The sequence below is a fragment of the Anolis sagrei genome, chromosome 1 (genome assembly GCF_037176765.1).
Source record: "Anolis sagrei isolate rAnoSag1 chromosome 1, rAnoSag1.mat, whole genome shotgun sequence".
Taxonomy (NCBI): Eukaryota; Metazoa; Chordata; class Lepidosauria; order Squamata; family Dactyloidae; genus Anolis; species Anolis sagrei.
In genome coordinates, this window is record NC_090021.1 from 183043498 (window position 1) to 183177394 (window position 133897).

A 133897-nucleotide genomic window follows, 5' to 3' on the forward strand; every position below is an offset into this window, starting at 1 on the left:
AGGCCCATGGAGTCTGAAAAACTGATATGGCTGTGTGGATTGGGCCCAGGGATTGTGTGACACAGTCCCTGGGACCATTCTACACAGGGCCCAAACCTGGTAAAGCCCGGATCATATTTAAGATCCAGGTCTTATCAGGTATTTAATTAATTTGGTTTTACCAGAGGCGTCATTTGGATGCCTTCTGTAAAACCAAGACAAGTCTCAATTTTAAGGCCTGTCTGGATGGGCACTATGTTACTTCCGCAGAATAAGCTATTCTAATCTGAAAAACCTCCCAGTTTCTAGGTAGAAATTAAGGCATTGTGCATCAACATTATGACATACAGCAACATATTGTAAAACATACCACTTTCATTGTTATCTTATGTTTTATAGTCACAAATGCTATCAAAACATAAATATATAGGAAAATGAAATATGAAAAACAAGTGTATTTTCTTGTGTTGAATTGTGTGAATTTCTGAATTGATAATGAAGATCAGTGATACTGTTGTGTTTTATGTTTATTGTTATATTCCTGTACCCGCCACACGTTGCTATGGCCAACCTTCCTCTTTCCTTCCTTCCTTCTTTCTTTCTTTCTTTCTTTCTTTCCTTCCTTCCTTCCCTCCCTCCCTCCCTCTTTCCTTCCTTCCTTCCTTCCTTCCTTCCTTCCTTCCTTCCCTTTTTTCTCTTCTTCTCTCCTCTTCATTTTCCCTTCCTTCCCCCCTTTTCTTTCCCTTCCCCTTTCTCCCCTTTCCCCTTCTCTACCTATTCTTGGACTGCAACTCCCAGCACTTCGATCTACCTACCTACCTATCTCCATCTAATCTATATATCTGGAGGACTGATAGGAGTTGCAGTCCAGGAATAGAAAATTGGAAATATGCAGGAATTGGGATGCTCTCAAAGAAATCCAAGGAGAAGAAAGCTTGCTGTTTGGAAGCAGTGCATTTGGATCATCCTCCTCTCCAAAAGGCCCTGGTCTAGGGGATGCTGGGAACTGTAGTCTGAAAGAGAGTGTGAATATGCTATTGTGCGTTTTGTTTCCCAGAGGTAGAGTTTTTTGTGCATGCATTGTAGCATCTTTTTGCTTTTTTGCCTTTTTAAGTCCCTTCTACTGTGTTTTTCAGTGTTTTATGAGTGATGGTCACTTGTTGGCCTGATAGATGTCTTGTGTCCAAATTTGGTGTCAATTTATCCAGTGGTTTTTGAGTTATGTTAATCCCACAAATGAACATTACATTTTTATTTATATAGATTATATATTGTTATTTACTTTATGATTTTATTATATTAATAATTTTATCTTCTGTCTTGTCAATAATTTTTAAACTGTTTTGATTCCATTCATAGCTGGAATGAATGAACATTGGACTGCAACTCCAGAGACCAGGGTTTGAATTCCTACTTGACCATGAAATCCACTGGTTGACTGAGGGCAAGTCATACTCTTTCAGCATCCAAGGAAGACGAAAGCAAATCTCTTCTGAAAAATCAAGAAAAAGCTGTGATAGTATTGCCTTAGTCTTGTCATAGGTCAGGAACACAATATCCTAGAGTTATACATTTGTGACTGGTTCATATTCACAATCCCTACATATTGAATAGAAAAGGGCTGGCATCTTTAAACTGTGGCTCTCCAGATGTTTGGGTCTCAACTCCCCAGAATTCCTGACCATTGGGAGTTGGAGGTCCAAAGAGCTAGAGAGTCACAGTTTGGGGGTGCCTGGCCTATGAAAGTCCTCCGAACCTGATTTTTCTGCGCAGAAGCAACTGTGAGCAACAGGGATTTGTTCTCTTGTGGATCTGGATGCAGCAGACAGATGTTTCCACTACTCTTCAATGAGCAATCTTGGGTGACAGGAATCTAGCTTCTGACCGTTGCACAGAGATCATCCCCCTGATTATATTGCAAGCCCTACAATTCTCCATGAAAGAAATGTTGTGTGATTGCTTCTCCTTCCCATGTGAGACCCAAAGGAACAGGATGGATGGCCCAGGGAAAGTGTCATTGAGATGCCTGCTTTAATTAAGTGTTTCCGACTTGCAGCATCTGCCCTTTTCATTTCTGGGCCTATTTTTAGATTTGTCATTAGATTAAGGATTTATCCTGGATTTGTTATTAGATTAAGGGTACTACCAAGTTAAAGCATCACTGTTTGGCCCTACTGTACGACTCAACAGCAGCATATTATAGAGCACACAACTGTTAGATGGTTACAGATATAGATATATATATATATGGATAAAGATTTATCTGAAGAACAGATGTATCAGATTTAACTATTTTACTATAAAATTAAAATACAAAGATGAGAAGAAGAAATCAGCAACTAAAGTTTCCACATTTTTAATAGAAAAATGACACTGGAGAAAGTCAAGAGAAAATTTCACAGGCTGACTAAAGGACATATTTCACTGCAATATAGACCCACCCCTGTTTTTCAACCAAAAAAAGGGATTAAACTGTGACTATTACACAGTAAAATGTTATATTCCCACAACCATAATTAACAAGGAATAACAAAAAGTCATTGTGGAGTAGAGTTCTCAAGCTGTGGGTCCCCGGGTGTTTTGGCCTACAATTCCCAGAAATCCCAGCCAGTTTACCAGCTGTTAGAATTTCTGGGAGTTGAAGGCCACAACGTCTGGGGACCCACAGCTTGAGAACCACTGCTGGAACAAACGCATCTTCTCTCTTATTCATGGACTCAATATCCAGTTTCACTTATATAGCTCCAAAAATATTCCCCCTTGAAAATATTTATAGGCCTCTCCAGTAGGCTTGTGAACGGATTCGGAGTGGTTGGTTCCATTCAGCCAATCCGACTTGTTTGGCTTGGTTGGATGACCATAATGGTCAGGGCTCAGACATCATGTTTTTTTCGTCCATAACAGGACCGCGTGGCATCTGACCACAGCTCTTCCTCCCCTATTTGGCACCACACAGCATGCGGAGAGGCTGCCACGCACGAGGTTTCCCTGTGAGCCCTGCTTGTTGGGCCAATCAGAATAGAAGAATGCCGTGACATGTCTTACACACTACTTCCTTAACCCTGTTGCTCAAACCCAGACTTCCTTGAAAGGAAGATAGGAAAGGGTCCCAGGAGGAGTGCTTCCTTAATCCCGTTCTTCAAATGCAGACTCCCTTGAAAGGAAGATAGGAAAAGGTCCCAAGAATGGAAAGGGGACCCTTGTAAGTTCCCCATTGCTGCCAATGGGCTGGATCTTCCTGGATATTTTGGTTGCCTAGCCTTAAACAGGTTTTTCCATTAGCCAATTTTCAAGAGGCTCCTGAAAACGGATCTGGGTACCCAACAAAATCCAGATACCAAAAATGGATCACCTTCCAGCCAAATTGCACGTCTACTTTTCAGGTCCTCCAGTACTATTCTGTAGTATGCTTCTAGCCTATAATATGCTTCTAGTATAGGTTTTGCTGTTTTCCGCAGTATCGGGTATCCACAGGAGGTTCTGAACATATCCCTTGTGAATTACCCCTCCGTCTTCCACCTGGAGATTATTCATGCCAACTAGAGGCTCAGATCCAAGCTTTAATATGTTGCAATCCTAAATGGGAAGTCAGATTGAACACCTGGAGGACTCCAGTCCTGTTATTAAAGGGGAAAGGGGAAAACCCAACAACCTTAGCAGTTGAACTGCTAAAGATTTGGTAAAAGAACAGGTTCCACAGAAAAGAGGCTAAAATCCACACGTTAATATTCTATTTCTGTTTGTTCTAACTCTAGTTAATCACGATTAGATCTGTGACGAAAATGAGCTGTTTGCCACACGACTCACTCAGCACAGCTTTTTCTCTTTATATGATCTTCCCATCCCCAACCCACAGAATGCCCATTGGAAAACGTTCTTAAGCATCACTTTGAAAAATATAAGATTGAGAGGAACTGCACTACAAACAGGCTTCATTCCAGGAAAAACAGACTCCCGAATGCAACAGTGCATGTAAATAGCTCATAAAAGAACTTGTGCTAACCTATTACACCAAACAGATTGGGCCATTTGCAAAAGCCTGACTTCCCTGTGCAGAAGACAGTGCTTATCTCGTTATCTCGGCGCAGATAGATTCCAGATGATTCAGACGGCATGTTACACAATCAGCCATACTTTGCAAACATATTAGATACTTAGTATTAGAACTTCCGCCAAATTGCTTCCTTATTGATGTCTCTTATCATATCTTACCCCCAATAATTTCCTGGGTGCATTTTTTTGAATTTGAATTAAAAAGGACTAGAAACTGGTGCAGCTGCTGAATCATTGACAAGACCCAATTGCAGTACTATGGCTCAAATAGCATAGCAGCTGCATTTTGAAATTTAATTGCCATGTATGGATAATTCTCCATAAAGGAGGAGACATGATGGCCATGTTTAAATATTTGAAAGCATAAGGAAGAGGAAACAGGTTTGTTTTGTGCTACCCCGGAACTAGGACTCAGAGTAATGGGTTAAAATTACAGGAAAGGAGATTCCATCTGAACATTAAGAAGAACTTCCTGACCGTTCAGCAGTGGAACTCTCTGCCTCGGAGTGTGGTGAAAACTCCTTCCTTGGAGCCTTTTAAACAAAGGTTGGATGGTCATCTGTCATGGCTACTTTGATTGTGCTTCTCCTGCATGGAAAGGCTTTGGATGTCCCATGTGATCTCTTCCTACTCTATTTTTCTATTATTCAAAGACAACTTCACAGAAAATGCAGTACACAGTCAGCTCTTGGTATCCATTGATAGACATCTTCCCCTGTGGATAGTAAAATTTGTGAATGCACAAGTCCTTTTACATACAGTGGTGTAAAAATGATGATGGAAAAAATAAATGTTTGCTTTTTGGATGAGTTTAAACAAATATTTTTAGACCATAGATTGTGGAATCCATAGATACAGAATCTGTGGCTACAGAGGGTCAAACTGTACATAAATACAACCTGTAGGTTACCATGCATGGATAACTATAGCCAAGCTTTATCTGTCAAGTGATTGTTTCGTAGCACAACAAACTTACCTGCAGTCGTTGGTGCCTGATGATGGTTGGTGAATTGCTCCAAATTTCAGTTCAGCGCTACCCAAAGTGCTAAGCCTACTTGGTAGTTGGGTTTCAGCACCCTGGATAGCTCCTTTACCATATGCAGATTCACTACACACTGACATGGGAGCTGCCAGCTCCTCCTGCTTAGGTGATGGACAGCACTCCAGTGAAAAAGTCCAGCTACTGTTTAGGGATCAAAGTAGACCAATCAGCACCCCCTAGATACAAACCTGATATTTCAAAAGAAGCACAATCTATATAACCCCTTCCACTAGGCTTGTGCAATTCGGCTGGAGGGCGATCCATTTTTTGTTTGAAGAATGAGGTTAAGAAAGGACCTTTCCTGGGACCCTTTCCTTTCTTCCCTTCAAGGGAGCCTTGATTTGAAGAATTGGGTTAAGGAAGCATGTGTCGTGTGCTCCCGAATAGAAGGAAAGAAGGCATATGACATCCACGTGGGCTATTTTGGCCGGAAAAAATATGGCGGCCGAGCACTTACCATTACGACCAGCTGAACAAGCCAGATTAGCCGAAGGAAACCAACCAAACCGAATCCGTGCATAAGCCTACCTTCCTTTTTTAGATTGAGTTTCAGAGTTTTTATTCCTCCCCTTCTGTGTCTCTTATTCAATATCCCATCACGTCCAGACATGTTGCCTTGCAGACGGGTGTATCCATGAGTGGGTTGCACTGTAGTTGGCATGATATTATTTATAAGCTGTTAATATAGCCAATGGAGGAGACCTCTTTGACAGTGAAAAACAGGCTTTGCAAGGTGATCTCGCCATGGATCATTTACAGCAGGGGTCCTCAAACTAAGGCCGGGGCCCGGATACGGCCCTCCAAGGTCATTTACCCGGCACTCACTCAGGGTCTACCTAAGCCTGAAATGACTTGAAAGCACACAACAACAACAACAACAACAACAACAATCCTATCTCATCAGTCAAAAACAGGTCCACACTTCCCATTGAAATACTAATAATTTTATATTTGTTAAAATTGTTCTTCATTTTAATTATTGTATTGTTTTAAAGTGTTTTTTGCACTACAAATAAGATATGTGCAGTGTGCATCGGTATTCATTCACAGGGTTTTTTTTCCAAATTATAATCTGGCCCTCCAACAGTTTGAGGGATTATGACCTGGCCCTCTGTTTAAAAAGTTTGAGGATCCCTGATTTACAGTGTTTCTGTAGTGGTACTCATGTCATTCTTCTTCCACAATGGTTACACACAGTGAAGACTCAAACTCCACTACCCTCCCTGCCCCAAGTCCTGGGGTGGGCCTTCTCCTTTCTCCTTTCCCATCCAGTACCAGTAAAGAGCAAACCACACAGACTTATTTTCATAGTGTATCCTCAAGGCCATTCAACCTGACACTTTGGACTCCCCAAACCTAAATCCAACACCTTGTAAACCAGAAATCAGCTCAGCAAAGGCTCTCTCCTACAGAATTTGACCATAAAAAGGTTTTCTTAAATGCGAGAACTAGAAGATGGTGAGTTTTCTGAACGTGATTTCACTGCTAAGAAGCCAGTGTTTTATAGAGAGTGGGTGGAAGCAGGGGTGGACACTCAGCATTGTGTTTTCTTGAAGAAGATGAAAGTACAGCCAGTGCAAAGTTGTGGTTAAGCAAATTGGATGTGAATTGAAAAGTCCCTGATTCACACTGTACTTCAGTTATGATCTTAATGGGTGGCCTTCAGCAACCCCCTTTCTCTTTTTCTCCTCCCACCCCCAAATTCTCCACCTATGTAATTGGCAATAGAAGAACACTAAGACCAACCTGATTGAAATGATAATTGTAAGGATTAGGGAAATCATCTGTCTATTTGTCTATCTCCTGAAGTCCTTCAAATACAATTAGTGCCATCCTACACATGTTGACTCAGAAGTCAGTCCCGCTGAGTTGAGTGGGCCTTATGCTCAGGCAAGTGGGTACAGAACTGTAGCCTAAGATGGCATCCCTAAACACACTCGCTGTGGAGTAAGGCACACACAGTTCCACAAGACCACTTTCTATGAAAATATATGTAGGATTGCACTGATATTTTGAATTTGTTCTTGTTGTTGTGTGCCTCCAATTCATTTCTAACTTATGGCAAGCCTAAAATAAAGCAATCGTGAGGGTTTTTCCCCCCAGCAAAATTTGTTCAAATGAGATTTGCCATTGTCTTCCTTTGAGGTTGAGAGAGTGTGAATTGCCCAAGATCACTCAATGGGTTTCCACTTTCCATGGCTAAACTGGAATTTAAACTCTGGCTTCTTGGGGCTCTTCCACACAGCCATATACCCCAGAATATCAAGGCAGATAATCCACAATATCTGCTTTAAACTGGATTATCTACATCCACACTGCCATATATTCCAGTTCAATGTGGATTTTATACAGCTGTGCGGAAGGACACTCAAACCATTACATTATGCTGGCTCTACTTGTAGGTAATACGATAGTTTACTGCAGTTAGTTACACTTTAAAAACTAGGATATAATAAAGCAGCATGATCTCCAGTAAGAGCACTCAAGGGCCAGGACTTTCTAGTTCTCAGTGTCTATGTCACAGTTTTTAAGGTTGGCTTTAAGCCCATCTTTAAATCTCTTTTCCTGTCCACCAACATTATGTTTCCCATTCTTGAGTTGGAAGTAGAGTAACTGCTTTGGGAGATGGTGACTGGGCATTCAGACAACGTGGCCGGTCCAGCAGAGTTGATGGCAAAGGAGCATGGCTTCAGTGCTGGTGGTCATTGCTTCTTCCAGCATGTTGACATTTGTCCACCTATCTTCCCAAGAGATTTGCAGGATTTTTCGGAGGCAACACTGATGGAATCGTTCCAGGAGTTACGTGTGATGTCTGTAGACAATCCAAGTTTCACAGAGGTATAGCAGAGTTGGGAGGACAATAGCTTTATAAACAAGCACCTTGGTATCCCTGCGGATGTCCTGATCCTCAAACACTCTCTGCTTCATTTGGAAAAATGCTGCATTATTAGAGCTCAGGTGGTGCTGTATTTCAGTGTCAATGTTGACTTTTGTGGAGAGGTGGCTTATAGCATTAAGCCAGTGGTTCTCAACCTAGAGTCCCCAGATGCTTTTGGCCTCCAACTCCCAGAAATCCTAACAGCTGGTGAAGTGGCTGGGATTTCTGGGAGTTGTAGGACAAAAACATCTGGGGACTCCAGGTTGAGAACCACTGCATTAAGCTATATTCCTGGCATTGCAGAGGGATTGGCTGATGACTGCTGGAAGAGCACTTTGGTTTTTCTCGATGTTCAATGAGAGGCCGAGCTTCTCGTATGCTTCTGCAAAGGTGTTTAGAGTGGCTTGTAGGTCTTCTTCTGAATGTGTACATACAATGTTGTCATCAGCATAATGGAGTTCTATAACTGATGTTGTTGTGACCTTGGTTTTGGTTTTCAGTCTGCTGAGGTTAAATAGCTTGCCATCTGTCTGACAGATGATTTCGACTCCGGTGGGAAGTTTCCCATCAACAAGATGAAGTATAATAGCGATTAAGATAGAAAATAAGGTTGGAGCAATGACACATCCCTGTTTGACATTTGATTCCACCTTAAGTAGGACTCTTGTATTAAAGTTCCCCCAGGAGCATGATTTTGTCCTCCTTAGGTATCTCTGATAGTATGGTGTCCAGCTGACAGTAAAAATTTTCCTTGATATCTTCATCAGCATCTAGTGTTATGATGGTTGCCTGTTGGTTTTTGGAGAGGTTAATTCAGAGGGTTGAGAGTCCTTTGTTAATGCCAGTGGATGCTTCAGTCAGGTGCTTCACCAGATCATTTCTGATAGCAAAGCCAACTCCGTACATTCTTTGGTCTTCTTCGGGCAGTCCCTTCCAGAAGAAGGTGTAGCTTCCTTTTTCTTCCTTCAGCTGTCCCTCTCCTGCTCTCCGGGTCTCCTGAAGTGCTGCTATATTGATGTTAAAGCATCCCAGCTCCCTTGCAATGAATGATAGCAGTCCTGCATTTAGGGCGTTCACTGTCAGTCTTGTCCAACAGTCTGCGTACATTCCACATTCCAAAGTTCATTTTTCTTTTTTGGCTGCAAGTTGGTGACCCCTCTAGACGCGGCAGTCCAGTCAGGGATAGGAGATAAGTTAGGAGTGTGTGTCTGTCCGCCTCGATGGATTGTCACCTTGTCATGGTGAGGGGGCTTGCGTATTCCAGTGAACCTGTGGGCACAACGACTGGAGTCGTGCACTCCTAGGAGTGGCTACAGGGGAGGTTCCAGACCAAGCACAGTCCGAAGACCCAAAGACCTCATCAGCAGAGCAGGTGGAGGATAACATGGTACATGTTACAACGGCTGTGAAGACGGAAGAAGGCTGCAACAGATTGAGAAGCCACCATTGTTATGTTAACCATGCCACTGGATGGGACCTCACTCTATGAACACTATGTGTTGATCAGCTGTGCACTGACCTCTACATATTAAAAAAACTCAAGCACAGGCATCTTCCAAAAAAAAAAACCCAACAAAACCAACCAACAAATGTCTCATGGCAATCAGCGAGTGCCGACGGGGGCAGGACTGTGAAATCCGGAAGCCCCTAGTCACAGACTGGCACTTGGGCAGTGGATACGGACTCAGTTGTTCTACCTCAAGGTCCGAGGCAGTTGAGTAGCTCAGCAACTGTATCAATGACTGAGCAGCCCTTATAGTTCAGTGCATACCAGCATTGTATCCTGATTTTTTTTAAATACTGTGTATAAGATTACATTCAGCTATGTGTATAAGATATCTATGAAGCAAATGATTTTTGTGTTTAGACTTGGATCCAATCTCCAAGATATTTTACTATGTATAAGTATATATTCCAAAATCTAAAAAAAATAAAATAAAAAAATTCCAAATCCCAAAACCATTCTGATCCAAAACCTGTACTTTCTAGATACAATACACTTGGAAAATTACCTTTTGAATGTTATAGTGACTTTTTATCCGAGAAACTACAAGTTGCTTCTGGTGTGAGAGAATTGGCTGTCTGCAAGGACGTCGTCCAGGGGACACCTGGAACGTTATAGTGACTGAAAAGCATGTACTTTTGATGTACCGTGATAAGTAATGGGAATGAATTACTTTTTTAAAGACATTGTTACTATCCACACAGAACCTCCACTATTTTTTTCAGATACTTTTGTAATGTTAAGACAATCATTACATTCCAAACAGAATCAAGATTACAGTAATTAATGAAGGACATTTTTCAAATGAGTCCATGAGGGCAGCTTGCTCACTTGGCAATTATGTTCCTATGAAAGAGAATCTGGAAAAGGAGGAATAGGAGGAGTATTAAGGATCTGCTTCCACTAGCTGGAAGGATTGCACACTGCAGCTATTTCCATCTGGTTTTCTGTTGGAGATGACTGAAAGTGCATCTAAATTGTAGAATTAATGCAGTTTGTTACCACTTGAACTGCAATACCTCAATGGAATCCTAGGAGTTGCAGTTTGGAGAAGCAATAGCACTATTTGGCAAAGAAGGCAATAGACCTTGTAAAACAATTTTGGGAAAAGGATGACCTTTGAGATTACAACTTTTTGGAAAACCAGAATCTCCAAAGCCTTTTGGAAGCGTGACCTTTTGGAGATTAATTGGCATTGATTACCATTTGGAATGATCATACTTTGTAAAGTATGATCTTCCTGAGAAGACCTTAAAACTCATTTGACTGAGTCTTCTCTTTAGTGGTAAATATCCTCTAACATTCATGCAAGGCAAATTAAGTTTCTCAGTTATTAGACTGATATACCTGATTATCTCTTTGAACTGTTAGGAACAAAGATTATGCCAATGCACTATATATAGCAGATCTTCAGAAGTGTTATTTTAGTTGCCAAAAAAATCTACTCTCCCATAAAATATATTTGGTTTTAAATAATAATAATAATAATAACCATAATCATCATCATTATTTATATACCACCACCACCTCCCAAAGCCATGGCAATGAAAGTGTGATCAAACTGTATTCATGCTACAGTGTAGAGCAGGCATGGGCAAACTTTGGCCCTCCAGGTGTTTTGGACTTCAGTTCCCACAATTCCTAACAGTCTGTTAGGAACTATGAGAGTTAAAGTCCAAAACACCTGGAGGGCCAAAGTTTGCCCATTCCTTGTGTAGAGGTAACCTTTACTTCTGCTTGAAGAAAGAGCTAATTATTACCTACTTAATTGGGCATGATGGCAGGGGGTTTCTGAGAGATGTAGTCCAAAAAGTCATTTTTCCAAGCTCTTGTAATAACCCTGAATGACTACCCACTGCCTCCCTTCTAATGCAACCATTAAACACTAGCACTATTCCATCGTAGGTATAACCAAGTGAATAGCACACTGCATGAATTGCCTCTGAACTCCAGAGCTGGGGGAGCCTTTGTGTGTTGCAAACAATGAAATGCCAAAGGACACCCAAAGAAGTGCCATGAGTAGAAAATGAAATTCAGCATTTCTTCCAGCTCCGATGGGAAGGCAGCCAAACAAACAATGATGGGAACCTTGCGAACGCCAACCTTCCTCCTACTCTGACTCAAGAAGAAATCCAGCTTGGCCTTGGCTTTGCAATAAATCTTGTTTGATTCCGTTTATGAGAGATGATGCGTTGATAATTACAGACAGAACGAGGGAGGGATAAAGATCAAACGGCATCACTCCTGTGGGGGCGGCTACAATGGCTGGCATTGCTCCTGGAGGCACAGAGCCTGGCGATTCCCCAGTTGGGAGAAAGTGGCAGGGTTGTTCCTTAGCACCCAGCTCCAACACATCCCATGTGCACCTGTGGGCCATGCATTTCCATAGGGTTGTGCCCACAGAGGGACCTGGTGGACCTCTTACCCACAGATCCCAAAGACATGTCTGGATTTGAACCCAGTGCCAGCACACCAACGGCCTACATGGAGCTCTTCTCCGAGGAAAGGCCGCCTATATGTTAATGCAAGTATGACAAGTCAGATCTTTCCTTCTTAATTTGAACATGCCAGACTGTTGTGTGTGCAGAAATGGAAAGACATGACCATTCCACCACAGGAAAATTGACTAATAAAATTGTATGACCTCGAAGAGTTGGATTAAAAAACCATATATTGATTAGATAGAAATCATCAAGTACGAGGGTTGAATGATAAATAATGCCTCCACCTTCGTAACTCCTCAACAGATGGCAGTACTGGTATGCGGCAGGTACTGGTTTGTTCAGTAGACTCTCCTCTACAATTCCATTTTGGCAGGAAGCCTTAGCATTGAATGGTTGTGTTGGTAAAGTGCGAAGTATGAAACCCTGTGCAGATGGTCAATGCAACTTAAGCGACGTGCAGTCATTGAATTCTTGACAGCAGAAGGTGTCACCCCAAAAGGAGATTCATCAGAGAATGCAAGCGGTTTATGGTGATTGTGTTGGTGTGAGTACTGTGCGTTGTTGGGCGAGTAAGTTTAAGGATTGTGAGGTGGGAACATCTGACTTGCTTGAGAGTTGGACGTCCTGTGACAGCAACCACTGAGTTTCACAAGCAAAAGGTTGACAGATTGATTTGGGGCGTTCATTGTATCACTCAGAGAGAAATTTCAAGCATAATTGGCATTTCACAAGAACGTGTGGGTCATATTATTGCTTTGCTTGGTTATTGGAAGATCTGTGCACGATGGGTTGCAGAAACAGAGTGTCAACTTCTTCTGTGACAGCTTCAGAAAACTTGTTCATTGTTGGCAGAAATGTATCCAATTGTCTGGTGATAATGTGGGAAATTGAATAGTGGTAGTTAAAAAGCACAGTCTAAGGATTATTTCTGCGTTTGATTTATTAAAATATTCCCATCCAAACCCAAGTAACGAAAGTGGAGGCATTACTTTTCATTCAACCCCCATATTTCTAACCAAACTAGCAATTGTTGGGCATGTTTATGCTGTAGAATCAATGCAGTTTGGCACCATTTTAACTGCACTGGCTCAATGTTATGGAATCCTGGGACTTGTAATTTGGTGAGGTACTATGACTTTTTGGAAGAGAAACGAAATACCGTGTAAAAGTACAGCTCCACTGATTCCAGAGCATTGAACCATCACTGTTAAAAGTGAAGTCAAACTGCAGGAACTCCAACACATCGATTGATTGCTTTGTGTGTTGGGGGTGGGGGTGGGGGTGGGTTGCGGATTATTGGGGGTTTTTTTATCAACAGTGGGATTTGAAAATGAGAAGGAATGTAATATGCTACAAATTATAGTTATTAGTAAAGGAAGTATGATATCTGAACATATGTAAGCATTAATGCTGGAAGTCACAGCTTTTATATGCAGTCCTTTTTCTTTATTTTAGTAATTTGTAGTCGTGTTCATTTTATCTGTTTTGCACATTCTGTTCTTATCTATTTGTATATAAAAGTTATATTTAAAAACGTCTTTAAAAAAAACGATTTTGAACCTAATCCCAGCCTACACTGAGCTGTTTACTGGGGAAATATTCCACCCATGTCTCCTTCTCTTTTGTGATAAAGGTGTTTCCAAACAAAGGCTTCTACAGACTTGAATATACATATTTGAATATCTTCACTTTTATTTTCACTTCTCTCCCATTCCAGGTGACTAGGGTGCATCTATACTGTAGAAATAATGCAGTTCGATACTACTTTAACAGCCATTAGTCAGGGCTATGGAATCAAGAGTGCTGGTGCCTCAGCAAACTAATTATCAGGATTCCACAGCATTGAGTCATGGCACTTAAAGTGGTGCCAAAGGAGCAATAAAACTTCCATGTAGGGATTTTTTCCCAACCCAGCACAGAGACAAATCAGTCAGTCCTCCTCTTTGCAGATTCAACAATTTGTTGAAACTCTGGTTGGAGCTGCTATGGAGGGACAAATCTCTCCTCTGTCCTGATTGGTGCTTTCTGATGCTGAGTGGAATTCTGGGAAATGTCGTTTAGGGCAAGGTCTTAAGAATTCTCTGGCATAGAGCTCCTTGCCTTCACAAACTACATTTCCCAGAATTCTGTGCTTTCTCAGTCTATTTCCCAGAGAACTCTGCTTTCTCCCTGCTGCTTTCTTGTCCTAATGGCAAGAGGCCATTAATTTAAAGAGGAAAGGCAGCCTTTTTGACTTTGCTTTGCTTCCTTGTGCTGAAAATAAAACTGACTTTGGGAGGCTTTCAAGGTTTACAAAATCAAAACAAAAAAGTATTGGATAAGTTTTGAATCTTAGGTTTTTGTTGCAGACCATGCGCAGTTGGAATCTCTCTACCAATAAAGTGTCTTGCTCACCCCATATTTCAGCTCCATACAAAGCGATGGGGAACACCTTTGCCTTAAGAACCTTCAGAAAGGGGCGCAGAGAGCCCGGGTAATTGTGGTTGCATAATTTATGAATTGCCTGTGCAGCATTATCAGCTTTTGCAATACTTAGTTTTAGATGTTGGGTCCATGCCCCTGATGCCGCAAAATGAAGACCTAAGTATTTAAATGTCCTCACTTGCTCCACTTTGTGCCCATCAAGGTGCCAGTTGGAAGCCTTAGCTTTCTTACCAAAAACCATTATTTTGGATTTTTCTTTACTTATAGTGAGGGCATTTTCAGTACAATATTGGCTAAGTTTTTGCAGGGACCTCCTTAACCCGACTGGGGTGGTGGATAACAATACTATGTCATCTGCATATATCAAGATATTTGTCTCCCTATCCATAATCTTTGGACTGTGACATTCTTTCATATTCAAATATTCCACAATATCATTAATATAAAAATTAAAACAGAACGGAGCCAACAAACATCCCTGTCTCACACCCCTTGCCTGTGTGTTGGATATTGCATCATAAGTACGAATTTAATGAATTTGATCTGACTTATGAGGCCTAACGATAATTTTGCACAGCCCTAATATATCATGTACTTCAGTTATTTGAAGTTGTAGATTAATTATTTTGTTGTGCGTTTCTTTCTCTATAGAATTATAGAATCGTAGAGTTGGAAGAGACCTCAGAGGCCATCCAGTCCAACCCGCTGCCAAGAAGCAGGAATATTGCATTCAAATCACCCCTGACAGATGGCCATCCAGCCTCTGTTTAAAAGCTTCCAAAGAAGGAGCCTCCACCACACTCCGGGGCAGAGAGTTCCACTGCTGAACGGCTCTCACAGTCAGGAAGTTCTTCCTCATGTTCAGATGGAATCTCCTTTCTTGTAGTTTGAAGCCATTGTTTCGCGTCCTAGTCTCCAAGGAAGCAGAAAACAAGCTTGCTCCCTCCTCCCTGTGGCTTCCTCTCACATATTTATACATGGCTATCATATCTCCTCTCAGCCTTCTCTTCTTCATGCTAAACATTCCCAGCTCCTTAAGCCGCTCCTCATAGGGCTTGTTCTCCAGACCCGTGATCATTTTAGTCTCCCTCCTCAGGACACATTCCAGCTTGTCAATATCTCTCTTGAATCGTGATGCCCAGAATTGGACACAATATTCCAGGTGTGGTCTTACCAAGGCGGAATAGAGGGGTAGCATGACTTCCCTAGATCTAGACACTCTGCTCCTATTGATGCAGGCCAAAAGCCCATTGTCTTTTTTTGCCGCCACATCACATTGTTGGCTCATGTTTAACTTGTGGTCCACGAGGACTCCAAGATCTTTTTCACACCTACTTATAAAAAGGCATTGTCCCCCATTCTGTATCTTTGCATTTCATTTTTTCTGCCTAAGTGGAGTATCTTGCATTTGTCACTGTTGAACTTCATTTTGTTAGTTTTGGCCCATCTCTCTAATCTGTCAAGATCATTTTGAATTCTGCTCCTGTCCTCTGGACTATTGGCTATCCCTCCCAATTTGGTGTCGTCTGCAAACTTGATGATCATGTCTTCTAACCCTTCATCCAAGTCATTAATAAAGATGTTGAACAGGACCAGGCCAAGGACGGAGCCCTGCTTGTGGCACTTCGCTCATCATTTCTTTCCAAGATGAAGAGGAAGCATTGGTGATGGTATGAATACAAAGCTATAAGGTATATACAGCTAGTAAATAACAGCTATGAAGGTCTATGAGGTATATACGTGCTATAGAATGCCTGTTTAGATTGCCAGGCCAAGGAACCCAGACAATGTCTGGCCTTCTACTCTTAAACTCTGGCACAGACTAAAAAGGAGAGGAAATCCTTTCAGACCAGTTCTGAGGCAAAAAGGGCTAAACCAACTGAGCCAGGTCTCTAGGGGGTTTTAAGCTCCACCCCTAAAACTAAGCACAAATGGAAAAGTCCACCTAAGGGAGAATAAAACAAGAAAATGAAACAGAGGAGGGGGAAAAGCTAAGCCAAGACATCACACCAGTCATTGCTCTCCCTGAAAAAAGCAGCACTGATGTGTCCTCATTTTTCTCAAAAAATAAGCGGGTTCAGATAATATGATCATAGGTAATAACTTCCAAGCTCTGCTCCTGATATGTATCAGCTTTCTTTCAGTTCCCAATATTTTTGTGCAGAAAGTATGATAAAGCTGATTTTTAAAACAAATAATGGTTTCCTCTAAAGAATACTAGGATTTTTCTGTCTGATGAGGAGTTCACCACTCTCAAGATTTATTCTCAGGAAAGTACAATTGTCAGAGTACTTTGGGAAGAGTGAATGATGAGAAGATTGGTTTAAAGCCGATTGTATAGATATGCCCCGGAGTGAAAGATAATGTGAGATTATATTTATCTTTCCTTGGTTACCCTGAAAACAGAATTGAAGAAGCCTTCTGCAACTGCAGCACGGCATTACAGCACGGCACTGTCATTCATTTGATTTGCATTAAGTTTATAACTAATTGCTGTGATATGTAAATAACCTTCCCAGACTTAAGAGAGCGTGAATATGTCAAAATTGTTTACAGAAACCTACTTTTCACGCAAGCTGAGAGAAACTCAATATAAGTAAAACTAGCAACTGAAATGAAAATGACACTTTTATGTGTTTTCTTACAGAGTGTAAACTTTACACATACATCAGCCAGAATTTAGTCGATGCCACAGGCTGACATTTTGCAAACATACTGCTTTTTTGTTGTTATGGAAAGAGATTATATCAACCTCTGATATAAATTGTTATATTTTATTAACACTATTATTATATGTATGTGTACTCTGCTTTTCTCTCAGGACTATAGCCCCTTCCACACAACTGTATAAAGTCCACATTGAACTGGATGATATGGCAGTGTGGACTCAGATCATCCAGTTCAAAGCAGATATTGTGGATTATCTGCCTTGATATTCTGGGTTATATGGCTGTGTGGAAGGACCTTAAGATGCAAAGCAGATCATAACCTTAAAACTATGCAGTGTATAAGCCTGCAAAATATAAATATTAAAACAGAATTAAATATTACAATTATTAAAAGAATTCAAAAGATAAAAACTGAAAAAGAATAAATGGGTCGCTTAGCTTTTTCTTGAGGTTTTTGTTTCATTTATTTATTTATTTATTTACAGCATTTATACTCCACCCTTCTCACCCCAAAGGGGACTCAGAGCAGATCACAGAACACATATACGGCAAACATTCAATGCTGTTATACAGTGACAAGACAGGCAACTGTACATAGATATAGGCTTTCCCATCTTCAGCATCTTGGAGGCTGTGGTCAGTTCTGGCCACAAGCGTGTGCTGTTGCTTCACTTTCCCTGCCAAAGAGCTTTGTTCATAAACTTCCTCCTTGATCAAATCGCTGGCATTTTTCTGGCATTTCCTTATGGGTGCCTTAAATACCTCCCTCCTTAAGCAGTACCTATTTATCTACTCATATTGCTGTTTTTGAAAGTGCTAAATAGGCAGAAGCTGGGCTAAAGGCCAGGAGCTCACCCTGACCCAGACCTCGAACTGTCAGCCTTTCGATTAGCAAGATTACTGCAACTGGTGGTTAACCAGCTGTGCTAAAACCCGGTCCATAATATTCTCTATCTCATATGATGAATCATGACATATTTCTAAATGCTAAAATAAATCAAAGTAGGTTGTTCTTTCAAAACAAAAATACACACTTTGCATTTCTCAAGTCATGTAGGGGAGAGCGACGATATATTGTAGAGAGCTTGGAGGAAAGTACCTTGAAGGGCTTCCATGAATTTTCTTCAACACCAAATAAACTGTGATAGTAAAAACAGGAGTCTACCAGTGGATTAAGAAATAAAAATCTGGAAGCATGGTATACTCTGGGAGTAGATAATGAAGTTTGTTCTTTTAGTCGATAACACTCTTTGAAGGAAACAGGTAAGGAAGTTGGCAGTGTTTTTTCCATGGATGGTTTCCAAGCTCTCCTGGATGAGGGACACACAATCCATGCCGGTGTTCCAAAGTCTTCCTTTCAAAGGAGGAACACTTCCTATATTTCTCTAAAAATGATTAGCTTTCGGGTGAGCCACCACACAAAGGAAGAAAGAGGCTGTAGACAATAACTCAAAAGTCTTGACAGGTTGTGTCTACCTTCACATATTTGAAGTGTAAAATATGAAAAGGATATAAATAGCAAGCATTCAAATTAAGCATGTAAGGGCAAAACTGAGTTCCTCCATCCAAAATATATGGATAAATTTCTTACAAAGTATAGACATACAGTATAATAATAATAATAATAATAATAATAATAATAATAATAATGGGTTGTTGTAGGTTTTTTCGGGCTATATAAGTCCATGGTCTACAGGCATTCTCTCCTGACATTTCGCCTGCATCTATGGCAAGCATCCTCAGAGGTAGTGAGGTCTGTTGGAACTAGGAAAAAAGGTTTATATATCTGTGGAATGACCAGGGTGAGACAAAGGACTCTTGTCTGCTGGAGCTAGGTGCAAATGTTTCAACTGATCACCTTGATTAGCATATAATGGCTTGACAGTGCCTAGAGCAAACTTAATATTATTATTATTATTATTATTATTATTATTATTAATAATAATAATAAACAACTTTATTTATATTCTGCTCTGTCTCCCCAAGGGGACTCAGAGCGGATTACAGAACAAATATATGGCAAACATTCAATGCTGTTATGCAATTAACAAAGACAGACAGTACATAGACAGAAGCAAGGCTTCCCTCTTTTTCATTTCTGGCATCTGGGGACTGTCCTCGATTCAGCCATGAGTAGGTGCTGTTGTTCCATTTTCCATGCTGAGGAGCCTATTTTCCATGGACACCTTCCTGAGCAAATTGCCAGCACAACTTCTTCAAGGGCACCTTTTACCTTCCCACCAAAGCTGTACCTATTCATCTACTGTTTTCGAACTGCTAGGTAAGCAGAAGCTAGGTCTGATAGCGGGAGCTCACCCTGACCCACAGCTTGAACTGCCAACCTTCCAGTCAGCAAGATTTTCTGTAGCTGGCGGTTTAACCCGCTGTACTAACCGCAGCCATATATACTCTGGACATACATAGTCATAAAGACAAACAAGAATCACAAAAGGTAATCTGAAGATTAATATAATAGTCAAGCTTCCACATCATTATATTCCTTACAAAGACAGCTAATATAAAACCTAAGATCAAATTCTTGATCTCCAACTAAAATCATGTTCTCCCAATTTCCTTTAAAATGGAGTAAGATGACTGAGATAAATGACCAGTGATTTCAAATTATAGAAAGGGAATAAGTGTGAGATATTATATATTTAGTTCTGAAGAGAAAGGTATGTTTATTTTTTTAAAATCAGTCCCAGTTTGTTTATCTTAGCCCTGACAACTGTTCAGATTTGTTGTTGACAGCTTGCCTCTCAACTGTTGTGTTCTGTGTTTATCTACAGAATAAACTGAATTAATTAGCTTGTTTAATCAACAATACAGAATCTGGTTTACTGCAAAAGTTATTTTATTTGCTAATGTGTTTTCTTGCCTAATGGTTGCATACTCTTTCTCTTCCCTGATCTCCGTCTTGTTCTTGCTACTAAAAATGTCATAGAAATAAAGTCAATAGGAGTAAGGGATCACAGACAATTACCTCTTGCCATCCCTGTAATAAGAAATTCAACGTGCAGATTTGATGAATATGTATTTAATATGATATATGGTATGAATTCCCTGGGGATCACAACCAAATACAGTGAAGATATATGCCCTTGCGCTATGCTGAGTATGCATGCCCAGTGTGGAACACATCTCACCACGCTAAAACAGTGGATGTGGCTCTTAATGAGACAAGCCGCATTATCACGGGGTGTCTGCGCCCTACACCACTAGAGAAATTACACTGTTTAGCCGGTATTGCACCACTTGACATCCGCCGGGAAGAAGCAGCCAATAGTGAAAGGACCAAGACAGTGACATCTCCAACTCATCCCTTACTCTGACCTGGGCTGGCTTCGAACTCATGACCTTTCAGTCAGTAGTGTTTTTTAATGCAGCTGACTCCCAAGCAGCTGCGCCACAACCTGGTCCATCAAATCCCAAGTCTTCTTACTCGTTCATAGTTGTGGGAAGTTCTTATTCTGTGATTTGTAATGAGAATGATTTGTAATGATGACAAAGTCCAAGACATGTTATTGCCTTGGGCAAAGAACCTAATGTTTGTATTGAAGACAGTCAGACTGAAGGCCTTTTCACATTGCGCAGTTATACCACTTCGGATCCCTTGTAACTGCCTATGGAATCCTGGGGAATGTAGGTTTGGTCAGAGGTGACAGCGGAGAACTGTTTGGCTGAGAATTATAAATTATGTTTCTTCAGCTGTTAATCCCATGAGATGGAACCATAGCAGTGAAACTGGAATCATGTTGCTATAATTGTGTAGTGTGAGGACTTTATGATATGAGTTTGGCAAATCGGCACTGAAGCTGCATCCTTAACATACGATGCTGCAAAAAATCCCACTGCCAGTCTGCTTCCTCACTTTGAGTAACCCATCTTTCACTATTGAGGAACAAAACCCATCGTGACCCTACAACATTGCTGTCATCAACTAGTGCAATGAGGTCATTCCACTACAGGGTCACAGCAGCACAGTGGGTTAAACCGCTAACTGCAAAAACAAACAAACAAAAAAACCTTGCTGAGCAATAGGTTAGCAGTTTGAAGCCATGGGGTGGAGTGAGCTCCTGCTGTTAACCCTAGCTCCTGCCAACCTAGCAGTTTGAAAACATGTAATGTGAGTGGCTTGGCGGGAAGGTAAAAGGTGCCCATGCAGCCATGCAGACAAAACATGACCAGGGGGGTCTACAGACAACAGGCTCCTCGGTATGGAAAACTGGAACAAGAGCCCCATGGCCATAGTTGAGCATCGCCTCCAGACATCAGAGATGGAAAGGGAAACCTTTTCCTTTGTGTATTATATGTCATTGTTCACTGTATAAAAGGCATTGAATGTTTGCCTATATACGACTGAACAAATAAACAACAATAACAAAAAAGGATTTCTGGGAGTTGTAGGCCAAAACATCTGGGAACCCACAGGTTGAGAACAACTGGCTCATATTTCAACTGTGGTTGCTAGTTCCATGGGAACATACATTCCAGGGTTACTCTGCTAAAAGTAGTTTTTGTTAAAACACCCATTATGAAGTTTTGTTCTTTGTTCTTTTATCGACTGGTCAGGCACACAGAGGCAGCAATAGTATTTTGCCTCCCCCCCCCCCCCCCAAAAAAAAACAACAATCACTGATATATATTTTCTGTTCGTCGTGGGAGTTCTGTGTGCCATATCTGGTTCAATTCCATCATTGGTGGAGTTCAGAATGCTCTTTGATTGTAGCTGAACTATACATCCCAGTAACTACAACTCACATATGTCAAGGTCTATTTCCCCCCAAGAGCGCCTCAAGAGTGCCCCTGGGCAAAATCAACTGTACTGCAAATGCTTACTGTGCGTAATGGGTTGAGCCGCCCTTGTGGGCCCAGCTGATCATACTCTGGTGTTGCTTGTTCATTGTATTCCAGTTCTCATCTGTGAAATGCTAAGAGCAAATGATACTGGATTCTCGGCATTTCTGTAGCCCCAACATGCCTATCCCCAAATCCCCTCAAACCCACACATTTCTGCAAAGGGTAAAGAAGAACAAAAGAAACTGAAGAATTCATTTCGGGCGGAGGTCAAAAGAAAATTTCCGATTTTTTCCCAAAAAGCAGCATTTTAGAACTGTCACGAATATAGGGGGAGAGAGAGAATTCCTGTCTGTCTGGTCCCATTGTGTCTATGGCTTTTCATAATTCTGCTGTTTGTGACATCGTTACCATGGCTCCCTTATAGATTCCCACCAAAATACATTCCGATGAACAAAAAGCCTCGGTGGTAATTATCAACTATTATTTCAAAATAATAGGAAGTCATTATTGGAAGTTGGGTGGGGGGCGAGTCGGAGAAGGGGAAGAACCAGCCTCCTTTCATCTCAGCAGACGTGACAAGCCTCCTTTGATCGGGGAGAGTTTCATCGTTCAGGTGCCAGAACACGTTCGGGCTAAACTATAATTCCGGAAAATAAAGGACATATTGAAATGCAGTGATCTTTCCCCATTTTTCACAGCATTGGCAACTGATTTCCCAACCACATGCTTTCAGCTTCTCAAATTATCAACAGATGCTTACTGACACAGGCGTGACAATAATAAGCAAGTGTGGTTGATACAAACACAGATCTGGGGAAGTGGATTGCAGAGATAAATGCAGGCATACGTTGGGGAAAGGGAAATATTGTTCAAAAACAAGGTAAAATATCACCGGTAGGCTGGGTAGATTCTGAATTTGCCTGTCAAATGGTTCCCTGAGGGGTGAAGAAAAGAAGAATAATGTAGTGATGCAGGTGATAAAAAATCAAACATGTTTTTTAGATTCTCCAAATGTTTTCCCCATAGGTTTCCTCTATAGTGTAGCACTGATGCAGTTTGATACCATTTCAACTACCTGGCTAAATGCTATTGTATCCTAGGATTTGTAGCTTGCCGGGCACCAGTATTCTTTGGCACAGGAGGTTCAAGACCTTGTTAAAGAAAAGGTAAAGGTTTTCCCCTGACATTAAGTCTAGTCATGTCCAACTCTGGGGGTTGGTGCTCATCTCCATTTCTGAGCTGAAGAGCTGACGTTGTCCGTAAACACCTCCATGGTCATCTGGCTAGCATGACTGCATGGAGCACCACTATCTTCCTGCCAGAGCGGTACCTATTGATCTACTCACATTTGCATGTTTTTGAACCGCTAGGTTGGCAGAAGCTGGGTTAACAACAGCAGCTCACCCCGCTCCCCAGATTCAAACCGGCAACCTTTCAGTCAGTAAGTTCAGCAGCTCAGGTTTAAGTGGCTGAGCCACTGGGGGCTCCTTCAAGACCTGTTACTCCAATAATTTTATAACATTTAACCATAGTGGTGAAAGTGGTATCACACTGCATTATTTCCTCAGTGTAGATGGTAAAGGCATCCTGCTTCAGTCATTACCATGCCACTTTACCAGCTGTTTTAGGCCCCTTTCATAGAGTTGTATAAATCCATATTATCTGCTGTGAACCAGATTATATGGCAGTGTAGACTAAGATAATCCAGTTCAAATCAAATGTAGATTTTCTGCTTTGATAACCTGGAGAAGGGGCCTTACAATGTCTGTCTTTCTACCTCCGTTTTCCTGCTTTGTCCTCAGCTTAATTCAATTGCTTCACACTGAGGGTCCTTCCACACAACCCTATATCCCAGAATATCAGGGCAGAAAATTCCACAATATCTGCTTTGAACTGGGTTATCTGTGTCCACACTGCCATATATCCCAGTTCAAAGCAAATAATGTGGAATTTTATTCAGCTGTGTGGAAGGGGCCTGAGTTCAAAGCACAAAAGTAGTAGCCAGCAGGAGGAGAAGTTGGGATAAGGAGGCAAAATCTGGTTCTTTCCAGTAGACTTTGGCAAAAATAACCTTATAATAATTCCTAAAATAAATCTTATTAATAACGTTTATCATTTTAAATATATTCAGATGTTGCTTGGCCAGGAGAGGTCCAGTTTTCTTCTGTGAAATTTTTATTTCTATATCAGATTTTCTACCAAAGTCTTTATTGTGACCTGTGTCAGTGTAGAGCCTTCTTGGTAACCTTGGTAACCAAGGTTACAACAACATCTGTTATAGAACTCCAGTATGCTGATGACAATGTCGTCTGTGCGCATTCAGAAGAAGATCTACAAGCCACTCTAAACACCTTCGCAGAAGCATACGAGAAGCTCGGCCTGTCACTGAACATTGAGAAAACCAAGGTGCTGTTCCAGCAGTCACCAGCCAATCCCTCTCCAATGCCAGTAATACAGCTTAATGGTGTAACATTAGAAAATGTGGACCATTTCCGCTACCTTGGCAGCCACCTCGCCACCAAAGTCAACATCGACACCGAAATACAACACCGCCTGAGCTCTGCAAGTGCAGCATTTTCCAGAATGAAGCAGAGAGTGTTTGAGGACCGGGACATCTGTAGGGAGACCAAGGTGCTTGTCTATAAAGCTATTGTCCTCCCAACCCTGCTATATGCCTGTGAGACATGGACTGTCTACAGACGTCACATGCAGCTCCTGGAACATTTCCATCAGCGCTGCCTCCGGAAAATCCTGCAAATCTCCTGGGAAGACAAGTGGACAAACGTCAGTGTGCTGGAAGAAGCAAAGACCACCAGCATTGAAGCGATGGTCCTCCAACATCAACTCCGCTGGGCCGGCCACGTTGTCCGGATGCCTGACCACCGTCTCCCAAAGCAGTTGCTCTACTCTGAACTTAAGAACGGAAAACGGAACGTTGGTGGACAAGAAAAGAGATTTAAAGATGGGCTCAAAGCCAACCTTAAAAATTCTGGCATAGACACCGAGAACTGGGAAGCCCTGGCCCTTGAGCGCTCCAGCTAGAGGTCAGCTGTGACCAGCAGTGCTGCAGAATTTGAGGAGGCACGAGTGGAGGGTGAAAGAGAGAAACGTGCCAGGAGTAAAGCACGTCAAGCCAACCCCGACCGGGACCGCCTCCCACCTGGAAACCAATGCCCTCACTGCGGAAGAAGATGCAGAGCAAGAATAGGGCTCCACAGCCACATACGGACCCACAAGGAAATCCATAATGGAAGACCATCTTACTCGTCCAACGAGGGATCGCCTAAGTAAGTAAGTAAGTAAGTAAGTAAGAGCTTTCTATTTTCAACTGCCTTTGCAAAGTAAGCTTTAACTATCCACCTGAGATTTCCCACAACTGCTCAATGCTCCACTGCTGGACCACAGGAAGTTTCTGCAGAATCGCCTCCTCTTGGGATTTAGCTTCCAAAAGTTACATTTCTAAAGGATGCTGCCTCTGGGATTTCACTCGCTTTGCAAGGCCCTTGTTTCAGCATGAGCTGATGATTAAATAATGCCTTAAGTGAATTAAATTAATGGGTAGCACTTACCTTCTCACTTACATTGCTTGTCTAACTTCTTATTATCTTTGATGCTTTGTCACAGGGACTGAGGAGCTTTCTTCTTAGCTGTCGGCAGAGCTGGGCTCCTTCGCAAGCCCGACCGACTTCGAATATAGTTTTATAACCCATGGGTAGTTTCCCCAACTAGTTGTCCTAAACCAAGTTAGCCAGTACAACCTTTTCATCATCATCTGGCATTGGAAAAGCTTTAGCTCAGTGGATTGAACATCTACTTCGCAGGTAGATCATTCAGGTGTTGGTATCTCCAGGAAAAGCTGGGGAACTATGTCTCTCCTTCATGCCTCACCATTGGGTTAAGCAGGCAATTCCCGAAGGAAACTAGAACTTTTGGCAACCACATTGAGTTAAATGGGGACATTGTCTTATTTCTAAGACATCCTGAGGGCCCTATTACACAGTTATAGTGTTATTATTCAACTTTAACTCATGGCAACATGAGATTTGTATTTCAGGGAGGGGTATTTGTAATCCTCAACCAGAGAGCTCCTTTGCAAATCCATATTCTGGTAGATGTAATCCAAAAAGGCAATCTGTTCCTCATTATTGCCTTCCTTTTGTAAATATGGAGATACAGAGTGACCATTAATGTATAGAGCCCAGATTCTTCATACCAGTGGGATTTTGAAAGAGTGAATTCCTTAACCAGCAGAAATATTTTGCAGCCTTGCCTTCTGATGCCAGGCAGTCATGACAGGCTGTCAGTGACTTTGTGTGAAAGCCCGCGGGGCAGTGCCATATCTGTCAGAAACGATTCCCTAGAAACATGTTTATCACATCTCAAAAATAATATGTGTATATTTCAGCAGTTGATGTCTATTTCCAGGACAAGAGGAAGAAATACTTCCCCATCAGTGATATGGGTTTTGTGGACTACTGAGTTAAAACATATTCTTCAAACAATGGCATCACTAGGCAGATGTGAGGTGGATAGAAACAGCAATGGATGGGACCTCAGACACCAAAATAAATGGTTTATAAATTTTTTGTGCAATATTCCAGCAGAAAACTATTTTTTTATTTTTAAAAATCCTCATAGTTAGATATAACCACAAAAAAGTCACAATCCCAACTTACATGTATTGCATCAAGCTAAAACTCTGTGCCGATTTATTTTTTTCAACCTTCTAATAATCTGCATGTGCTCCAGTCAGTGCTATCACTGCTATCCAATTATAGTGACGTTTTGAATCACATCCTGTGAGAGCCGTTCAGCAGTGGAACTCTCTGCCCCGCAGTGTGGTGGAGGCTCCTTCTTTGGAAGCTTTTAAACAGAGGCTGGATGGCCATCTGTCAGGGGTACTTTGAATGCAATATTCCTGCTTCTCGACAGGGGGTTGGACTGGATGGCCCATGAGGTCTCTTCCAACTCTAGGATTCTATGACTCTATGCTTCTATCGTTTCATCTGCTAGTGCTACACGCACACTGTGGTTTTTGTTGCTGCTATCTTCTTACTGTCACTGATTTGGTCAGATTTTTTCTGGTATTCTAGCTACTATTTTGTGGTCTGATCTGGTACAGAAGGGAGAAAGTGGGGGTAACACTACAAATTTCATCACCAGTTGCCATCAACCCTACTGATGCCACTGCCTTCAAAGACAATGACTGAACATTGTTCAAATAAATGCTTTAATTGATGAACAGGTTATTGACTATGGATTCTGTAGTGATTATTTGTGGGCATAATATAAAACATGCTGAGTTATAGGACAGGGTAATGAGAAACACCATAGACCATTTACACAAAACCCACCATGATGTACCACGCCAGAGCTCCCTGTCGTCCGTGGCCACCCCCAGCTCCTTCAAGGTCAAGACAGTCACTTCAAAGATGCCATCCATCCATCTTCCCCTTGGTAGGCCCCTCTTCCTTTTTCCTTCCATTTCCCCCAGCATCATTGTCTTCTCTAAGCTTTCCTGTCTTCTCATTATGTGGCCAAGTACTTCATCTTGGCCTCTAACATCCTTTCCTCCAATGAGCAGTCGGGCTTTATTTCCTGGAGGATGGACTGGTTGGATCTTCTCGCAGTCCAAGGCACTCTCAGAACTTTCCTCCAACACCACAGTTCAGCCTTCCCTAAGGTCCAGCTCTCACATCCGTAGGTTACTACGGGAAATACCATTGCTTTAACTATGCGGATCTTCGTTGCCAGTGTGATGTCTCTACTTTTCACTATTTTATCGATATTAGTCATTGCTCTCCTCCCAAGAAATAAGCATCTTCTGATTTCCTGGCTGCAGTCTGCGTCTGCAGTAATCTTTGCACCTAGAAATACAGTCTGTCACTGCCTCCTCGTTTTCGTCCTCCTTTTGCCAGTTATCAATCATTCTTGTATAAAGTAGGTAGGTAGGTAGTCCCCTGACATTAAGTCCAGTCATGTCTGACTCTGGGGTGTGGTGCCCATCTCTATTTCTAAGCCGAAGAGCCAGCGTTGTCCGTAGACACCTCCAAGGTCATGTGGCCGGCATGACTGCATGGAGCGCCATTACCTTCCCGTCAGAGCGGTACCTATTGATCTACTCACATTTGCATGTTTTCGAACTGCTAGGTTGGCAGAAGCTAGGGCTGACAGCGGAAGCTCACGCCGCTCCCCGGAATCGAACCTGCGACCTTTCAATCAACAAGCTCAGGAGCTCAGTGCTTTAACCCACTGCGCCACCGGGGGTAAAGTCAGATAAAGTAGGGGTCCTCAAACTAATAATAATAACTTTATTTGTACCCCACTACCATCTCCCCAAGGTACTCGGTGCGGCTTACTTGAGACCAAGCCCACAGCACATCAATAAACAAAAGTGATAACAAATAATACAAAACAGTTAAAATAAAAAACTCAAAAACAAAAATACACAACAAGCAATAAAAATAACAATAACATACAACATTTAAAAACCTATGGCCGGGCCAAATGTAATAATTAAAATTAAAATTTAAAATGCTGGGCATAAACAAGGTACGGTAAACTAGGATAGGGTTTTAACGGAAAGATAAGGGCGCACAGACAATCCTAAGTCAATATTAAAGTGCATTTGAGGACATATTGCTAAGAGTTTTCCTTATTCTGGGAAGGCACACTGGAACAACCACGTTTTCAGGCTCCTCCTAAAGACTGCCAACGTTGGGGCATGTCTGATGTCCTTAGGGAGTGAATTCCAGAGTCGAGGGGCCACCACCGAGAAGGTCCTCTCCCTCATTCCCACCAATCGCTCCTGCAATGGGGATGGGAGCGCGAACAGGGCCTCTCCAGATGATCAAAGAGATCGTGTAGATTCGTACACAGAAATGCGGTCACGCAGGTAAGCGGGTCCCAAACCCTTCATGGCTTTGTAGGTAAGAACCTGCACCTTGAATTGGGACCGGAAAATGAACGGCAGCCAGTGGAGCTCCTTAGAGCCGCCGCAAACTAGCCTCCTGTGAGAGCAAACTGTGCCAGCAGGTCCATGACATCATAAGACTCCGCCTCTCTCTCCGCCTCTTTCTCCGTGCCAGCGTGGTTTTTCTTTTGCTAGGGCAGCGATGCCAGCGTACTCTCGTTGTTGAATTCTGCCAACAGCGAGAGTACGCTGGCATAGCTGCCCTAGCAAAGGAAAAACCACGCTGGCACGGAGAAAGAGGAGGAGAAAGAGGCGGAGAGAGAGGCGGAGTCTTATGACGTCGTGGACCTGCTGGCACAGTTTGCTCTCGCAGGAGGCTAGTTTGCGGCGGCTCATAAACAGGAGGGTTGACCGCTCCCTGTAAGAAGCACCGGTTAGTAACCTGGCTGCCACCCGTTGTACCAATTGAAATTTCTGGGCCGTTTTCAAGGGCAGCCCCGCGTAGAGTGCGTTACAGTAATCCAATCTGGAGGTGACTAAAGCATGGACCACCCTGGCCAGATCCAACTTCATGAGGACCTAATCACATTGATGAGCCCCAGAGTTATGATTCAGCCTCAGGGACAAATTGGCGAGGCAGTGGGGCAACCCCATGACAGTATGGGTTGGAATCAACAATCACAACCCCATCAGGTAGGCACATAATTCATAACTTCCAAATTACTGTCACTATAATGCTGTGCTGGTACAGAATGTGCCAAGGCAAGCAGATCAAAAACAGCCAAACATCAGTCCTTTACCAGCAACTTAGTGATTAGCAGAGTAAAACATTCTCCACTCTTTATATACCCAAACTGGTTATCTGTCATGTCCAGGGACAAAAGGAAATGATGCAGAAAATCATTCCTGTCACATGGCCCTGACTCAGCTGCTTTAGCGATTCCCACTACTTAATCAGTGAATTTCAGTGACAAGTTCTGAAAGAAGAATTTTTCACATGCACAGAGTAAATCACATGGAGTTGCATTTCTAACTAATACAATATTATCTGACTGACATCCCAGCATCCTGCCTCGCCCATAACTACACTTCCCCAACTTGAGAAACTGCAAGTCACTTCTGGTGTGAGAGGATTGACTGTCTGCAAGGATGTTGCCCAGGGGGCGCATGGATGTTTTAATGTTTTACCATGCTTGTGGGAGGCTTCTCTCATGTCCCGGCATAGGGAGCTGGAGCTGACAGAGGGAGCTCATCCACACTCTCCTCAGATTTAACCCACTGCGCCACCGGGGGCTCCTATCACACATGGGGGAAGTGCCACCACATGGCTTTTCCCTGCAATGGCCCTGTTGTTTCTCACGGAACACTGGAAGCCTCGTAGGACACTTGCACCATAGTTGTTCTACAGAGTCCCACTGGAAGTGACTGTGTATTGTGTGATGGGCAGAATGGGGCTCCATCGATCAGCTGTGCTGCAAGTGTCCTACGACACTTGCAGCAACCCATGTAATGAAGTCGTAAGGCCCATGGGCTGGATACGGCCCTCCAATAAATATCACCCTAAGATTGAAACAACTTGAAGGAACACAACAACAACAACCCTAATTAACTTCACTATTCATCAGCCAAAATAGGCCCACACTTCTCATTGAAATACTAGTAAATTTATGTTGGTTATGTTGTTCTTCATTTTAAATATTATATTGTTTTTCATGGGTTTTTTGCACTATAAATAATCTAATATGGAGCCCCTGGTGGCACAGTTGGTTATACTGCTGAGCTGCTGAGCTTGTTGTCCGAAAGGTCACAGGTTCGAATCTGGGGGGAGGGGCAGGAGCTTCCTCTATCAGCCTTAGCTTCTGCCAACCTAGCAGTTCATGCAATGTGAATAGATCAATAGGTACCACTCCAGCGGGAAGGTAATGGCGCTCCATGCCGTTATGGTGGCCACATGACCTTGGAGGAGTCTATGGACAAAGCCGGCTCTTCAGCTTAGAAATGGAGATGAGCACCAAACCCCAGAGTCGGACACGTCTGGACTTAATGTCAGGGGAAAACCTTTTTTAATAAATAAGATATCTGCAGTGCACATAGGAATTAATTTTTTTCTTCAAACTATAGTCTGGTCCCCCAACAGTCTGAGGGACCATGAATCAGCCCTTTGCTTAAAAAGTTTGAAGATCCCTGGCATAAAACATTCCAACATATCTATGTGCTTACTCCATTATATAAATGTCTTGGTTTCTTGCACTTTACTGTGCAACCACTAGCACAGGAGTCGAAATCCTGCAACCCCCAGATGATGATATATACTCCCCAACATTATTCACTATTGTCTGTTTGGATTAAGGCTGCTAGGAGTTGCAATCCAAAAAGTGGTGAAGAGGAGCATGACTCTCACAGCACTACGCACATAACGAAGCATGCTGCCAGTACTGTGACAAGGTGCCTTATTAACCAGAAGTCGAAAAGGTGCCATGTGTGTTCAACAAGTACAACAATGAAGAGGAATGAAATGACGAAAATGAGCTTAGGAATTATGTGAAATAGTTCTCAAAGTCTAATATCCATGTGCCCCAAGTTATGCATTTTTCTATAGTAGTTTTTGAATGCAATGTTGGCCAAAATGCCAGGCACTCAAAGGAAATACACCACAAAGAGTTAATGAAATAAAAAAGCAAGTAGTGCACAGGGTGCAACCCACGACACTATATTTCCCAGATACATCTCCTTGGGATGAAAAGAAGCAACCGAGGAGGAGTAATATTACTCTCACAGACTATTTGTCTAATCATTTCAAAATGTCATATTGCTAAGCTTTCAAATAACCTGGTTTTGTTCTCCTCCAGATTTCACAAATAAAAGTACAGAACAAGCCCACCTTCGATATTACGGCACTTTAGAATAAGTATTACTAACAAAAGAATTGGCAGCATCCCACTTTCTATTGATATCAAGCAAAACATAAAGTTTAGAATAAAAATGTTAAGTACTGCCACTTATTTTCTTGCACATCACACCCTTCCCTAGGAAGAGAAAGAACCTTTTCATTATTTTCTCTGCAAAATATTTCTAGTCAACATGTTATTCAATAAGAAAACAAGGGCAATATTTAATGTTCAGTAGAAAACAATGCCAAAGAGTTCTCTCTATGTATGTGCGCACACACATAGCAGTCTGAATCTGGCTGAAAGTGCCAAGTGGATTCATGGGATCAATGGCTAAAGTAGAATCATAGAGTTGGAAGAGAACTCATGCGCCGAAAGGCAGGAAAATTGCATTCAAAGCACCCCAACAGATGGCCATCCAGCCTCTGTTTAAAAACTTCCAAAGAAGGAGCCTCTACCACACTCCGGGGCAGAGAGTTCCACTGATGAATGGCTCTCACAGTCAGGAAGCTCTTCCTCATGTTTAGATGGAATCTCCTTTCTTGTAATTTGAAGCCATTGCTCCATGTCCTAGTCTCCAGGGAAGCAGAATACAAGTTTGTTCCCTCCTCTCTATGACTTCCTATCACATATTTATACATAGCTATCATGTCTCCTCTCAGCCTTCTCTTCTTCAGGTTAAATATGTTCAGCTCCTTAAGCCGCTCCTCATAGGGCTTGTTCTCCAGACCCTTGATCATTTTAGTCACCCTCCTCTTGACACATTCCAGCATGCATATATATATATGTGTGTGTGTGTGTGTGTGTGTGTATATATATATATATATATATATATATATATATATATGCAAAATGGAGCCCCTATGGCGCAGTGGGTTAAAGCACTGATCGAAAGGTCACAGGTTTGATTCCGGGGAGCGGCGTGAGCTTCCGCTGTCAGCCCTAGCTTCTGCCAACCTAGCAGTTCGAAAACATGCAAATGTGAGTAGATCAATAGGTACCGCTCTGACGGGAAGGTAATGGCGCTCCATGCAGTCATGCCGGCCACATGACCTTGGAGGTGTCTACGGACAATGCCGGCTCTTCGGCTTAGAAATGGAGATGAGCACCACACCCCAGAATCAGACATGACTGGACTTAATGTCAGAGGACAACCTTTACCTATGTGCAAAATTGAGGACCCCACAAAAATCCATGCATTAAAAAAATAAAATAAAAGTCTTTTTAGAAATAAATGCTTTTAAAAAGTTTGACCACAAAGTTCATTTATCTAGTTTTCATTTCAGCAAGTTAACACTAAAGTCCAGTGATCCAACAAATCTCTGCTAGTTAGTAACCACTGGACTAAAATATCTATCTATCCATCCATCCGTCTATCTATCATCTATCCATCCATCCATCCAACCGTTTGTCTGTCTGTCCGTCCATCCAGGTGTCTATCTTTCTGTCTGCCCATCCATCCAGCGATCTATCTGTCTGTCTAGCCGCACATCCATCCATCCATCCATCTATCTGCCTATCTAAAAAATACAAGAATAACCCTGTTGGTTCACAAGGAAAAAACAAATCCCAAATCAGTTCCTATTTCATGGCCAATATCAAACCAAAGAGTTCAAGAACTTTCTCATTTTTGATCACATTTTAGTTGGTCCAAATAAGGTATTACTCAACTGTGATTTTGGACCTAAATATTATGAACCTGTAATACCTAAAATAAATATATATTTACTTATTTGAGAGCTATCTTGCTGGAGTCAGTTTGCCACAGAGTTTGTACCTCTCCGAAATCTGGAGCTATAGCAGTCCTTAGTTGCCCGTGTAATCAAGCAAACAAGCCAGCAGAAAGCAACGGAGCTTGATGAAATGCATCCTGATGCCATGCCACTTCCATGGCACAGAGTGAGCTAAAAAAAGGCCCTCCAAGGTTGTCCTTTGCTCTTGCTTTTCCAGGAAACTCGATGTTAAGAACCTGGATTATAAAACCTCTCAAAGTCAAGCCCACGTCCTTTGACGTCCGCCTCCTACGAATGACACACACAATCCGACACCCACCTGCTGTAGACCTCTTTGCACCCACTTCCATTCTAGCTGAAGACAAAGCATTCTGTAGCCCGCAAAACAAACATAACAAGTGCTGACGTACAAAGAAAAGGAAAAGGCCAGGGGGAAAGTCCTTAGTCATCTGGAGGCTATGCAGTCATTGCAACTGCTTTATTATATTTTTATTACTAGCTTTCAGGAACTCAACAATAGACAGCAGGGATGTACGTATACAAAAATACCCAGATTGCATAACATATGGATTGGGGAAAGGGGTATTTTACTAAATTTGTCCCCCAAATAAATCACTTTGCTTTAACTCAGAACGTACTCATTTAGCTGTGTTTTGGGTGTTAACAGTGACAGGAATGGAATGACGGAGTTGTTGACTCATAAACACAGGGGGAAATTGCATTTTACTCATGTTTTGGAAGAGCCAGTGCTTGATTTTAATGCAGTTTTAATGTCACAGTCCAGAGTGACAAAGAAATGAAACACAGGTTGGGAAACATGGATAAGGCTTGGCAGATTGTAAATGGCACCTATTAAAAGCCTGAGAAGAGCTGGACTATTGTCATGATCATCAACCTCTGAGGATGCCTGCCGTAGATGGAGGCAAAACGTCAGGAGAGAATGCTTCTGGAATATGGCCATACAGCCTGAAAAACCTACAGCCACCCAGTGATTCTGGATACAAAAGCCTTCGATAACACATCATGATCATCATCACCATCTCAAAAGCAGTAGCAGCCCTTGCTCACACTTTGGTGCATACTTTGCCTTTCCCACTATGCTTCCTGACTGTGCATGAGCAGCTCTAGGGCCCTTTCTACACTGTCATATAATCCATATTATCAAAGCAGATCTACATTATCTGCTTTGAATGGGACTATATGAGTCTACACTGCCATATAATAGGCTTGTGTACGGATTCAGTTTGGTCAATTCCTTTAGGCCAGTGTTTCTCAACCTGGGGGTCGGGACCCCTGAGAGGGTCGTGAGGGGGTGTCAAAGGGGCCACCAAAGACCATCAGAAAACATAGTATTTTCTGTTGGTCATTGGGATTCTGTGTGAGAAGTTTAACCCAATTCTATTGTTGGTCAAGTTCAGAATGCTCTTTGATTGTAGGTGAACTATAAATCCCAACAACTACAACTCCCAAATGTCAAGGTCTATTTTCCCCAGACTCCACCAGTGTTCACATTTGGGCCTATTGAGTATTTGTGCCAAGTTTGGTCCACATCCATCATTGCATGAATCCACAGCACTCATCTGGATATCAGTGAACTATAAGGTCAATGCCCACCAAACCCTTCCAGTGTTTTCTGTTGGTCATGGGAATTCTGTGTGCCAAGTTTGGTTTAAATCCATCGCTGGTGGAGTTCAGAATGCTCTTTGATTATAAGTGAACTATAAATCCCAGCAACCACAACTCCCAAATTACAAAATCAATCCTCCCCCCAACCCCACTAGCATTCACATTTGGGCATATTGGGTATTTGTGCTCAATTTAGTCCAGTAAATGAAAATCCATCCTGCATATTGGATATTTACATTACGATTTATAACAGTAGTAAAATGACAGGTATCAAGTAGCAACGAAAACAATATTATCGTTGGGGGTCACCACAACATATGGAACTGCATTACGGGGTCACGGCATTAGCAAGGTTGAGAGCCACTGCCTTAGGCCAATCTAGCTTGTTCGGTTGGCCATAATGGTAAGGGTTCACCCACCATTTTTTTCCAGCCAAAACGGCCCATGTGGTTGCTGGGCGCAGCTTCTTCCCTTCTATTTGGGAGCACATGGCGTATGCTTCCTTAACTCCATTCCTCAAATCCAGGTTCGCTCAAAAGGAAGAAAGAAAAGGAGTCTAGGAAGGGTGCTTCCTTAAAAGGAAAACTCCCTTGAAAGGAAGAAAGGAAAGGAACCCGGGAAGGGAAAGGGGATCCTCATAAGTTCCCCATTCCTGCCAATGGGCCGGATCTTCCGGTTGCCTAGTCAAAAAGAGATTTTTCCATTAGCCAATTTTCGGGAGGTACCTGAAAACGGATCTGGGTATCCAAAGAAATTCAGATAGCAAAAACAAATCGCCCTCCAGACAAATTGGACAAGCCTACCATATAATCTAGCTCAAAGCAGATAATCGGGATTTTATATGGTAGTGCAGAAGAGGCCTTGTTCGACATCTTCAGTCCCAATTAATCTTCCATTCTCCCACTTTTCCAGCTGCTTTAAAAATCTCCCACTTCCTCCCTCCTTAATAATAATAATAATACTTTATTTATACCCCGCCACCATCTCACCAAGGGACTCGGAGTGACTTACATGAGGCCAAGCCCAACAACACATCAATAAAAACAATAAGCAATAAGCAAAATAAACAATACAATTAATATAACTCACATGTAGACAATAACACACAATGATTAAAAAACCTATGGCTGGGCCAGATGTAATAGTTAAAACTTTAAAAAAATAAATGCTGGACATGAACAAAGGATGTAACTAGTAGGAGGGTTTTAAACCAAAAGTAGAGAGCAACCCAACGGGTAATTGTTATTGTTTATTGCTTACTGTGTATTTTCTGTTTTTGAGTTTATTTTAACTGTTTTGTATTTATTATTGTTATTGCTTTTGTTTATTATGTGCTGTGGGCTTGGCCTCATGTAAGCCGCACTGAGTCCCTTGGGGAGATGGTAGCGGGCTACAAATAAAGTTATTATTATTATTATTATTATTATTATTATTATTATTATTATTTAAAGTGCTTCTCAGGATATTTTGCAAGTGATAGTTTATTCAGGGAAGGCACATTGGAACAGTCATGTTTTCAGGCTCCTCCTAAAGACTGCCAATGTAGGGCTTGTCTGATATCCTTGGGGAGTGAGTTCCAGAGTCGGGGGGGGGGGGCACCATAGAGAAGGCCCTCCTTCTCCTTCCTTCCACTGTTCTTCTTTGACCCTGGCTTACTTCAGTTGCTGCAACCTGAGGCCACATCTACACTGCCATATAATCCAGTTTCCGATCTCAGATGGTCAACTTTGAACTGTGCACTCATATAATCTAGTTCTAAGCAGATATAGTATGGGATCAGATACTGGATTATATGGCAGTGTAGATTCAGCCTCAAAGCACTGCACCATATTCGCTTTCAGAAACTTTCTAAAGACATTTTAAAAAATAACAATTTCCTTTTTGGAGCCTTTTCACACAAAAAACTTCTTATATATACTATGCATCTTATATATACTATGCATCGTATTCTCCCCTACGAACCATCAAGACCACTAAGATCATCTGGAGGGGCCCTGCTCTCGGTCCCTCCGCCTGCACAAGCACGGCTGGTGGGGACAAGGGACAGAGCCTTCTCGATGGTGGCCCCTCGACTTTGGAACTCCCTGCCATTAGAGATCAGAACTGCCCCCTCCCTCATGACGTTCAGGAAACTAACAAAGACCTGGTTGTGGAACGCGGCATTTGACAACTGATTTAATTCTTTGCCCACATGAAAGGAGGATGATGAATGGGATTGTGATGGTGTTGGACGAGTTGGCTCTTTTAATTGTGATGATAATGTTTTAACGTGTATAGTGCTGATATTTTAACCGTGTAATGAAGTGGCATTGTGTTGTTATTGTATATTTTTTGTATGTTAACACATGTTGTGAACCGGTCCGAATCCCTCTTTGAAGGTGAGAGGGTCGGTATATAAAACCTCGAAATAAATAAATAAATAAATAAATAGCTCAGGGTATACTTCTTATTCATTGGATTTTGTCTTTGTATTTTATTTGCACACTTGGCGAAAAGCTCTCTATTGCCTTCTTCTGGCCATTAAGAAGAACAATGCTCAAACTCCTACAGTATCACGTTGGAAAGCAAATGCATAAAGAGAAAACTTAAGTTACTCCTCCACTATGCTCCGTGGTTCCCATAGAATTCCCATTGATAACAACACTATGAAACAAATCTGAAAAATATTTTGTTTCTGGTTTGAAAGTGTTGTTTACTGTTTAATTATGAGGCACTTACTATGAAAGTAGTTGTTATACTCCAGAAACTTCATTTTTGTGACTTCCACAAACTACGTTGAATTGTTTGAGACTCAATGAGGATATTAATTGAAAAACTATAGCAAAGTGTGCTGTACGATGTTCCGCAAAAACAAAGTTTTTGCAGTTTAATAAACCTTCTCCATGTTTTTATGATAGATTCAATTAGGAAATGACATTTATAACCCAGGAATAAAAATCGTGTTACGTAGTGTAACTTCCGAAAGTGACATTTACCCAGTTGAAAGGAAGCAAGAGAAAGCTAATGAGGTTTCTTTTAAGATGTCCTTAAATGGCAAAATATATTGCAATATCCAAGGCGGGAGGTCATAAAATGGAAAGGTATTAGAGACACATTCGAAGTTCGTGGAATTTACCTTGATCTAATAAAATCAGGTTTGGATGTTACAGCAGGAATTCAAACAGCATAACACATCTGCAACTGATGACAGCTCACAATATCCAAGGACTTTATTAACATTGGTCACCACTTAGGGATGTTTTGGTTGTAGTGTTCAAGACTGGCAACAACTTGGACCCGATGGCTATTGCCATCCCTCCTTCTCTGGGGTGCTGCCTATTTCAGCCCAACATCACACTGGCTCCCAACTCCTACCATAATCTGCCCCGCAAGCCTTGTATGTAGACTGGTGTTTCCTGGCAATTCAGTATTGGGAGGGAAATCCTTTTTGGGTGTGGAGAGGGTAATTGTTTTCCTGAAAAGGCCAATAACACCTGCTCACATCTGAAAGAAGACTGAGATTGATTTCGTCTTAAATGTCGTGATTTTATATTGTTGATGTACTATTTATAACGGTTTTGTATTGTATTTTATTCTTTATATTTTATTGCTGTGTTTTGTTGTATATTGATGTATTGCATTGTTGGGCTTGGCCTCATTTAAGCTGCCCCGAGATGGTAGCGGGGTATAAATAAAGTTTTATTATTTATTTATTCATTTTGTCTCATTTTAAGGCATTTTTGGCTCTCTGCGGTCTATATTTGCTGAAATAAGACATCCATGGGTTTAAAAGCGGCAGGTAGCTACTAGGCTTGCACATTTCGGTTGAACCTCAGTTTCTGCTGGCCGGATATCAGTAGACCCTCATATCCATCTTTGTGCACCTCCCGAAAATGGCTGGGTAGCTGGATAACCGTTTTCTGTCTATAGCTGAAAAACACAGCTAGATCCAATGGATTGGTGGCAATTGGGAACTTACAAGGCTCCCCTTTCTGTTCCTGGGAGCCTTTCCTTTTTTCCTTCAAGGGAGCCTGGGTGTCAGCAATAGGTTTAAGAAAGCACCCCATCTGGCCCATTATGGGAGGGGAGGGGGACTTCCCACAAACTCCCCTTCCATATGCTTTATTAAGACCTGGATTAAAAGCATCAGAGTTAAGATGCCACTCTTTCTGCAATCCTTTCCCTTCTGTCTGTAGAGGAGACTGGGTTTAATGCTTCATTAAAGCTGTTTCTACTCTAGAGGAGAGGCACACACTTTCTCTCCCTGCAGCAATCACGCAGCTTTCCATCCAAGGCATTTCAAGGGAAGGAAGAGTGGCTTCCTTAAAAAAACAACCCTCTTTTTTTCTCTACTGCAGGCCCTGCCTGGAGTGGGCATGCTTCAATCTCCTTTCTGCTTTGGGTTTAATGCTTCCTTTCTACTCTAGAGGATAAGTAACTAGGTGGTAGTAGTTTAGCAGTTTTCAGGGAATGCTTTGCTTGCTGGGATTAATAAAAGTTATTATCTTTTAGCTCCAATAAAGGATTGCTGGCTTGGCAAGGCACTGGAGCTTGAGCACCTCAGTGATGCCACAAGCGAAACCGTGAAGGGACACCCAAGACATGGCAGAGAGATCAGACCAAACATCATCCCTGGGGAAGGGAATGGCAACCCAACCCAGTATTCTTGCCAAGAAAACTAAATGGATCAGTATAACCAGTGACTGGCTTGACTCTGAAGGAGCTGAAGGTAGTGACGGCCAACAGGGAACTCTGGTGTGGGCTGGTCCATGAGATCACAAAGAATCGGAAGCGACTGAACAAATAAACCACAATTATCTTTTAGAAGAATGTGATGGAGAGGAAGAGAAGGAGAGAAAAAAAAAAGCTAAAGGTGTGACTTTCCCAAGCCCCCCACCTACCCGTCCCCCCACATCCCCAACTCTGTCAGTCCCACTAAATAAAAAGAATTGAGAAAACAAAGGAAAATAAATTAAAATTAAAAAAAGATTAAACTGTGTTGCTGAGTAGAGGAGGAGGAGCTGAGATCGGCCAGCATGTGGTCCATGTTACTGATGGGAATCCATGACGCTTGGACCATTACGGGCACCCAAACAAACCAAAGAAGCCAGATTGGACGAAGGAAACGGCTTAAAACAGATCCGTGCTCAAGCCTAGTGGTTACATGAAGCTTGCATTTTGTCCACCCTTAAAAATAATATTTGCTAGCATATAAAACAACATAACAATACACTATAATAAACACACTCATGGTACATTGCAAAAGTACTAACACTAACAATACAGTAGAAAACCCGATAAATACTACAAATAACTACCTTAATATTCCCCTGCATAAAAGACATAAAAATGACTCCCACCCTCCAAATCTCAGACAGTATAATTAAAGTATGTAAAACTTCTTTATTCTGCTGAACTAAAATTACATCTTCTGGCTTAAAGTCTAAGGAAAATATTTCAGTCTTCAAACCCCGCCAGCGTGATCTTCCCTTCTTTCTTCTTTATGAAAGATAAAAATAATCCCCAGTCCTTTGAGAAGTTATACCATGACTTATCTCAAATTCAAGAAGAAAATTATCAATTTCCAACCTTTCAAAACTTTTAAAAAATCATTCTTATTTTGTAGGGAAATGATTATTTTTTCCAGTTCTGGGCATTAAACAGCCTTGCAGCCAGCATCATGAAATGTGTCATCTTAAAAATAACACACCTAAGTTGCTCATTTGACAACCCCAATAAAAATAACCAGGATTTCAATTGAATTCTTATTTTTAATACATTTGGCATTAACTTTGCATCAATTTCTAGTATATCTTAGCTTTATTGCATGTCCACCACATATGGTAAAAGGTAACTTAATGTACTTCCCATACATAATGAGCTCCCTATAGTCCACCTTTGCTTTAACAATCTTGAAATATTTTTTTCTTTAAAACTGCCAGCCTGCACTTAGACCGCATTTACACTGCCATATAATACAGTTTCAAACAACATTATATGGCAATGTAGATGGGGTCAATTGTATTCATGCATAAGGCACAGAGAAGTCAATGGGATTTTCCCAGCCATAGCCAATGGTGAAATGATTCTCTTTCAATACAACCCTAGCAGAACTCATATTTAACACTTTCCCCATAATAAGCTCTTGCAAGTATTCTAACTTTATAGCATCAGGTTATTGGGACAATCTATTCTGTCATCATATTAATTAATATCAGACACAACATCTCCATTTTATGGCTCACCTAGAAAGAGTGCTTTGCAAAATGTTAAGCTGTTAATTAGTTCAACAATAATGAGATCGTTTCCATAATAAAATGCTGTTGTGAATGGTTATGATGCCTGTGTTCAGAGCTTGGAAACCTTATTTTTGGACAATTACCAGCATCTCTGGGGAGCCCCCGACGGCGCAGTGGGTTAAAGCACTGAGCTGCTGAACCAGTTGAGCGAAGGGTCTCAGGTTCAAATCCGAGAAGGGTGTGAGCACCCGATGTTAGCCCCAGCTTCTGCAAACCTAGCAGTCTGAAAACATGCAAATGTGAGTAAATCAATAGGTACCACTCCAGTGGGAAGGTAATGGTGCTCCTTGCAGTCATGCCAGCCACATGACCTTGGAGGTGTCTATGGACAACACCGGTTCTTTGGCTTAGAAATGGAGATGAGTACCACACCCCAGAGTCAGACACGACTGGACTAAATGTCAGGGGAAAACCTTTACCTTTACCTTACCAGCATCTCTCACCCACCGTGGCCTTGCTGGCTGGGGAATTTCAGGAGCTGAAATTCAACGCATAATTCTTCAAAACAGATCTTATGTTTACTATCATGCTTGTTGTAATGTGCCTTCAAGCCTTTTCTAACCTAAGGTGACACTAAGGCAATTCTGTCATGGCAAAGTATGTTCAGAGAGGTCACCTTTGCCTTTCTTTGAGGCTGAGAGAGTGTGATTTGCCCAAGGTGGGTTTCCACGACTGAACAGGGATTAGAAGCCTGATCTCCAGAGTTGTAGCCCAATGCTCACACTAATGTATCATGCTGTCTCCACTTTAACATAATTGTCACTGTGATTTTTTCTCCATGTCACTTCCATCCCCCAAAGCCCTTCTTGAGATCCCACAAAATCTCCTTCCTCATCCTCTGAAGCATCAGATTCTTCGCACACCACAACACCCGCAATTTGGTGCTATCTGGAAGCACCCTCAGAAAGGAGTTGTAAAAATTGGAAGAATAAATACCCACAACTTAATATTTGCAGATATACCATCCTACTAGCAGAAAGTAGTAAAGACTTAGAATAACTATTGATGAAAGTCAAGGATAAAAGTTGGAAAGGCAGGTGAACAGTTAGACATTTAGAAAACAAAGATAACGACCAGAGATGTTTAAAAGCAATGTGTGACTATGGAGCAGAACAGACAACTCCACATCTGTATGCTTGTCCACTATGTCCTGCCTCATGTACCGAGGAAGAATTGTTGGAGGCTACAGACAATGCCGTTGCTGTTGCCCGTTTTTGGTCAAAAGATATTTAGCCGCCTGCGCACCTTCTGTTTTTATCAGTTTTATATGAATGTATGCAATGCGTTGGATACAAAATAAATAAATAAATAAATAAATAACGACCAGAGATTATTTATATTACTTTAAAATGCACAATGCAGGTATTGAATGGACTTGCTATATCTTGCCTCATTTCTAATTTGGGGTTACCCCTATCACAGGGTTTTCATGGCAAGGTATAGCATGGTGGCTCTCATAAATAAAGGTAGATATGCGTTTATCAAATTAACCATAAATTGATGGATAGATATTAGCAGATCATGTACAGCTAGATGCATTAAAATATGAATGTGCTTTTAAAGGCAAAACAACAGGAGAGGATGGGTATGTTTTCTTTTGTGTGTGTGTGTGTGTTTGTCTTCTGCTGTCAATTCTATTGAACTTGTTTGTTTTGTAGCTATTTGGGATTTGGTTAATTGGAAAAATATCCTATAATCCCAGCTATAAATCTTTCCTTCTGACAGTGGATAATGTTTGGCAATGTGGAAAAGTCCTTTGAATACATGAAATACCAGTGTTTTCTTAAATAATGAATTGGTTCACAACACTAATGGCATATTTTCCTTAGGGAAAACCAGCAATTAAAGAACAGATGGTGGAGGAAAAGCAGATGAAAATGTTCTCTTCTTCAACTCCAGTGATGTTAAATTGAAGACATCCTGAAGCTGTGAGCAGAGAGAATAAAATATGAACAATAAAAGAATCCTCACATCTCTTGAAGTAAAGACTTCCTTAAACAAGTGTCTAATCTCACTGTATTTAGGCATTAAATCTTAAATTTAACATAAGAATTAGTTATGGAAACTGATTTGTTGATTTGCACATTAAGTCCCTCTGTTCACACTCGAGTTATCCGAAACAGGAGGAAAATAATGGACTTTGATTTAACTCTTTGAGGTTTCTCTACCTCCAACTAAGATTAAAGGCTTTCATTTAGACAACAATTGACAAGTTTTCCCCATAAAGCAAGTTTTTCCAGGTGTAACAATACAGCAATGACATCACTAAGGTTGTGTCATCCAGTGGAGTAAGTCATGGTGTATTTATTGTGTCAGGAACAAGCCAAACAGTTGTATTGCATTTTTAACAAACAAACAAACAAACAAAATACAAAGTTTGCAAGCTTGGTAGTTGATTAAATCTCCTTTGACCAGTAGCTGGCCACTTGGAGTGCCTCTGGTGTTGCCGCAAGGAGGTCTTCCATTGTGCATGTGGCAGGGCTCAGGGTGCATTGCAGCAGGTGGTCAGTGGTTTGCTCTTCTCCACACTCACATGTCGAGGATTCCACTTTGTGGCCCCATTTCTTGAGGTTGGCTCTGCATCTCGTGGTGCCAGAGCGCAGTCTGTTCAGCGCCTTCCAAGTCGCCCAGTCTTCTGTGTGCCCAGGGGGGAGTCTCTCATTTGGTATCAGCCATTGATTGAGGTTCTGGGTTTGAGCCTGCCACTTTTGGACTCTTGCTTGCTGAGGTGTTCCAGCGAGTGTCTCTGTAGCTCTTAGAAAACTATTTCTTGATTTAAGTAGTTGACGTGCTGGCTGATACCCAAACGGGATGAGCTGGGGATGTCACTAACTTGGTCCTTTCACTATTGGCTGCTACTTCCCGGCGGATGTCAGGTGGTGCAATATCGGCTAAGCAGTGTAATTTCTCCAGTGGTGTAGGGCGCAGACACCCCGTGATAATGCAGCATGTCTCATTAAGAGCTATATCTACTGTTTTGCTGTGGTGAGATGTGTTCCACACTGGGCATGCCTACTCAGCAGCAGAGTAGCAAAGTGCAAGGGCAGATGTCTTCACTGTGTCTGGTTGTGATCCCCAGGTTGTGCCAGTCAGCTTTCATGTGATATTGTTTTTGCTTGATATTCAAGCAGTCATGGTGTCAAACCAATAGACATTCTCCTGTACCAGACCATAAAGAAATGGATTATATTTATTTATTTATTTACTTATTTTATTTACTTTACTTGTATACCGCAGTTTCTCAGCCTAACCGGCGACTCAACGCGGTTTACAACAAGGATAAAATCAATCACGATATACAATTTAAAACCACAAGAGCACAATATACAATATTACACAACAATAACAACACAATGCATCTCATAACTAGAGTCGTGATCCAAATTCGTCGTCCATATTTCCATTCCTGTAATCGTCACATTCATTGCACTGATTAACCAAATGCCTGTTCAAACATCCAAGTTTTTAATCTTCTTCGGAACACCATTAGCGAGGGGGCTGATCTTACCTCCATGGGAAGGGCGTTCCACAGCCGAGGGGCCACCACAGAAAAGGCAATGTAGACTCATATAATCCAGTTCAAAGCAGACGCGGATTATCTGTTTGCTAAATTAGATTATATGGCAACGTAGGCATCTAGGGCCTCTTTCATACAGATGAATAAAATCCCACATTATGTTCTTTGAACAGAAATATATATCAGTGTGGACTCAGCTAACTCAGTTCAAATATTGTGGAATTTTCTTCTTTGATATTTGGGGATATAAGGCTGTGTGGAGGGACCCCAGAATATCAAGGCAGAAAATTCCACAGTATAAAAAGAAGGGCTGAAACGCTATGGAGAGAGAGTTGGGGGGGGGGGGAAGAGAAGGAGTTTACATTGTTAATTGTAGCAATAATATGTTTCATGCGTATGTCTATGCTTGATGTTTTCATAGTTTTAATGTTTATTTTCTACAGTTATATGTCATTGATTTGGATATGTGATATTTGTGTATATATGTGAGGCATTGAATTTGCCATTTATTATGTTGTAAACCGCTTTGAGTCCCCCCCCCCCCAAGGGTGAGAAAAGCGGTATAGAAATGCAGTTAATAAAATAAATCAGGGGTCCTCAAACTAAGGCCCGGGGGCCGGATGCGGCCCTCCAAGGTCATTTACCCGGCCCTCGTTCAGGGTCAACCTAAGTCTGAAACGACTTGAAAGCACACAACAACAACAACAACAACAATCCTGTCTCATCAGCCAAAAGCAGGCCCATACTTCCCATTAAAATACTAATAAGTTTATATTTGTTAAAATTGTTCTTCATTTAAATTATTGTATTTTTAAAGTGTTTTTTGCACTGCAAATAAGATATGTGCAGTGGGTATAGAAATTCATTCATTTTTATTCAAATTGTAATCCGGCCCTCCAACAGTTTGAGGGACTGTGACCTGGCCCTCTTTTTAAACAGTTTGAGGACCCCTGAAATAAATAAATAAATATCTGCTCTGAACTGGGTTAGCTGAGTCTACACTGACATATATTCCAGTTCAAAGAACATAATGTGGGATTTTATTTAGCTGTGTGGAAGGAGCCTTAGTTATATGGCTGTGTGGAAGAGTCTTTAGCCTGTACTTATTTCCTCCTAATTTTATGACTCTTTTTTTTCCATAAAATTGGGCATCCAAAACACCGATGGCCCCAAACATTTTGAGTAAGGAATACTCACCCTTTGAGCCTTTCAGTGACTTGGTTTGAGTTGACACTCTCCCCATGCAAGGGTGCATCTACACGGGAGAGTTAACGCAGTTTGGTACCACTTTCACTACCAAACTCAAATCTATGGAACGAGGGAGTTTGGTAAACAACCAGCACTCTGGCAGAGGAGGCAAAAGACTTCACAGAACGACCCATTCCATGATTGCCCAGCACTGATTGGATGCGGCGCATGGTTTGAATGGCGCCCCCAGCCAATAGGAAAGCCCGGCAAGAGTGCAGTTTCTCCCCGGCCTTTCCTTCCTCTCTCTCTTCCAGGGAAGGAGGAGCCACCGCGCCTTGGGAATGCAAACAAGAGGCTCCGGATCGGCCAGGCGCCCTGCTTCCCCTCCAACGGATTCAAACTGGGGAGAATGCTGCCAACGCTGGTCTTCCTCGGCGCCTTGGTCCAGGCAGCCCGCGGGTGGGGAGAGCTGGCCCTCTTCGCAGGTTGGTAGCCCTTGAATCATGGCCTTGGAGCCCTTTGGGGAGCAACCCAAGAGGTTAGGCATCTTCCCACGATTCCATGCCCTGGAGCCATGGCAGGTCAAGCAGTGCCCACATTGCAGGCCTTCTACAGTGTAGATGCACCCCTAATCCCAAAATCAAGGACTGGCACTGCTTTGACTGCCCTGGCTCCATGCAATGGAATAATGGGAGTTGTAATTTGATGAGGCGCCAGCACTCTTTGGTCCTTTCTACACTGCCATATAAAATCCGGATTATATAATCCAGTTCAAAACGGATAATCTGGATTATATGACTGTAGACTCATATAATCTACTTCGAGGCAGATAATCTGGATTATAAAACAGTGTAGACTCACATGATCCACTTCGAAGCGGAATATGTGGATTATATGACAAGTGTAGACTCAGATAACCCAGTTCAAAGCAGACAATCTGGCTTACATGACAGTGTAGCCCAGGGGTCATCAAACTAAGGCCCAGGGGCCGGATACGGCCCTCCAAGGTCATTTGCCCGGCCCTCACTCAGAGTCAACCTAAGTCTGAAACGACTTGAAAGCACACAACAACAACAATCCCATCTCATCAGCCAAAAGCAAGTCCACATTTCCCATTGAAATACTAATAAGTTTATATTTGTTAAAATTATTCTTCATTTTAATTATTGTATTGCATTTAAGTGTTTTTTTGCACTACAAGATATGATATGTGCAGCGTGCATAGGAATTCATGCATATTTTTTTCAAAAAATCCGGCCCTCCAACAGTTTGAGGGACTGTGTCCTGTCCCTCGGATTAAAAAGTTTGTGGACCCCTGGTGTAGACTCATATAATCAAATTCAAAACAGGTGACCTGGATTATATGACAAGTGTAGACTCATAATCCAGTTTGTAACAGATAATCTGAATTATATGACAAGTGTAAACTCATATAATCCACTTTGAAGCCCATACCATGGATTATATGACAAGTTTAGACTCATATAATCCACTTTGAAGCACATACCATGCATTATATGACAAGTGTAGACTCGGAGAATCCAGTTCAAATTAGACAATCTGGATTATATGACAAGTGTAGATTCATAATCCAGTTTGAAACAGATAATATGGATTATATGAAAAGTGTAGACTAATATAATCCACTTCGAAGCACATAGTAAAGGTAAAGGTAGTCCCCTGACAATAAGTCCAGTCATGTCTGACTCTGGGGTGTGGTGCTCATCTCCATTTCTAAGCCGAAGAGCCAGTGTTGTCCGTAGACACCTCCAAGGTCATGTGGCTGGCATGACTGCATGAAGCACATACCATGGATTATACAACAATTGTAGACTCAGAGAATCCGATTCGAAGCAGACAATCTGTATTATATGACAGTGTAGACGCTTATAATCCACTTCAACCAAATAATGTGGATTATATGACAAAGTGTAGATAGATAATCAATTCAAAGCAGATAATCTGGATTATATGACAGTGTAGGCTCATATAACCCATTTAGAAGCAGATTACCTGGATTATATGGTGTGAGGAGGTCCGTTATTAAACTGCTGCCACCAATTGCGACGATGACCGTCTTAATGCCACCGAATACCACCAATTGTGAAGGTGCACGTGGTAAAGCACCCACTGCCACCTTATCTATGAGGGAAGCCGGGCAACTATCAATATCAGCCTAGGAACTATTTTATAAAGGGACTGTTTCTGGCTGACTTTATTATTGCAGGCCGTTCAATTTAGAAGAAACTGTATCAGGCAAGGCTTGAGGAAAAAGTAACAAGTTTATTTTAACAGGAGTATAACAATGTATAACTGTTCTTCAAAAGAGGCATAAATCTTGATGGTTACATTGGAAAGGTTTCATGAGTAAACTCAGGCAAACACTTCATAAGGTTTCACAGCTGGCACAACAGGCTTAAACCCAGCCAAACCTTGATTCTTAATTCAGAATCAACAACCCCCTGTACCGGGTCCTTCTCTGCAACCACTTTGGTCACCAATTGATTCCCTGAATCTCTAAGAGATTCAGTTTTTCCCTATAGCACACTGGCTACAGACACATTCCCTGAATCTCCACCAAAAGATTCAGTGTTTTCTCAGTAGCTCTCTGGCCACTGACTGGATTTTTAAAACACAGCTGCCTCTGAAGAGGCGGTTGGCTCCGCCCCTGTTGCTATGGCAACTTAGCTAACATCAAGCCACTCTCTCCAACAAAACATAATCTCACATACTTACCATCCCTAAACCATTGTCCAAACTACACATAACCAAAGGAATAAAACTTACACATCGTCACATATGGCAATGTTGAAGGTGCCTTTGACAGAGAAGGCTGAAGATTTGGTTTTTTTGGGGAAGGGTGATGTTTGTGATTTCCTTCCTCTGAGGCTGAGAGAGTGTGACTCACCCAAAGGTCACCCAGTGTAATTCAGAGCCAAGATGGGATTTGAACACAGGCCCCTTCTACACTGCCATATCGTCAATATAATCCAGATTATCTCCTTTGAACTTGATTATATGAGTCTTCATTGCGATATGATCCAGTCCAGAGCAGATGATCTGGATTTTATATGGCAGTGTAGAAGGGCCCCCTGAGTTGTAGTTCGATACTCGAACCACACTGGCTCTTTCGGTATTACCATCACATTGATTGTTGAGTAATGCCAATTTAGAGGTGCACTCTCTTGTCCACAGATTGTTGCACTCTAGGCCTGGGAACACCTATGACCACAGCACCACACAAGAGTCCAGGATATAAGCAAACTGTTTATTGCTTATAAACAGAAACACATATTGGAAAAAATCAGGAATAAAGAAGTAGATGTATAATCCATAAAGATTTAGCAATAGCTGATAATCCAACAGGAATCCAAATGTCTTTTGCAGATGGAAAGGTAATTCAGTCCAGGAATAGCCCAAAGTCACAAGAACATCTTAAGTCCACAAGTAAAAGGTATACTTAGTAAAACTTGAACAGGAACCCCCCAAAAAGGAACATAGAAACTCCCAAAATACTTGAATCCAAAACAAGGCTTGACTTGAAACAAAACCCAAAGAACTCAGGCCTAGCTTCTCACTTAAACGCTACGTTGCCTGAATTTACCCTTAAATAAACAACTTGCTAAATAGGCACCCATGGAGTCATTTCTTTTCCCACAAATTTTCTCAACGTTTCCATGTTGAGAAAGACTAGACTTATGATGCCTATTATCTGCTGTGATCTGTAAACAAAGACCTTTTTTGATCTCCATAGCTCGAGGTGTTTTTTTCCTGAGAGCCTTCTGTATCACTTAGTTCTTCGCCCGACTCCTTATCTAATGTTGCCATTTCTGGCTCCTCTGACTGATTTTGATGGCCTGCACTTTCCAAGTCAGATTTCTCACAGAGGATCTTCATCACTTCGAGCCCCAGGAAATCCCACATTTAACCCCACAATCCTCTCTAAATCATCATGGATCCCATCAGCCTCAAGAGGCTCAGGCTGATCTACAGCACCGATTTTGGTATTCGCAGGGGTGTGGAACAAAAACCCGGAGATACCAAAGGGCCACTGTACGTTTCCGTGGCGTGATTTTTTTTTTTTTTTGTAAGATAGATTGGAGCCGTTTCAGTGAGGTGATGAATTTGTACCAGACTGTTGTAATCTTTTGCTGAGTTATCCGTGGTGTTGAACACTAGTTCCCAAATAGTTTCAGCACCTTGGAAAGCTCCTTTAGAAAATCTAAAAAGCTACAAACCAGGGGTCCTCAAACTTTTCAAACAGAGGGCCAGGTCATAGTCCCTCAAACTGTTGGAAGGCCGGATTATAATTTGAAAAAAAGCATGAATGAATTCCTATGCACACTGCACACATTTTATTTGTAGTGCAAAAAACACTTAAAAACGATACAATAATTAAAATGAGGAACAATTTTAACAAATATAAACTTATTATTATTTCAATGAGAAGTGTGGGCCTTCTTTTGAGATAGGATTGTTGTTGTTGTTGTTGTTGTTGTTGTTGTGTGCTTTCAAGTCATTTCAGACCTAGGTTGACCCTGAGCGAGGGCCGGGTAAATGACCTTGGAGGGCCGCATCCGGCCCCCGGGCCTTAGTTTGAGGACCCCTGCTACAAACACTGATGGATTGAGTCAATATATTTAAAGCTTCTACATGAGAAGTCTGGTAATTCTTTAGCCTGAGTTAAAGCTAAGGCCAAACAGAAGGACATTTGTGTAGCTCCTTTGCAGCACAACACAATAAAGTGCACTCAGGGAGTGACTACTGCAAGGCAAAGGTTGGCATTTGTTTACTTTCTTCAGATGGATAATCACCACAAGTTTGTTCAGTCAGGGCCTCTGAGTTTGACTAGCTTCAGCAGTAATAATAATTTGAGTTTTAGTCATGGCTTTTAGTCCTTCCGGCAGCACGCTAAGACCTTTTTACCCAGGCAGACTTTTGGATAGGACAGTTTTAGAGACCAACCAGGGGGTACTGTGCTTTATGTAGTTAAACAAGTTTTTAAAAATATTTCATCAGTTTTAATTATATATATTTAGTGTTGGAGTTGGCCTGTGATTGTGTCTAATGATCAGGGTACTCTGGATGTTGGGAATGACAATGAGGTTCAATGATGAGGTTGCTATTGATGCAGAGAATTACAATGGGATTCCTGTTCAAAGTGTCTTTTCTGATGAGAATGTTCCTGAAGGGTTTGGGGATGATGGTATGGTCCCTGAAAGAGGGCCTGAATTGCTACCAGAGAATTCCATGACTTTGAGCTTGAGAATAGCTCGGCACCTGGGCCAGCTGCAGAAATTAATGAGCCAGTAGATAGAAGGCATGTTTTTAATCAACACAGGCAAACAACCCAATCTCTTAGGCATTCTGCCAGGTTGAGAGAGAGATTGATAACAGAGTCAAGGCTGAAACAAAATCCATTCCTGGCTGCCTGGGACAATGAGTAGATTAGGGGATAAAAGTGCCACGTACAGAATCTAGTTCAGACGAAGCAACGTTGAAATTGAATCAAGACATCTTTCCTGGTCCTTGGAAGTCTTGCCTTGGATAGACTCATGTGTTAAGTGCCTTCTTTGATTCATGATTCAAGTTTTGGAGTTTTACCTTGGAAGTTTCTGTATTTGTTTTTCTTTTCTTTTTTTATTTTATAAATCGATATCTTTTTTTTAATTAGTTTTTTTATTAACCACAAAAGAAATGCTATATACATAAAAAGAGGTGGAACAATATAGTGAAAGAAATGTAGGAAATAAAGATGTCTTAGCAAAAACTACATCCTTTTCTTTAAGCCAGATTCTTTACAGCGATTCAACTTGTTCTCCTCTTTTTTTCTAAACATCTAATAATTTTATTATCTTTATATTCCCTTCATTACAAAAACAATCTCTATAATTCACATAATTACTTTTTTCCCTTTCTCCAGTTGTGCTACCCCTTGTGCTCCCCATCTCCGGAGTTCTTCTTTTCTTTATACTCCCACCAGAACCTCATTTCTTCTGGTGGGGGTTGGTTCCCATCTTCCTTCCTTAATGTTTCCTCAATAAATATTTTCCATATATTTTCAAAATCATTATCCTTCCTTAGGCCTTTTTTAACCTTTAAATTGCATGTTAATTTGTCATTTATTGCTAATTTCCAAATTTCCTTGTACCATTCTTCTATCTTAATTTCCACCTCTCCTTTCCAATATTTTGCTATTAGTAGCCTTGCAGCCGTTAACAACATTGTTATCAGATTCTTTTCATTTTCCTTCCATTCATCTGTATTGCAAATAGATAACAGTATAGTCGCTGGATTTCTATTAATTTTTTTCTTCATAATACTTTCTATTTCTACTATAACTTTTCCCCAGAAACTCTGTACATATTTGCATTGCCACCACATGTGGATATACGTACCCCTCCAACATTTTTCTGAACAACTCTTATCCATATTATGGATCTTTGTCGGGGTCAGGTACCATTTCCATACCATCTTATAGTAGTTTTCTTTTATCCTAATTGATAAATTCTTGAGGTGTCTTGTTCTCCATAATTTTCCCCAATTCCTTTCTCCTATTTTTATTCCCAGTTCTTCTTCCCATAGTTCCCTTATTTGTATCCCTTTTTTCTCCCCTTTAATCTCTATTAATATTTTGTATATAATACTTGTTGTCCCTTTTTGATGCTCATTTTCTTCTTTAGCCAGTTCTTTTAATATTATATTTTCAAATTTCGTTGGTTCTCTTTCCCCTAAGCTCTTTCCTTTCCAATTTTTGAACAATTGGTCCAGTTGGACCCAATGGAGCCATGATATATTTAATTCACCTCGGATTTCCTTAATGGTGCTCTTCTCCTTTATTTGTTCCATCCAACTTCCAATTTTGTCTAATTTCTTCTTTTTCAACTCCTTATCCATCACATTTTTTTTAGATTTTTAGGAAATTTCCCCTCCATTATAGCTGGCATTATTTTTGAATTCCCTTTAATTAGGTTTTTCTTATATTTGTTCCATATTGTTATTATATTTTCCAATGGTACATTTCCAATTTGATTAATTTCCTTTTTTGAGCATTCCTTAAAAAAAATATTTTCTAATCTCATTTCTATATCCTTATTATTTATTTCCATCCAGTCTGTATCAGCTTTATTTAGCATCCCTTCCACCACATGTCTCAATTGCTTCGCCTCATAATAACTTTTGATTTCGGGTAGTCATAGTCCTCCTTCTTTCTGCAGTTTGTACCAGTGGCATTTATTTATTCTATTCTTTTTCCCATTGTTGCAAAATTTATTTGTTAATTGCTGCCATTTATTCAATTCAATTTCTGAAATTTTGAGGGGTATCATTCTAAATAGGAAGTTTACTTTGGGTAGGATTTTCATTTTAAATAAGGCTATTCTGCCAAACCAAGATAGGTGTGCATTGTTATATTCTGTATTTGTTTTTCATGAACTCTGATAGATTAATTTCCTGGATTATTTGTTCCTGCTTATCTTTCTACCTAATTGGATTTACCTAATTTTATGGAGTTTTTTTTTTTTTTGCTGCTGCTGCTGCTGCTGCTGCTTTTAAAATATCTTCAATAAACTGCTTGCATTTCTACTCAGCTGTGTGGTGTTTAAAGTCAGAGGGCCTGGAGTGCAACATTTAATAAGTCCCATGTTTCATTCAATTTTAATGTGTATATATTTTAAGTTTTATACATTGTGTAATTTTAATTGTTCGAGAGAAAACAAGATGCAAATACTACGAATGGCAATTTGGTTTGACTTGGTTTCCAACTGGGAAGATTGATGTGAACCAATGTTAAAAAATGTCCAAATAATTTGCAGGGATCTCCAAACCTTTTTCTACATCCCCTCTTGCTTGTCTAGATCACAGTTGCAGGACCTTGACGACAACCGATGTAATGGACAGCTCTGGTACAACGTGTTTCTGCTACGTCCCAGATGGAGTGATCCACTTGAAAAATGTCTGGTCAACTATTCAGGTAAGGGCCCACCATTGATTCATGCGGACATTACACGGCAGTTTATTTTCTAAAGAAGCATCAGGATAGAGAGAAAGTATACTGGGAAGAACTCCTTCACTTGGGAGATTGCTGTCTGCTCTTCTCCGCTTTGAGGAACTTTGGATTAGTTGATTTTGTGTGTTTTTTATTCCTAGTATGTTTGGCTTCACAAAGAGAAAGAGGGAGAGAGAGAGCAAGAGAGGGATGGAGCCTGGATTGAGTACAATAGGAAGAAAAGGATGTTTCTGGCTCTTCACATTATGCTTTGTGTTTCCTTGCCACAACTTTGTGCTTCTACCATTTAAAAGTTTATCTTTCTTTTTATTGTTCCATGTGAATGTGCATTTATACCTTCTTATTTATAAAGTCCATTTTCTTATAAAAAACACATAACAAAATGGGGTGGAGGGGAGTTCGGGGGGCCGGAACAAATTAATTACATTTTAATTGTAAATGTGCTATGAGATAAGAATTTTTGAGTTAAGAGGTCAGTCATGGAATGAATTGAACTCTTAAGTCAAGGAATCATTGTAACATTCTGACCTGGATCGTTTTATACATAGAATCTCATTAATGTTGTGTTTCAGCCAGATGAAGGGATTTTAGACCAAGATTCTGTCTGTGAGAATAGGCTTGAAAGTGAAACTGTTTTGGAGTCCAGCAGACAAGGAGATGCAGTGACTGGTGGAGACCTTTCACTTACTAGTAGCACAGCAACCCCAGATAAAGATATGGATGGGCGAGAAAGCTCACCTGAGAGAACACCTGTGTTTGATAGGCGTATCAGGCTAGATCTTAGGGAAGAATCCAGCAAGCTCAGAAAATCGCAAAGACTCAGTAAGAAGGAAGAGCGAAAAAAGTTTCAAAGGCAAGGGAATCATGGTCACAGAAATGACTTCATATTTTGTGGTCCTTAAATCAGAGAAGTGCCTCCTTGAGAATTCAGATCAGGCAATGCTGCATAATAGTGAAGATCTCAAGTCCTGTTTTCAGTTAATGTTTTAGTCTAAGTTCTTGGAAGTTTTGATTCTTGTTTTCCTGGATTTATGCTCATGTTTTGATCCTTGCTTTCCTGGATTTATGCTCGTGTTATGATTCATGCTTTCCTGTACCTTTTGGATTATTTGGACTATTACCTTTGAAGTGTTCTACTCCTCACCAGTTTGGTTAGAGTTTTTACTTATTGACTACTTTTTCCTATTACCTGTTAGATTTTGCCTTTTTTGGTGATTTTCCCTTTTTATATGTACTTTTTCCAACAAACTGTTTTACTGCTGCTTTGGGATTCCTGGTTGGTGTTGAGGACAAGTTGAACTTTGGCTGGGGTGCAACAATTAGAATCCAAACACAGGATCTAGTATCATGTTTAGAAATCAGTGCTTGAAATAAAGAAAAAAATCAATTAATTGTATTATAAGATCTTGCAGACAAGTCACATTTGCACCTAACCTGAAACCAAAACTGGCTTGTCACAAATCCATTTCAGTTTTATTACGAATATGCTGTGTACTCATATATGCATCCTCTTTGCTCTTCTTGCTTGCATACAAATGTGTACAACCTGGCAGTGGATGTAGCCTTGCACTGCATTTGAATGTAGAATTCTGGATTTCAGCATTCAGCCCCATTTACACTGGCCATTTAACACAGTTTCAAACTGGTATTGAAGGGGGTGGTTTTACTATGTGGATGGCAGCATAGGAAATCCTGGAACCAATATGAGGCCCAGATGGCGATTACTGCAGAGCACTGATGCGAATTAAGGACACACTTTCATGCACTTTTGTGGGAGTTTGTTGTTTGGCCACTGCAGTTTAAAGCTTGGTTTACAGTGGACTTTGCAGAAAATGCTTCAGCTGTACTTTATAAAAAGGAAATTTAGCTTTTTAGCAAGCCTTTTACATGCTGGTTTGTTTTCAATAAATGTTTGATTTTATACCTGTTTTATATACCTGGAGTCACATAAACAGTTTTCATCCAGAAAGGGATCATGAGTGGAAAAATGTAAGAAGCGCTACTGGCATATTTCTTCTTGTCCGGTACTTATGAGCCAAGAATAATATTAAGCCTTTTTTCCATTTCCCAGGTGAAAATAAATAGCACTGAAATGTTGGAAGTAGTATCTGTTCCAGGAGAACATGGCTGTCAACGTTCAGAAAATCTGTTTGCTTTTTTAAAATGCTTGGTTAACAGCATTGGGAAGCCAGGCGTTTCTAAGCAAGTCATCATATCACTGGACCAGTATGGAGATGAAACATGTTTCAAGGTCCAACCCCTGCAAAAAGTGTCCTACACCGTGAGTGCCCAGCAGAACAGTGAGTAATGTTTTAAAAATCCGTTCATGATAATACTATACCAGTGTCACTTGATTGATGTGCATTAAGTGACAAGCAACCTCTGTGAGATAATGTGGATATTTCTTGTGCTTTGTTTTGTTTCAGTGCTTGATCGCAAACTCTTTCTATTATTTGTTGTTGGTGGCCTTCTTTTTCACTTTGCGCATAGCCTAAGTAGGTAAGTGCTTGTTGTCGTTGTGTCTTGGAAGTTGTTTTTGGCTTATAGCAGCCCTAAGGTGGACGTCCAGTGGGGTTTTCTAGGCAAGATTTGTTCAGAGGGAGGGTGCCATTACTTTACTTTGAGGCTGAAAGAGTTTCACCTGCCCAGGATCATGCAGTGCATTTCCGTTTCTGAGCAGGTATTTGAACCCTGGTCTTCAGAGTCAGAGTCCAGTGCTGAAACCACTCCACTATATTGGCTATCAAATAAGTACTGTAATATTTTTACTAGTTATCACAAAGGTGGTGTTGAAATTTAGTGGCTCCTCATATGCTTCTGGAATTGCATTTCTCAGCATTCCTCACCCTTAGTATTGCTCACTATGGCTGATGGGAGCTGCAGTCCAAGAGCACCTGGAGAACCACAGTTAGTTCAGTAAAGATAAAGGTTTCCCCTGACATTAAGTCTAGTTGTGTCCGACACCGAGGACTGGTGCTCATCTCAATTTCTAAGCCGAACAGCCAGCGTTGTCTGTAGATGCCTCCAAGGTCATGTGACCGGCATGACTGCATGGAATGCAGTTACCTTCCCACCGAAGTGGTACCTATTGATCTACTCATATTTGCATGTTTTCAAACTGCTAGGTTGGCAGAAGCTGGGGCTAACTCCAGCATATACCCAATAGACTTTTATCTCCAGTATGCTAGGGGGGAAAACATAGATCTACAAAGCTTTCACCACCAAAACTGAAATAACAGGAAAGTGGAGGCTGGAAAAAAAATCCTGAGATGCATTCTGAAAAAAGTTTCAGGTGTTTTTGTATATTTAAGCAAAGTATACCTGGCTTAATGGATTAATTTGAAAACAAACTGGACCATACTAGCTGAAGGCACCATCCCCTGTTCTTTGTGCACTACCATGCAAGGAAAATGGGATTGGTCAGGCCTTTATTGGCTTCCTGTCACCACAGCAGATGGTCACTGAGCTCCTAGCCATCTCTCAGTGCCTTTGCTGTCATTAGGAGAAGAAGAGAAAAGAAGGTGGCGATGACAGCAAAGGCAGTGATGGTCAAGAGTTCTTTTGGAACCCCATAGCAGTCTAGCAATGGCAACAGGGGACATACAAGGTTAGATGACCACCCAACTGGGCCAAACTGGTTTCAGCTCCACTGGACTCTGGATTCTGCCCCGCCTTCACTGAGAGATGGAGATGGCAGTGTAGCTGCCCCTAAGGCCCTTGTGTTGCCACTCTGGACCAGCCTTGGGTTTAGTGGCATGTTGATGAGATGATGTTGTGTTCTCAATTTCTGTATGCTTGAACCCCCTTATCCCTGTGCACAAAATGTTAATACCCTTCCTATTTTCTTCCCAAACAGAAGTGTTGTATTCTATTATTCTGCTGGAGTAGCGCTGGGTGTTTTTGCCACTCTAGTCTTTCTCCTTTTGATGCTTAAAAGATTTATTCCCAAGGTAGGCACACTGCTGATAACATTTTTAAAAAGACAGCTGAGTGTTTGACACTTAGCTCGGTTTCCCAGAGTAAATTGAGCTTTTAGTTAGTCCCTGGATGCCATAAGTAAATAACAACGCTGAAGTATAATTGCTTTAAAGTAGTTACAGCTGAATTTGTGTCAACGAGTGAGGGCTTGTTTGTTTATATAATGCTTTCTTTTCTTAGAATAACGTTTGCTTACTTCATTCTAATCTTATTTGTTTACAATTCAAATGCTCAGCCGGATATATCTTAGCTAGGAGGAAGATGTAAATAAGGGGAACTTCACAACCCATCATAAGAATTAATGGCCTTAATTGGGTTGGGTCATGGTGGGCAAAGACTGGGCATCAGATGTTGTCAGACTGCAGTTCCCAGCAATTTTTCACCTTTCACATTGCTTGCAAGGACTGATGGGAGCTACAATCCAAAACCACTTTGTTCACCACTATCCAATAGCTCGTCCCAACTAGCTTAGATCCAATGAATCAGTGGAATTTACAGAAGCATTGGATATTGTTCAGCAATTGATGTAGTTGGTCTATTTTAGTTCAGACTGACAATTGGATTTCAGCTAGCAGGGTGGATTCAGCTTCTTTTCTGCAGTCAGGAGCATTCTGTGAATCAAAACTCTCCAGTTGGAAGGAATCAGAAATAAATCTTACCTACTTCATGTAATATATGTATATATCTCAAAATTTTATTCAGCAACTCAAATCTGGGCAACTTATCTGTGGATCAATGTAAGTACTATTCTTATCGAAAAAGGAACATTTCCTTCTCTTGAGTAGAGAGGCAAAAGGCGAGTGTTTAGGCTGGATCTACACTGCTCTATAATCCAGGATCTGATTCCAGATCTGATTTGAACTGGATTATGTGAGTCTACACTGTCAAATAATCTGGGATAAGTGTATAGTTTGGGATCAGAGCCTGGGATGTAGGGCAGTATAGATCCAGCTTTGGTTTGTCCTAGAACAATGGTTCCCAACCTTTGGTCCTCCAGGTGTTTTGAACTTCCAATCCCAGAAATCCCAGCCAGTTTACTAACTTTTAGGAACTGTAGGAGCTGAAGTCCAAAACACCTAGAGGACCAAAAGTTGGGAATCACTGCCCAAGAAGAACCTAATACTATCTCCCTTTCTATGGTGCTTTAAGGTGGTTTCTCTATGGCACTTTCTTTCAAAAGAGTGCTGAGAAAGTACAGAGGGTCAGCGTTTCTTTTAGGTTCTCCCGGGATGGGCAAAGCTCTCACCTTTTGTCCCTGTTTACTGAAGAAGGTAGTTTCCTTTTGTAAAATATAAGATTTAATTCTACACTTTAAAGGACCTATATCCTCCTTTAAGTAGAGTGGCAAAAGGCCTGGGTAGGAAAAAAGTGGTGGCAGTGGCCAGGGACAAATGACCCCTTGAGACGGTGCTGATGCTTTGCCCTCTCCGTGGAATGACTCTAGCTATCCATGGATCATATCAAAATTGACAATTTTGGTCTCGAAACCTGCCCTTTACTTATATGCGAGATCAGCTTATATACAAGTATACTTAGTATTTGTAGTTTTACAAGGTTTTTAGCCTTTTCGGCAAAAGAATGTGGCGGCTGATCAAACTACAAATCCCAGGATTCTATGGAATTGAGCCAAGACAGATAAGTGTCGATGTGCATTCATTCTGCATTATAGATGCACCCGTAATCATTGTTTCCCTGCATTCGGGCTTGAGCCTAAGCTCCCTTATTATAGTGTGGCACAAGCAATCCTTCCCTGCTTTTGAAAAATAAAGGTATTGTATACAGTGGAACAAGAAATCATTGCTAGCTTGGTTTACATTGACTTCTGGCAAGCTATAAGACATCAGTGAGGTGTGAGCTCTTCAGGTTGGGCTGTTAGTGTTTGCCTCTCTTCTAGAAGTATTTTTGTATGACTTCGTATGTATAACCCCACAAAGTATTCACCTACCTCTCTGCTTTATTCTGCCCTCCTCCCTTTAGTTAAGTACCTTCTGGATTTTAATGAGTGGATGCTGGTTTTCTTCTCTCTATTTTTTTTACACTTGGAAAGAGGATTTGAAAGCGCTCTGGCACAATTCATCATACTACCTACTGGGTAAGAATATGAATTAGAATATGTCAGGCCATTATGTCAAATAGTGTATCGTGTCAAAGATACTTTGGAACATCCTGTCAAATAGTGTATAAATCTAAAAGCGGATATTACGATAATTATTATAATTCTTTTGCAATATTGCTGTCTTCATAAAAATGTAAAGTTTCAAAATAAGTGGCATTTTTCTCTGGCAGTTCCAAGGCAGAACTTATTTTTGCTTTTGGAAAGTACAATACAATCCTTATATCCACAGGGGATACATTTCAAGACACATACACACACCATGAATGCCTTAAGTTGTGGATAATAGCAAACCTTATATTTTGACCATACTTAGATTGGAAGCATGCCATAGAATTGCATTGGAGGACCTAGAGAAGTCCACAAACATTTATTTGGGGGGTGGGAGGAGAATATGTTTTGAAATTGTGGATACCATATTTGTGGATATGGGGGTCATACTGTTCCTGCTTTGGTGAAATGGGAGGACAGTCAGTAGAAAATCTTATAGAAGATGGCCCTAGTATTTTGTGAATACTCACTTTGGAGTACATTTGTTCATAACAGAGAAAATGTCAACAGGGTTGGTCATCATGAGTGAAACCTTTTTGAAAAGAATGTAGACTGAGATGTTGTGTAAGACATTACTTTGATGCTTCAGCTATAACCTCTCACCTTATGTGATCCATCTTAAAAACCAGTAGGCTGCACCAACCAAAAGGCTCTATTATGCAGGCAGTTGGATTGCTGAAGGATAACACAACCATAGGTATTATGTCATATCTGCTTATCTCACTGCATGTCACTAGATATTAGTGTTATGCATTTGTGGTAAACCCTGACCTGTTTCGTGTCCCGGCTTTTGGTGGGGACCCCGATTCGTCTTTAGGGAGCCTCCCGAAATTGGGAGGGCAGGGTCCGAAAGATCCATTTTCTTTCTGCCCACCCAGGCTCCCCTTTCTGGCATACACTTTAAGGAGACTTCTTCTTACCTGCTGTTTCTACTCTAGAGGAGGTGCTCATATCCAGGGCCTGGCACACCACACATGCTCTTTTCTTAGAAAAAGATAACTGAGGCCTTCTCCTCCTTCCTTCTCAGGTCTTGGAGCTGCAGCCTAGGGTGGTTCGTTGCTGCTACAGCTGCCTGGCTGGGCGCCTTCCTCTCCTCCGGCTCTTATGCAAGCAAGGCACCTCCAGTCCCCCTCCTCTTCCTCCTTCTCACCTCTTACTCTAGAGTAAGGTGTGAAGGAGGAAGAGACAGGCATCAACAAATGACGCAAGGCAGCAGCTCCAAGACCTGAGGAGGAGACACACTCTCCAAGGTATTTTAAGGAGGCTTCCCAGATAAGGAAGAGTGATGACCTCCTGGAAGAGGAGAGTAAATGAGGGTTTACTTTGGGGGGAGGGGATTAATAAAAAGATTAAACTGTGCTCTCAAAAAGCAAGTACCTGCTCCTACATGTTTTCGTATCAAATTTATTTTTGTTCTGACTGAAACTAAAGGAATGAAATAATGGATGAAATGGGAGAAACGGGTACCACACACCTCTACTAGATATATTATCCTTCAGTGCCCCACTTACTAGCATCCCAGAACCCCTCCAGTTGGTGTAGCTGGCTGGCTTTAAGATGAGTTTAGGGCATTTGCAATAATCAGCCATGAGAATTCATTTTGACTACATAGCTGCCCTGGAGGATCTAGAGCAGGAGTTCTCAAACTAAGGCCTGAGGGCCATATGCGGCCCTCCAAGGTCATTTACCCGGCCCTTGCTCAGGGACAACCTAAGTCTGAAATGAAGTAAAAGCACACAACAACAACAACAACAGCAACAATTCTCTCTCATCAGCTAAAAGCAGGCCCACAATTCTCATTGAAACACTAATAAGTTTATATTTGTTTAAATTGTTCTTCATTTTAATTATGGTATTGTTTTAAGTGTTTTTTGCAGTACAAATAAGATATGTGCAGTGTGCACAGGAATACATTCATGTTTTTTTTTCAAATTATAATCCGGCCCTCCAACAGTTTGAGAGACTGTGACCTGGCCCTCTGTTTAAAAAGTTTGAGGACCCCTGATCTAGAGATTCCTAGAGAATGTAATCTGCAAATAACCAAACCTACAAAATATAATCTGCAAATAACCAAATCCACAAAACTTAAAACCACTAATATGAAAAGCAAGCAGTATCTGAAAGTATTTCATAGATATGTGCGGGAGTCCTGAGCTCCTAACCACCATCTGCTATATTTGAAATAAGATGACTTATCCAAATAAAACTTTGGCAAGCTTATTTTCCTTTCAGATAGTTATCAAGTGTGCCATAGCAGCAGTTTTAAAACAAACAGAGTGAACTCATTTGTTAAAATGGTGTTTGCCTAGTTTCTTGAGCTGCTGTTTATTCTTCACCATAGGTAACCAAGCAGGAGGGCATTTATAACCCTGAAGTAAGATAACATATTACTTGAGGGTGGAGTAAATTGCTAGTCTGCAGCAAAAAGAAAGAGTATTGTGATACCTTTGGCATAACATTTTGTAGATTCTGGCAAGCTTTATCTGTAAATATCTTCCCCAAAAATTTTGGTAGTTTTCAAGGTATTCTCAATTGACAGCTTAATTCCATATCAGATCAGCTTCAGGAATGTGGACAGCTCCTTTAAAGTTCATATTAAATCTCAGCGTGGTTTCACTATCCTACTGATATTAGAAACCATTATTTATCACTGAATCCTTGTTGTTTCTACTATAACATTATTAGTCTTTAATGTTTTCATGTTTGTTTGTGATTTTTTAAAATATTTAGGGTATATTCTAATAGTTGGATTGGCCAGTTTTGCCATTTGTTACACACATGGACCTCCTAGTAGTGAGCAAAGTATGAACATCTTGATGTGGACCCTGCAGCTCCTCGGCTTGATCTTAGTCTACTTTGGCACCGCCATCCCACAGGTTGCAAATGCGACAATTGCTGTCATGCTGTGTTCAAAATTCCTGCGTTACCCTTTGAGAGTCTTGCACCACGTTGGCAGGTTGGTGTCCTTTGACTGTTAAGCCATAGCATAAACAACAAGAATATAATGAAGTCATCCACTCTCTTTCTCCTCTCCATTTGTTAAGTGAGCAAACAACTTTTCTCATTTTGCAATGCAGCTACACATTAGAGGAAAATCACAGTGTTGCCACCAGAAGCAGCACCCCCAAGTTGAGTCCTGCCCCTCTGAAATACATGGGATAGCTGGCTTGGATCAGTTTTATGGTTTCATCAAATTGCTTCCCAAGCTATCTGTCCATTTTCTCCCCAATGTGCTAGGGCTAAAAGGTGTAAAATATTTTAGGAGCATTTTTCAAGAGATCGGGAAAGTAGTACCAGGAGGTAGTAGCGAGCTGTTATACGTATGTCTCGGAATGCCCGATCCTAGTTGTTATTTAGCTTTTCTTTGCATGGATCTCATTCTCTTCCTTTCCTGTAGTCCAGAAACAGCAACTGGAATCTGTGTTTCAGCTATGGATTCATAACCTAGAATTATATATATATGCTTCGTATTTCATAAGACTAAGATCCACTGTATCAGTCAGCAGTTGCATTGAGGAGAGGAAGTCTAATTAACTGCCAATCAGAGCAGCAGGAGATTTTCCAGCCTCCTCCCACCAAAAACAATAATCAGAAGCAGGATTCTGTTGCAATTCCTCATTGATTTGTGAGATGGAAACAGTCTTCTCCTTTTGCCACAATCAGAATCTGAACAGATCTTTTCGCTGATGTGAATATTAGGAAGGACTTGGAATGTCTGGCCAGGGGAATGTTACTTATCGTATATACTCATGTATATGTTGACTTCATGGATAGATCAAGGGCAGGTTTGGGGGCTAAAATTGTGATTTTTGTTATGATCTGTGGACAAGTTGAGGGTCATTCTACATACAGAGAAAAGCGCTGCCCCGATTACCACTGCTGCCATTTTCCTGCCTTCTCAAACATTTAAAAACGGCTTTCAGCACTCTACACAGAGAAGTATGGTTCTTTTTTGAATACAAAATATAAAGGAACAGTATTAACTCTTATATAAAAAAAAGGAATCATCCCCTTCTCTTGAGTTGAATGGCAAAAGAAGAGAGCTAAGTCCCACCCGACGAGAACCTAAAAGAAGCACCTATTATCTCCGGGTTCCTTTGAGGGAAAGTGCCAAAGAGCAGCCACTGGTGTTATTTTCCTGTCCAGGCATTAAAAACAACAACTACTACTACTACTACTACTTCCTCCTCCTCCTCCTCTTCTTCTTCTTCTTATTTATACCCTGCTTTTTCTCTCCACATGGAGTCTCAAAGCAGCTTACATTAAAAGCATTTCAGTACAGTTTAAAACTGACAAATATACAAACATTAAAACATTATTTTATTTTATTTATTTACTGCATTTCGATGCCACCTTTCTCAGTCCAAATGCGACTCAGGGCGGCTTACACAATTCAATGCCACGATGAACATAAAATTAAAACAAAATTAAAACATTTAATACACATTATAAAAATCCTGTAAAAAGCCAGAAGCCGTGCTGCAGCAGAGAAAGTAGAAGGGTTTGGTTCCTTTTTTGATGAAAGTTAATGTACGATGTTTACATTGCCTCATGGATAAGCTGACCCAGGTTTTTGCTGTCAATTTATTTACTAAAATGTCTAGACTTACGTATAACTACTGTATATACTCATGTATGTGTAACTTAATAGCTAGTGTAGAATACTGACAAGTGCTTTTACTTCCACTCATCAGTTGCTAAACATCTTTTCTCTGCTTTGAGTTTGCCATAAACGTGCAAAATGGCAGTTTATTTTTTTTTCCTTTTAGAAAAGCAACTCAGTTTTTCAAATGCAAAAAGTTTAAGCTTCGCTATCTGACTGAAGAAGAGTATCAACAGCAAGGGGAAAAGGAGACAATCAAAGCCTTAGAAGATCTGCGTCAGTTCTGCAGGCGTCCTGAATTTCCCTCCTGGGTTGCAGTGGTCAAGCTGCAACACCCACAAAAGTAATGAGCCCTTTTCTTTGCCTTTTTGACATTTCAGCAGTACTTTTACTTATGTGAATGCATAAATATGTAGCTTCCAGAAGGAATGGGGTCGTCTTTCTGCAAATCAAGTTTGTGAACAGAAAAACACACATTTGGTTTCAGCAAAAATGCTGATAGGTCATTTAGGAAACAATTGCACTGCCAAGAAGGCTGGCTTTAAAAAATTGTGGCCAAAGAGTCTGTTTAGCTTGGAGAAGGGAGGACTAAAAGAGAACATGATAGCCATGTTTAATAATAATATACTTTATTTATATTCCAGTCTATATCCCCCTGGTTATTTTATTTATCGTGTCATCCGCAACCAGAACATTGTATTACATTTCTAACAGAACAAAACAAACAAACAGATAAAAAAAAACAACACAAATTTTGCAAACTTGGTAGCTGATTAAATGTCCTTTGACCAGTATCTGGCCACTTGGAGTGCCTCTGGTGTTGCCGCAAGAAGGTCCTCCATCGTGCATGTGGCAGGGCTCAGGTTGCATTGCAGCAGGTGGTCAGTGGTTTGCTCTTCTCCACACTCGCATGTCGTGGATTCAACGTCCGTCTCCCCCTGGTGGCGCAGGTTAAACCGCCAACAGGTCGGCGGTTCAAATCCGGGATCGGGCTGTATTTAGACACGGTTCCCATCTCAAGAATATATCATTACATACATATATGCAAAACACTTCCGCTCCCATGTATTTTGAATAAAGGATGTGCAACCTGTATTGGTTTTCTCCTTACCTCTATTTTGTTTTTTTAAGATTTGCACACTTTATCCTTGGATGTCCTCATGTGTCGCCTGAAGAAATATCTGCCCATGAGAAGCAGTATGGTCCTGGAGGAGCTCTCTTTGAACATCAGCTTTTTCATGAAGGGACAGAGGCAGAACCAGACCCACGAGCTGGTCCCACCAGCAGAGAGGAGAACCAGCAAGAGGAGGACGAAAGGCGGAAGCAGCCAAACAATCTGCACTGCTCCACCAGAGAAGTTCTTTGAGTAATCCCGTCAAGATGAGATGCATTAAAGACATAGCAGTTGCAGATGAAGGTGTGATGAACCAGGAGGAACGGGTTATGTAATTCACACCAGTTTACTTGAACTAGATGCTAAAATGTTTAAAAGATGCAGAGGCTGGAGAGACTCAAATGAGAGCTAGGAGTAGCAAAGGGGAAGAGGAGACAGAGAATGGAGTAGATAAGGAGGACAGAGGTGATGAGAGGGTCAGAGGAAGAGATGGATTGGATCATCCAGAACCACAGGATGGAAAAAGGTTCAATACAGCCAGAACTCCACATTTGCTGGGGAATGGAGAAGCTGTAAATAACACTGTGTAACAAAATTTGGAAAAAAAATCTGTTCCTGGTTTTAAAGCATTATTTCCTGTTTAATTGTGTGGTACTTACTTTGAAAGTCATTGTTATACTCCAGAAACTTCATTTTTGTGGTCGTCACAAGCTAAGTTGAATTAGTTGGGACTCAATGAGATATTCATTGAAAAACTATAGCAAAATGTGCTGCAGGATGTTTTCGTTTTTGAAGTTTGATAAACTTTTCCCATGTTTTTGTGATGGAGCCAGTTAGGAAATGACATTTATAATCCCGGAACAAAAGCGTTGCATAATGTAAAAGATCTCCCCAGAAATCTACAGAGTTTCCAGCATGAGTCTGTGGTCAAAATCCACTGGAGGAACAAGAGATTCCTAGAGATAACATTTTAATCAAATTGGTGAATAATCTGATCCACAAAAAGTCAAATCTGCAAAACTGTGAAGGGTCAACAACAGTATTTCAAAAGGTCCCACTGGTTGGAACATTCTGCTCTCCCAACAGTAGAGGGCAGCCAAAGCTTTCTGAAGAATTTAACTTCTGTTTCATTGGTTCCTCATCACTTGAAGGTTAATAACCCTCCACTAAGTTAATGTTTTGGTTTTTATTCAGACTAGGAGGCCCATATGGAAAAAACCCATAGTAGTTAGTTCACTTTTCAACAGCAGCACTCATGCAAAGTATTTTTCTTTGTGAGTCACAGCAACAAATAGTGGCCCTCCTTCCAATGTTAAGGTACTGATTGCCCAAGGCCAGCCAAGTTAGTTTGGCACCAGGGGCAGAAAACCAAACAAAATACCTCTTTTAAAACATGCTAATAAGTATATTAGTAACTAATTGCTCCTTGTTTGTGATATTACACACTGGCTGCCTGAGGCTGTCCCAATCTGCTTAATAGATGGCAGTGACTTTACTTGAAGATTAAATATTTGTTTTGTTGGACTGGGAGAACCACCGGCTAAGCCACTTGAAACTAATGTAATTTTTTTCCAAATCAAAAGTGAAGATAGAGTAAAGATACCTTTGCTTAAAGATACTTGCATAGACTTGAAGGTTCAAGGAATATAGTTCAATGGGTTGTAGTTGATGCCATATTCCCTTTTTCCTATCGTAGAGCTTTCAGAATAGGCAGGCATTGTGTGATTTCTGAGGTAATGCAGGATTTAGGGTTGGAATGCAACATTTTATCTGTTGCATCTCAAGAAGAAAAAGTTTCTCGGCCTTCAGTATGTTCCATAGCTATGTTGTCCTGGGCAGGCAGTAGCAGAATTACTTGTGCAAGCACAGATGACCTCATATGTATTTTACAAAAAGCAAAGCTTGGCACAGGAAAAAAAGTTTAATCACAACATAAACTCGGCCTGCATATACCTTTTGAAAGCAGCCTTGCAGGTGACCTGCTCTCTCTTCCTTAAATGTGATCAAAATCACAAAGATTTCTCAATTCATTGTTTATAATGAGATCCAAAAGGAAACTGTAAAACAGGATACAGAGGAAGTTACTAATAGTACCAGAAATCATAGGTTGCCAAACTCACTTGCTGCATTTACTGTTTTTTGAATTAAGGAGTTTCAAGAGGAATCTTGCTTCTGATTACCACCTCCTTCCTCACTGTGGCCCTATCAGCTGGTGAACATACCTTCTTTGGGGAGTGAAGCTGCTGGCTGCTAAGGCGGGCTTTAATGGGGGCAGGGAGCATATACAAAGTCTTACATTAAGACTTGAGATCTAGTGTGGCCAACTACTTTCAGTATCAGATTACAACTCTGGAGACCAGGGTTCAATTTCCCTTAGTTAGCCATAAGTGAGTCATACAGAGCACCAGAAAATCATGTGAAAGGGTCCCCATACATCAGAAATTACTTGGCACATAACAGAATGATAATATGGGGCAATTATGGATCTGTAACACTAGGTTAGGGAGCCCCCATTGGCGCAGCAAGTTAAACCACTGAGCTGCTGAAATTGCCGACCAAAAGGTCAGTGGTTTGAATCTGGGGAGCAGGGTGAGCTCCTGCTGTTAGTCCCAGCTTCTGCCAAACTAGCAGTTCGAAAACATGTAAATGTGAGATCAATAGGTACTGCTTTGGTGGGAAAGTAACGGTGCTCCATGCAGTCATGCTGACCACATGACCTAGAAGGCGACTGCAGACAACGCTGGCTCTTTGGCATATAAATGGAGCATCACTCCCCGGAGTCGGACACAACTAGACTTAATGAGTTACAGATCCTTAAGTGTAACTGCAGTACAGAGTATCAGCTCATATTAGTCATTCACTCTTATGAGTCTGGGTAGGACTAATCGCTCAGAGGAACTCATGAATGTACAATTGTACTCTGAGCAGTTTATGACTTAATTTCATATGTGCATGAGAAGATTCATGTCTCAGTGAAGGAAAGGAAAGCTGATACTATTCTCAGGTTCTGCTGAGGATATAGAACTATGGGAATTGAATTAATTCAAGTTGATGCCTTTCCTTTTGGTGGGTCTGCTCTAGGTAGGATTAAGATCAGACGTAAGCTATGTCTGTAGGTTCTCTTACCCAATGTTCTTTTGTATGCTTAGTTGCCTGTGAATGGTTCAGGGGTGGGGAGGAAGGGCACATGTTTGTGGTGGGAACAGTCTTCCTCTTAAGTCCTTGGATAGCGATGAACAGCCCATTCTCTGCTTTATGAGAGATTTCAATGTTTTATACAAGCTATAGTGAGCCAATATAGAGTGTGTACATTATTTTCAAATGATATATTTTTAATAAAGTATCTTCCTTACAGTTTAAAAACCGTGGTCCATTTCCTAGAGAACAATATACATGGTTCCTGTGTCGTGGGTGGAGTAAGGAAAGGTGGTTAATGGGAAAGCTTTTAACTGTCTTACAAACTATTTAGCTGTACTTTTACTTCTCTCCTGAGTAGGACAACAAAGTACCTAGTCTTCTTCTCCACTCTTCTCTTACAAAGCTAGATTTGAATCTGAATCCCTATTCGGTCATGGGAACTGGATGACCTTGGGCAAGCTGCACTCTCTCAGCCTCAGAGGAAGGCAGTGATAACCCCATCTGAACAAATCTTGGCAAGAGAACCTTGTGATAGTTTTTCCTTAGGGTGAGTATGAGCCAGAAACATCCTGAAGGCAAACAATAACAATGGTCTGAACTGATAGCCAGGGGCATGACATGATTTTCCTGCAGCATTGAGTAGTTCCTCAGCCGCCACTGTGGCTGCCTTGTGTTCATCCCATCTTTGTATTTGCTCAATCATGCATTTCTCCACTGGCAGAGTGAAATGACAACTAGACTGTTGTTGCACACACAGTTTTCTCAGCAGAGACTATGAGCCCTGAGCAGGGAAGAAGCTGAAATACGAGCTGGAGAACTCGAAAGGGCAGTTTCAAAACAAACGATTGCATCCAGTGACAGGATGAAGAACCTTTGGCATTTTTGCGTTGTCGTTTTCAGCTGTCATCAATCTTGGAATATTCCAGTGATATAGGTGTATCTGAGGACCAAACATTCCAAATGTTGTTTTCCATTGTTTCCAAAGCAGTATCACTGCCTAGACCTCAAGCAATATAAATCAGTACTGGTCGCTTTTAGATATACAATGGAATTTTATTTCTTCCATTATATCTTAACAATTTCACAATTACGAAAGCCCGTAGACATCTGTCAGTGTGTGTATGTGAACAGAGACCCGTTGCCCACATGTAATGAAAGAACAGGTTCAGTAGACGATTTCAGAAGTGTAAACATAATGCACAAATTCAATGCCTCACAATTCAGGTGCTGATGCTGAATGTTATAAACTATCACTACAGCTTTTACCAGGTGAACTTTACACATTAGCTAAAAGAAGGTTTCTAATTTTTCATTTCATTTTTGAATAACCATTTTCAGCCTGCTACCTTCTTGGTCCTACTCTCCTTTCCAGATATATATACATATAATAAATACATTTCTGATTTTGCTTTTTTGAAAGGACACTTAAACAAGTCATGAGAAATTTACAGTACAGTACATTTAAGTTGAAGTGCAAAAAAATAGCTAGTGATTACCTTCTGGTGTTTGGTCCCAGGTATCTATAGATAGGATCTGTTGCAGTCCCTTAAGGCTTTTGCAATGAGAACATCCTTCATATTCCATGTGGCTGGTTGAGGAACATGGGCCTTTCATCACACCTGCCTCCGTCTTCCTCACAACCCTGTCTTGGTGTGCCTTGTTTACCTGATCTACTTTCAAGACCAAGTAAGGCTACATGCAGCATTGCTTATAAACAAAAGGAAAATCCTGATCAGTGTATGACTATCTTACTCTAAGAAGTGCAGTTTGGTTATTTCTGTTAGTGCTTCTGAAGGACTAATCATCTGCAGCCATTGTTTGATTTGATTAAAAGGAGTGGTAGGTAATTGGTTGCCTTTTCCCAGCAGTCACTGCGGCTAATAGACAAAGATGAATGCCAGGACACATATTACACTGCTTGATTTATGCTGAGGTCCAAATCAACTTGTCACCAGAGGCCCTTTCACACTGAATTATGATTCCCCAAACTATGATGGCTACATCCATTGGGATCCTGGGATTGGCATCTTGGAGGGATGTTTCGAATCATCAACCAGAGAATTCACCTCTGGTGTCTCTAACCAAACTAGAAATCCCAGGACTTCATAGGATGAAGCCATAGCAGCTAAAGTGGTATCATAAGTGCTTTATTTTTTCTTCTGTGAGAAGGTCCCCTTTTTGGTGCTATATCATCTAATGGGGAAGGCAATGTGTAAATCTATCCTTGAAGGAGAGGTGCCTAATGAGATAGAAAGCTTTTAACAGATATCATATAAGCCAAAGGACCAACATTTCCTTGCCTGGTTAGACCTAACAAACTGGGTTCAGCTAACACTGAAGGAAAAAAAAACCCTGGTGAAACATCTGAAACTGCCAGTGTCCTTGACCAACAACTTGGTGTAAAACACCCAAAACACCATGTAAATGTTTCATTACATATTATGGCTGTCTCTCGTTCCAACTATGTTTATAGTAACAATATTTTCTTTCCCTACCCTAGATTCTCTAGATTTATATCCTGCTACCTTCCAGTCCCCAGGCACTTTAAATGCACTCTATAAATAAAGATTATAACTCCTCCTGTTAAATAAACAATTTTAAGCCATTGTGAAATAAAAATATATTGGCTTTGGTAGAGATTCTTGAGCAGCAGCCAACCTATGGTCCAGCCGTTGAACAAGGCAGGGCTCCCCTCTTCCCACTCGTCAAAGAAGAGATCTATGCTGGTAGTACAGACCTCACATAGCCTGTCACTGCCTCATAAATGTTTGCCCTGCCCTTTTGGTTGGTGTTGTAGGAGCTCTCCATTGCCAGATGGGGAGCAAGGATTTTTCTCCCTTGCACACATGTGCCCACTTACCCAGAAGGTAAAAGATCAGAAGATGTAAAGACATAGCCCATGTATATCCATGGTCAGATTTCGCCTCCCATTGTTGTTGGACTAGGGCCGCTGTATCCCATATAAACCAGAAATGCTCTCACATTGAATTAGCATGGTCAAGTCTTTAAAAATACAATACCAAATCAATACTTCCTAATTTAAACCCTCATAAATAAAGAGTTTATAGGCAGCCGAACTTGGTTCTTTCTAAAACGCTTTTAGCAATGCTCCACAGTCTGGCCATGGGAGAATTTAGAGGAATTCAAGGATGGCAAGGAAAAGTCTAAACAGGCATTAAATTTGGGACTCTCAACAGCCAGAAGCTATTCAACATTCCAGAGAAGTCTTTACAAAAGACAGAATCCTATTCTGTTCCTTCATTTAGGCCTAGTAACTAGTACACTTTCCTTAGGTGTGTCAGTAGGTTGGGCACCTTTTCTTGCAGGAAGCCACCTTGCTTCCAAATAAATTAAAGTGTGTATTTAAAAAAACTGGCCATGTGTTCCTACTCTTCCTCTTCCCTTCCCCCAACAATTAAATTAAAATAATATTAACTTTCTCAAGCAGGAAAAAATGGAATGCAATTTTGCTTTCCTCAGAAACTAGAGCAAGTTTTTTTTCTCTTTCAGTGAAAACAAAAACAAAATTAAAAATATATCAAAGATCACTAAATGAAGGCTGCTTGTTAATGCAGAAACGGACTCCAAACCATCTCTCCATAAAGCTTGAAGCAGGCAGAAGTGTTTGAATGCATTTCGGAGCTGCTTTCGTGAGTTATTGTTAACTCAGGCGCCTTTCCTGCCTAGCCTTCCTAGGCATTGTAATCCTTCCTGAAAACGGGCCTGTCAGGTTTTGCCACAGAGCAGGCCTTAAATATTTAAAAAGCATGTGCTGCATCAGATTACCATCACCAAGGTGAAGGGAGCGGCAGTTTCAAGCTCCCATTTCAGGATTTGCCAGAACACAAGGACAGGATTCAATGCAGCGGTGGATTCAAAACCAAGTCTTATTCGCTCCCTGCCTCCGATGGCTGAGCACTGCTCTCCAAAGGAACTGGGCCATCTGGACTGGGGGGATTTTCAAGGGTTGTTGCAGGTACAGGGGTTTCTCTGGAGGCATCACCACCCCCTTGATCCAGAGGGCTGCCTGATGCAGAGCCATGGCTATTGTTGGTTTCCTAGGATAGGGAGGAAGAAAAAACTCCTATTAAAAATGTGGTTATCTTTTTTACATTGACTGCATAGGAAGCACAACACATACTCTGCCAAATGAAGTAAGCCAGGCAGCTTTTTCAACCAAAAACAACCATATGCACACGGAACAGCGCACAAGCATAAAAGCCATAAGGAAAAAAGCTGTCATATCCAGGTAACATATTAGTCAGAAAGCAAGAACGACTTACCTTCCTTATGTTTTCCTAACTGCTCTTCCCCAAGAAGCATGCAGGAGAAAAGCTGATAGTATTTTAAGACCAAAAAAGAAATGTACCAAAATGCAAAAAACTCAAATATTCCAATGACTTGTTAACGCATGCCAAGTTCCAGTTTAAAGGAGGTGCACCTATTCTTTCATTGACATATTTTCCACCTACTTTGCAGTAGATCCACAGAGCGTCAGCAGTTTGCTATTTCTAGAGCAAAATTATGAATATTTCAGAGGAATGACTAAGCAGCCGGCCCTTCTTAATGTATCTTTGTGCCTGCCGATTACAACAGATGAGGGAATGGTTTTCTTTGAAAGCTCTCCTCCAGAATATGCAAATAGGCTTCCCCCCCATATCCAGACATGTAATAACTCACATACTCCATGGCAGGTTTAAATAACCCACACCGTCTCATTTGAATGCAAGCTACAACTAGGGCAACGTATACAAGGACAGCAGCTTGCAAATGCAGATCCCATTAAATTGCATCTCAGCTGCAATAGTTCCTTCCCAGCTTTGACGAGCTAATGCCAATTTAAATAAGGACAAAGCAGTGAATCCGATGCTGAATCCTTGAGGATTAATGCTTTGTTATTTCTATCACCATGGATGGGACACATTTAATTATCTTCAATGAATCTGCCGTTTGGTGTGACTTACTTTCACTTCTGGCAGAAGTCGACTACAGAGTTGCACTTGAGGACCTCGAGATTCCTTGAGAGACCATGTAAATCAAATGTGCAAATAATCACATGTGCATGGAGGGCCAACTGCATTTGTGTTGCAATTATACAAAGAACTGGGATTTACCAAACAAAGGTTAAAAATGACCACATAAGAAACATAAGGAGATGCCTAGACTAGACCAAACAAAGTGTTTGCCATCTTTAGTTTTCTGTCTTTTGCATTAGCTACCTAAGCATCCTGGGAGGCTCAAAAGTAGAGCAATATGAAGAAAACAACTTTCTTGTGTCTTAACCCTGAAATTTGATGAACTATATGCTTTATAATTGGAGCCCACCTAGGATAATGTTTTGAGTGCTGTATTAGGACTCAGGGAGACCAGGGTTAAAATCCCTGCTTAGGTCTAGAAATCACTGAGTTTCCTTGGCAAATTGTATTGTCTCAGCCTTAAAGGAAAGCAATGGCAAAACTATGCATACATATGCAAGCATATTGTCAAAATAATCCTAGGAGAGGCTCACCATAAGTCAAAGTTGACTTGAAAGCATATAACAATAACAGTAAGTTAGCTTGTCAAAGCTCACAGTAGAGAGGAAGCATACAGCTGATGTACCATATCCCCTGTGATCCTACATGATTAGTCTAACCTTTTAAAAACTCTACTAAATAAGCACAGCCACCATCTCTTGTGTGATGCATTTCATAGAGATTAAGAAAGTGGTGTGAGACAGAACTCTCGTTTGTCAGTCAAGAATGTCAATCAACTTGTCAAGAAATGAGCTTCAGTGAACCACTCCAGAAACTTATTTCTCTTGCATAAAGAAATGTCAGCAAAGTTTATAGACATAAGGCTGAGGTTCATAATGGTCACCGTGGAAGGAGAGAGAAGCATTGCAATCCTCCAAATTCTTCCTATGTTGAGATTCAAATTTGAACTAAAGAAGAACTTCCACCATCCTTCTACCTCCACCCCTAGTGCCCTCAAATTAGATTTTTATAGATGACAGGAGTTCAAACTAGGATTTTTGTTGGATGAAAAGCTATAAGTTGACCGCCACAGATCAGTGAGGCTTTCATGAGATCTCTGATGCTCAAATGGTAGCACGTGTGCATAGCAGAGAATGAGGGCTGAAAGACACTGGCTTAGAAGTTACTATCCCACACTTTTGAGAACTGCTATTGAACTGATGCAATGTGAGTCCTGTGTTCATAAGTTCTATGCAAAACCTCTTAACTTTATTAGACTTATAGAACAACTTGTTTTTTATTTTTGTTTGACACTACTATTGGTTTAACCAGTTCTTGGAAAAGACATTACAACTCCCAGTCTCTCCTTGTCAGGATTACCAGTGGCCAAGATGACCAGAATTATTTGAGTTGTAATTCAATTTCAAATTTTTGGATTTAAAGCAGTAATATTGTATTCAGTGTTTAAAGGGAAGGGGGAAGGGGTAACAAGCAGCAATCAGTTAAGGCAGGAGTGATAACTGTGTGGCCATTAAGATGCTATTGGATTGCAGCTCTCAGCATTTCTCATTTTTGGCTATGCTTCCCAGGGCTGCTTAGAGCTGAAGCCACTACAACTCTTAGAGAGCTCTGCTTTCCCCACCCAAATTTAAGGAAACAATATTTTATATATTTAATTCCTAAATTTTCAGAGGACAGGTGTGCACCCACTTCATTTCTAGAAATACCTGTTACGCACCAAGGGTTGGGTTACCTGCAAGGGCTGGTTCTCAAGGGCCTCGTTGCTTTTGGTGATCCGAACCATCTCCTTTATCTGATAGAGAGCATAGGCCAGGGTGACCCAGGGGGAAGAGCTGATCCCCCAGGCAGGCTTGTTCACATCCTCCTGCTCCTCTTGGTGCTTTGTTTTCTTGGGAGGAAGCCGAGGTTCAGGACGAGGCATTATGTCTTCTGTATGTTGCTGCACAAGGTCAATCGTGGCAATGGGCACAGGGCTTGAAGGCACAGGGATCCTTTCTGCCAGCATGGTCTTTTCTGAAGATAAAAAAGTCAAACCAATGCAAAACAGCATGAGGTAGTGAGTGCCAACATTTGTTTATTTATTTAGCTATGTTCCCATGTTGAATCTTAACCCCTAACACAATTCACAAATGCAACCAACAGTGGTTTGAGCATTGGATTATGACCAAGGTTCAGTTTCCCACTCAGCCCTGGAAACCTATGGTATGACCTTGGCAAGCCCATGATAGTCCTTAGGGTCATCATAAGTCAGGAATAACTTGGAAGGCTCACAGCAACAAAAAACAAATAAAAATTATTAAATTCACCCAAAATAATTCATTAAAAAGCAAGAGGCAGCAACAGGGTTAAGAAAGTGATCAGGAAAATACCGGAACAAACCAATTTTCAGTTAATTGCAGACAAAGCCAAAATTGAGAGCCTGGATAATTTCATGGCAGAAATTGTTCCACACAGTGGGGGCTGCAACAGAGAAGGGAAGCTTAATGGGCATCACTAGACCACAATACATTAAGAAAAATAAATAGTGTTCATTTCAACCACGCTTAGCGGCAAAGACCCTAAGTAGTAAGTACAGACACTTTTTACACTCAAAGCCCCCTTCCAAGATCTCTTGTGAATGGTAGGAGAAAGCTCGCATGGTGTAGTGATCAGAGTTGTGCTGGGATTTCTATGTCCCAGGCTCAAGTCCCCAATGAACTATCAACATTACTAGATGACTCTGGCCACACACTCTCCAGGCCTGACCCGCCTCACAAGGTTGTTGTGAGGATGTATGCTACCCTGAGCTCATTAAAAGACAGGTGGGCAGTAAATAAATAAAGATGTTTATTGATGTATTATTGATTGTTTAATATGCTACTGTTTTAATTGTTTTTAACTGTTTTATGTCGTTCTGAACATTGAATTTTGCTATTGTTAACCGCTTTTGAGTCGCCTGAGGGCTGAGAAAAGCGGTAAACAAATATAATAAACAAACAAACAAATAAATCTTCTGCTCCCCATCCCACCTTCTCCAGATGATATTTCCAACCATTCTTGGGATTCAGCAGCACACACCAATTGTTTCTGTAGTGTTAATGAGGCGAAGCCTTCATAAGCCATGGCTGGGGAGCCTTTAATCCTTTGAGTATTTTGGACCTGTGTTTTCCAATCTGCCTAACATGTAGAAGCGGCAACTTTCTCCCCTAATGTGCCAGAAACTGTGCCCGTTAGCTATAATTGTTTCTTCCTTTCCTAGAAATCCATTTTGTGCCAACACCTGATAGCTCCACAGTTTAGAATCAGTCCACAGACAACCACTTTATTTTAGATCACATCCCCCACTAGCTACATCCACCATGAAAAATCATAAAGGATTGTGAAAAATGTAGTCAAAAAACTGAAGGGCCGAATGTGCCTCACTCATGCCATATGCTTTTTCTGGTTGGAAAAAACGGTAGTGCTTTGCAGGGAAAACCTCATCTCTCTCTACAGATGAAGTACAATAAGGGGTGCATTCAGGAGTAGTTTCATGGAAAGAAAGATGTGAAAGGGAAGAAGAGAGCATACTATTCCAGTTTTCTTTCTTCAGCCCATTTCCAATCCTGCATCCCCTTTTCCCCTTCCAAACCCAATATCCAAAGAAATTCAAGTTCTGCTTCTGAAGAGCATATAAACAAAGTTAAACACAGTACACCAAAGGTATGACATACATTTATATATATATATATATATATATATATATATATATATATATATCTCCCCAATGGTCATGAACTTCAGATGAGTGTGTGTGAGAGAGAGGAGGAGAGAACACTTTATACAGCTCACTTTATCAACAATCAATTTGTATTTTAAAATGTTTGAATTATACATTAGGCAAATTCAATTATGGGCAAGTCTTATTTTTAGCAAGCTTCCTGGGGGCTTTTAACATCAAAGAATGCTGCAGATCCAAGTAGCCAATGCTCTTCCCTCATTTGGATATGTTTATCTCACCGACAGGGAACAAATTATAACTGCCACTGAAAATATTGTATTTTGATAAACTCCCCGGCTGCCCCAGAATGCAAAGTTCTGCTTCAAAGAAGTAAAGCAACATTCAAAACCAATCAAGAACAAACCCAATTGTAATCTACTACAGTTATCATTTGGACCAAGTGTACAAGAGCAACACCAACAACATGGGAAAGACTCCCAGCATTGGATATCAGTACGAGAATCGGCTGCCTAGAAAACCAAATTACGAAATGCACAAACGGCAATCGATTAATTGTGTAGATAAAATGAAGGTTGAGTATCCCTTATCCGAAATTCCATATTTCAAAATACTCCAAAATCCAAAACTGTCCACATGGGTTTGCTTTCGGATAGTTCAAGATAAAAACTTTGTTTATTAACACAATTATTAAAAATATTGTACACAATTACCTTCAGGCTATGTGTATAAGGTGAATAGGAAACATAAATGACTTTTTTTTGTATGGATTTGGGTCCCATCACCTAGCTATCTCATTATGTACGTGCAAGAATTCCAAAATTCCCCAAAATACCAAATACGGAACACTTCTGATCCCAAGAATTTTGGAAAAATATACTCAACTTATACAAAACAGACAAGGAAACTAAGATTTACATATGCTAAAAGTATATTACACAAACAGATTTAGTGTATTGGACACAAAATGGTAAATTTCAAGTACTTAAATACAAGAAACTATAATTAAACTTGCAAAATGCCTATAAATATTTTGAGGTAATGCTCATTGTTGCTATTATTCTTTCTGCGTAATTATTTTCAGTGTTGCCAATTTTAAAAAAAGAGGTTGTAATTAAGCCTTGTTTCAAAGGTTTTCTTCAGAATGAATACAACTTCTTAACTCTATAAACGACTCTTATACCTAACAAGCTTTGAATATAATAACATAAGCTGAAGACATTCCTGCTATGTAACAATTACTCCAAACAGAAGCATTGTTAAGCTTCTCCACATGAAGAAACAACTTGATGCCTACTAGCTCTATTCCAGAGACCTCGGATAATTATTATTGCTTTATGGACATTAACATTCTCCTACAGAAATGGCTGAACATTTTGACTGATGGGAAATGTCTTTATTGAGTTTACCCACCTGATTCCATTGCCCATGCGGTTGTACACTGATTTTGACAATGAAATGTTCCTTCAGCACAATGAGTAGCTCCTCATGTGGAGATGTATGCTACACTATTCCAATGCATGATGTCAACCCTTACTGGCTATGTTTTAAAGATTTATCCATAAGGAATACTAGTTCACTGAATAAGTAGAACTACAGTAGTTTCTCCACATTTGTGAATTAAGCATTTGTGGATTTAATTATTCTTGGAATTACTGTATTTGCCATTGTCTCTGCAGCTGCCCTATATGTGAATGAAAAAAAATTGTTCTCTCTAGGTCCTCCAGCATGATACATGGCCAACATCTGGCCAAAATTGACCATAGAATTATGCTCAAGGGCGTAGAAATGAGTAAAAAAAATTCTCAGATAAAAATAAAAAGTCATTCACGATTTTTGTTTATATTGACAGCTCTTCCACTATTGTAAGGATCCTCTTCTCTGTGTGCTCTGAAATTTGAGAGCCACCCACTACAGCATCCACAGATAATTTAAAAGCAACTTTCTGTGTATGTGTGCATATGCTCAATTCACCTATCAACTTATAAAGTATTCTTAGGCAAGAAATATTCAGAGGTGGTTTTGCTAGTTCCTTCCTTTGAAATATAGCCTGCGGCACCTGATATCCATTGGCATTCCCCATTCAAACTGGTTGACTATGCATAGCTCCCAAGATCAGACAGGATCTGGTGCCTTTATGGCATTTATGCCTGTGAAAGATCAAAAATCCAACTCTTATTTTTCTTCATCCGGGTCCCTTTCCAAAATCTTCCAACTCTTGAATACAGCAAATGAAGTTCTTCCCAGGCCCAGAATGCCCAAGTGTAAGGCACAGAAACCAAGAAGAAGTAACTATCTATTTACCTTCATCCTCATCAGGAACTGCCAACCACTGGATCAAAGCAAAAAGCAAGAGGATCACAAGACAGGCCATTCCTATCCCTCTGAATGTTGATGCAGCCCCTGTAAAAAGAAATGTGTTTTGATTTAATGCCACAAAAAAACCACTTACAGTGCAATCCAAATATGTCTGTTTAGAAGAAAGCTTCACTTTCTTCAAAGGAACTTACTGTCAAAACAATATTTACATCTTTAGGGGCACATCAGACACAGAATAGTTCCCCATGTAGTTTCAGCTGATGTTATTAAAAAACAAGATCTGTAACTGCTCCATCTTAGATAGTCAGAAAAGAGTAGGGCTTCACAAAGCAGAAGAGGCTGTCATTGTTTGTGTCCATTGTAACATACCTCTGCCATCCCAGTTGCTACTGCCATCGCAGTTGCTACTCAGCATAGAAAACTATATACTGTATTTATGTTAAAAACAAGGGAAAACAAGAATGGCTTTTCAATCATTATTACTATATCCTTAAGAACAATAGTAATATAATTTTCACACTGTGTCTACTGTGACTTACATAAGTAAAAGTACAATGCAAAGTATAAGAAGGAAGTATGCTCCCAGAAGAAGATTATATGTGGATCACTTTAACATGAAATGTCCAGTGTCCCTTGACTATTCTGGCTACGATAGGCGTCTATTTTTCTTCTAATAAAATTGCATTTCACCTTGCACAAGGAAGAGGGACAACTAATGCTTAGCTTCATGATCTCTTAAGTGTGATCCCCCCCCCCCCCAACAACAGGCATGCAATAATCCAGGGGTGGGAAGAAGACAAATTTGGATCTACACGTAAATCTCTGTAGGCCAATCATTGCATCAGGAAGGATTTTTGATTTCTAGTTGTTCAATAATGGCACAAATAAAATGCCCTCCACATGAAATCACCACTTTCACACCACAGTACTGCTGAAGTTAAGACAGCATGGTTTTTTGGCTTTTTTGTGTGGAAGGCTCAATATTACTGAATTCAATTTTAAGAGCTTCATTTTGTGGATGGTTCTTGGGATTGTTTTTTTTTTTTATCATGTCAGTAGCGACTTGGGAAGATACTGCAAGTTGCTTCTGGTGTGAGAGAATTGGCTGTCTGCAAGGAAGTTGTCCAGGATGTGTTACCATCCTGTGGGAGGCTTCTCTCATGTCCATGCATGGGAAGCTGGGGCTGACAGACAGGAGATCACCCCATCTTGAGGATTTGAAATGCCAACCTTCAGGTCTGCAGTTCAGCAGGCACAAGGGTTTAACCCATTGCTGCATCGGGGATTCTAACGAAAATAAAAGTAGAGCCCACCAAATCTAAAGTCTGCCTACTCCTACAATAGTGTGCTAACTCGCTAATCATCTATATATCCACACAGGCACAGAGAATATCAGAATTAAATCTGGCTATGAAACTTCTGTTGTTGCTGCTATGTGCCTTCAAGTCACCTCCTATTTATGACAAACCTATTGGGATCTTCTTAGCCAGATTTGTACAGAGCTGGTTTATCTTTGTCTTACGCCGAGGCTAAAAGAGTGTGAGTTACCTAAATCTGATACTCTAAACTATTACATCACATTAGCCAGCATAACTTGTAAACCAAAACATAAAAAGATCAGAAGAGTGACAGCAACATTAAGATGACCAATATCCAAAATGGAAGAAGAGCACAAAAAGATCAATTTTTCTTACCAAAATAATTGACCAGCACTCCTCCAATCATTGCTCCACATCCTCTGCCCAGACCCAGGTGAAGACCCTGCAGGATACCCTGAGCTGAAGTCCTTAATTCTGGAGGCACCGCAGCACTAAGGTAAGAGATGCAAGCTGCCCAGATGGCAGCATGGGTCACACCTACAAGAAAGGAACAAGTGGTGAGCTATGGCATCTTCCAGATTGCTCTCCTTCATGCATGATACAGTTGTTTAAAAACACCTATGGCAACAGGTGTAGTGGTAACTTTTCAATGCAAGTACAGTCAGTTCTCCATGCCCATGGGTTCTACATGCACAGGTTGAACCACAACTTGAAAATACACAGTGGGGCATAAATAGCTCCCATATTTCAAAGGGGCACTGTGAGGGCTGTAGAGGGGGAAGAGAGGTGAGATAGGTCTAATTTGGTAGGTTAGGTACTGCCATTTTCAGTATCCATCATGAGTTCAATCTGTTAACATTGGGCTTTGTTGTTCAAGCATATTATGAGAACAACTGTTCTGTGAGATGATGCAGATAGTGTTCTGCACACACTTCGCACTCAGTCAAAATGCATCTTTACCAGATTTTGCTATGGATTTCTAATCTTTTGGTCAATTGGCCACACTGAAAAGAAAATCACCTGGCAGACCTAGGACCATTAGAAAATGTGGATGCAGTAAGAGCATCCACTCAGCAATTGTCATAAGCATGCAATGTGCTGGGGATATCAAGTCAGAGTTTGAGGAGAATTCTGCATGCCTATTTAAAACAGCATCCTTCCCAAAGGATTTGTCTGACACAATTTCTAAAACCCATTAAAACAAGACTGTTTTATGTACTTTTCATACACACACACACACACGGAGAGAGAGAGAGAGAGAGAGATTCATTGCATACCGCTTCAAAATGGAGATCTTTATGACCCACTCTGGGTTTTTTTGGGGGGGTGGGGTGGGGGGAGTAATCTTGATCTTCTAAATTTATTGTAAGCTGTCTTGAATCTTAGGAGAATGAGGGCTCAAAATCCAATAAACACATGGATAGAATCTGCTAATGTCTGGAGACATATATGAGAGGAAAAAGAACAAGTTTTAGTGTAAGCTGTCTAGAAGGGAATATATGGCAGATGACCCTTATAAACAGAGTAGGGCTCTTGTGTATAGATTATGGGATTATTATTCTGTTCTGTGTGACTTGGGAGTGATTGTCTAGTAGTTGTGTGTCTTTTTACGGCTCAGATCTCATAATATTAGGAGAAACAAGCCAGGCACTGCTTTGGAGCAAAAGCAACTTCAAGTGAACCCTTCCCTGAGTCATCATGTCTTTACGCGCTGAACAAACTCACCTGCCAGGTGGCACTAGCTTCTCCACCCTTTGTGTTGGCAAAGATTCAAGAGAAATTAGCATTATGTCCCATAAATGACCTGAATTAGTCAGGCAATGATGGGATTTTATCTACAGCCATTTCTAAAATGGATTTTATTAGGGGAGGGGGATGAATGATTAGTCTCAAACTGAATACTCTCCTCTTCCAGAAGCCCCTACCAGATCTCCCCTTAGCAGTACAGGACCCCCTCTCAGAGTTTGACAGCTGCCAGGTGATGGGATGTTTTTCAATGAGATACAATGGCAAAGGAATAGCCCTCTGCACCTCATCAAAGGGGAAACTTAAGCACACACAAGCTGTACTTACACACATACAAGTTAATATCAGCATGCTGGTCATGGTTTAATAATATAATACACATTCCGAGCATACTGCACCTATCCTAAAGCCACTCCACTGGTTGCCAATTAGTTTCTGAGCAAAGCACAAGGTGTTGGCTTTGACCTTTAAAGCCCTACATGGTTTGGGTCCAGGTTACCTAAAGCAGAGGTTCTCAGCCCTTTCTGAAGCAAAAGTTTATTGTGGAGCCCCAAGAAATGTGTATATATTACATATTACACACACACACACACACACATGAAAACTTGGAGGAGGAGGGAACCACAGAGCACACTTTGAAAACCGCTGACCTAAAGGATCACCTTCTCCCGTACAATCTGCCCTGAAAAGTTAGGTCCTCTGGGGGGCAGTTACTCCAACCAGCTAGAATCCGACCAGCGACCGTCACCCAGGGGACCTTTTCATTGGCCGCCCCAAGACTGTGGAACAACCTATAGGAAGAGCTCCAGCAGCTAAATGCGCTGTCAGAATTTAAAAACCATTTAAAGACCAATCTCTTCCAGCAGGTTTACCCTGACAGTTTTAATCATGATTTTTAAACTTCTGTCCTTTGTTTAATCTGTTTTGTGTATTTTAATATGTATTTTATATAAATATGTTTTATTATGAAATACATTTTAATATGCATATTTGTGGTATTTTTTATAATGCTTATATGTTTTAATTATTCTGTAACCTGCCTTGAATCATGAGGAGAGGTGGGCAAGAAATAAAATAATAATAATAATCCAATAAGTCATTTAAAAAGTATGTTCTTTCTTATACCAAGTTACTTCCAAGTTCTGGCTCAGACTGACCCAAATCCCAGAGGCAAACATGCTACCATGACTAAGTATGAACATGCATGTTATGTTAGCCATTACTAGTCTTCATCTAAATATAGTGTCATTCCAAAGTCTCCGCACAAGTCTAAGTGGGGAAAACAGGACTGAAATGGAGGCCTTCAGCTGCAAAGAATATGCTCTATGGTCCCATCCAGCAAAGATCCAAAGTGAAGTACTTTGAAAAGCTGCTTCTCAAGAGCATTTGCAAGTTGTACAGGTGGCACCATCTGGAGATTGTATGTATTAAATTATGTCTCATTATCTGAGTCCTGCTGCCTAATCAGAATGCACCAAGAAATAAAGGGAGGAAATGATGAAAGGAAGTTGGTGGCTCTTAGACACTGAGTGAGCTCATTCCAGGATCACAAATACAGCACACGCTCTAATATTTTACAGATGAAAACCAGGACACATGTGGCCAATCAACATCAGTGTGGGATCAAAAGGACAAAGGTTATTAAATGAGGAAGAACACACAAACCAGGAGAGACTGTGGCACTTTGCTTTTGCCCAAGCCTACTGGGAAAGGCAAAATGCAGCCCCTGCTAAATAGGGACTATTAGTACTTCTCCAATGCCCATATTATGTTATTTTTCATACAAAATGCTGCATTTATAAAGACCAGTTAAGCACACTTTTAGCGGTTTTTCTTCTGATTTCCATTAATCTCTTCATTGCTACAGAGATATCGTATTTGGGGGGGGGGGGGGAAATACCCCTATAACGTTTAAGTCTGAAGAAACTATCAACTGAGGGGGGGGGGGGATCCAAAATACCAAACAGTATTCCACCTCCTCTCCAATTCTCTCTTTTATATACACAGTATTTCAGCAGCTAATTAAGTAATATCAGCTGAAAGTCTTCAATCTTTAGCTTCAAAAGATCCTTGGGGCATTGATTTTGCAATGCATAAGAACTGCTATTTGTCAGCATATTCCAGCATAGGCTTGCAAAATTCATACATAAATGTCAAACTGAAGTTTGCTCCAGACACCTGGTCTACTTGATAGAATTATCTGATCTCCAGCATGACCTTGTAAAACAAACCAATGAGCAAACCCTCATTGGAACAGTTCTAGCTGACACATTCACATTTTTCCTTTTGACTCCTGTCCCCATATCTGCTGGGGGAAAAATGCAAATATGTATTGTGTTTCTGTTCCGCTTTTAATTTTACTCAGTGAAGCCATAACCAGTTTGCAATTTTATACACAAGGAGTAGGAACTGTGTTGCCCTAGAGATGGCATGGGACTCTAACTCTCAGCATTCCTCATTATTGGCTATGATGGCTAGGACCAATGGAAGGTGCTGTGCAACAATATTCAGAGAGCTACAAAATTCCTACTCTGTGATACATCTGTTCCTTGCTACTTAGGGATATTTGGGGGAGGGGGGAAACCTGATCATTTTGGGGTTTGATTGTTAATAAGATGTGGCGTATTGACATTTCATATGTATTTATACCAGCCAAAAAGAAAGTCAGAAAGTATTTTTATCTCTATATTTGTCAATAAATTACTTTTCCTTATTTTTTTTCTTTAAAAATATCCAATTTTATTGTATTTTGAAAAAGTCTTAGTAAAAATATTATGTATAAAAAGAAAATCTAGACATTGCAAGAATCATGCTTTTGTCAGGCTCCACAGGCACGGCTATACTCTTAACATCTGGAAGTTATACTATTTCCATCTCTGAACTGAAAGATGTGTTGCTTGCAGTAGCCATCAATGTGTAGGCTAACTATCAGGTTGAGAAGATCTACCTTACTATTCACACTTGAAAGCAAAGCAAAAAGTGTTCGTGAGTTAGAGCTCAACATGAATCAGGTACATTACTGCCAGTCTTTAAGGTGACAGAAAACTTTGCTATTTTTACTGAAAATATATATGGCTGCTTTTCTTCTTCTTTAAACTTCTTTTTATTTTCACAGTTCTGGTTCTGGATTCCACCCAAGGGCACAGGAAGATTAAGAAACACAAGAAAGCCAAACAAAAGGAGAAGCCTTGTGGAGAGATACAAGAGCGATAAGCCCTGTTATGTCTATACCAGCAAAACAACAAAGAGCACAGACACACCTTAAAGGCAAAGGGATATTTTAGACTTAAGGATCTGTGCATAATATTCTACTCCTAACCAACAATGTGCTGTCACCTATAACCCATTCCTCCCCTCACCCCCAACATTTTGGGAATCTGGTACTTTTTGGAAACATCAAAAAAAGTGTAGGGCTCGGGCAAAATTACCAAGTGAATCAAAAATAGCTGATAAAAGGGGGTTGGGGGGTTGGATGATTTTCAAGATATCTACATAAAAACTCCAACCATCACCCAAGTCAAAAAAAGAAGCACCATTAAAGCCTTGGCAGACCGTGCAAAAAGAATCTGCGAACCCCACTTCCTCCAAGATGAACTGAACCACCTAAACTGGGCTCTACAAGCCAATGGATACTCCACCTCAGACATCAGAAGAGCTGCAAGACCGAGAACAAGCCACGAGAGTAAAAACAAAGATCCACCCAGAGGAAAAGTGTTCTTGCCATACATCAAGGGAACCATTGACCGCATAGGAAGCTGATGAGGAAACACAGCATACAAACCACCTACAGACCCACCAAGAAAATCCAACAAATGCTACATTCAGCAAAGGACAAGAGGGATCCTCTCACTTCTGCAGGAGTCTACTGGATACCATGCAGCTGTGAACAAGTCTACATAGGGTCCACCAAACGCAGCATTGCCCAAACACGCATCAAGGAACATGAAAGGCACTGCAGACTACTTCAACCAGAGAAGTCAGCCATAGCAGAGCACCTGATGAACCTATTTGAGAACACAGAAATGCTGGACCACTCTCACAACCACCATGTCAGACTACACAGAGAAGCCATTGAAATCCACAAGCATGTGGACAATTTCAACAGAAAGGAGGAAACCATGAAAATGAACAAAATCTGGCTACCAGTATAAAAAAAAAAACCTCTAAAATTAAAACAGCAAAACAGCAGAGGGAAAACAATCAGGGACATCTCATCACCACTCAAAAAAAGATTGCTCCAGGCACTACCAGGCTATCAAATGCTAATCGAGGTGGTCAGTTGAAACATTCACACCTAGCTCCAGCAGACAAGAGTTCTTTGTCCCACCATGGTCTTTCCACAGATATATAAACCCATTTTCCTAGTTCCAACAGACCTCACTACCTCTGAGGATGCTTGCCATAGATGCAGGCGAAACGTCAGGAAAGAATGCCTCTAGAACATGGCCATATAGCCCAAAAAACCCTACAACAACCCATTTTCAAGAGTGTTGCTTTCTGCAATGATAGAAATGTCGGGACTGAGGGAAAATCAGAGGGGCAATGTCTTCATTTTGCCTTTTCCACTCATAGCTGCAGCTCTGATTATTTCCCAGGTCAGCCCAATGTACTTTAACTCTTTCCCTTTACAAGATTTAATTTCCTGGCTGCAGTAACAGCCACTGACACTTTGCAAACTCCCATTTTCACTTTCTCCTCCTTTAATTAAGTGGCAATAAACCTCCAGAAGTCTCATAGATAAGAAATGCCTGGCTCCCCCATCCAGAGACTAGCTGTTTGGTCTCGACCTTCATTCTAGATCAGACAATGTGACCCATAATTAAGTGAACTGGTTATTCCTGACTATTTAATGTGCAGCTTATTTTGTTAGATCTGGTGTTGAAAACCAATGACCTCCTTCCTCGCCAAAGGAAGCAACAGATTTAAAAGAGCAATCCCTTACAGACAGAAACAACTAAGCCTTATTTGCAGCAGGCAAAAACCTCTCATCTCTTTGTTTAATTATAAGGTGTGTACTACCTTCCAATTGTTTGCTGAGTCCCAATCCTAGGTCAGTCTGGCACTCATTGTTATTTTTCTTTGGCACAAAGAATAACATGTCCTTCGAGGTTAGAATACAAAAAAGAAAAGAATCCCTAGGCTTATTTAAAATGGAAGAGAAGGGTTCCATGGTTTTATTTCCCATTTGAATTCATGGCTCAGCAAGTGATATGAATAATTTAAGCATCCATTTATTATACAATAATTTACCTTGAAGTACTTCCATGGGCAGAACAGTCCAGGCATTTTCCAAATAAGAGATGTAAATATAGCGAGCTGTATTGCAAGCAAGGCCAATATACAGGACTCTAGAGAGGAAGGGAAGAAGAAACAATGTTGGTTACTTTCTCATTTGACACATTTGCATATAGTTCCAACATAATACAAAAATGTCCAGTGGCATAGAACAATTCTGTTCACATTTTTATTTCAGGTAGAATACTAAATACTGGTTGATGACATGCTAATCTCTGACTTTGGAACAGAAAACAATCACAGCTCCCATTTGATTATTTATGATGATTTGTGACTTATTTTTAATTAAGAATTTAAATCCTAAAAACAGGCCCAACCTCATTTCAAACTTGGGTAGATGTTTTTGAGAAACCAATATTAGCTAGTTCAAAGACGGCCCTTGCTTAATCCACAAAATGAAATACACAGCCAAGGTGCAGAGTGATACTGGGATATAGATTTCCAGAGCAATAACGCTCCTTTCAGGTGTCTTATATTCTATGACTTAGCAATTTTAAAAATAGAAAATGTTCACTCCTATTGGAATGTAACACTATATATTGCTTTCAAGCCTTCCTCTATTCCTTGATGGTTTTTCTGAAAAGATTTTTTTTCACTTTTGGGGCACTGACTGCATGTGTTCTCCATGGTAGTGAATAAATGTTTAAAATGTGACCTGAGAAGCCACACATCCTGGGGGAGGAGATCAAGTTGAAGCTTTAAAACAGAAAAGCCTTATGTTTCAGGGATCTGAAAATACAGAGTGCATCCACTGTATATTGACTGCGGTTTGATACCATTCTGGTCCCACCTATACTGTCATATACGAGTACTTTCAAGATACAGATCAACTGTATTGAACTGGTTTATATGGCAATGTATATTCATAATTCAGTTCAATGCAGTTCAATCTGCATTATATGGCAATGTAGATTGGGCCTCTGAGTGCCATGGTTTAATGCTGTAGTTTTACAAGGTTTTTAACTTCCTTAGCCAAAGAGTATTGGTGCCTCACCAAACTACACATCTCAAGTTTCCACAGCATTGAACCATGGCAGTTGATGCGGTATCAAGCTACATCAGTTCTATAATGTAGATGCACCCTCAGTCGTGAGGAATAGTTTGTTAGCAACTTGAATTACGTTTTTAAGCATGAGGTGGAAAGACTGTTCCAAGTATGAAACTGAGAAAGGATGAAAGTATTTAAATTTCTGGATCAAGGCAGTTTTGCCCATCCATTTGTATCTTATTTTGAGTAAAAACAGCAGCATTCACTTTACCCTTTATATTGGGTAACAACAACTGCAAAGGAACCGCTCTGTATTTGCTCTGCACTAATCAGAAACATGCTGGTAGAAAGGATTGAGATATATTATTGTAAGTGCATGTCGCACCCTGAGGAAGCAGTAGCAGAAAGAGAAGAAAAACAAGTTAAGAAATTAGAATTAAAAGCAACCGACTCTGCTCTGGCTGCAATCTGTGCAGTCTGACGCAGACTGCAGCCAGGAAATCAGGAGATACTTACTTCTTGGGAGGAGAGCAATGATCGATCTCGACAAAATAGTGAAGAGTAGAAACATCACATTGGCAACAAAGATCCTCATAGTTAAAGCAATGGTATTCCCCGTAGTAACCTACAGATGTGAGAGCTGGACCATAGGGAAGGCTGAGCGAAGGAAGATAGATGCTTTTGAACTGTGGAGTTGGCGGAATGTTCTGAGGGTGCCCTGGACCGCCAGAAGATCCAACCAGTCCATACTTCAGGAAATAAAGCCCGACTGCTCATTGGAAGGAAGGATAGTAGAGGCAAAGATGAAGTACTCTGGCCACATCATGAGAAGAAGGGAAAGCTTAGAGAAGACAATTATGCTGGGGAAAATGGAAGGAAAAAGGAAGAGGGGCCGACCAAGGGCAAGATGGTTGGATGGCATTCTTGAAGAGACTGGATTGGCCTTGAATGAGCTGGGGTTGGTGACGGCCGACAGGGAGCTCTGGCGTGGGCTGGTCCATAAGGTCACGAAGAGTCGGAAACATCTGAATGAATGAACAACAACACTCTGCTCTAGTAGTCTGATAACTGAGTATCAGCTTTGAGCTAATTCCAATAGTAACTTGAGAACTATATGATCAGAGGCAGGATTTTGTGTGTGATGAAAAACCTGGAAAATTTACTTTTGAATTCTAATGCCCCACAAATCCTCCATGCTGACTGGTGGATTCCAGGAGCTGTGGTCCAATAAGGTGAATCTTTTATGCTCTGCTGTGTGTGCAGCTCAGCCCTATGTGCAAAAGACAATTCATGAAGACAACACTGTGACATATGTGCAACCCAGTGAACACCACACACACTACCTCCTACACAGTTCCTGATGTTATGAGGGACAAAGAATGATGTATTTGCCTGTGCCCCACAAACATGGTATTATGGGTAAATTTTTAACACTGTAGAATTAAAGGAGGTAAACACTGCTATGGTTCCATGCTACTGATTCGTGAGACATCAGCAAAGAAGGCTAAAGATCCTGGAAAACTACCAGGCTTGAGCCACAGCAGTTAAACTGCTATCAAACTGCATTATTTCTGCAGTGTAAATGCACCCTTTGTCTCCAAATATGTTGGTTTGCACAATGACCAATGCATGCACTGAAAGCTGACCACAGATTCACAATAGAGGACCTAGAAAACATGTGTCAAACTCAAGACTATGGGGTAAATTTGGCCCATCATATCATTTTATGTGGCCCTCCACATGCTGAACACTCCACATGCTGAACACATGCTGAACAACCTGTGCTGGATGGGGTTACACTTCCCCTGAAGTCACAGGTCCGCAGCTTGGGAGTCCTCTTGGATTCATCACTTACGCTTGAGGCTCAGGCGTCGGCGGTGTCCGGGAGGGCTTTTGCGACCGTACCTCGCGAAGGTTGATTTGGCCGGGGTGGTCCATGCCTTAATCACCTCTAGGTTGGATTACTGTAATGCGCTTTACGTGGGGCTGCCCTTGAAAACGGCTCGGAAATTCCAACTGGTTCAACGGGCGGCGGCTTGGATGTTAACTGGCGCCCCTTACAGAGAGAGGTCAACCCTCCTGTTTAAGGAGCTCCATTGGCTGCCGTTTACCTACCGAGCCCAATTCAAGGTACAGGTGCTTACCTACAAAGCCCTAAACGGTTTGGGACCTGCCTACCTGCGTGACCGCATCTCCGTATATGAACCCACGCGCTCCCTCCGTTCATCCGGAGAGGCCCTGCTCACGATTCCACCTGCGTCGCAGGCTCGTTTGGTGGGGACGAGGGACAGGGCCTTCTCTGTGGTTGCCCCCCGACTTTGGAACACCCTCCCCAAAGACATTAGACTAGCACCCACACTGGCAGTCTTTAGGAAGAACTTGAAGACCTGGCTATTCCGATGTGCCTTTCCGGAATAGGATAACCTCCAGCACTATGTCCCAGAAGCACTTTATTAGAGCTTAAGACTCTCTGCACATTGCACTTGCCCAGAATCCCAACAATCACGTCTTACACCCAGCACTTTTAACTTGTACCCTTCATTGGCCCGGCCCTGGTTTTATTGCGTAATAGTGTAATGTTTTGTTGTTGTTATTGCTTATGTTTTTAATTTGCTTGTATTATATTGTTATTGTCTGTTGCTGTTGTTTGAGTCCTTGGCCTTTGTAAGCCGCATCGAGTCCTTCAGGAGATGCTAGCGGGGTACAAATAAAGTTTAATAATAATAATAATAATAATAACACTCCTGTATTCCTTATCATTAGACATCATGACTAGAGTGACGAGAGTAACTAAAGTTGGAAATGACTTGAAGAAACACAACCATTAGAACAGAAACAACAAACAAAGTCTGCTGATTGGATGGTGGTTAGATAGTGAAATTGCCATCCTCCCACTTCTGTTCAGAGGTGTGGTAACATTAAAAAAGCAGTTACCACTGCTATTACTCTATCTCCTCCTCCTCTCTGTCTTGACCTTTTTCTAGTTTGGCACTTAAACTGGCTTAAAATCACTTAAAAACCATATCCTTTAAAATCCCCAAGATACAAACGCTAAACTGAGATTAAATAATTAGAACACTAATACCATATTAATTCCATCCTGGGCTAACTGCAGTACTCTAAGGGAAATGACAGCCAAAAGAATTGTAGAAATGCAATAAAGAGAATCAAGTGGCCAGACTCACATTATTTTAAGTTTGTCTTAGGATAAACTCCTCTTATCAAAGAAATAAATGGGTGTTTAATTTCAAGCACCTTATCTCTTTGGAAATCTCAGCTGCTATCATAAAGCCTTGAAATGGATGAACATAGTTTTCCTGTGGTCCTAATTCATTAGCAACATTACATGGCCACCTATATGGCCCACTCCTTTGCGGTTGTGCTAGCAATGTGAAATGCCATGATGCTGACAGAACTTTACACAAACATGACCAGTAATAAAATTTTACACATTTTTAAATCACTTCCTTAGTTCTCAGGACAAAGCAATTCAGAAATCTTTGTGGAAAGGGCATGGTATGCAATTACTTTTACTACAATTCTAGGATTTTCTGGTTTTCCAACATTCCTTTTGTATTACGGTAGCTGAGCTGCGCATGAAAAGACAGCATGAACCACTGCTGATTTTTATGAGGGTGTTATGACATTTGCACACAATATTATCTCTCCTTCACCAAATAATCATTCTGTTTTTGTGGTTAAGTCAGCAAAAAAAAAGTAGTTCCACCACTCCCACTGACACAAACAGAAGATGCATCACTTTGCATGGTTTACCTATATACGTTTTTATCAACATTTCACAGACAAACACAGCAACATTATTTGTTTATTTATTACCGACATTTATATGCCGCCCTTCTCACCCCAAAGAGGACTCAGAGTGGTTTACAAGTAATATGTACAAATATATTATATTATTACCATCGCACAATATTAATATTATATATTACTATGTTGTTCTAAACCATTATACTGTAATATTATTAGTAATATTACATGTAATATAAAATATATAATTATAATATCATATTATTAGTAGTAGTATTATATTGTATTATATTATAATATAATATTGTGGACAAGCAACATAAGATGGCCAAAATTATTAATGAGGAAAAACTAAAAGCAAAACAAGGCGGAAGTAGTTTGCCTTTACCAAAATCCACAAGGAAGGGCAGGATTCTGCTCTTCACAGAGTTAATTGACTGCAAACAATCTTTTCACTTTATATTCAGTTTGCAGCAATTGGAGTAAACAGATGACAAAAGGAAAAAGTGGGTGAAGTAGAGAGAAGCCGAGACATTTTAAAAACAGCTGAAAAAGTGGGGTGCAGAACACTGAACAGGGGTACCTCTGCTAAATCAGGACAGTTGGGGGTATATAAATGATCTTTTGGAGCTGAGTGAGTTTTTTTGTAATTACTTCAAGACTGACATACATCCCAAAAAGGAATGCAAACAGATAACCACATCAACATAAATACAAATCTACACATATAAATAAAGTAGTATATAATAAATAAATATATAAATATAACATGTAAACTTCTCACTACTGTGCTGCATCATTAGGTTTCATTTTCTAAAAAGCAAAGAATTAAATCCAGGTATTTGTGCTGATCTAGTGGGAAAGTGTCACAGCAGCTCACCATTTAGGACAAGGATTGATCTCACTGTAATACCACCTGAAGTGGCTACTTATGTTTGGACCTCATCAGTGGTCAGAAAACATATATGGCTGCTGTGATGGACTGGATAAGGACTAACAAGCTGAAGCTTAATCCAGACAAGACAGAGGTCCTTCTGGTCAGTCATGAGGCCAATCAGGGTATTGGGTGGCAACCTGTGCTAGATAGGGTTACACTCTCCCTGAGGATACAGGTCTGCACCTTAGCGTCCTCCTGGACTCAACACTGATGCTTGAATCTCAGGTGTCCGTGGTGGCCAGGAAAGCCTTTGCACAGTTAAAGTTTGTGTGCCCACTGCAACCATACCTCGAGCAGTTGGACATGGCTACAGTGGTCCACGCCTTGGTTACATCCAGATTAGATTATTGAAACACACTCTATGTAGGGCTGCCTTTGAAGACAGCCCGGAAACCGTAACTGGTACAAAGGTCGGCAGCCAGGCTTCTAACTGGAGCTAACTATAGGGAGCACACAACGCCCCTATTAAAGCAGCTCCACTGGCTGCTGATAAGTTTCCAGTCCCAATTCAAAGTGCAGGTTATGACCTACAAAGCCCTAAACGGTTTGGGTCCTGCCTGTCTCTGTGACCGTATCTCCCCCTATGAACCAGTGCAGGCTCTGAGATCTGCCAGGGAGGCACTCCTCTTGCTTCCACCACCGTCACAAACATAGTTGGTGGAGACAAGGGAGAGGGTCTTCTCAGTGGTGGCCTCCCAACTCTGGAACTCCCTCCCCAGAGAGATTAAGCAGGCCCCCACACTGTCCTCCTTCTGAAAGACATAAAAACCTGGATGTTCCAGCAGGTTTTCGATAATGATTAGTCCCTAGGCCCTTTCCTTAGGCCATTAGATAGTACTCTGTTCTGCACTTTATCCTCTTCCCCGACTCTATGATATTCTGTTGCACTACCCCTTGTCCTGCCCTTTTTACAGTTGGCCAATTCAGTTTTCTAATCCTGGCCGTTGATATTTTGAACCCATCTCATGGAGCTATAATGAAATTGGTTTTTGGTTTTTGTGTGTATGTTTTAGCAGGTTTATGTTTTATGATGTTTATTTTAATTTGTCTGTATGGTTTTCCTTTCCGGCAATTGAATGTTTTGTCTTATATGTTGGAAACCACCCTATTATTATTATTATTATTATTATTATTATTATTATTACTATTATTATTATTATTACAATCGCTTAATAAAGTTATACTGCCAGTAAAAGACTGGCAGCAAAGAAACCTGCCATTTAACAATTAAACCGCTGGCCCATCTATCTCAGTACTATGTTGACTGGAAGCAACTCACCAGTATCTCAAACAGGAATGGGGACACATTATAAAAAGATATTACTATCTAGCAGGTTGTTAAATCTATCTTTCCTGCACTTCTCTATGAAAACGAATTCATAAAGTGACTATGGGCAAGTCATACTCCATGGCTAAGTGGATATATAAATTGTTATATTGGCCTCTCAGAGTTCTAAGATACATCTACACTGTAGAATTGATGTAACTTTAACTGCCATAGCTCAATGCCATGGAATTATGTGAGTTGTAGGTTTAATCAGAAACCAGCATTATTTGGTGAAATAGCTTGCAAAATTACAACTACCGGTAATTAAAACTGCACTAATTGTACTGTATACATGCACCCCTAGTCTCAAACCTCATACTGTTAGTACACCTAAATACAGATGACTTTGAAACACCATTCCTTCAAGCAATGTTCATTTTTAAAAGCAATATTTGCAACAAAAAGGAGGAAAATGGGGAGGAAAAAGACATCTCAACCAGCAGTATTGCCAGCACTCTCCACTGAGAAATATCCTTGTTTCTTATAGAGATGCACAGTAAAGAGACAGTGAGCAGATGTGGCATCATCCAGTGTTATAGCATTACACTGGGCAAAAACTGAACTGCCAAATATTTCCCCCTTGGGAACCATTAAAAGATAATCTTACAAAGTCAGTCACTGGCAATGCTTTTTGACCCAAGTGACACTTATTATCCAGGCACTCCATTTGAATGCTGTAGTGTCTACTAGTAAGATCAAAGCTGCATAGGATAATTTAGCACATGCTTATTGAGAGGAAAATCCCAGTTTTAAAAGGACTTACCTCCAGCTAGGTAGCTACAGAAGTACAATACATCTGGTACGAGATAACTGCATCAGTCATATCATTTTAATTGTCATGAAGATGTGTGCACTAGAGCTCTATCAGAGTTCTGTATCTCTTAAAAAGTTAAAGGTTTCCCCTGACATTAAGTCTAATTGTGTTCAACTCTGGGAGGAGGTGCTCATCATCTCTATTTCTAAACCAAAGAGCCAGCGTTGTTCGTAGACACCTCCAATGTCATGTAGCCAACATGACCACATGGAGCATCATGACCTTCTTGCAGAAGAGGAACCCATTGATCTACTCACATTTGAATGTATTCGAACTATTTTTTTCATGTCAGGAGTGACTTGAGAAGCTACAAGTTGCTTCTGGTGTGAGAGAATGGCCGTCTGCAAGGACGTTACCCAGGGGATGCCCAGATGTTTTGATGTTTTACCATCCTTGTGGGAGGCTTCTCTCATGTTCCCACATGAGGAACTGGAGCTGACAGAGGGAGCTTTTCCACGCTCTCCCCGGATTTGAACCTACGACCTGTTGGTCTTCAGTCCTGCCAGCACAAGGGTTTAACCACTGGGGGGTCTGTTTTCGAACTGCTAGGTTGGCAGAAGTTGGCCCTAACAACGGGAGCTCATCCCGCTCCCTGGATTCGAACCACCAACCTTTCGGTCAGCCAGTTCAACAGCTCAGTGGTTTAACCCGCTGCGCCACCAGGGGACCCCTATATATCTCTTAGCAAACTATAAATCTGTGGATATATTACTATAGATCCATGATAATTAAAGTGGTTTCAAAATGATATAACCTATGTTGTGGAGATATGCCTTTAGTCACAAAGGCAGGAAACCAGATGCAGTATATCGTTGATGAAAGAAACTCCATCAGAAAGTTAGAATGATTTTCCTTGCTAGGCAGCACCTACACACGTCAAAGCATTCTCCTTTTTCCCTTCCTCCCCCAGCCCTTTGCGCCACCCAAAACTATGCTCTTAAAGTTTCCCAGCTGTACAAAACACAAACCGAGGAAACAGAGGCTCTAGTGAAGTCCATCTGGATGCACTGTCAACTTCAGCAGTTGTACCCGACTGGATCATAGCTACACTCTTGTTTTTTAAGGTAATGCCACATATATCCTCCTGTTAGATAATTTCTGTTAACACATTTGTAAATTTGACTAATTTGTTTCATTCTGGCTAGTCCACAACTACTTCTCTAACATGGCATGTTTTATGTCACAATTCAATTGTTAGTATTTCTGTCTGAGAAGTAGGGTTTGTCATTTTGGACCATGTAACACAATTAACTACAATATAGTAGACTAGGTAACAATGAATACATATTATTTCTATATTATGTGTGTGTGTATGCGCACGTACACACACACATCCAGATACTACAGAAATTTTTTCAATAATAAATGCACTATCAGAAAGATTTTCACCTTTGCTTCTGTGCAAGTATTCATTCAGTATTCTCCGCTCTTCATTACAGTGTTTTATTCTTACACATTATTGCATATATTATTGTTACACTGTTGACCACAGACGTAAAATTATTAAACTTTTTTTGCTTACCTGATGTGACCAATCAGCTCAATCAACTTGTGGCTGAAGAAATAGGCCGTCAGTTCAGACACGTGACTCAGAACAGAGCAGACTCCAAAAAGGGTGGTAGTGCCATTCAGATCTTGTAGGTGCCAGTAGAGAAAGGTGAACACAAAGCCATAGCCGAAGCCCATAAACCAAGCAACAAATAGTACAGAACCATACTGGATGCTGCAAAGTAGCTTGATCAAGTCCCAGAAATGAAAGGACTGCAGCTGGCTGTTGTTACTACGTGTCTCATTGGAAGAGTCTGTGGAAGAATTTCTATCGACCTGGACAACCTCTGCCTCTTTGCTTTCATTTCCCTCTTGCTTGTAGTGGTTGTAATGGAACCGGAACTGAGTCGCCACAAGCAAAGACAGGGTCATCAACACACCGAAGACAATGAAAACAATCCGGTAGTTCTTGTACTCTGGAGCTTTGCAACCTTGACCTTCCACAAACACACTGATGTGGGTAGAGTCAATGCCAATGCCCACCGATAGCATGGCCATTCCCCAGCCCAAGGAGCCCCACATCCGCTGAAGCCCATAACGGTCTCGGTGCTTGCCCAGGTATTGCAGGGTCACAGTGTCTACAATAGTAACCGATGAGGCACTAAAAAACTCTCCTATAATAACAACCAGAAGAATAAGCAGAAAGATAGCCTCTACTTCTTGATGGTCATAAACAAGCATGACCCGATCAGAAACCACTGCCTTGGTGGTGACAGCAGGCAACACAGTTGGTGGGGTTTTATTTCCCAATGAGTTTAGGGAAACAATATTCTCAGTGACTACACCCTTATCTAAAGGATGAACTTCATTTCCACTTGGAGTCATTGCGGGGAAGATAGATTCAGTAACCATAGGCATAGCTGAGCTCAGAGGTGCAAAATTATAGGTTGGCAGATCTCTTTTCCCTCGGCTCTTTGATAATGTAACTCCCACGGTAGCCAATGTAAGGGAGGAGACATTCTGTGGGGTTGTTGCTGGAAAATGACTGGCATTGGTAGGATGTACTGGCACAGGGAACTTTGGTACACATCTTAAGGTTGCTGGTTTGACAAACCCGATTCCCAAATTAAACAACACCCAGCACAAGAGCGAGAAGAGGAGGACCACCTTCCCCTTTTTAAAGCGATCTGCTACGACTCCCCAGAAAGGAGCACTACAGAACTCAATGAAGTACCTGATGCCCACCAAGAGTCCGCTCTGGCTAGGTGTCATGCCCAGCTGCTTGTAATAGACAGGCAGCAGTGGATAGAGGGAGCCATAAGCAGCATAAAAGAAAAAATAAAAGACCTTTGAGACCAGGAGATCATTGTTCACTTTGACACAATGCCTTTCAAGCCAATCTAGCTCTTCATCCGGAATGGTGGTGGTGGTCTCTGTCGATGGTGTATCACTCCGCGCTTGCAAGTCCTGCTCCTTGGAGATCCCATTGAAGGAGTCAGAAAGAACGTATTTCCTTTTCTGGTCCTCTTCATCATCTGTCAAAATGGCAACTTTATCATCGGTTGCCATGGCTTATGGCAAGCATGAGACACGGAGTTGGCTCTCTAGACTTTAGTTCAAGTAGCCTGTGGAAAAATACAAGATACCTGAGTCATGTGCCATGTTGTAATGAACAAGGAGGAAAGAGAAGGCATTTTGATGGGATAAACAATTCTTTTTATCATAAACAGTTGCATTCAAGCTCTCAAGTTGTACTTTAGGTTTTACAATGGAAAAGGCTGCCTAAAAGAGTGGTAGACTCTCCTTCTATGGAGGTCTTCAAACAAAAGTTGGATGCTGACCTCTCAGAAATGTTTTAGCTATGTACCCCTGCATGGACAGGGTTGGGTTTGATGGTCCCTGTGGTTTCCTCCAACTCGAGGATTCAGACAGTCTTCCCTACAGCTTCCATTCAATTCCTGTTTCAACACTGGAATATTAAATAAAAATAACTTTTCATTATCATATTTGATCCCACTAATTTAATTTGAGTTTTTAGTGTATTTTGGACTGGACCAAGTATAGTGGAAGAGAAAACGTAACACTGACAGGGAGTAAAGAAAAAGAGAGAAATGTTGCAGAATCTCCCTAATTCCACAAGAAGAGCCCCAGTGTGATGTAATGCTTTGAACACTGGATTATTACTTTGGAGACCAGGTAGGTACCTAAGGTTCCAATGAGCTTGTGTCTACACAATTATTAATTTTATGCTATATGATCTGCCCAAAGACACATCTCCCCAGTTGAACAATGCAGCAGGTGTTTCTCTTAGCAGTTTCTTTGAATAAAATATTTCTAAAAATCATTTATTTAAGCTTTCCAAGCTCCCTCATACTTATGTAATAGTTTGTTTAAAATTCAATGAAAACTTGAGATTCTAAAAAGACAAGATGAGGTGCTACATAACATTAGACACTGTAGCTCATCTCATGAGCCACAGCAGGTACTGTAATTGCTGGTTTTAGTTTTTAAAACCTTGTACTCATTTTCATCAAATACCGTTTTTCTGTACTTTAACCCCTCATACCAAAGAAACAGCCCCTGCCTCTTTGTTTATCCTAGCCACATTGAAATCTAAGACACTGGCAACAACAAATCAGTGGCCTTTAGAATAAGCTGATTTTCACTTTGTAACGCCTCTCTCAAAATGTTAAAACAACAAAATGACCCATTTCTCTCTCTCTCTCTCTCTCTCTCTCTCTCTCCCTCCCTCTCTCTCTCTCTCACTCACTCACACACACACACACACAGAGTATATAGACAAGTGTTCCAGCAGAAAGAATTCCTGAAGGCAAGTTCTACAATAAAAGACTCCCACCTTCCAGGAAGATAATCTGCAGAGTAAATTACCTCACAGATTGTAAGGGTAAAAGTGCAACTTGGAAAACAACGGTTTTCAGATAAACAGGTTGAAAGAAACTGGGAGGTTTAAAAGGCTGATACCTTCTTCCACCAGGAAGGACCAAGCAGGAGGATCAGTTCAAAAGGGAGGTCAAGTCCATCAAGACTGGCAAGGGATGTTGTTAGTATTATCAATCTGTAAGTGCTCTTGAGAGGGTCTAAGAAAAGACCTGTACAAAATAATGCTGGTGCATCACTGCAAGCAGTTGTTGGACTTAATTATAGACCCTCAGACAATGCGTGCATCAGCTGCTTTATAGTTCAGCCAAGAAAAAAAAGGGATAAAGTACAAACAAAAGCCAACAAACAAAAGAAAATGTGATTTGTATTTTGTTAAGTAAGATTAGGGTGCATGTAGAAATCCGGCATGGAAGCAGTCATATCTGCTCAGAAACATCTCAAGAAAATCAAAATATTCAATAAGGCAGTGGAACAACTCATTCCCACCCATTTAGTTGCTTCCTGCTGCTTCCTAATTCTTTGGATCCTTCCTTCCGACAGCCTTCACAAATTAACATTTGGCATGGTGATATATTCCGAGTTTCTGGGGTTACAGCCTGACCACCTCCACAAACCTGAAATGCCTCGAAGTATTTGTTACTCACAGTACGAACTGTAACCTAAAATATGTTAGAATTTTTCCCTTAGACTGAAAGAGGTTATCTTTCTTTGCCCTATGATAAATGGGCTTTCCTCAACAAGCCCTCTGCATGAATTGCTGGGCAGAGTGACATATGGGACCCTCAATTTGCATTGCAGACAAAAGAAGCACACCCTATTTCCTTCTTCCGAGATACACATCTCACTTGACTCATAGTCCTAGGTGTCACCATGCACACAATGCAATATAGAGATTTATTGGTTCCACATCTGTCAAATATAGTGATAGTAAGCACTGGCACCCCAGCAGGCGATGCTTTTAAATCATATAGACCAGAGGTCCTCAAACTTTTTAAACAGAGGGCCAGGTCACAGTCCCTCAAACTGTTGGAGGGATGGATTATAATTTGAAAAAAACATGAATTCCTATGCACAGTGAACATATCTTATTTGTGGTGCAAAAAAACACTTATAAACAATACAATAATTAAAATGAAGAACAATTTTAATAAATATAAATGTATTCGTATTTCAATGGTTGTGTGGGCCTGCTTTTGGCTGATAAGATTGTTGTTGTTGTTACTGTTGTGTACTTTTAAGTAATTTCAGACTTAGGTTGACCCTGAGCGAGGGCCGGAAATGACCTTGGAGGGCCATATACGGCCCTCAGGCCTTAGTTTGAGGACCCCTAATGTAGACTCTCATTCAACGCAGGATGCCTTTTTGTCCCCAATCTTTTTTGTTCAGGGGAGGTTGCTGCCATCATGGAAACTGAAGACCAATGGGTTGCTGTGAGTTTTTCAGGGTGTATGGCCATGTTACAGATTCATTGAAGACCACTGTATAAGAGCTACACAAAAGCACTCAAGCTTGAAAATGTCGTTGCCAGCATACTGGTAGGTTCCAAACCCACAGCCACTTCTTTCAGCAACAATAAGTAATAAAGCACATACTATAGAAACCAGAGATAAATATATATAATCCTCCTGATATTTGTGGCCTACAACTCCACCAGTTCTAGCCAGTGTAGATACCACCAAAGCTGCATGCCCCTTTAATAGAGGCCAAAATCAACTTGAGGAACCACACACCCATTGCTGACATAAACCAATGAGATGTCATGCAAAAATTCTATGATACCCTATTTATTATTGGCCATTCTAAATATGATGTTCATTCTGTTCCCTTTTTGCATGCCCTATCATATCACTGATTAATATCCACATCCACCCAACCCGCCAACTGCTGTGCCCTTTACATCAAACACTGTTTGCTAATCGTTCTGTGTTTCCATTGTGGCTACTGTGACACACCAACCTGGATTATTCTCCTCTCCTAGCAACTGAAATTGACCACCATCAATCCAGCAGGGCAATCCAGATGGAACTGATAAAAGAGGCAAATTGCAATTTTTTATACCAAGAGAACAAATGGAACCAGTACTACAGGCACTCAGACGCTGAAGAACTGTGTGCTGTTATTGACACGAATAAGCCTGCGACTACAGAGGGTGCCTCAAGGGACAAGGAACGCAATCCTAGCTTGTTTATTCAGATGAAAGCCCCCCCCCCCTTCCCCCAAAGTTAAGGGAAGCTTATTTATGCTTCGGAGTATGGTTCTGCTTGGTGGAAATAATTACCGTACATGCAGGCCTGCTTGGTATGGTGAAGCCAAATTGAAGTCTATAGAATTATATCAGTACAAATTACTTCTCTGAAATCTCTCACCTGCACCCACTTTCTCTCAGGACTGTTAACAAACTGTGAGCATAACAGCACAATCCTAGGTGTACCCCCCCCCCCCCCACACACACACACAATTTAAGAGGGCTTTTTCACCAGGTTAGAATGCACAGGATTGCATCCTAACAGCCAGGCTTAGAGGCCTTCGCATTAGCCTTTGAAAGAAAAAAAAAGATCAGAATTGCTATACAAATGGTTTGCACAATAAAAATCCCATCATTGATTAGCACAGCAATACATTCCTCTCTGGCAACATGTATTAATTTACATTTCAAATGCTTCATGAAATCTCACCTCAGCTTTGGCTTCCTGGAGCCACTGCTGTCTGAAATTAGTGAATTGCCAAATCAGTACTATGACATCTACACAGTTTTTCCTCTATTATTACCTCACTGGGCACAATCTCACCCTACCTGCCTCTGATCAGGGGGAAAGGAGGTTTGTGGGTGATGTCAGACAGGGGTAAGCAAGGTCTTTTGTTAAATTTGGGAACAGTGCCATGCAGGGAACAACGCACTTGCCTCAGATTTTGGATCTCACAGAAAGACATCAAAGAGTTCTTTAATTTATTTTTATAAGAGGAAAGGAGAAACTTGAGAGATTTCCTGCTTCTGGTGCCAAAAAATAACTTGTTCCACCTTAGGTAATAGGACTGGGGAAAGGTACCATTTCTAATTATGATTTGGGCAATAACACATAATGGAGAAGCCTTCATATAATAGAGATGCTCTATATCAGTTATGTGACCAATTAAATTTGTTAAAACAGAAAAGACAGAGAAAAGGAAATGGGAGAATCTGCATTACTAATGAAAGAAAATTATATGTCGCCAGCTTTGATGACAGGTGAGTGGTTCAGCAGGAACAAAAACAATACCATCAACTGGATACAGCTATCACTCCACAAGCTGCAACAGGATAATGGTGTCTCCCCAATTCCTGTTTCTGGCTTTCAACCCCTATCAGCCTTAGACATCATACTCATTAGTGAAGACTGATTGGAGTCGTAAGTGAAATACATCTGGAGGGCTACAGCTGCTCACTTCTATAAGAAGCCACGCAGACATTTCTTGGCCAAACGTCACTCATCCTTAGCTTCCTGTGTTTGATAGTAAATATATTCAAAGTGTTAGATGGTTTAAAAGGCTAACACATTGCAACCTGTTTTCACATTGAAGCTGCTTAAGAACGCCCATTCATCATCTGCTGAAGAGTGAATGTTCCACTTGTTCCATTAATGCCTGACTTGTCGTAACTTTTGAACTGACTGTAACTGTCTGCTTTTCTAAAAGATATTCCAAAATTTAATTGGATTTGAATTAGTAATACAGTGAATAAGTATTCTGTAATGTGTTTTTATGGCTTTTATACAGTTGTTAATATGCTAAACACATCCATGTGCTTTGAATTTATTATGAGATCTTTATGTTTTACTCTATCCTTTCATGTAGTGTAAGGCACTTTAAAATATGCATCTGAAAATTGGAGGGTACTTCATATAAATAAGTAGACAAAAAGCAAAATTGAAGAGGCATCCTACACATGGAGGTAGTCTTAAAGGTTTTAAATAGTACCAATCTACGTAGATAATACAAGTGTGATGCAATGTCTTATTTTCCTCTATAAAAGTAATGGCTTGAAATAAATCAAGTAAATTGAGCCATTTGATTATGAAAAACTTGAGAGAATCCTGGAAAAGTGGTGAATTTGGAAAAGAGAAAGGTCACTGGAGAAACAGAAGATATGGTTGGAGAGCTGGGCTCTCCAAAGGAAGTTAGCAACAGTACAAACATGTGAGTGAAACAAGTTCACCCAGCAATGTATTCGGGATTAAGATGGGTCTTTCTTGGTCCTACTCAGAGGATACTGGTGAATGAGCTTGGGACCTCTACATGCAATCATGTTTCCTACGACAGAGCTACAGCCCTTCCTTGATCACAGGGAAGCTCAGAAAAAAGCATAGAGCTGCATGGGAGAGTGTCTATGTGCATATACTTGTCTTTTCTTCAAAGCAATATGGGATGAGGAAAGCAGACCTACACAAGGCCTCCTCACGTCACATATGAGGAGGGTCTCTTTTTGAGATCATCACAGTCCTCCAATCAACATGTGAAAATGTTCTGTAGGGGTGAAATCTAACAAAGATTCTCCTCTGGGCCACACCAAGTGAATTTCATATATGCTATATAAACTTATATTAAGTCATGCCATCTCTAACATATACTTCAAATTTGATGAAAACCTAGTCAGCTATTTTTCTTGATGTTGTTACTAACTCAAGTTTATTTTTATAGATGTCTTACTTTAAACCTAACAGGGTGACATGTGGCAACAACTTTCTCTACAGGTTGTGTATTGTAGCGCTGATGCTAAATTAAATTGGGATATTTATTGGAACACTCCTGTAAATCATGCCATTTTCTTAACTATCAGTTTTCATTTTAAATAGTACCTTAAGCAAAATCGAGATAAGAGCAGCTCCCTCTTCAAAGCCAATACATACCTATCTTCACATTGTAACATAGCAATTCATATGATGCCTCAAGCATGAATTGCCTGAATTATTAGATATGCCCAAACTGCCATGGATATCAGCCATGGAGAAAAATGGAAGGTGGAAAATGTTATATCACTTTCCAGGCAGCATCATAAGATTCAAATTCCACGGAAAAAGCACCATATTATCAGGAGGCTGTGGAAGACATAAACCCAAAACAAAAAAACATTTCAAGAGCAGAGCTCTGTCCCTGAATAAATAGGATTAAGATAATATGCACCTTCTAAGAAATGCAATAAGCATACATATAAAATATACCAGCTGTATGGGCAGACTCCATTAAGCCAGCATTCTGGGACAAACTTGAGTTAACTAGCCTGTCAGCTCAGAAACATTGGCTTTCTCTCTTGATCCCCAGCAGCCTTTTGGCAGTCAAGGCATCTCTGCAGGTTCTGTTTAGTTGCCACAATTGATCTTCCCTTCCCTTTTTATAGCCAATCTGCCCTCCGTGATGAAACTCAAGGTGATTTTAAAAAGGTCCTCTCTAGTTCCAACCAATGCTAGTCTCCAAGTTTTGGCTTTTTTAGTTCTTTTGCACAAAGGGCAAGTGGGCACACATCTATGGCTGAAAGTACCTTGTGTATCCCTACGATTCCTTTTCATTATCTTTTCTGTTCACAGAGCTTATATGCCTTTAACAGCAACAGAGATGTCAACAGATATAGCTTTTCTGGGGATGGGATTTGCAAATGTTTCAATTATATTGAGGCATCTAAAATTAGCCAACTGCATCTATGCTCTACTTTAGGATCCACATAATATTTATAAGCCAGTTTCTCAAGATAAAACGTGTCAAAAAAATTGTAACATCAGAAAAATAAATAACATTTCCAGATTTTTCTATACCAATTATAATGTGAGGTTCAACAAAATCATACAACAGACTGAACAATAAACACACATTAAGAAAGAAGAATCCATTAAGAATTAACAATTAACACTAAGATCGAATACAAAATATATACACAGAGAGCGACCAAAATCCAAATATCAACTTTAATCTATGAAGTCATTGAGAAGCATGGAAATAATTTAAGAAAAGTACTTCATATATAAAAAATACTGTTGCTATTACCAGTATTTCTGATACAATATTACAATAACAGTAATAGCAGAAATAAATAACATCACTCCAAACTCTTTCCTCTAAGAAAGAAAATGATTTTTGGTTCAAAAATGGGACAAAGTAGAAACAATCTCCCAAACTTCCCATTTTATACATAATCCAAAATTCTTCTTTTTAAAAATCTTAATGAACAGACAATTCTACAAAGGTTTGTTCAGATATTAAACGCTGCAGGTTCAATGGGGCTGACTCCCAGATAAATGAATGTAAGACACATTCTAATCTGACAGACAAAACAATTCTGAAAGAAGGTTTAAAGTCACACCTCTTATTCTCACTCCCACATACGCCTCTCTATACAGGCCAAACATTCAAAGCTGCTATTTAGACAAGGAAGTGAAGAACAGGAATCTGAAATTCTCAATACCTATCTCTTTTTCTCACTCATGTTAAACTATGGTTTCTTGGGAAACAAACCTTAATCCTTCATTTAAGAAGCTGGGTTGTTTCAACAAACCATTGTTAGAATTAATCACTCTTTAAGCTTTGGATGTAACATTAAATTGTGGTTAGTCTAAAAGAGATGTATATATTTCAAAAGCCCATCTTATAATGATAACACATGAGAGGAAAAGAGGAAGTCGGTAGACTCAGCTTCTTTACACTAAACCTCAATTTAGTGTGTTTTTCAAGCTTCAGAGTCTGCATGCTTGTCTAGATATCAGCTTTCCACATTGGTTGCTCAGTACTGCAACCTTCATTTTGTAGACTATTTGGGAAACAGTTACTATTTCCCTGCTTTCTTCTTAATGAGACCAGGGAGCCAGGGATGTATATCATTTAAGAGGTTGCCATGGTGTGCTTTTTATTCACTTTCATTTCTATGCATTTGCAAGAAATCTCCGGCCAAAATACTGAAAATGCTTAAGATCACCAACCTTCTTAAAAGCACCTAGAGCTTAACAGTACTTCTAACATCATGGGGTGGTTGTGAGAAAACTGTAATTTAAGGATTTATCCTAGCTATTCACTTCCTACTCCCCACTCTTTTTATGTGTGTATATTGAATTATGAGTTAGCCTTTTAAGTAGTCTCTGTCTGTTGGTGGATACTTCAAGTCACTAGAATCTATAATATACCTTACCTTCAATGAAGAAAATAATTTCGTAAGGCTTAGGAGAGCATTTCAGAATGGTATGGCAAGAGGCAGCATGCAAAAGAGCCAGGTCTAGTCCTGTCAGAACTGAAAAAAGACCTCTGTCTCAATCCCACACAATAAGACAAGAGTAAGAATTATACAGCACTCCAGAGGTTATTGGACCGCAATTCCCAACTTTCCTCAACATTCACTATATTGGCTAGGGCTGCTGGGAAATGCACTTCAGCAATATCTGGAGGACCAAACAATTCCTAGTGTTCAGTAAGTGCTGAGGCTGCACTTTGGTTTAAAATAGAAGCTTTTGCTGTTGTTTGGGGCACACTGGTGGACTGTCAGTGGGTGCATTTACACTGCAGAATTAATGCAGTTTGATACCAATTTTAACTTCATGCCATGGAATTATGAGAGTTGTAGCTGGCATCTCACCAAACTACTACTCCCAAGATGCCATAGCACGGAATCATGGCCATTAAAGTGGTATCAAACTACATTAATTCTACAGTATTTTAAAGACCAGTGTTGATCCTCTGCATGCCTGATTGTTCCCCAGCTCTCCACAAGGTGCACATTTGTGATGCAAATAGGTATCAAAAAAGAATCTGCCTTTTGTTTTCTTAAAGGCTAATCCTGTACCACCCAGACACCTAAGATGCATGAATTAAAATGGACAGCTCTCTCAGTCTTTCCAAGAACTGTTTTTTTTGTTTTGTTTTGTTTTTTACCAATAGTGAAAACAACTAGAAAACTTTATAATCATCTAGCATTTCAGCCTGACATCCTGGCTTCTAATACAGCCCCAACACAAATGTCAATTTATTGGTTGTTGATGGTTGTTACACAGGATGTGGGGTAGGGGCAGCCATTGAGGCTGCTAAAAATAAAAACTCATTATAGGGATGACCTATTTGAACACTGTGACTATAAAAATGCTACCCTGGTTGCAGGCCTGTAGCCAGGATTTCGATTCGGGGAGGGGGGGGGCTGAGTTTTTTTCAGGGTTTTTTTTGGGGGGGGGGGCGGCTGAGTTTGGGGGGGGGGGCTGAATCTGAGTGAAAGAGGGTCTACCCTAGCAAACCTTTTGTATCATTACCCCAATACCCCCATGCATATGGGATATATTGAGTATGGTGATCAGATCATGATATGAATAAATATAACAGTTTAAATAATGCACCAGTAAGGCCTTTTCGTGAACCACCATGAGAATTTCGAGGGGGGGCTGAAGCCCCTCAAGCCCCCCCCCCCCCCGGCTACATGCCTGTCTGGTTGTCACTGGGGGGGGGAGGGGGAGGCAAAATAAGAACCCCTGACCATCGGTTAGAATTCTGCCCCCCACAAAAGTTTTCTTCAGTGCCCTCAGCATTTGAAAGAGACCCTGAAAATTGTTCATACCTTTCATGCCATTTTTACTGTGTTTGCATTTTGTCGTCTGTTCATTATTATTTAGATGCCTAAATGTATTTCTAAATGATCAAAAGTGTTTTAAGTTATTTCATCATTATTGTTGCGTGCCTTCAAGTCATTTCTAACATGACAATATTAGGCAATGATCTCACATATTCTTGGCAAGGTTTGTACAGAGAGGATTTGCCTTCACCTGAGGCTGAGCAAATGTAGCTTGCCCATGGTCACCCAGTGGGTTTCCATGGCTGAGTGGGAACTCAATTCCTGACTCAGTGTCTTAGGATGCCTGAATTAATGCAAGTTGGTACCTTTTTTGTGTCAGGAGCAACTTGAGAAACTGCAAGTCGCTTCTGGTGTGAGAGAATTGGCCATCTCCAAGGACGTTGCCCAGGGGAGGCCCAGATGTTTCGATGTTTTACCATCCTTGTGGTAGGCTTCTCTCATGTACCTGCATAGGGAGCTGGAGCTGACAAAGGGAGCTCATCTGCATTCTTCCTGGATTCAAACCTTCGACTTGTTGGTCTTCAGTCCTGCCAGCACAAGGTTTAATCCATTGTGCCACTGGGGACTGCCATGGCTTAATGTTATAGAATTCTGGGAGCTATAATTTTACAAAGCCTTTTATACCAAATAGTGCAGGTGCCTCACCAAACAATAGCTCCCAGAATTCCACAGGACTGAGCCTTAGCAGTTAAAATGGGGTCAAACTGAACTGATTCTAAAAGTTGAATTTCTAGCCCAATACTCCAACCATACACTGCAATGCTAGAAATTTGGTGGTGGAGAATTTTATTTGGGATAGCAGGATTCTTATTGGAGAGGGGGTGGGAGCTATCTTCTCTCCTTAGTTACAACCCTGAATGTTACACTCATCATTGCTCCATCAAAACAAAATTGAACTCTTTACACCCTTTACACTTTACACTTGTTTAACCGACAAGGGTTCTTTCCTCCAACTTTGGACATTCCACAACTACATATACTCCACTTGCCTTGTTACCATCAGATCCTCTGAAGACGCTAGCCACATATGCAGGTGAAACGTCAAAAGAAAATGCTGCTAGAACATAGCCATACAGCCTTCAACAATATAAAACCAAACACTACTTGAGGACAATAAACATAGGGGCAGAGAGCTGAACACTTCCTTGTCCCTAAAGCACAGACAGCAATTCTACCAGGAATACAATTCTAGTGGTGGTTGCAGTGAGTGCAGCAAGAGACAGATTTTCCTTTGACTGAGAGTCAGAGCATACAAAGGAGCAAGTGTGCCTCTGATTGGCTGCTAACAACGATCACCCAATTGCCTCTGCAAGGCTTCTCCTTCCCACTGACAAGTGACATTTGCGGAAGTCCCCACCCAGCTGATGCCGGCAACAGCACATCGCAAAAACAAACATGAAACACAATTAGCAATGAGAGAAGAACAAGTGCTACCATTTAACTTGTTTGCATGACATACTCCTTTTTTAACAAAAAGAAAAAAATGGGATATGGATTTCAAACATATTTTGAACAAGGTTTAAACAGAAGGGATGAATTATAAAGTGAATGAAAGCAGCAACAAGCTAGATTTCATGCAACCAGATAGTCACTCAATACCCAACGGCATAGGAGGACATCCCACTATCTATATAAGTATGTATGAATGTGTGCATGCATCTACACATATACAGAGAGAGCATTTTCAAAAGGTAACCCCCCTCCCCAATATTCAAAAGGTAGCCCCCTTCCCCAATACTGTAAAATTGAATCATAGGTGGCAATACATTGTTGGCTAGGGGTAAAATACTATGCACAGGTCAAAGCCATCAAAATGTGTCAAATCCCTTTGGTACAGGTCTGGGAAATTGCATTTTATAGGAAAAAGTATGCCTATACTCAGCACTCCCCCACCCAATGCCTGTAAAACTTATTTAGATGGATTTGGTACCTTTTGTAAACATGTTACACATATTTTTGAAGAAAAAAAACCCATGCTATTAGAATCTCAACTATCAAGCTTCCAGAAAATAATACTCAAGGGCTGCCAGCCTATCTGCCCTGGGGCTAAGTGCCATTTAAATCCAATGACCTTCACTTCCAAACAAATGTGGCTATAGCTCAGTTGAGTGAATTTACTGACATCATCATTATTATTTTTTTAAAAGAAGCCACCGTACTCTGACCATATGCAGAAACTTTTAAAATATGTATGTTTGAAAGATGCCCCCCCCCCCCGTTTTCCCCTGCTTAATGCATGTGCACTGAATACATGTGCATTGAATAGTTCCCAAGTTAAAAACAGGATAGGTTTTGTAGGTTTGTTCTTAAGCTGAATTTGTTTGTAAGTAAAAAGAGGTACAATTTTAAGTGTAACTCCAGTCTCTCTCTCTCTCTCTCACACATACACACACCAAAGCCATGACAGATGGATAACAAATAAAGTATTGTATATATATAAATTTTGGATAACACAGGAAGGTTTTACACCCCTGGGGTGTTCATTTTACTGTCTGTGCCCTTGTTCAGAAGATTTCACCTTACTTTCTGTCCCTGTAAGAATTGGATTTTGAAAAATGTGGCTAGTTGTGACAACAAGAATTGGTGACAAAACATCAGCAGAGATACGTTTTCCCCATGATCATTCTTTCAGGAGATTTCCTTTCTGAGGGGTAGATTTCTCTCATTTTGTGTGGTGTCACTACTGCCTTCGGAGAGTGACCACTCATTTGTTTGTTTCCACCTACAGTTATCCTTATGATAAAGCACCTCCCCTTGCCCCCTATAAAGGCCAAACTCCACTGTTCCTCCTTCTTGACTCCTCTCTTATAAATGTACTTTTCATTCCTATCTCACCCAGAGTTTTAAACTTTTAACATTTTATTTCACACATCTGGCCTGCCCTTTGTGTTTGATTTTACTATGCCATTTTATATTGTCTATTTTATTTTATGTGTCATTTTATATATTTTGTTATGATGTATTTCTTTGCTATTTTGTGTCTAATTATGTTGTATTATTTTGGGCTTGGTGTCATGTTGGCCGCCCCGAGTCCCCTTTGGGGAGATGGTGGAGGGTTATAAATAAAGATGATGATGATGATTATTATTATTACTGTTCTTAACTAGGACCTGTTTGTAAGTCAGATATCTGTAACTTGGGGACTGTCTGTATATTTTCCTCTGTGTCATGATTAGAAACTGAGTCATATGACACAATTTGGGCTTCTTGTCAAAAGGTACAAACACCAGATTCAAGCCATTTGTGGGAAGGCCAAGCCCCCCCCCCCCCCCGGGGTTAGAAAAGCCGTATACAAGTGAAGTAAATAAATAAGTAAATAAAAATTTCAGGCCCAGGTTTCTTCAAAGAAGCCTTTTCCTAAAGCTTCCTGTGAGGATGAGGCCCCTCCCACACAATTGTACACAATCCACATTGAATTGGCTTATATGGCAGTGTGGACTCAGAAAAAACAGTTCAAAGCAGATATTGTGGATGATCTGCCTTAATATTCTGGGTTAGATGGCTAGGTAGAAGGGTCCTCAGATCCAGCCTTAGGTCCTTTTACACTGCCGTATAAAATCCAGATTATCTGCTTTGAACTGGGTTATATGGCAGTGTGGACTCAGATAACCCAGTTCAAAGCAGATATTGTGGATTATCTGCCTTGTTATTTTGGGTTATGTGGCTCCATGGAAGGGACTTGAGAGACCAGTGGGTTTTTGATGGGCCCTGCTCTCCAGAAGGCCCTCACACCCAACAACAATAACAAAACTTTATTTATATACCGCTCTATTTCCCCAAGGGGACTCTGAGCAGTTTCCAAGTAACATAATCAATACATACAAAGAAAACAGCATAAACATAAAATTAACAAGACAATATAAGCACTAAAAACCACAGCAGCACATATATTTAAAATAATCCTGCCTGTTCAAGGCAGTTTAAAAGGCTGGGCCGGGCTAGTGCGATTTTAGCGGGCCCGGGAAATTAGGTAGAGTCTATGGCTGTACATTTCCAGGGCCTAATAGAAGAAAGTGACCTGGGTAATTGTTTTTTTCTTTAAAAAAAAACACCAAAATAATGTAGAACTTTTATTTCAGAAGATTAGCAATATACAATCACTCCACCTCCTACTCCCACCCTCCAAGATTGCCCTGGAATCATGAAACATTGATGTATTGACCTGAAGTATTGACCTTATCCTAGGACCCTTCCACACACAGCCATATAACTCAGAATATCAAGGCAGATGATCCACAAGATCTGCTTTGGAATATCTTGAGTCCACACTGCCATATAATCCAGTTCAATGTGGAGTTTATACAGCTGTGTGGGAGGAGCCAGAGACTTCATGGAAGAAGTCCCTACAGGATGTCTCTTCCCCAAAGGATGCCTGCCACAGACTTGTCCTCCTCTCCTATCTTCCTATCCCTAACAGAGGCCGCGATGGATGCTACAGGCCTATAATGAGGAGTCCTGGAATGGGTCAAATGGAGGAGGAGGAGGAGAAGCAGCACCAGTACGCCTTTCCTTCCTTCCTCCCTCCCTCTCTGTCTGGCTCGTCGGCGCCTTTTGTTCTCCTCTGAATGGAAAGAGAGGTGGGCAGGCAGCTCTTCCTCCTCCTCATGAGAGACAGTCGCGAGACAAGAGACGGAGACTCACCTCAGTCCCGCGAGGGCCCGCCTTCCTCAGCCGTTGGGCGCGTGAGGCGCGAGCGCCGCGCACCATCCTCTGTCTCCTTGCCTGCCTGCCTGGCTTGGCTCCCTCGCGCGCCTCCCTGAGAGAGAGAGAGAGAGAATGAGAGCGAGAGGGAGGGAGGAGGAGCCACGCGCTGACAGGTGCCACCCGGCCCCGCCCCCCTTGTGCTGGAGGATGAGGGCAGATCATTCTCATTCTCTCTCTCTCACCTGCCAGGGCTCAGGGCCAAGGAACCCTGGGACTAGCTGAAGTTGGACAAGGCTTGTTGCTCTCTCTCAGGCCAAAGCCATGAGGAAAGGCAGGTCACTACTAAAGTAACAGTATTTGTTGTTACTACTACTACTACTACTACTGCTTATATTATTATTATTTAACTCTCTCTGCCAAAGCCATGACAGGCCGATAACAAATTAAGTATTATTATTATTATTATTATTATTATTATTATTATTTACTTTTTATATTATTATTACTTAGCTTTCTCTGACAAAGCCATGACAGTCAGATAACAAATTAAGCATTATTATTATTTACTTTTTATATTATTATTACTTAGCTCTCTCTGCCAAAACCATGACAGGCGGATAACAAATTAAGTATTATTATTATTATTATTATTTACTTTTTATATTATTATTACTTAGCTCTCTCTGCCAAAACCATGACAGGCGGATAACAAATTAAGTATTATTATTATTATTATTATTATTTACTTTTTATATTATTATTACTTAGCTCTCTCTGCCAAAGCCATGACAGACGGATAACAAATTAAGTATTATTATTATTATTATTATTATTTACTTTTTATATTATTATTACTTAGCTCTCTCTGCCAAAGCCATGACAGGCGGATAACAAATTAAGTATTATTATTATTATTATTATTTACTTTTTATATTATTATTACTTAGCTCTCTCTGCCAAAACCATGACAGACGGATAACAAATTAAGTATTATTATTATTATTATTATTATTTACTTTTTATATTATTATTACTTAGCTCTCTCTGCCAAAACCATGACAGGCAGATAACAAATTAAGTATTATTATTATTATTATTATTATTTACTTTTTATATTATTATTACTTAGCTCTCTCTGCCAAAGCCATGACAGTCGATAACAAATTAAGCATTATTCTTTACTTTTTATATTATTATTACTTCACTCTCTCTGCCAAAGCCATGACAGATAGGTAACAAATAAAGTATTATTATTATTATTATTATTATTTACTTTTTATATTATTATTACTTTGCTCTCTCTGCCAAAGCCATGACAGGTGGATAACAAATAAATTATTATTATTATTATTATTATTATTATTATTATTATTATTTACTTTTTATATTATTATTGCTTAGCTCTTTCTGCCAAAGCCATGACAGGCAGGTAACAAATAAAGTAATAGTATTCTTATTCTTATTCTTATTATTATTACTTCACTCTCTCTGCCATGAGGAGGGACAGTTAACAAAGTATTATTAATATTAATAGTTTATTAATTTATTGTTATTAACTATTATTGCTATTAACAGTGCTCATGACCTTGTAGGCATCTATGAACAACGCCGGCTCTTTGGCTTAGAAATGGCAATGAGCTTCCCCCCCCCCCCCCCCCAAGTTGGACGCGACTAAACTTAATGTCAAGGGGAAACCTTTACCTTTTATTATTCCTATTATTATTTAAATTATTATTGGAGAAAGACAACCAATGACGACCAGAGTAGGAAAGGATAATGACGATGCTAGATGGATTACGGACTATGAATTGGCGAACATTGACCACAAGATGATTTTATTGCTGCTAGTATATTGTTTGACTGTTTTAATTAGTTATAATTGTTGACATTATATGGTAAATTTGTGTATTGTATATTGTATATTGTACTGTAATTTGTGAATTGTTAGGCATCAAATTGTGCCTTTTTGTAAGCCGCCCTGAGTCCCCCCTAGGGGGTTGAGAAGGGCGGGGTAGAAGCACTCCAAATAAATAAATAAATAAATATTAATTATAGTTTTTACTTTGTATATTATTATTATTATTATTATTATTATTATTATTATTATTTGAATCAAAAACTGAAAAAGACTGAAAGTACATCTATCCTGTAGGATTAATGCAGTTCAATACCAATTTCACTGCCATGGCTCAATGCTAAGGAGTCCTGGGAGCTGCAGTTGTACAAGGCCTGTAGGTAATAAATTTATTATTATTATTATTATTATTATTAGAATCAGAAACACTTAAAATTTGAAAAAGAGTTTTTCAGGGAATACATGAAAACACAAAAGACTGAGACATAGCTTTCTAGACAAAGGAAGAAGAATGATAGAAAGATAAAGTCAAATTTTGAACAGTGGAGGGAAGAACTAAAATAATTATGCCAACTAGAGATTATGAAGATGCAAAGAAGAAGATTAGGAAGCCAATATAGTTCCCTAATTTCCTACCCCGGCCTCCCATCCAACATGTCCAAATTCCCCACCCCCTTTTTTTCCACCCCTCTCCCCCCAAATTACTATACCTATTAGTAAATTTTTATTATTTTTAAATTTGAAAAAGATTTTGCTACCCTGTAGAACGACTGCAGTTTAACATCACCTGAACTGCCATGGCTCAATACTATGGGAACCTGGAACTTGTGGTTGTACAAGGTCTTTTGCTTCATCTCTCAAAGAGGGCTGGTGCCTCACCAAACTACTGCTCTCACGATTCTACAATATGATAGCAAAAGTGGGGTCAAATCACATTCCTTCTACAGTGTGAATTTAAATCTCCCTCCCTAAATTTCCCCAAGATAACAAATTAAGTATTATTATTATTATTATTATTATTTACTTTTTATATTATTATTACTTAGCTCTCTCTGCCAAAGCCATGACAGACGGATAACAAATTAAGTATTATTATTATTATTATTATTATTTACTTTTTATATTATTATTACTTAGCTCTCTCTGCCAAAGCCATGACAGGCGGATAACAAATTAAGTATTATTATTATTATTATTATTTACTTTTTATATTATTATTACTTAGCTCTCTCTGCCAAAACCATGACAGACGGATAACAAATTAAGTATTATTATTATTATTATTATTATTATTTACTTTTTATATTATTATTACTTAGCTCTCTCTGCCAAAACCATGACAGGCAGATAACAAATTAAGTATTATTATTATTATTATTATTATTATTTACTTTTTATATTATTATTACTTAGCTCTCTCTGCCAAAGCCATGACAGTCGATAACAAATTAAGCATTATTCTTTACTTTTTATATTATTATTACTTCACTCTCTCTGCCAAAGCCATGACAGATAGGTAACAAATAAAGTATTATTATTATTATTATTATTATTATTTACTTTTTATATTATTATTACTTTGCTCTCTCTGCCAAAGCCATGACAGGTGGATAACAAATAAATTATTATTATTATTATTATTATTATTATTTACTTTTTATATTATTATTGCTTAGCTCTTTCTGCCAAAGCCATGACAGGCAGGTAACAAATAAAGTAATAGTATTCTTATTCTTATTCTTATTATTATTACTTCACTCTCTCTGCCATGAGGAGGGACAGTTAACAAAGTATTATTAATATTAATAGTTTATTAATTTATTGTTATTAACTATTATTGCTATTAACAGTGCTCATGACCTTGTAGGCATCTATGAACAACGCCGGCTCTTTGGCTTAGAAATGGCAATGAGCTTCCCCCCCCCCCCCCCAAGTTGGACGCGACTAAACTTAATGTCAAGGGGAAACCTTTACCTTTTATTATTCCTATTATTATTTAAATTATTATTGGAGAAAGACAACCAATGACGACCAGAGTAGGAAAGGATAATGACGATGCTAGATGGATTACGGACTATGAATTGGCGAACATTGACCACAAGATGATTTTATTGCTGCTAGTATATTGTTTGACTGTTTTAATTAGTTATAATTGTTGACATTATATGGTAAATTTGTGTATTGTATATTGTATATTGTACTGTAATTTGTGAATTGTTAGGCATCAAATTGTGCCTTTTTGTAAGCCGCCCTGAGTCCCCCCTAGGGGGTTGAGAAGGGCGGGGTAGAAGCACTCCAAATAAATAAATAAATAAATATTAATTATAGTTTTTACTTTGTATATTATTATTATTATTATTATTATTATTATTATTATTATTTGAATCAAAAACTGAAAAAGACTGAAAGTACATCTATCCTGTAGGATTAATGCAGTTCAATACCAATTTCACTGCCATGGCTCAATGCTAAGGAGTCCTGGGAGCTGCAGTTGTACAAGGCCTGTAGGTAATAAATTTATTATTATTATTATTATTATTAGAATCAGAAACACTTAAAATTTGAAAAAGAGTTTTTCAGGGAATACATGAAAACACAAAAGACTGAGACATAGCTTTCTAGACAAAGGAAGAAGAATGATAGAAAGATAAAGTCAAATTTTGAACAGTGGAGGGAAGAACTAAAATAATTATGCCAACTAGAGATTATGAAGATGCAAAGAAGAAGATTAGGAAGCCAATATAGTTCCCTAATTTCCTACCCCGGCCTCCCATCCAACATGTCCAAATTCCCCACCCCCTTTTTTTCCACCCCTCTCCCCCCAAATTACTATACCTATTAGTAAATTTTTATTATTTTTAAATTTGAAAAAGATTTTGCTACCCTGTAGAACGACTGCAGTTTAACATCACCTGAACTGCCATGGCTCAATACTATGGGAACCTGGAACTTGTGGTTGTACAAGGTCTTTTGCTTCATCTCTCAAAGAGGGCTGGTGCCTCACCAAACTACTGCTCTCACGATTCTACAATATGATAGCAAAAGTGGGGTCAAATCACATTCCTTCTACAGTGTGAATTTAAATCTCCCTCCCTAAATTTCCCCAAGAGAGTAAGCATTGCTCAGTGGTTTGAGTGTCAGATTACAACTGTAGATTGAATCTACACTGTAGAATTAATGCAGTTTCATAGCAATTTAACTGCCCTGCCTCAATGCCATGGACTCCTGAGAGTTGTGGTTTTACATGATCTTTAGCCTTCTCTGCCCAAAAGTGCTGATGCCTCACCAAACTGCAATTCCCATGATTCCATAGCATTGAGCCATGGCAGTTATGGTATAAAATGGTATAAAATTACACTAATTCTACAGTGTAGATGTACCCTAATAGAGAGAAAGGAATTTCTAGCATAAATTTTGTTCATTCTGTGAGATGCTACCTCAGGGTCCTTGATTATTGATATCAGGAGAAGGCAGGATAAAAAGAAAGTAAATAAATATATAAAATATCTGCTGAAGCACTTCAATCCATGACAGTTATGCTGGACAGCTCTTTCTTTGAGTCTCAAAGGTGCTACAGGACTTCTTTAAGTCTTTTTATGCCAATGGAGACTAAAGTAGCAATGCCCTTAAATAAGAAGAGTCAATACATTGGTTCCAGTCTCTGTCCTGGTATAATAGCTCATTCTACTGCAAACAAAACAATCCCTAAAGATGCCCCTGGACTCTGTCTTGCTTTCCTCCCCTCCCTATGAAATGTCACTGTTCTTTCCATTTGTATAAAGAGGGAGAGGAACAGTGGCCAGCCCTTACTAAATAAACTCCCTTGCTAAATAAATTCTGAGAATGGCCTGCTGATCCATCTTTTCTGAGTGAGAGCTTGCCAGTTTCTGTAAGAAGCATATAGCAGACTTTGTCCCCGGATGTTAAAAGGAAGCGAGGTTACAATATTGATTATATGAAATACTCCAGGGGCAGAATGCATACAACTCATTGACTGATTTGCAGTCAATCCACAAGGCTTTCTAAATTCCAGTTGCTCAACAACAGCAGCAGTGATGCAATTCCCTTGCCCACACCCTAAAAACGGTGCAGTTCAATGAAGAAAGACTGGAATGTGAAATGACCATAGGCAGATTTTGGATGGAAATTCAGTACAAAAACCCCTGTTGTTCAGCTCCAGAACTCAAACTCCTGGGGTGCATCTACACCAGGCATCCTCAAACTGCGGCCCTCCAGCTGTTTGGGCCTCCAACTCCCAGAAGCCCTAATGAGCTTGTTCAATTGTCAGGAATTCTGGGAGTTGAAGGCCCAAACAGCTGGAGGGCCACAGTTTAAGGATACCTTCGCTACACTGTAGAATGAATACAATTTGGCACCACTTTAACTGCCATGGCTCAATGTTATAGAATCCTGGAACTGTAATTGTAGCTTTACAAGGTCTCTGCTAAAAATTGTTGGTGCCTCACCATACGAGAAACCCCAAGCATTGAGCCCACCAGTTAAAGTGAAATCAAACTGCTTTAAGTCTACAGTGTAGATGTACCCCCAGATTCTTAATTCTTTAATGCTAAATGTTTGCATTCCCTATGGTATCCCCAGTTAGATTTCAGTATGGAGCAGTGGGAAGCAAACCAGAAATCTATGTACTGCTGGAATAATTCATTGCAGGGAGGAATACATTACCCCCAAAACCAAATATCAGACAATCATGGGTCGTATGAAGTCATTGTTCCTCCATATGGATTGAAGTGGCAGAAGGGAATTCAGATCCTTCAGAAATTCCTTGTTTCCATAAACTTCTTTTGAGGAATGTACTCGTACGTGCATTAAAATCCAGTTGAGTTCAATGCACACAGGGCAGTGAAGGGAGTTTGTGTTGCAATACTCAAAGCTGGAACTGGATTAGAAGATAGTCTTGTTCCAAACGTTATGGGAATTGCTTTTGCCTAGGGTCCATTCACCATTTTGCGGTTATAAAGATGGTGAATCTCCTGAGATAAAACAGGCAAGAGAAGGACATCAAGAGCAAAAAACAAAACCCAAAACACCCAGAAGTTATGTTATTTCCTTGAGCAGAGGGAAACCAGAGATTCAGAATGAATCAAGGACACTTCAATGACCATGTCAAGCTTTTCCTAGAAGAACTTTCATCAGGCAACACCAGGAACTTTCCAGGGTCCTGATTTCAGCTTTGACTCGAACCTGCTAGACTTAACTCCGTGAACCTGAAGACCCTAAATAGGAGAACCTCTGAGAATACCTGCCATAGCAGCCAAAACGTCAGGAGAGAATGCTTCTAGAATATGGCCACATAGCCCGAAAAACATACAACAACCAAAATGTTATTCCTTGGATTCAATGTACAGGAGTGGACTGGATTGATTGTTGAATAATGCACAGTGTTGGGAACTTGAAAGCAGCAGGGTATCTTAGGAGGTGCAAGATGGGCTTTACTGCACAGTTTTGTCTTCCAATAGGAGCACTGTGGCTGGTGGCTGCTTTAGTTAGCCTAATGTTAGGGTCTGTTCCAGTGGGAATCTCAGTGATGCAAGTATTTAAGGCTGAACTTGAACCAGGATTGGGCTTTCCATTAGGGAAGGTGTGACCAACCATAGTTTGGAAAAGTTTTGCTATTGTATGACTAGGTTGATTCCACCTTGTCACAAGACATATTCAGAAGATATTTGCCATTGTGTTTCTTCTGAGACTGAGAAAGTGTGACTTGCAGAGGTAGCGTTTTTCCATGGTTGAGTGGAGATTCAAATCTTCTCCTCTTGAGCCAGGTCTGACACTCAAATCACAAACTGGCTATCTTGGAAAACTTTGGGGTATCAACAAAGAACAAACAATAGTGGGCTCATTCTGTGTTTGTTGCAATGGCCACATGAATGCGATATTAAATAATTTCCTCCCTTAAACCTCATATTTGATGTCTGTGGACACTGCTGGATCATGAGACTTTTTCATACATAATGTTGGTTAATATTATGCACACATATTCTTAGGTGTCAGAGATTTGAAAGAATTGCCTCCCATTCGGACTGCCATTGATGAAAACATGGGGGGGGGGGGGGTAAGAACTTACAGTATATAATTAGGGTGGTTTTTTTCCTTTTCATTTTACCTTGCTGAGATCCAACAATAACAATGACCCAACTAGACACAGATAAGAAAAACCTGCTGCAATTGGCAGGAAGTGTTGGGACATAAACAGTGGGAAACTGTATTATGCATAGAGGGAAATGAGCAAAGAGTGAGCAAAAATGTTGACAGGGAAGATTTGTAAAGCAAGTCACTGAGACAAAGTTCACAAGTTGTCGTTCTTGTTTTTCCATACTGAGCATCATTTTATGAGGCCTGGAGAAACTCCCTAGCTAAGAACAAAAAAGGTCCCTCCTTAAATTACCCCTCCCATGATCCACAGGATATTGGCATGGCAGTTAAGAATAGCATCATTGTGGTATAACTGTACAGTGTGACAGGGCCCAAAGTTAGATCTTAATCTGTTCCTGCAATGGCCTTGCTTTCTTATGAATGCTCATGGCAGGCTTTAAAAACAACTGTGACCAATAAATCAAATTCAACCCAGCTGGCATTTGTTGTGCCTTCTGCCAAATACTTGTACTTGGCAACTATATTTTCTTCTTTGCAGACCAGATCTGGCAACACAGCTCTGAGACTTACAGAATCCCTGATGGTTATAACTGGAGCGCTTGCCATTCATTCTTAGTAGCTGGCAGACATTATAGTTTTGGTTTATGGTTTCTTTCTAGTCTAGAAATCAAAGCCGTGATTCGGAAACCACTTTCCAATCATACATTGTTATATATTTGTCCATATGCAAAAGGTGAATAATTGCCCCAGGTACTAGCTAAAGTGGTTAAGCACCAAATCCTTGAGTAAAGGGCAAGTTTTTCCAGCCCGGCAGAAAAGGAAATGTTCTCAGAATCCGGAAAGTTACTTTTGAGAAGAGTGATGTGATGAAACTACTACACAACTGAGCAGTGATACTTTGGATTGCAGAGCCCCATCCTACCACTTTGTTTATTTCTTTTATTTATACCCTGCATTTCTCCAAAACCGAGGCTTTGGATAGCTGACAATACCAAAACTTATAATAGTATAAAGGGACTTATAGCACCTTAGAAACTATTTTAGTTTATATTGTGTAGAGTAGACTAAGAGTGCATCTACACTGTAGAATTAATGCAGTTTGATATCACTTTAATTATCATGGCTCAATGCTATTGAATCATGGAGTTGGAGTTTGGTTGGTATCAGCACTCTTTGGTAGAGAGGGTTGAAGACCTTGGGAAACTGCAACTCCCATGATTCAAGTCTAATCCTTCAGATGCATGGCTATGTCTCTGAATTATAATGTTATGTTTTAATGTTAAAATGCTTCTAAAATCAATGTAAAAGGGTATTTTTTTTAAAAAAAGAACAGGATTCACCCATGCAAAGCCATTTACTAAGCACTCATTCAGTTGCCAGATTGTTGACTTGACTAGAAAGAATGTAAGTTTTGTGAAGTTTGGGATTGGGATAAAGAAAGAAGAGGAAGTAAAGGCCAAATTTTGCATTATATTTGGGAAATGGATCAGTCTTCCCTTTTTCCATTTGTTTAACATTAGGAAAAACTCAGTGGAAAATTATTTCAGTTTATTGTTTAATCCCATGCAGAATTAAAATAGGTTTATGGTGAGAAGTTGTTACAAGCACAAGATCTTTGAAAAGAAAATGTTGGCAACCTCCTTTTATAATCTTTTGTTTATGCCATCACAACCTTTTCACATCCCAAACATGCTAAATATAGATCACGTTACACAGGATACAGTTTCCATAATACAAATTAATTAGTTGAGACACGAATGCTGCAGGAAGACAGAATAAAAGAAACAGAACCTCTTGTTTTCAAACATGGTTCTGCTTTTAATTTAATTGGCAATCTCTCTTGGGACTCGCTGTTGCTGACATAATGTTAAAGATTGGTTCCTGATACTTGTTCTTGCAGGCAATTTGCCAAAAATGGGAAAGAAACTGGATCCCCTATTTTGGCATCATGTTAACACACTGATGACCATTAGCATTGGTTTTGAGATTCCCATGTCACAACTACTTAGAACACTTTTGACATTATATATGTATACAGTACCTTAGGGATGGTGATCTGCAGCCTTCTCAGTGTTTTTTAGACGAGCTTCCACAAGTCTTAGAGCCCTTCCAAACAGGCTCTATATCCCAGGATCTGATTCCAGGTTTTCTTCATTGAACAGAATTATATGAGTCCACACTGCCAGATAATCTGGGATAAACAGAAAATCTGGGATCGGATCCTGGGATATAGGACCTGTATAGAAAGGCCCTTAGTGTGCATCTACACTGTAGAATTAATGCAGTTTGATATCACTCTAACTGCCATGGCTCAGTGCTATATAATCCTGAGGTTTGTAGTTTGGGGAGACACCAGCACTCTTTGGACATTCACACAATAGGGAAGACTGCAATGGATTGCCATACTACTTATCTACAGCCTAGAAAGCTTGATCACTATGTGTGAAAAGTAACACACATCCAGGTGCCATGATTCCCTAACAAGTTGGAAACACATCCAAAGGGCTGAACATAGCTGTGTGGACTGCAGTGGAACCTCATAAACAATTGGTTTTAGTGCCAATTTGTCCTGGATAAAGAAAAAGCCCTGCTTAAATGAAAATTCAGATTTATTGTTGATGCAAGATACTCCCATAAAGGGATATGTTTATTTCTAACACAGGAACATCTTGTACAAGATCAGTGGGGAGTTTCCGATTCAGAATACAACAAAACAGAAAAAACAGGGTCTGTTTCTGTGCCTGGAGCACCTTGATGGTGCAGTGGAATAGATCCAGATTTCGGTGTCGTGGGCGGATGAGCTTGGAAAGTTTAAAATGACCTTCACAGTTCCAAGAGCAGACTCTATCATGGATAAAAAAATAAATAAAGCAACTCTTTCCTTTATCTTAAGGGAGCTTAAAATTGTAGTCCTAAATCCAATTTGTACTTGCTACAAACAGGGTGTTGTTTTTTTTTTACTTACTTTAATAACTGTAGTTAACTGTAGCTTGCCATATCTTTTCCTCGGACTAGGGAAAACCTACTTTTCTTGGTATCTGAATCATAGGACAAGATGCCTCACCCCATCTTCAGAACCTAACTAGGTAGACAGTTGAATCTAATTTCCTTTCTGGTGATAGGATAATGTCATGATGACTGAAGAATTCAGCAATTCCTTGGACATAGAATAAGGACCACATCGCATTAAATTACCTAATGTGGGTGACGGTGGGCGGATTTGCCGGGCATCGTGGCAAATCTGTGGGGCAGCGGGGTAATCTGTCACCCACGTACCCCGCAGTACCTCCTTCCCCATCACACAAGGGAAAGCATTGCTGCCCTGCTTCCCCCCATGCTCACCCCATTGCTGGCAGCGAGAACACGGGAAGCCTCCTGTGTTCTTGTTGCTCCCTCGTACGATGTTTTCAGCACAGTTCAGGTATGGAGCCCGCCTGAAGTAGCTTTACGTCTTTTAATGGGATCCGTCAGGCTCCACCCATGAACTGCACTGAAAGCATCATAAAACAAGTTAACCTGCCGGTGTGAAGAAGTCCTAAGTGGCTGACAAAGCAGTGCTCCCAGTAGAGTAATCACTGGAGAACCAGACATGCCTGAGATGCCTGACTCTGAGCTCCTCAAGTCTGAGTCCTATGACTACAGACCAGCATTGGCAGTACCTAAGCCCAACTCCATCATTAGGACCACAAGCTCTCTTCCAAGATCTCCAAGATTCCTGGGTTTAGCATGCCTAAACTGACACTGTTCCCAGGGGTCCTGGGTGTGCTAGGCTTTGATGCATACAGTTATTCCTTTTAGGACTCCCACATTTGGTGAAGAGTAGTCATGGAAAGAGTAGTCATGTTTGAGACATATAAGAGGCCTCAAATTGAGCTCCACACCTTGTCAGAGCAAAGCGCTCACTCTGAACTCTTCCAAGTGCTGCAGTCTCTGAACATGATAGATGGGCTCCACTGCCATGTAAAAGGAAGTAGGATCATGTAGGGAAGGCATCCTCAAACTTTGGTCCTCCAAGTATTTTGGACCAACTCCCAGAAGCCCCAGCCTGCTTCAACATTGGTTAGAGAATCTGGGAGATCATGCCCAAAACAACCAAAGGGCTAAAGTTCTTAAACCATTAGTTTAGAAGTGACAGTACTAGCTATTCTGTCCTCTAGAGTGCGGAAAGGACATTGCTTCAGAAGGAACAGCAGAGAGAGCGAGACAACTACCCTGGAGCTGTGACTATGTGAGGTGGTCGTCAAACTCTACCTTGTGGTAGTGCTGGCCCTGCACATTGACATGGTGCTTCTAGTAGTCTTCCATCTAAGGACCTATTCCTCTCTTTGTGTAATTTGACACAGTAATCCTGGAGGATTGGGTGCTCCTAAGCTATTTACACAGTCCGAGGAGGAAGGGTTTGAAGAAGAGATTAAGGTGGAATAGCTCTCATGGTTTGTTCTAAGCCTCTTTCTACAGAACAGGCAATTATAAATGTTCAGGTCAAATTCCACGACAGTTAAAGGCCCTTCAGAAATATTTTTAGACAACAGAACTATATTTACTGGCAATACACAGGTTACCTGCAAATGAAAGTCTTAATTGATTGCATTGCACTGAACTACAAAACGTTTTTTTAAAAAGGAGGGGGGTTATTACTGAACAAATAAACAGCTGAATTGCTTTGTGTTGTTTTGCAGTTTTATACCAACAGAGCCAAAACAGCACAGAATTTGCAGGAACATATTTGACAGAAAAAGAGCAAACTGCAGTGCAGGTCATCCCATGACATATCCCTATTTGAATTCTAAAAGAAATGTGGATCAGTTACCCAATTTATAGATACTTTCAAGGTCCCCAAGAATAAGTCTCCTCAATGACTGAAAAGGCTCAGTGTTGCATCTACTTACCAGGAAATAATCCCATTGAACATAAACATGCTTCCTTTTGGCTGGACAGGTCAAAGCATTGCACAATGAGTTTGAAATCCTATATCAACATTGCTAGGATTAAGCTTCAAGAAACACAGTAGGACTAACACTTTGAATAAACATGGATGGATAACTACTATGCATTTAGACATATTTGACTCAGGAGCCACTTTGGGACAAATGTGCCCATGAACATAGAGCAGAGGTGGGCTACCACAGAGGGTCCAGAGCTACCCTAAGGTGTCACTATATGAGTTAAGGGACAAAATGAGGGCACTAGCCCTGAATGAGGGAAATATTAGCAATGTATGTGGGGAATCCATACTTCATTAGCTTCTTTTTTCTAATTTAATATTTTTAGAGTCCAGGAATCCTAATATTTTCAGTTTGGGGAGGGCATTTAGAATTCATAACAAACTACAAATCCCAGGATTTTATAGTTTGCCACCATGGCAATTAAAGTAGAATGTGGTGTGAAAGGCATTCTTGTTGAGACTACTGTATGGGTTTTAGGAGCAATGGGAGCTCTGGCACTCAAGATGCCCTCATGTGCTCCTTTTAGCCTCAGGAAATGATTGAGAAAGTGGCAGACCATCATCTATTTTTGATATTTTATGGGCCCAGTGTCCAATTCAGTGGATAATCAGGTTCTTAAACTATATCTTCAATGAAAACCCCACAACTTCACCATATGATCATACACTATGCAAGGTGAAACTGGCTTCAGGTTCTTCCCTTCCAGTCCAGGAGAGACTGGAAGAAAGCTTTAGATTGAGGATGAGGATCACACGAGTTCATCATTCAGTCTACATACCTTTTCTGATGTTATGTTTCTTAAGTGACATAGCCAGATATTTGAACTTTAAATATCCAGTAAAGACTTGCTTTAAAGGCATGGGAACTGTTGCTCTGGAATATATAACTCAGAAGACATGCTTGGAATCTAGCTTTGAACTGATGTTGTTGCATGCCTTCAAATCATTTCTAATTGATAGCAATCCTAAGGTGAAATCAGCATGGGGTTTTCTGGGGCTGAGAGTGTGTGACTGACCTAGGGTTGATTAGAACCGCAGATATGGAGGGTCCATGCCTGGCAAGCATTATGCTAACAGCCCAAAGTTTCAGATTAGAGAATACACTCAACAGGGTGAAGCCAAGCAACAGAGGTTTATTCAATCCGGCAAGAAGGGATGCATGTACGGCTGATGCCAAAATGTACAAGCATACATGAAATGCAGAGACATGAAGTTTTATACCTTTGACAGCTATTCAAACTTCCTGCTCTGCCCACTCCCCTTACTGATTGGCCAGCAGAAAAACCAGTCCAAATCAGATTAGTTGGTGCTTCGGTAACATTCCCTTGCAGAGGGGAGGAGATGACAGGGGGAGATGACAGGAGGGCCAATCAGCTGTTGGGAAGGTGGTTCTCTTGAGAGGAGGCGAGCCTGAAAATTTCATGTCTATATTGAGAAATGCTAATGAGTCCTTGATTGTTTTAATTGTTTTAGTCCTTGATGAGAAATGTTTTGGGAAAAACAAGGGGGGATCTTGAAATAAAAGGTAATGATCTCCTTTAATCAAGCCTTGCATATCAAATAAAGGAGTTCTAATGCGAGCACATACGTTGAGTCCCTGTTTCTGTGGCTAGCAATCTCTCAGGCCAACTGAGACAATCAGCTGAGCAAATACCGGATGGTTTTATCAGATTGAGAGCAGAAACCGCCTGCTTATCTACATGTGCCCACAATGAGCCTCCATTGTCATCTTTGTTTAGCATCCTTTGTCCTCCTCAAACTGCGGCCCTCCAGCTGTTTGGGCCTTCAACTCCAGAACAAGTTCATTAAGGCATCTGGGAGTTGGAGGCCCAAACAGCTGGAGGGCCGCAGTTTGAGGATGCCTGGTTTAGGGCATTGCCCAGCCCTGGATGTCCAGAAAATTCCTCAGCGGGGTCAGCAAGGAGGTGAAGACCCCTGTGGCATGTCTGGGCTGAAATCATATACTTGATATATTTATTATATATATATATATATATATATATATATATATATATATATATATATATGAGTAAGGCAGAGTGTAAGAGATATAGAATGGATAAAAAGTTACAAGAAAAGATACATTTATTAAATGGTTGGGAAACGATAAAGTTTTTCTATGAAATTCACTGCTGCAGATCTGGTCCCCTCACATGCTGATATGTATCAGCACATATCTATGGACCTTTAATAAAAAAAATTAAAATAAGAATAATCTCCAGGGAAGAGTGACAGTTGCAGGTCTGTTTGCCAATATTGCTAATTGACGGAATGGCAGAGTCAACTAAAAACTATATCCTGGCATTCTTGGAAAACTATAAATCTCTGTGATGGGGGGTGCCATGTTTGACAACAAGGTCCTCATTGGATTTCTACAGCTGATTGTGTTGTTTCTTCAAGACCTGGGTTTCCAGACTCAGTCCAACAGTCAAACCACTATACCACACTGACTTTTATACCTACTACAACAATTTCTGAAAAGAAATATCTTTGGCCCTACCTTTCCCCACCCCATGCCCTTAGCTCAATCCACTTTTAGAAAGCAAAATTCCAAGACCCACGTCAAATTCGATTTTGCCCCTTCTCTCTCCAGTCAAAAACTTTACATGGTTTTGCATTGGACTGTGGCTAGATCTACACTGCCCTATATCCCTGGATCTGATCTCAGATTATCTGATTATCCCAGATTATCTGGCAGCATAGACTCATATAATATAGTTCAAAGCAGATAATCTAGGATCAGATATTGGGATATAGGGCAGTTTAGATCCAGCCAAAGAGCGTCCTTGTTGTTTGCCAGTGTTCATTTTCCCATGTCAGTGGTTACACAATGCTAATGCTAAAGAAAGAACTACTTTTTATTACACAAACTATGACAACTGCTTCTATATAGAAGATCCATAAATAACGTATAGCAAATTGGGGTGTGCCAAAGAACCTGTCAATAAAAATTGCAAGAATTTTTAATGCCTGTTTTCGCATGCAAGAAGGATGATCCACGTCAAGATAGTTTACTGCACTTTGGTCACACCATGCCTCTAAAAGATGGCACTTCAATATAATGATGCATGCTGTATATTTTAAAGGTTCAGATTTAATCTATTTTGAACAAATATTAAGCAAATAAAAATAGGGACATACATTTACAGAGTTCATATTTAACTTTTTTTAAAAGTGGGGAGGGCAATGAAGAGAATGTATTGCCAAAGGATTTCATGACCGGAAACACTGGGTTGCTATAAGTTTTTCGGGCTGTACGGCCATATTCCAGAAGCATTCTCTCCTGATGTTTCACCTGCATCTATGACAGGCATCCTCAGAGATTGTAACCTCACAACCTCTGAGGATGCCTGCCATACACCAACAGCAATTTTGTTCTGGAATAAGAGTCTAAAATAATAGTGTGGAAGACATGACTCTCCAATCATGCTGGACTGCAACTCCTATCACCACCATTAACTATGTCAGAAAGGATTGATGGGTGTTACAGTCTATCAACATCCGAAATATCACACATTCCCAATGCCTAGAATAAGAAATGAATGGAAAAGTAAGGTTACAATTCCATGTAGCACTAACCTCATCTGTTCATCCCCACTAGGAAGCCAGCCAAGACCCAAGAAAGTAGTAATTCGTGGACTTCTCTAAAGAGCCCTGGAAAGTTTGTGTTAGTGCATATATTGTTTGCAGGTGTTCAGCAACCTGTCTCATTTTTTAAAAAAAATGAAATTATAGCTCCTAGTTAAAACTTTATCACCACGAACTAAAGCTGCAAAGAGTTAGTAGACTGATTTGAGCAAAAAAAGGTTAACTATTTAGCTAGCCTCAGAGCTGTTTTATGCCAGGAGATAAAGCAGTAAGAGTATTTTGGGCTCCCCTTGAATGATATTAAGAGCACAAGGACATCAAAAGAGCTGTGTTGAATTATACCCAAAGTGACTAGTGCCCTCTGGGGTTGCTAGAACTGCAGGCTGGGTCACTAAAGCGCTATGAGATTATTATCAGCAGAATCATTGAGATCTAATGTACCTTCAATTGTGCTTTTTTAAAAAAGGTATGTAAACTTGAGAAACACATCACAATTAACTAAACTTAAGTGCAGTTACTTCTCTTGGTTCAGAAAGATTTGGATGCTGTACATTTCCCAGAATAGCCAGGTACCTGTGGAAAGCTCACTGGGTCAAGACATCTGTATTAATTGTATTCCTGAGTAAGTGTTTTGAAAGGAATTCTGTCTGGTACACATAGCCATCAGGACTAGTAGCACCTATCTTTTAAGTAAAGGTAAAGGTTTCCCCTTGGCATTAAGTATAGTCGTGTCCGACTCTTGGGGTGGTTCTCATCTCCATTTCTAAACCAGAGCTGGCATTGTCTGTAGATGACTCCAAGGTCATGTGGCCGTCGTGGCTGTTACCTCCCTACCAAAGCAGTACCAACAACAACAACAACAACAAAACTTTATTTATATACCGTCTATCTCCCCAAGGGGACTCAGAGCAGTTTCCAAGTAACATAATCAATACATACAAAGAAAACAGCATAAACACAAGCATTAATATAAGCATTAAAAATCACAATAGCACATATATTTAAAATAATCCTGCCTGTTCAAGGCAGTTTAAAAGGCCAGGCCGGGCTAATGCGATTTTAGAGGGTCCGGGATATTAGGTAGAGTCTATGGTTGTACATTTTCAGAGCCTAGTAGAAGAAACTGACCTGGGTAATTGGTAGAAAAAGATATGGCCAATTTCAACAGTATCTGGGAATAAGCTAGAACTAGTTGTTCTCAAAGGCTTGTTTAAACCACCAGGTCTTCAGGCTCTTATGAAAGGAGGGGAGGGATGGGTCCTGTCTTATTTCTCCAGGAAGGATGTTCCAGAGGTGGGGGGCCACCACTGAGAAGGCCCTCTCTCTCATCCCACCAACCATGCTTTGACGGTGGTGGGAGCGAAAGGAGGGCCTGCCCGGAAGATCTTAAAGTTCGCATACCTATTGATCTATTCACATTTCTATGTTTTTGAACTGCTAGGTTCGCAGAAGCTAACAGCGGGAGCTCACGCCACTCCCTGGATTTGAACCACCAACTTTTGGTCAGCAAGTTCACCAGGGCTCCATCTATCTTTTAAGGCTATCCAAACTGGCAGCCATCATGACATCTGGTGGCACTGAATTCAAAAGTCCTGGATCTCTTGCCTTTCAGGCTCCGTGATCAGTGAATGACTTCAAGTATTATGAAAAACAGAGACGCTCTCTCCCTATCCTTTTCCACAACACTTTGCATATTTTATATGCACCTCCCCTTACTCAACCCCCCTCCTCCAAAGATAGCCTTTTAATTCCCTCACGAATTTGTGATTCAATTTGGAAACAACCCAGCATGGCTGAATCACTGACATGGAAAGGGGAAAAGACCTTGAATTTGAAGTCAAACATCTCCGATTTAGAAATGATAAAGGAGAAGTTAACAGCAGTGCTGAACTCTATTTAAGGGATTGAAATAAGAAAGAAGAGTTTATTTTTAAAAGAAGCACAAGATTGCCATCTGGGGTATTTTGTGGGCATTTCTGCAAGCTAACAATTCATATTTTTTACCAAGAAACTGCATTTGTGGCAGAGCTGTGGGACTTTTTGCCCTTCAGATTTTGTTGGACTGCATCTCCCATGATCAATGAGCATGCTGAGTGGGTTGATCAATATCTTTATAATAACCAAAGGTCCACAGCTTCTCCTTCCTTGGCCTGATCAACATTTGATGTTAGTTCTCTGTTCTGGACCAGCAATTGATACCCATGGGCTGGCAGTGGTCTAAATTAGTTTACCAAACTAAGGCCCGCAGGCTGGATGTGGCCCTCCAAGGTAATTTACACAGTGCCCTAAAGGCTACCTTTCCTCTTCCAATTAATGGTCTCTCACCATTAAGAGAGGAAAAGCAGGGGGAAAGCAGAGTTCACCGGGAAACGAAAGTACAGAATTCTGGGAAATGTAGGTTGGGAAGGCAAGGAGCCCTATGCCAAAGAATTCAAAAGACCCTGCCCTAAACTACATTTCCCAGAATTCTTTGAAAATTCCCCAAAAATCCATGGATGAGTGACATATTCCAAAACTTGATGGGCTAAGAGTGGTAAATGTGTTCTACCACTGTAGCATGTTTCAGCCCAATAGCTGTAACAACAAGGGAAAAGGGAGCCCCTGAAGTTATCCCACTTGCATAATTATTTTAACAAAAAAATTAATGAAATTTTATTACGCTCGTTATAGTAATGAAATTTTCAATAACAATATTTTAGAAACACTTTAGAAATGAAACACCAGTGCCCCCTAATTTTGTAATGGCTTTTGAAACATTTTCTTAATTGATCTCACATGCCTAATTACCTATAATGAAAACTAAACAAAAATCTGCTTATGATGAAACACCTATAGCGGCTATAGAGGAAACTACACAAGAGTCAACTGTAGTAAATAAGTGTAAAGGAAAAATTCCAAAGCTTGCTTATACAGTAAAGATTACACCACACAGACACAATACATTATACCATGTAACAAAATTTGATTTTTTTTTCTGTTCCTGGTTTGAATGTGTTATATCCAGTTTAATTGTGCAATACTTCCTTTGAAAGCTGCTGATATACTCCAGAAACTTCGTTTTTTTTGCCTGCCACAATCTCAATTTTTTATCGTGTCATAAGCGACTTGAGAAACTGCAAGTCACTTCTGGTGTGAGGGAATTGCCCATCTGCAAGGACATTGCCTAGGGGATGCCCAGATGTTTTACCATCTTGTGGGAGGCTTCTCTCATATCCCTGCATGGGAAGCTGGAGCTGAGAGATGGGAGCTCATCACATCTCACAAATTCAAACCGCCGACCTTCAGGTGAGCAGTTCAGCACAAGGGTTTAACCCATTGTGCTCCCACGGCTCCCACAATCTATATTGAATTGGTTGATACTCTAGAGATATTCATTGAAATGTGCTGCAGGATGTTTTAATAAACTTTTTCCATGTTTTATGATAGAACCAATTACAAAATTACAGAATCATAGAGTTGGAAGAGACCTCATGGACCATCCAGTCCAACCCCCTGCCAAGAAGCAGGAAAATTGCATCCAAAGCACCCCTGACAGATGGCCATCCAGCCTCATTTAAAAGCCTCCAAAGAAGGAGCCTCCAGCACACTCAGAGAGTTCCACTGCTAAACAGCCCTCACAGTTAGGAAGTTCTTCCTCATGTTCAGGTGGAATCTCCTTTCCTGTAG

At 40.5% G+C, this 133897-nt stretch overlaps 2 protein-coding genes across 7 annotated transcripts; one reads left to right on the plus strand and one right to left on the minus strand.

The window, feature by feature from the left end:
• The first annotated feature begins 46219 nt into the window (after window positions 1-46219).
• NEMP2 (nuclear envelope integral membrane protein 2) lies at window positions 46220-66705 on the plus strand. The gene is made up of 9 exons (XM_060780579.2): window positions 46220-46421; window positions 53793-53908; window positions 56016-56244; window positions 56371-56443; window positions 57801-57894; window positions 59900-60014; window positions 62817-63042; window positions 64856-65032; window positions 65821-66705. Exons 1-9 carry the CDS (start codon window positions 46346-46348, stop codon window positions 66053-66055), a joined length of 1341 nt encoding a protein of 446 aa, XP_060636562.2. The 5' UTR covers window positions 46220-46345; the 3' UTR covers window positions 66056-66705.
• A 3268-nt stretch (window positions 66706-69973) lies between these two features.
• On the minus strand, window positions 69974-113860 carry MFSD6 (major facilitator superfamily domain containing 6). 6 transcript variants are annotated; one of them, XM_060780567.2, is made up of 8 exons: window positions 113727-113860; window positions 97650-99240; window positions 88249-88346; window positions 81628-81789; window positions 79919-80017; window positions 75650-75930; window positions 73225-73243; window positions 72892-72999 (listed from the first exon to the last, which is right to left on the minus strand). In XM_060780567.2, the coding sequence occupies exons 2-8, from the start codon at window positions 99182-99184 to the stop codon at window positions 72986-72988; spliced, it is 2208 nt and encodes a 735-aa protein (XP_060636550.2). In that variant the 5' UTR covers window positions 99185-99240; window positions 113727-113860; the 3' UTR covers window positions 72892-72985. The 6 variants fall into 6 exon arrangements, with proteins under 6 accessions (XP_060636509.2, XP_060636517.2, XP_060636550.2 ...); XM_060780550.2 differs by having other exon boundaries at window positions 73225-73276; XM_060780558.2 differs by having other exon boundaries at window positions 75635-75930.
• Between the last annotated feature and the right edge of the window lie 20037 nt (window positions 113861-133897).

Coding starts and splice junctions, on each gene's coding strand:
- MFSD6 (XM_060780526.2), bottom strand. CDS start 99,184: ATGGCAACCGATGATAAAGTTGCCATTTTGACAGATGATGAAGAGGAC. Junction 81,790..88,248: donor GCCCATGGAAGTACTTCAAG/GTAAATTATTGT, acceptor CCTTTCTTGTAG/GTGTGACCCATGCTGCCATC. Junction 80,018..81,627: donor AGTGCTGGTCAATTATTTTG/GTAAGAAAAATT, acceptor TTCTTTTTACAG/GGGCTGCATCAACATTCAGA.
- NEMP2 (XM_060780579.2), top strand. CDS start 46,346: ATGCTGCCAACGCTGGTCTTCCTCGGCGCCTTGGTCCAGGCAGCCCGC. Junction 56,444..57,800: donor TTTGCGCATAGCCTAAGTAG/GTAAGTGCTTGT, acceptor CTTCCCAAACAG/AAGTGTTGTATTCTATTATT. Junction 60,015..62,816: donor TTCATCATACTACCTACTGG/GTAAGAATATGA, acceptor TAAAATATTTAG/GGTATATTCTAATAGTTGGA.